The sequence below is a fragment of the Melozone crissalis genome, unplaced genomic scaffold (assembly GCF_028551555.1).
Source record: "Melozone crissalis strain CALT ecotype California unplaced genomic scaffold, PUWL_Pcris_2 ptg000046l_1, whole genome shotgun sequence".
NCBI classification, from domain to species: Eukaryota; Metazoa; Chordata; class Aves; order Passeriformes; family Passerellidae; genus Melozone; species Melozone crissalis.
The window spans coordinates 3,546,473-3,689,971 of NW_026535824.1; the positions used below are offsets into that span (position 1 = coordinate 3,546,473).

Consider the following 143,499-nt stretch of genomic DNA (forward strand, 5'->3'; position numbering starts at 1 on the left):
GGATCCAGACCATTTCTCTAAGTAACAGGTGGACTTCTAAAATGTAATGTGCTGTACAGCTCTCATTAGAGCAGGTTCAGTCCCTTGACAGCCACATTATCAGGCACCTTTTCCTGGAAAAAGGGAAAAAGCAGCTACTGGGAGGAGAAGGCAGAGATGAGTCCTTAGCTGTTTTCCTCCTTTTCCAAAGAGAAAAAAAGATCCTGAGTCTAGGGATGCAGCTAAACCCAGCCAAAAGTAATTTCTTTTGGCTCCAGAAAGTCAAGCCTGGTTTACATTTTCTTGAGTTTTGCTATGCCAACTTAACCAGTCATTTATAAAAAAGCAAATAAAAAGCTAAACCAAAACAGACAAAAACCCAAATAAACAAACCCACACAAACCAATCAAACAAATAAAAAACCCCAAATAAAACCAAAGGGAATGAGGAGTTAGTGTTAGTTTTGAGGATATCACAGCAGGCAAATGGCTGCTTCCCACAGGATCACCATAAAAAGCCACATAAAACAACTGCTCCAAAATATACCCAACAGGAGAAAAATAAAAAGTGATGCATGGCAACTTTGAGGGCAGCTCCACATTAAGGTGAAGGATGAGCAGTGGTTCAGCTGAAGGAGAAGCTTCATGCACTGCTCCAGCTTCATCCCCCATGGGAGGACCCACATTGGTCAGAGCCATGGCGATACACATTCCCTGTGATCCATGTTGGGGAGACACTGGGCTGGTTATTCTTTTGTTTTGGCCCTAATTTTTTTTTTGTTCATCTTCATCCCTTTAAAACAGAGAAAATTGGGGTAAAAATCAATAAATTCATCAAGGACATCTAAAGCCTCACTTTTTTCTTGTGTTTCAGGGGAATCTGGGATTCAGGAAGATAACTGGGAGAATTTGGGGGTTTTGGGGGTATTTGGTGTACTTGTTTCCCTTTCTTGGCACTGAAAGAGACAAGAGACAAGGTGCTTTGGTTTTTTTAAATCAAGAGTCTCTTATATGATGTGGTAGAAATACAGAAAAATAAAGGTCAGGAGAAGCATAGTTGATTGGGAACATTCCTGCATAGCAGACAAGATGTATCCTTGTGCAAATTATTCCATGCAGCACTCACATATTTAATTACTTCTTTTCCTCTTCCTGGGGAAGCAGAGTTGTTTTATTTACTCCAAGCAATGTTTTCTCCCTGCTCCCTGGCTAAGAACAAGCTCCCACCTTGGCAAGGGCTCGCTGGTTTACTTAATGCTCATCACAGCCATGCTAAGGAGAGTGGAGCAGGTTAATTTATCACTTGTTACAATGATTAACTTGTCCAGCTACCGGGTCCAAGAGCCCCAGAGTGCCTCAGGTTATACAGGATCACAGAAGGAAAAGCTCCATTGCACTAAGCTGCTGCCACACTGGCCCTCTCTGCCTGTCAAATACACTCAGATAGTCTTGCACTGCCCTCTGAAAATCCCCCATAAAATACAAGTGAAAATCCCTCATCACCTGTGAGAAAGCACAGCTGGGTTCTGCTCAGGGCATTTCAAACTATGTAGGGTATTTGTGAGCTCCCCTTGCAAGGGCATCACCTGAGGAAAACCAAAAGTTTCTTTCCATGGACTCACCATGTTCAGGACACTTCCCCTAGACCAGGTTGCTCCAAGCCCCATCCAACCTGGCCTTGAACACTTCCAAGGGGGACACAAGCACAGCTTCTCTGGAACCTGTTCTGCTCCACCCAGATCTAAAATCATACCAAATTTAGCAGCCTCAGACACAGATTTCTATTAAATATCTACATTTTTCTGGGAAAGAAATATGGCAAACCTTGTTTGCATCCAACTTTGCAAAATCAACACAAGCTCTTCAGAAAGGGCTGCCGCCCACTTTTCTTATTTTTCCCCATTTGGTGGAACATTTTCATTCTGTTGTTGTTTGGAGCAATATTTTAATATATCTGGCTGAGCTGCTTAAAATAGTACAGCAAGACACTTGTGTGAGGGGTGGAAAACTGAGCTCTTGCACATCTAGTGTTTCTGTTGTTGGAAGTCTTCAATCCCACTTCTCTGGTGGGATGAAATAGGTGCTACTAATCCAATATCTAAAGTATCATGCATCAAGCTGACACTATTTTAAGACATTAAAAACCCCAGCCAATTTAAACAAACCTCTGCTCCTTTCCATTTTCTCTGTTCCACAGTTTATGATAGAAGACAGGAGAGAAAGATTGTTTCGGGAACAATGTTTTCAGCACTCTAAAAATAATATAAAAACTGCTGTGCCACACTCTCAGCTGTTACAGCCCCAAAAAGCACAGGCTGTCTTTGCTCACAGAATCACAATTGTGGTGGGATTTCTTCCACACCAGAGGACAATCAATTTTTTGTTTTCTCCTGAAAATAACTACAGCACTTCTGGGTAGCAAGGCAAACATGAGCCTCTTTCAATGGCCCTTGAAACTGGCCATGTGAAATGAGGGACACAAAGCCAAAGGCCAGATGAACCTGTGATCTCTGAATGTCTCCAACAATCTTCCCAGGAAGATGAATGGCAATCACTGTTCTGCCAAGGAAACTGCATCTGCTGAGAATGGGGTGTAGAAAATGTGCTTTCTGCTCCTCTCAGAGCCAAAATTCCTACACATTTCTTCTAAGTCCCTCTTAGAAAAGGACCATGTTCAGCTGAGTGACAGTGAAGCAAAATGGCAATCCAGGAATAAATGTTCCTGTGCAAAACATCCTCCATTCACATGGATGCTTCCTCACTGGCACACAGGAGCAAGGAAGGAACTAAAATGCATCATTGTACATAAAGTCAGATATGTTGAGGGATGAACAGATTCCACAGGCATATGGAAACCTCCCCTGAAAACCCAATCCAGGGAGAGCCTGAGCTGTTTTGTGGTTCTGGGCATGAAGATGCTCAGGATCTTCCACAGATGCTCAGGATTGTGCCGGGATCTTGCTCTGGAAATGCCAGTGGCTCAGCTGAGAGCTGTGGGGATGATTTACACTGCACTGAGAGGGGCCACAGCCCTGCAAGGGTCTTTTATCAGGAGCAAACAGCAGCCTGGAGGGTGGGGAATGCTGGGTCTGAACCACTGCTCATCCTTCACCTTAATGTGGAGCTGCCCTCAAAGTTGCCATGCATCACTTTTTATTTGGTGGGAGGGCAGCAAGGGCAGCGTGGTTTTAGCAGGAGCAGGAAGTTCAGGAATCCCATTCCTGAACCCCGGCCCATGGAAACCGAGCATCCCAGCTGGTCCCAGCCCTGGTGGCCATGGCAACAGCCTTGGGAGCGGGTCCCTGGCTGGGGCTGTGGGAACCTCTTCCCTCTGGTGCCCAGGGACAGGAGTGGAGGGAACAGCTGCAGCTGAGTCGGGGCAGGCTCAGGTTGGATGTCAGGAAAGGTTTTTGCCAGAGGCTGCTGGGGCCGTGCCCAGGCTCCCCAGGGAAGGGTCCCAGCTCCAGGGCTCTCTGAGCTGCAGCAGCGTTTGGACAGCGCTGCCAGACCCAGGCTGGCATTGTTGGGGTGTCCTGTGCAGGGCCAGCAGTTGGACTGGAGGATCCTGATGGGTCCCTCCCAGCTCAGCCAATTCTGTGGTTCTGGGATCCCATGAGCCTGGGGATGGGGCTGCCAATGGTTGCCATGGCAACGGGCTCTGGCTGCAGGCCTGAGCTGGTGTCCATGGCAACCACCTCTGGCATGGGGTCTCCATGGAGCTGCCAAGGGACTGAGCATAGCAAGGGGGCTGGGGATGGTTGCCATGGAAACTGACCATAGCAACAGGAGGCTGGTGATGGTTACCATGGAAACGGACCATAGCAACAGGGGCTTGGTGATCATTGCCTGCTAAGGATCAAATTTGTCACAGGCCTTCTGAGGTGTTCCATGGGGACTTTCCAGGAGTCTCCAGGCTGTTCCAGAGCTGGAATGTCACAGGCACAGACAGGGGCTCCATGGAGACCTCCCAGGGCTTTCTGGGGATGGTAAAGAGCCCTGTGGACTGAGGCAGTCACAGCCATTCCATGGTGACATCCCAGGGGACCTTGGGCCGCAAAGGTACCGATCTGTCACAGACAATCACGGGGGCTCCACGGTGACATCCCAGGAGTCCCCAGGCTGCCAAAGGGCCAGGATGTCCCAGACACTCATAGGGGTTCCTGTCATGGGCACAGTGGGAGCTTCAGGCAAAGTTTAATATTAGAGAAGCTCCTGTTGGGTCATGAAGTGCAGAAAGCATCCCCAGTAGCCCCCACAGATCCCCAAATATCACCACTTAGTCAGAGATGACACAGACTCACATCAGAAGGCTAAGGGCTAAAACCTACCCATTTATTCAAACATCGACTTTTACATCTTGGTTTGCTTCAGGTGGACCTCATTGGTCATTTAATTAACACATTTCACATGAATGGCTAATTAAGACAACACCCTTCAGTAAAAAACTTTATGGAAAAATGCCTACTTATTTCAAACATTGTCAGGGCACCAGGTATTGATGGTTGTTTTGTGTTGGGCCTTTCTGGGGGCTCTCTCAATGTGGGAAACCCTCCTGTAGCAGTTCTGTGCCAGCTAAAAGGAAGTGCATGGGACTTTTTCAGTCTTCAGCTTCTTGTTTATTGTTATCTTATCTAAAGTTTTGCATTACTGTCCACAGGAGGCTCAGAATGCTGAAACAAACACCTCAAAATGGCTCTAAAATGTACGGTTTCAAGGTCTTTTAAAGTTGTCTCATCCAATCAACTCTTAAAATGTGTATTATTTCTACTTATCTACACATAACTCATCCCTTGACTGTCCATATAACGTCTGCACTGTGCTTTCCTTGACCAATCACCCTGTGCCACCAACACTGCAGAAAATGGAGTAGATGAAGATGACAGGGACTACACCCCAATTCCTCCATCTTGCTGCCTTTCTACACCATACTAAAAACCCCAAAACCTAAATTTCTCACCCAAGGAACATAGCATACTACCCTCTAAACTATGTCACACTTCAGAAAATTCTAATAGTTCTCAAATTCCTGGAAATCCTCTCCATGGGTGAAGGTGAAAGGCAGTGTTTCTCTGGGGGTCAGGACCCCTCAGAGCAGACAGAAATATTCCCTGTGCCTTGGATTCCCACACATTTAATCTAAAATCTATTAACCCTTAACATGTGAAGTTACCCAAAAATTTTCCAGGTAAGTAGGATTTGACGGAGAAGAACTAGAGAAGAACAGAAAGACAGAAGATCCATAAAAAGACACACACATAGGTACCAACAGCTCAGGTTCCAGCATCACTAACAGAGGAACCCAAGGAGAAAGCAGGATCCAGACCATGGTCTGGCCTCGTGCTCTGGCTTTAAACCCCCTGGGCCTTCATGGGCCCACCCCTGGGGTGGGACTGCCAGTTGCTTGTCCAATCAGAGCCAGGGTAGCACCTGCTGCTAGTGTGTGATTGATTGACAGCTGGGCCAATCAGAGCTGGGTTGATATCACCCCCTGCTGTGTGATTGACAGCTCTGCCAGGCCAGGGCTGGGGGCAGGGCTCTGTCCCACCACAAACCAAGGCCTGACCCAGCCCTGGTCCCACACACGCATTCCGAGCATCCCAAGGTGTCTCAGGACATTGATCTCATCCAGCCTCTGACAGCGACCACGGTGACACTACGGAACCTCATGGAACCATGGGTCAGTTGTGACAATGGAGATCCAAGGAAACGATGGTGAGACTGTGGAATCCAGGCATCAGGGAATCAAGGAGACCATTGTGCAGCTCAGGGGGCCTATGGAAGCAAGGATCAATGATCAAACTGTGGTTTGATTGTGATTGATTTAAAATAGAAACAAGGAGCCATTGTTTCACAGCGGGGCTGCATGGGGCCAATGGACCCTTGTGACTCTGTTGGGGCTCATGAAACCAAGAAGCCATTGTGACATTGCCAGACCTCATGGAATCAAGGACACCATTGTGACAGTGTTAGGATCCATGAAGTCAAGGGAACATGGAACACGTCTGCCTGGTTTGGACTCATGGGTGCTGTCTGACAGATCCCACTGAATTTGACATGTCAAGGGCCACTTCCCATCTGACCGTGAAGCACTGGGGCTCTGTGGTTTTATTCCTATGGGAAAGAACTGTCTTTCTTGTCTAGGCACCCATGGCCAAAACTGAGATTCTGCATCTAAAATTCTCTATATTGCAAGGGTTACTCCCAGACAAAATCTGCCCGTACAGTCAAGTCTGGCTAGACTTGGCCTCTGGTGACTGCCTCTCATCTGCCCCTGCACCACTGGGGCTCACTTGTTTCCTTCCTATGGAGACCATTGTGACACTGCGGAGCATTGTGGAAGCAATGGGCCATGGTGACACTGCAGGCCCTTGTGGAATCTGTTACACTGTAGGAACTTGTGGAACCAAGGGGAACATGTTGACCCTGCAGGGTACCATGGATCCAAGGGGCCACTGTGACACTGTGGGGCCTTGTGGAACCAAGGATATCTTTGTGGCTCTGTTGAGCCACATGGTCCCAAGGGGCCAGTGTGAAGCAGCAGGGCTTTGTGGAACCAAGAGGCCATTGCTGCATTTCAGGGCCTTGTGGAGCCAAAGCGCCGTTGTGATCCTGCAGGGCTCTGTGGATCCATGGAGATTATTGTGGCATTGAAAGACGCCATGGAATCATGGAGACCATTGTGACCCTGCAGGGCCTCATGGAAGGAAAGGGCCATTGTGATACTTTGGGAATTTGTGGAACCAAGGGAATCATTGTTGCACTACTGGGCCCCAATGGAACCAAGGGGCCATTGGACACGGTGAGACTTCATGGAACCCAAAGACCATTAGGACAATGTGGGGCCTTGTGGAGCCATAAAGAGACTAAGATCCTTAAGGACTTGTGTAATCAAGGGGCCATTATGACACCTGAGGGCATCATGGAAGCAAGAGATCAATTTTGGCACTGCAAGGCCTCATGGAAGCAAGGAGCCATTGTGACATTGCAGGGCCCTGTGGAACCAAGGGAACATGAAATAGGTGTTGCTGCCTTGGCCTCCCAGGGGTCACCTGACAGGTCTGGCTGACCTCGGAATGTGGAAGGCTGCTCCCATCTGCCCCTGAAACACTGGGGCTCTGGGCTTTTCTTTTTATGGAAAAGAACTGTCCATTTTTTCCAGGCATCCATGGCCAAAATTGGGATTCCACCTCCAAATTTTTGTGTATTAAAGGATTGCTCCCAGACAAAATTTACCAGGACAGACAAGTCGGGCTGGTCTTTGACTCCTGAGGGACAGCATTCACTTATACTCCAAACACTGGAAAGGGCTCTGCGCTTTTCTTTTTATGGAAAATCTCCCATCCCTCTTCTCCAGGCACAAATGTCTGAAACTGTGACTCCGCATTCATAATTTCAAATATCCATGAGTTGCTCCAAGCAAACCTGCCAGGATAGACAGGTCAGGCTTGCCTTGGCCTCTGGTGGTTGCCATTCATCAGCTTCTGAAACATGGGGCTAAGTGGCTTCCTTCCTATGGGGACCAATGTGACATTTGGGAGCCTTGTGAAACCTTCATTTGGCCATTGTGACACTACAGAGCACCATGGATCCAAGGGACTATTGTGACACTGTGGAGCCTTGTGGAACCATTGCAGATCATTGTGGCTCTGTTGGGCCCAAAGGACCAGAGCAAAGCAGCGGTGTGGAAGTTAGCCCAGCTGTAACTCAGAATCAGATGGATTTTATCCTGAAGAACTGGCCGTGAGTTTCAAGCCCAGGGAATCATTCATTTAACTTAGGGTAAGTTTGAGTGTTCCCCCATAAGCCTTTAGTGTTGTTATGCTAAGTAGTCCAAGTTTTTCTCCTCCAGTGGTTACTTGTTTCCCCTACAGGGTTATTGTTCTAGAGTATTCTACCCTCAAGTGTATATATTGTTGCTTTGCCTTTTTCTCAGGTCTTTGAATCCCATCCCTTGTCCTGTGCTTGACTTCTCCATGTTTGTTGTTTTCCACCCTGTTACTAAAGTTCTTTTTGGGCAACTCCATTGATCCTGCTTGTTGTAGCATTGGTGGGTAGGACGGTTGGGACGGACGGAGGTGAGAGATCTCTGAGGCCAGGTCTTTCAACTTGTGGTTTATTGCAAAGGGTGTGGGTGCAGGGGCCTTGTTTGGAGCTGCCAGCCACAGCTCGGAGCAGGCCCGAAAGAGGAGCTTGAAAGAGGTGCCCAAAATGGATGCCCAAAAGAGGAGGGGAGTTCCCGTTACAATACAATAAATCTTCTGTGCTGCATATTCTAATTTTCAGTAACTAATCTAGTACAAGATACAAATCTTATAGCATTTACATACAGCCTATAAGAATCATTACATTACCATACTGTGTTACATTTTAAACCCTAAAAACTACTCTTTGCACCCCTTCTGCCAAGCTAGTAGGGTCTGCTCTGACCCTTGGACCTGTCTGCAAGCAGAGGGAGTTATTTCATCAAAAGGGGATTACCTTCAGCCGGCCATACCATTGTTTTCCAGTTGTTCAGTAACTAAGGCTTGGTATCTCAAAGCTTGCTTTCATTTCAATCTGACAGTTTCCATATTTTCAAAATCTTTTGCCAGGTAATCATATTTATAAGGCTTTCCTCTTTCATCTTCCCTAGCATCTGCTCCTTTTCATTTTCACCACGCTTGCCCTGAAGTTGGGGAACCAGAAAGGTTTGTCACAGCCACCCTCATTGCGACATTTGGCGTCTGAAGAGGGACCATGACATTCAGTCATGTCAGCTGTGGTTAGCTGATGGACAGGCCAGTGCTCCCCAGGATTTTGGATTGTGCCAGGCTGGCAGATTCATCATTTCTTTGAGGGACCTTGGCCAGGATCCACAAGGGAAAATGACAGTTTCACCTGCATAGGATTACAGGTGGGTTTGGGGACACACAGGACAATTATTGCCCATTTTGTCACTGTCTTTTTACAATACACACTGACGTCCCATAACTGATTTAGGGTGTTCCAGTGGCTGTTCTATGTAAGGCAGAGAAAGAGAAAAATGGGCAGCCAGATGTCCAAAGTAGAAAGGTGTGTATATCGATGCTTTCAGTTAATTTTCAAAGATCATGACCAAATATCTTCAAAGAACAAGTTAAAATCAATCCTGAGGTGGATCATTAAAAATTCTCCAGATGCCCCTGAGCCTCACCATCCTCCCTCCATCTTGGCTCCTCCACTTCCTGCTACCAAAACTTTCTCTTCCGCCCTGAATGAACCTCCAGACTCCACCCCCACAACTGTGGGTCATGCCTCACTGTCAGTCATTCCACCTTCACCCTGGGCCATGCCTCCAGAACTCCACCCCGGAAGTCCGCCACCCTGAATCAAGGCCCTTCCTCCCAACACCTGACAAAATGGCAGTGCCCTTTGCCTCCCCCTCTGGCGACAATATAACCCCATGATCAAAGATACTAAACCCAACAGTCACAGTGTTTCTAATCCAAATGTTTCTGCTCCAAGTTGCTCTTCATCCCCAGAAGACAGTTTGGATTCCCCAGAGCCACCTCACCCCTCAGCCCCAGAAGATCCCCAGGAAAGGATCCGGAAAGAAGCAGTTAAGGAAGGGGACTGGCAAACAGTCTCAACAACTCCTCGTTGCCCCCGTATATTATGAAAGAAGGGGTCAGAATCCCAGGTATCAGCCATTGGCTTGCAAGGAAATCAAGGATCTGTGTAGGGCAGCTAAAGACCATAGGAGGGACTTACCTTGTTTTAATGGCCTAATGAAGCCCATGTTTACAGGACATATGTTAACCCCCTATGATTTAAAATATAATATGACCATGTTGTTGTCACCTACAGAACACACCCTGTGGGAAGGGGGATGGAAGTGTTTACTAAATCAATTAATAGCAGACTATGCTAATAATGAGGCAAGGGTGGAATTGACAATCAACCATCTAGCTGGAGAAGGACAATACAGCCTACCAGATGATCAAACAGCAGGTATCCTCAGAGAAGTATTGGATGATATCAAAGAGATGGCTTTGAAAGCTTTAATCCAGGTATCGGATGGTAGCACCCCCAGTTTGGACTACCTTGGGTGGCTGCAGCTAAAGCTTTAGGACAACTGGACCATCTTGGGTGCCTGTTAAGTAAGCAAACCAATGCTATGTCCCTCACATTGAGTGGCCTGCTCTCAGATATAGAGACCATCAGACATACCACCTTGAAGAACAGCGATAGAGTTTTTACTCTGGGCACATGAGCATGGCAGTGTAGACTCTGAGGGATGTGTTGCATGAACCTCTCCAGCCACAGCGAGTCAATCCACAAGAGCATTCAGGCACTGAAGGAAGGGTTCAAGAATCTTCAAGTGGAAAACAAAGACTGGGTCAATAAACTCTTCCAATCCAAGGGACTAAAGGGTTGGATGATATCTAGCTAAAACAGGGCTATTAATTATCTTAGTAGTTGTTGTATTGTTAATTGTCCCATGTTTGTTTGGATCCTTCTAGAAAAACTTACAAAATTCTTTCAGTTCCATTTTTGTTGTAAAACAGAAAGGAGGAAGATACTCAACACAGGATCATCATGGACTCCCGGGAGGAGAGAACTGGAGGCCAGGATAGCACAAAAACCTCTCAGAGACTCAGTATGGGAAGGAAGCACCTCTATTAGTATCTAAAAGTATTCTTAAATCCATAAAGTACCTTAAAAACCTTGAGTATCGCAAGGCATTAATGGGCCCAACTGAGTGTCAGTACAAAGCTCTCAAGGGACTCATTAAAGCAGATAACTGGGGCTGTGATTGCACAAACCTCTTACAGAGTCCATCAAAAGGGAAACACCAAGTAGCTTAAAATAACTGAAGTACCTTGAAGTAGTAATGAGCCCCACTGAGTGTTGTTATTGACAAAGCCTCTCCAGGGACTAATTAAAGCAGATAATTGGAGGCCATGATTACAAAAACTCTCAGAAATTCAAGGCAAAAGCCAAACCCAAAGTCCTCTGAAAAACCTGCAATCCCTGCAGGGAGTATGAAGGAGCCGCCATGGCCATTCTTGAGCAAGGCTCCCCAAGGACTCCTTCCAGCAGATTCTTGAGGCCACTGGGATGTGGGCTGGGGGGGTGCTGAGGGCAGGACAAGGAGGTGACAGTACCAAGCCTGGCTGTGCCAAGAGGCCCCAGTGCCTCAGGACAAGGTGTCTCCTCACAGCCCTTGGTGGCACAGACCCTGCTGTGCCCCAGGGCAGCAAGACTTGGCTTCTCTTTGTCCCCAGCTGCCATCAGTGCCTCCAGTTCTCTGCTCTGCCTGGGGCCTGGGGACACTTTCTCAGTCGTGTCCCTCAGTGGGACCCATTAAAAGTCCAAGAAACTTTGGAGCTGGATTCTGATTTGGAGTTCTGGAGAGGTTTCTTCAGCTCCCTCTCAGGGACTGATGTTCAGGGCCTGAGCACAAAGCCCCAGAGGCTCATTAAAGTCCTTGTGCTGTGTCGGTGCTGCTGAATTGGGCTGGGCTCCTGGCACAGAGGCAGCTCCTGGTAAGCAAGAAGAGCTTCAAAAGCACATTTCTCTTGATGAGCAGCTCTTCTGCCAGCCCAGCAGGGCTGGGGCACTGCCTGCAGCCACCCCGGGCACAGCACAGAGGCACAGAGAGCTTCAATCAGTCAGGGCTGGGAAGGTGCTGAGAAGTGCCAGGGGCAGAATCACTGCCAGCCCTTGGCACAGGAACCTCTGGCTGCAGGACAATGCAGCTGCAGCTCCTGGAGCCATGTCCTAAAGCTGGAACATCCCAATGCCTACAGACCCTGTGAGTACATTCTCGGATTATCTCTTGTGCAGAGCAGGCAGGGGTGCCCAGGGCTGTCCTGCAGAGCAGGGCCCTGCAGCCCAGGGCGCTGTGCTGGGGCAGGGACTCTGCTGCCTGCCAGGGACAGCTCTCAGCCAGCCCTGGCAGCTGCTCCCAGCACTGGGGAACAAGATCTGGGTGGGAGGAGACAGCTGGTAAGGCTTGGACGTGTTCTCCTTGTGTGGAGAGGATGCTGCATTGTTCAGGACTGCTTCAAGGATGGCATTTAAGGCCACAGCACTTCCAACTAGATTACACAGGGAGCATATTGAAACAGGGGCTGCATAAAAGGGAAAATCCTGCTTTTTTATCTACTGCTCTGAGTTAGAAATTGAACATACATATTCATCTCTCATTTCAGGTTGTGAAATATAAAAATAATCTCCCAATCTGAGTAAACCAGGCAGCAACATCAATCAACACAGGACCCCCTAGAGGCTGCATCAGTGTCACTTTTTCTGCCTCCTCAGGGTCACTCTGACGTTACCATCAGAGCCTGCAGAGCCAGAGCTGCCCCTGGGCAGTGCCAGAGGTGGGAGGGATCAGCAGGGCAGAGCTGAGCCCCCAGGCCTGGGCTGGGCCCTGGCAGCACTGGCAGGGCCCAGCCCTGGGTACAGGGAAGCAGCTGCTGGCAGGGACAGCTCCAGGCAGCAGAGCCCTGGGCAGACAGAAAGGGGGAAAGTTCCCCCAAGGCTGTGCTGGGATATTTCAAGTCCTCTCCAAACCCACCTATTGTTGTCTTATATATTACAACAGCTCAATTATCATTATATGTTGTCTCAGAGATTAAGAGTTCTGTTATCTTACATTGTCTTGTATATCAAGAGTTCTCTTATCATTATTGTGCAAGGATTTCATACCCTCAGAGTTTCATACCTCCTCTAAGCACTGACTGTTCTTGGTCCTTGCAGCAACCATCGGACTCCAGTGACTTCTCTTTTATACCACTAGTTCTTATTGGTTACAGGTGTTGCCTGTTATCATCCAGCCTGTTTCTCATCTTTAGTAGTAGGGTGCAGCTGCAACTTGTTGGGGGAAGAGATTACATTCTACATTACCCATACTGTGTCCTCCTACAACCTATTGCATGATTGCTTTTCTTGCAGATCCCCATGCCAAGGCACAGCAAATGTCCAACAGCAGCTCCATCAGGCACTTCCTCCTGCTGGCATTGGCAGACACGTGGCAGCTGCAGCTCCTGCACTTCTGCCTCTTGCTGGGCATCTCCCTGGCTGCCCTCCTGGGCAACGGCCTCATCATCAGCGCCGTAGCCTGCAGCCACCACCTGCACATGCCCATGTTCTTCTTCCTGCTCAACCTGGCCCTCACTGACCTGGGCTTCATCTGCACCACTGTCCCCAAAGCCATGCACAATTTCCTCTGGGATGCCAGGGATATCTCCTACTCAGGATGTGCTGCTCAACTCTTTTTCTTTATGTTTTTCATTTCAGCAGATTTTTACCTTCTGACCATCATGTGCTACGACCGCTACGTGTCCATCTGCAAACCCCTGCACTACGGGACCCTCCTGGGCAGCAGAGCTTGTGCCCACATGGCAGCAGCTGCCTGGGCCAGTGCCTTTCTCAGTGCTCTCATGCACACAGCCAATACATTTTCCCTGCCCCTGTGCCATGGCAATGCCCTTGGCCAGTTCTTCTGTGAAATCCCACAGACCCTCAAGCTCTCCTGCTCACACTCCAACCTCAGGGAACTGGGGCTTCTTGCTGTTAGTGTGTGTTTAAATTTTGGTTGTTTTGTGTTTATTATTTTCTCCTATGTGGAGATCTTCAGGGCTGTGCTGAGGATCCCCTCTGAGCAGGGACGGCACAAAGCCTTTTCCACCTGCCTCCCTCACCTGGCTGTGGTCTCCCTGTTCATCAGCACTGGCTTTTTTGCCCACCTGAAGCCCCCCTCCATGTCCTCCGCATCCCTGGATCTGGCCCTGTCAGTTCTGTACTCGGTGGTGACTCCAGCCCTGAACCCCCTCATCTACAGCCTGAGGAACGAGGAGCTCAAGGCTGCTGTGAGGAGACTAATGGCTGGATGCTTTCAGAAACATTAAACTGCTGCCAAATTTCTGAAAATCACTTGTAATAAAAGTCATCTTTGATACTTCTTGTTTGTTTAATTGTGGAGGGAGGGGTTCCCTTTATTTTAATTTTTTTATCTTGTCCACATAGAAATGTCATTGTTTGTGCCATTTCTCATTTTGTTTCTCTCCGCCTTCCCTGTGGTCCAAGACTATGTCAATGAGTGGTTGCGCTCTCAGTGGCATTAAAGGAACTAAAGGATCTCCCAGCAAAGTTTTCTGCAGAGATGCACTTTGGCTGCCTTCTCTGGAGCTGCAGCAGCAATGTCTGTGTGCAGAGCAGGGGGCAGATCAGTGCTGGCACAGCAGCTCTGCTCCTGGAGGCCACACCATTCCTCATCCAGGACAGGAGCCATTGGCCTTCTTGGCCACCTGGGCACACTGCTGCCTCGTGTCCAACCTGCTGTCCATCAGTCCCTGCAGGTCTCTTTCTGCCTGGCTGCTGTCCAGCAACTCTGTCCTCAGCCTGTAGCGCTGCAGGGATTGTTGTGGTCAAAGTGCAGGACCCAGCACTTGGACTTGTTAAACCTCACCTTGATGGATTTGGACCCTGGATCCAGCCTGTTCCATGAGGCCCCAGAGCGTCCCAATGGTTTCCACATTTCTATGAGGTCTCCCAGTGTCACAATGTCCCTTTGTTTCCATGGGACCCCTTGGTGCCACCAAGTCCCTTGGGTCCTTGGGCCCCACAGTGTCACAATGGTGCCGTGGTTCCCCCAGGCCCTGCAGTGTCACAATCCGTGGTTCCATGAGGTCTGGCAGTGCAGAAATGCTCTCATTGCTTCCACAGTGTCACAATGGCCTCTTGGTCCCAACAGCCACCATGGTGTCAAGCATGTTTCCTTCATTCCAGGAGTCCCTGAGGAGCAGAACTGGCCCCTTGGTTCCATGGGACCCTGCAGTGTCACAATGGCCCCATCTGACACCAGGTCCTGCTCTGTCACAACGCTCTGCATGGTTCCACAAGGCCCTGTGGTGTCACAGTGGCCTCTTGGTTCCATGAGGCCTCAGAGTGCCACAAGGAATTCCTTGGCACTGCAGTGTCACAATGGAGTTCTGGTGACACATGATCCTGCACTGTCACCAGGGACCCTTGGTTCCATGGGGCACCATAGGGTCACAATTGTTCCCTCAGTTCCCAGAGTCCTTACAATGGAGCAATGGTCTCTTGATTCCATTGTCCCCAGGCTCTCCCCAGGGTCTCCTTGGTTCTGCAGTGGCACAATGGCCCCTTGGTTCCACAAGGCCCTGCAGAGTCACAGTGGCCTCTGTGGTTCCACCAGTACCCATACTGTCACAATGGACTCCTTGCTTCCATTCAGCCCCACATTGTCACTATGGCCCCTTGGCTCTGTGCTGCCATGTCGTACACAGTGTCACCATGGTCCTCTTAGTGCCATCAGGCCCCACAGTGTCACAATGGCCCCTTGCTTCCCCAGGGCCCTGCAGTGTCACAATCATCAGAGAATCAACCAGGCTGGAAAAGACCTTGGAGAGCATCAAGGCCAACCTGGGACCCAACACCACCTTGTCACCCAGACCATGGCACTCAGTGCCACATCCAGTCTTTCCTTAAACACTTCCAGGGATGGTGACTCATCCACCTCCCTGAGCAGCCCTTTCCAATGCCCAATCACCCTTAGTGTGAAGAATATTTCTTAATGTCCAGCCTAAATATCCCCTGGTGCAGCTGAAGGCTGTGTCCTGCTGTCCTGTCCCAGTTCCCTGGGAAAAGAGCTGGACCCCCACATGGCTGCACACTCCTGTCAGGGAGTTGTAGGGAGTGATGAGGTCTCCCCTGAGCCTCCTCTTCTCCAGGATAAACAATCCCAGCTCCCTCAGCCACTCCTCACAGGACTTGTGCTCTAGAGCCTGCCCCAGCCTTGTTGCCCTTCTCTGAAGATGCTGCAGCCTCTCCATGTCCTTCCGAAATTGGGGGGCCCAGAAGTGGACACAGCACTCGAGGTGCTGCCCAACCAGTGCCCAGCACAGGGGAAGAATCACAGCCCTGGTCCTGCTGGCGACACCATTCCTGATCCATAGGAGAGCCAGGGGTTGGATGAGGGAAATGGTGGGGAGGGAGTGGGGACAAAGTGTGATTGATTGTCACCTGTGAAGGGTCTTGATTTTCATATCTGTTCAGACTGCATTAGAAGGAATTGGGGGTCAATATCAATTGGACATTGCTGATAACCTTCTATAACAGGAAAAGAAAACAGGACAAAACAGTTCTCTCTGCATTGTTTTCAATACAATATATTCACATTAAATAGACTACTGAAATCTCTTCAATTAACCAGCGAAGAATTGAACATTTAAATTATTCCCAGGGTTTTTTTTTTGCTCAGGTATTGTGAACACATATATATGAGCCTTTCTCAGTGAATTCCTGAGCTGAATAGCTCCAGAAAGAATAGGCCCCTGGAATAGTAAAATTCATCAGCAGCCTCCAAGAGGCAGAGGATTCAGCCCCATCAGAGCAGCAATGAACAGAAATGGGCACAGCTTTGTGACTGTCCAGCTTTGGCATGGGCCCTGGGCCTGGAGCAGGAGCAGCTCTTGAGTGCCCCAAGGCCGGGGCTCTTGTGCTGCCCTGGGCAGATGGGATGGCACCAGGGGCTGCAGAGCTCTCAGCACCTCAGGCAGAGGGCAGCCAGGGAGCCTCCTTTGGCCTTGGCCAAGCGCCTTCCCCCATGGCTAGGGATGAGTCCTGTGGCAGCTGCAACTGCTGCTGTGCCCTTGCCAGGGGCTGAGGCCATGGGGCCAGTGCCCAGAGCAGCCTGGCCTGAGCAGAGCTGTGGAGCCAGAGCCGGCTGGGCTGGGGAGAGGCCCTTGGTACTGCCCAGAGCTCAGGCAGCTGGCAGAGCTTGCAGGGAGCTGGGCTCAGAGAGCCTGGCCCAGAAACCATCAGTGTCCATCTCAGCCTGGCTGAGCGTGCAGGGGCAGGACTCAGGCCAGGCCTTGTGGGGCAGGGCCACCACCTGTGCAAGGCATTGAAAACAGGCAAGTGGCCTAGAGAGGAGGCTGCTCTGTGCCCTTGGGGGCATGGACAGAGCAGGGAGGGGGCCGAGGACATTTGTCAGCGCCAGTCTCTGTGCCCAGGCCTTTGCAGCCCTGGCTGCTGAGCCCAGCTTCTGCCTGGGCTGAGTTTGGCTGTGGCCCAGCTCCATCCTCCTGTGGGGCTCAGGGCCTGTTCCCAGCCATGGCCAGCCCTGGCCGGCCTCTCTGCTGGCCCAGAGGCCGGCAGAGCCCAGGGCAGAGCTGTCTGTGCAGCCCCACAGGTGCCACAGGCTCTGCAGGAGCTGGCAGTGGCTTCCCAGCAGGGAGGCCATGGGGCACAGCGCCCCAAGGCTGCCGTGGGCACCACGGCACAGGAGCTGTTCCTAGCCCCAGTGCTCCTGGCCTGGGCTGGGCCTGCACAGGGGCTGGGCCACCATGGCTGGGCCAGCACAGGGCCACAAAGGGGCCACGCAGCAACTGCCGGGGCTGACAGCAAGGCCAGGCACACACAAGACATTGCTGAACATGGCCTGCACTGGCCAGACCTGACTGAGCCAAAGGCAGAGCTCAGCTGCCCTTGGGGGCTGCAGGAACAGTCCAGAGCCCAAAGAGCCTCCATGGCTGTGCTGGAGACTAAGGCTGCAGGAGGGAAATGCAGGGCTGCTGTGGGATGGGGAGGGCATTGAATTCCAGCACACACCTCAACTCTCTGATGATCCTGGCACCATGCTGGGCCCTGTTTCAGACTGGAGCAGAGCAGATGTTGATGGGACAGGAGCCCTGCATGGCTGGCTGGGACCTGCAGCTTGCAAGGTGCTCTGCTCTCCCTCAGGTGCTCTTGGAGAGATCCAATCCCAGCTGGGCACCTGAGGGCACAAGTGGCACTGCCTGTTCATGGGCACACAACTGATCTCTGCCTGGACAGGGGCACAGGTTTTAGTGCCTGTTAGTTTCATAATATACAAGAAAATCTTTATTATATGGGTCATTTGAGTACTTTTAAGAAATTACAGAATTTTCTGACTAGGAATGGGGATATCCTGAAGATCTACTACATTCTTATGCTGATGGCAGAAGAAATAATGATCTTCCTTTCTGCCTTCGCCACCAACATTTAGTCTAATATTTCATTATCTTCTTCCTTTGGGTGTTTCTAGCTCTCCTGTTTAAATGGCCATGTCTAAGGATGTCTCTTCATTTAGAGCAGCTGGATCTTTGTCCTTGCTGCTGCTCCCAGATTTCCTTCTGCAGCTGTTCTCTATCATTCCAATGCATCTCCCTTAACAGGCTTCATGCTTTGAGCATCAGGGAGTTGCCCAATCTTTCAGAAGTTTAAATAACTCCTTAGTCAGCACCTTTGTTGTAGTTTTATTTTTTATATTACCTCTTTTTTCGTCTGTGCTAAAATCCTTCCTGTATGGCAATCACTTGTGGATGGTGGACATGTCAGATGTTGCTGACATGTTACAAGCAGCTCAGAGAAGTGTTTTGATGTTTATTAAAATTTATCATGTTCACATTTTTTATGTTGGCCATGAAGAGAATCCTTTCTGTGCCTCTGAGTCTCAGCAGTTCCTGGTCCCTCAAAGGACACAAACCAGATGAGTTGTGGTTCCCACTACAGTGGATGCACTTGGACTTCCCTCCATAGCCAGAGCAGTGCTCCCTTGTCCCACAAAGTCCCTGGCAAAGGAGGGATGAAGGAAACAAGACAGGCTGTGGGGATCAGAGGCAGGGCAGAGCCAGGGAGAAGAATGACTTTTGCATTTGATGGAGCTGTGCCTCCCCTTGGGTTTGTTAGATGACAATGAATGAACATCCCTCTGTGTCTCGGGCAGCTCCTTCTCCAAGGAAAGCAGGTGGGAGTTGGAGCCAAGGAGCTGAAAGCTGCAGGTGCAGCCTGGGCTGGAGGCAGCTCAGATTTGCACAAGGCTGCTCTGAGTGCCAGGGCTTGGATGGGGGGAATGGTGGGGTGGGGATAGGGACAGAGTCTGATTGATTGTCAGCCATGAAGAATCTTGATTTTCATATCTATTCAAACTGCATGAGGAGGTACTTGGATTCAGTGTCAATTGGAGATTGCACATAGCAATGAATTAACAGGAAAACAAAACTAAACAGGACCAAAAAAATATTTTCTGGCTGTCTTTTTAAATATCATGTATTCACTTTGAATACACTACTGAGATCTAATTAAATGCAAAGGATTTGAAAATTAAAATCAAATTATTCCCAGAGGCTTGGCTTGTTCAGGTGTTCTGAATGTTAATGAGCCCTGGGACACTGAATTCCTGAACTGAAGAGCTGAAGGCTGAACAAGCCACTGGAGCAGGAAAATTCAGCAGCAGCCTCCAAGTTGCTGAGGATGTCAGCAGCCCCCACTGAGGCCATCCCTGCCCAGAGACCGTGGGGGAATGGGCAGACAAGGAGAGCGTCCCTGGGGCTGGGGCAGCACAACTCAGAGGCACCAGAGGCTCTAGCTGGGAAATGGAGTGTGGAATGTGGCTGGGAGCTCGAAAGAACAAAACAGCCTTTACTGCGAACTTTAGAAAAATCAGAGAAACTTTGGCAAAAGGTTTAGTATGACGTTCAATCAACAAAAACCAATTCTCAAAGCACTGACTTGGCCCATGCACCTTCACGAACTCTTAGCTTCATCAATTTTAAGTTACTCAAATTCTACAAGAAGCATGAATTAAAAAGAGAGAAAGACAAATGAGATACAGAGGAGCACACACACAGCTACCAACTCCTGGATTCCAGCAGTGTTCAGATAGAAGTTCCAAGAGGAGGTAGGGTCAAGATGTGTGCTTGCCTTGTGGTCAGCCTTTAATACCCCTTGGTCTCCCTGGGCCCTTCCCCCAGGTGGGACTTGGGCTCATTTGGTCCCTCAGGAGCTGGGCTGGGGGCTGCAGAGGTGGCTGTGGAGCATTGCCTGTGCTGTGCCAGGGACTGGCAGACACTGCTGGGCTGGGGTGGAGGCTCTGGGGGGATTGGGGTCACAAGGCAGGGCAGGGCAGGGGTTCCAGGGCAGGGCAAGGCTGGACCTGCCCCTTCCTCCCCCACACACAAAATGTTTCCAGCCAACAATCTCTTCCAGTCTGTCACTACAGGGAATGCTGGAAGTGAAATCCCATTTGTGGCCATGGGCACCTGGTTCAGAAGGACAGTTCTTTTCCATAGGAAGGAAAGCACAGAGCTCCAGGGTTTGGAAGGCAGGTGAGAGCCTCAGTAGGCCAAGGCCAGCCAGACGTGTCAGGAATGGCAGATTTTTTTTGGAAGCAGTCTTTGAATTTAGGGAATTTTGGAGGTGTAAAACCAATCTCGGCCATGGGCACCTGGAGAGGCAGGACAGTTCTTTCCCATGGGAAGGAGAGCATGGACCCTCCCTCAGTGTTTTGGGGACAGATGAGAAGTGACTATTGTGAAACCACTGTCAGCCAGACTTGTTCTGGCACTATTCCTATGGGAACAATCTCAGGATATAAGGAAATCTGGAGGTGAAATCCCAATTCTGGCCATGGGTGCCTGTAGGAGAAGGACAGTTCTTTTCCATTGGGAAGGAAAGCACAGAGCCCCAGTGTTTCAGCAGCAGATGAGAAGTGACCCTCAACATGCACAGGTCAGCTGGACCAGTCAGGCAGTCCATGGGAGGCCAAACCAGCCAGAGCTGTTCTGTGTTCCCTTGGTTTTGTGGGGCTCCATAGTGTCACAATGGTGCCTTGGATCCATGGAGCCCCGCAGTGTCATAATGGTGACTTGATTCCATGGGTTCCAGCAGTGTCACAATGGCCCCTTGATTACAAGAAGACCTGCAGTGTCACACTGGCCCCTGGGTTCAATGGGGTCCCACAATGTCACAGTGGCCCCCAGGTGTCATAAGGCCCCACACTGTCACAATGGTCCCAAGGATTCCATGAGCCCTTGCAGTGTCACAATGGTCTCCATGGTTCCCCAGGCCCCACAATGTCATGGGACTCCTCTGTTCCATGAGGTCTGCAATGTCACAATGGACCTTTGGACTCTGGGGCTTTGCTGTGTCACAATGGTCTCCTCTGGCTTCACAGTGTCACAATGGACCACTGATGACATGAGGCCACTCTGTGTTGCCCTGGAGCTTTGGTTCCATGCAGCCCTGCAGTGTCACAAAGGCCTCTTGGTTTCATGAGGCCCCACAGTATCACAATGGTCCTCCCAGGGCCACCATGAGGAGGTCCATAGTATCACAATGGACTTCCTCATAGTCTCACTGGTTCCATGAGGCCTCACAGTGTCCCAATGGTTTGCTTATTCCACGGGGCCTCTTAGTGTCACAATGGTCTCCATGTTTCCATGAGGCCCAGCAATGTCACAGTGCTCTCCATGATTCCATGGTGCCCCACAGTGCCACAATGGTCCCTTGATGTCACAGGGCCCCACAGTGTCACACTGGCTCTTTGGTATGACAGGGCCCCACAGTGTCACAATGTTCCCTTAGTCTCAAAGGGGCCCACAGTGTCACAATGGTCCCTTGGTCTCACAGGGCCCCCCAGTGTCACAATGCTCCCTTGGTTCCATGGGCCCTGTGCTGCTGCGTTCCCCCCTCCCCTTCTCAGGCCGCCCTGCCAGCTGAGAAATGCTCCTTGGGCCTCGGCCTTGGCCAACAGCCCCTGGGCTCAGCTCCTCTGCAGCTCAGTAAAAACACTGTCTGCTCCAGGCACTGCTGCTGCCCAACCAGCTCCTGGTTTCTGTAGGAGCAGCCCTGGGAGCTCTTTTTGTTCCCTCAGTGGCACAGCATCCCTGTTCTCACCCTGCCAAAGAAAGCTGTTGATGCCAAGTGCGGCCAGGATGAACCATTGCTGGGACTGAAGCCCCTCTCTTGGGGCCCTGCAAACAGCGCTCCAAAAGCAGCCCTTGGAGCTCTCCTGGGCCAGCGACTCCCTCTGAGTGGGGCCTCTCCACTCCGGGAACTCTCCCGTTTTCTGCACTCGAGGATCCTGAACAACCACAGAGCCTGGGCTGATCCCCCCACTCCTCCAGGCTCAACCCTTCATCCACTGGGGAGATGCCAAAAGATCCACAGTGAGCATTCCCTGCCCTCAGGGGAATTGCTCACAGGTGCCTTGCACTGACTCTTGGTGTCTGTGTGCACACAGGAGTCTCTGTGCTGGGGAAATATGTCAGAAATGCTGCTCTCTGAGGGGTTTAAGTGCTTTGGATAGCTGAGCCAGTCAGATATCCAGATATCAGTAAGTAAGGTTTTGTCACAAGCTTTAAGCTAAGTTAAATGCTTCTGAGAGCTGTTCTTTTGCAAAGATATAAAGTTTATTTTAAGTTATAACCTAATTTTTTTAAGTGGTATTCCTGTTTTAAATTGTTAAGTCATAAGTTATAAGTTAGGTTAAATACTGTTAAGTAGTGTTCTTCTGCCAAATTGTGAAGTTGAAGGTATCACTTAAGGCTAAGGTGTAAGTTAAATTCTGTTAGGTTTGAGCTCTATTAAGCTTTTAGGCTGTATTCCTTTATCCTTGCCCTCGCTGCCCTTGTGTCATACACACTCACAGGGACAGTTCTCAGTTCATTTCTGGTTTGATTGCCTAGATTTACTTTGGTTTTGTTGTTACTTTGTTTCCTTTCTGTGCCTGATGTTTCCAGTCAGGAGCAGAGTGACTCTTGCCATGGAACTTTGTGCTGCTGTCCCTTAATATTAAATGTGGTTTTTGCTGCTCCCTTGCTGGGGATTTTTTCCAGTGCTCTCAAGCCCTCGTTCGTAACAGGGTGAAGGAGCCCTGGCCCAGGCTCTGGCCCTAGGGGACACAGGGATGCTGTGGGGGGGGCCCTGTCCCCCTATGCCACCCCCAGGGCCCCGGCCCCCCGTCCCCATGTCAGGCTCTGGGGTCGATCTCGTGGAACATCCTCTGGGGGAGGCTGCGGGGCCGGGGGCGGGGGGACCTGGGGGGAGAGGGGACCCCGCTGTGCACGAGCAGGGTTGGACTGCTCTGGGGGGCACTGTGAGGGGGGCTGGGGCAGAGTGACCTCCCCAGTGACCTCACACAGCCCCTGTGATGTCACACAGCCCTCGTGATGTCACACAGCCCCTGTGATGTCACACTGCCCCTTATGATGCCGCACACCTCTTTTGCAATGTCACATAGACACCAATGATGTCATAGTCCACTCTGGGATGTCACACATCACGCTTGTGATGCCACAGAACCAAATCTGGGATGTCACCCTGGAATGTCATGCAGCTGCACTGTGATGTCACAGAAAACACTGTGATGTCAAAAAGCCACCCTGTGATGTCACTGTCTGTTCTGTGTTGTCACAGCCTGCTCTGTGATGTTACACAGCCACCCAGTGATGTCATAACCCGCTCTCTGATGTCACAGAGACACCCTCTATGATGGCAGGATCTGCTCTATGGCCTCACACCTACTCTTTATTGTCACAGGCAGCTGTGTGATGTCACAACAGTCTCAGTGATGTCACAAAACCCTCTCTGCGATGTCACACTGCCACTCTGTAATGTCACAGCACACACTCTGACCTCACAGCCAGCCCTATGATGTCATACAGCCATGCCTTGATGTCACAGACTGCTCTGTGATGTCACACAGTCCTCTCTATGATGCTGTAGCTGCTCAGTGACCTCACACAACAAAATCTGAGATGTCATAGCCCAATCTGTGACCTCACACAGCCCACTCTTGGCTGTCACACAGCCCCTTGCTGCCATCACAGCTGCTCTGTGCCTCTGTGACACAACCCCAGAGGTGCTGCTGTGACACAGCCCCCTCTGGGACATCCCACAGCCCCTGCCAGTGCTGAGCCCCTGTGAGCTCTGTCTGTGCCCTGCTGGTGTCCCTGAGGGGCCCTGGCAGTGCCCCAGCCCTGCTGGGCTGTGCACAGGAGCTGCTCTTGGCCAGAGCTGTCTCTCTGCAGCGCTGCCCTTGCCAGGAGCTGCCTCTGGGCCAGGAGTCCAGCCCAGCTCAGCAGCACAGACACAGCACAGGGACTTTAATGAGCCTCTGGGGCTTTGGTGCTCTTTGCATCAGACCCAGTCCCTCACCTCTGAGTGTGCTTAAAGAACTTCTCAGGGACTCAAAAAGAGGGTGAAACACTGAAATTGCTCATACTTTAAATACATCTTTCTGAGGGACAGGACTGAGAAAATGTCCCCAGGTTCCATGTAGAGGAGAACACTGGTGGCAGTCATGACAGGTGGGGACAAACAAGGGAAAGGTGTCTCTGGTGCTGAGCAAACCTGCGCCTCTCTCCCTGCAGGTTGTCGGCATCCCCTGGCTGCCCCACCTGGCTGGGCCCTTCCTTTGCTGACAGCTCTGCCTCTGCCTGCCCACACAAAGCCTTGGGCTGCTCCAGGCTCCTGCTGGGTGACGTGCTGCACCACAGCCCTGCCCTGGCAGGGAAATTCCTTTCTCCTGGTGTTTAGTCTGGACCTTTCTAACTGCACTTGGTGCTATTATGTCTTCTTCAGATCATTCCTACTATGAAGAAAAGCTCCAGCAACTCTAAAACCACCCTTCTATCCCTCCATGGCTACTCCTGTTCTGTCCTCAGTCTCCACACCACTGACCCCAGAGCCATCAGCCTCTACCTGCTGGTTTTGCGATGAGGCCTCCAAATCCCATCTTGGGAGACTTTTGTATCTTCTTCAAGGTCTGTGAAAATGGAAAAATAGTGGTCAAAGGTATTTTCTCCCAAATGTTTCCTTGACAGAACAAGGGTCAATATCTCTAAACTAAACAAGGGTGGATTTACATTTGTTAGAAGGAGGAAATATTTTACAGCTATGAGAGTGGCACAAAGCTGTAGCTCTTTTTCCAGATAAGTGGATTCCCCATCACAGGAATTGTCCAATATCAGGACAATTTGTGCAGCCTGACCCAGTGAAACCGTCTCATCCCTAAGGACGGAATTCCTGTTCTCTGTGTTCTCTGATGTGCTGGGTGACCTCACAATGCTTCTGGCCAGAATGTCTGCTGAGGGCAGCCAGGCTGCTGCAGGGGCAGTGACCTCACAGCCATCACCATGGCAGCCCTGTCCCCTGGGCCTTCTTCTCCCCTTTCCTCTGCCCCTGCCTTGTCTCTGCTGGCATGAAGAGTTTTGACATTCATATCTTGTCCCCGAGATGCTGGGGCCAATGGCTTCCCAGTCAGGCTCCTGGAGCAGAAGTGGCTTTTCAGAGCCCAGCCAGGAATGAGCCCTGAGGCAGCAGCTCTGCAGTGGTGGCCACCAGGCCGGGCTGCCAAGGGAGGGTCCTGGCCATGGCCTGCAAGCAGCTGCTGCTGCCAAGGTGCCTTTGGTGCCTCAAGCTCTCCCTGGCACAGCTCCCAGCACGGCACTCTGCCCTTGTGTCCGAGCCCTTCCCTGTGCTGGGGCTGGCCTGGGGCTTTTCCTGCAGTGGGACCTGCCCTGCTCATGGCACAGGAAAGGCAGTTCCTGCTGGAGCAGGAGGCTCTGCCTGCAATGGGCTGCAGCAACTCCAGCAAGGCCCTGCTGACTTCAAAATTGCTGCCTAGAGCACTATATTCTAATACTTGTTATAGCTCCTGAACTGTGGAGTAAATAACTGTGCTAGTGATATTTCCGTGTGATCATGATCAGAATAAGCCAGAGATATATTTATATAAATGTATCTGGTATTCTGTCATTAATCCTGCAGGACAAATTGTGTTAAAGTTGAATTCCACCTGTTCAATCTTTTACACCTTTGACAAAGTCTGGGGCTGAGATTGGATCCAGCCGCTCCCAGTCTCCTCTCTTAGAAGGAATTTTAGAAGTCGAGGGGCCCTGCAGAGGTTTCAGGATCCATGGTGGCTGTTGAGTGTCGTTTCTCCACCTCATGTTTCAGCAGGTGTTTCTCCAATAAAGAAAAAAAGCTTTTGCCTGAAGCTCCCACTGTGCCCATGACAGGAACCCCTGGGAGTGTCTGGGACATTCCGGCTCTTTGGCAGCCTGGGGACTCCTGGGATGTCACTGTGGAGCCCCCGTGAGTGCCTGTGACAGATCGGTGCCTTTGCATCACAAGGTCCCCTGGGATGTCACCATGGAATGGCTGTGATAGCTCCTGACCACACGGCTCTTTACCATCCCCAGAAAGCCCTGGGAGGTGTCCATGGAGCCCCTGTCTGTGCCTGTGACATTCCATCTCTGGAACAGCCTGGAGACTCTTGGAAAGTCCCCATGGAACCCCTCTGAGGGCCTCTGACAAATCTGATCCTTAGCAAGCAACCATCACTGGGACCCTGTTGCTATGCTCAGTTTCCATGGCAACCATCACCAGCCCACTGTTGTTATGCTCTGTCCCTCGGCAGCTCCATGGAGACCCCATGCCAGGGGTGGTTGCCATGGACACCAGCTGAGACCTGCAGCCAGAGCTGTTGCCATGGCAACCATTGGCAGCCCCATCCCCAGGCTCATGGGATCCCAGAACCACAGAACTGGCTGAGCTGGGACGGACCCATCTGGATCCTCCAGTCAAAATGCTGGCCCTGCACAGGACACCCCAACAATGCCAGCCTGGGCCTGGCAGTGCTGTCCAAATGCTGCTGGAGCTCAGAGAGCCCTGGAGCTGGGACCCTTCCCTGGGGAGCCTGGGCACGGCCCCAGCAGCCTCTGGGCAAAAACCTTTTCCTGACATCCAACCTGAGCCTGCCCCGACTCAGCTGCAGCCGTTCCCTCCACTCCTGTCCCTGGGCACCGGAGGGAAGAGGTTCCCACAGCCCCAGCCAGGGACCCGCTCCCAAGGCTGTTGCCATGGCCACCAGGGCTGGGACCAGCTGGGATGCTCGGTTTCCACAGGCCGGGGTTCAGGAACGGGATACCCCAATTTCCTGCTCCTGCTAAAACCATGCTGCCCTCGCTGCCCTCCCGCCTCCCATGGAAAGTACAAAAGGCAAAGATCCTGGGCTGGGATAAGAACAATTTATTGGGAACAGCAACGAGATAAGGAACAAATGGAACAGAAAAACTATTGATCACAGAAGGGATAAATAAAACTGTTTACAGGGAAAACTAAAACACAACTCACTGGCTCTTCCCAGCAACATATTTCCCCCACCTGGAAAGGACACCCTTCTTCTCAGGGAGAGAGAGAGTCCCTTTCCTGCCCCTGGCAATAACCTGAGGTGAGAATGAATGTAATGACAGGACCGTGGAAAGACCCTCATGTTCTTCAGTTCTACACCATGTCATTGAGAGGGGAAGGTATTGGGGCAGTTGTCTTCCCAGCATGGATCATAGGGAACATGGATCACCCACGCTCTTCCCAACGTTAGACCTCCATTGGGGATGAAGCTGGAGCAGTTCACAAAGCTCCTCCTGCAGCTGGGGCACTCACAGGGCTTCCCTTAGTGGCACCTCCGTTGGTGTTTTGTCATGTTAGAGCTATGGGTGAAGCTCTTCCCACACTGGGGACACTCGTAGGGCCTCTCCCCAGTGTGGATGCATTGGTGGGTGATGAGGTGGGAGTTTTGCTTGAAGCCCTTCCCGCACTCAGGGCAGCGGAAGGGCCTCTCCTCTGTGTGAATCTGCTGGTGCTGGAGGAGACTGGAGCTGGTCTGAAACCTCTTCTGACACTGGGGACACTCGTAGGGCCTCTCCCCAGTGTGGATGCGTTGGTGCCTGATGAGTTCTGACCTGTAGCTGAAGCCCTTCCCACACTCCCCACACTCGTAGGGCCATTTCCCGGTGTGGATGCGTTGGTGGCGGATCAGGGTGCTCCTCTGCCTGAAGCTCTTCCCACACTCCAAGCACTTGTAGCGCTTCTCTCCATCATTAAGCTGCTCATGGACCACCAGCTCTGAGCTCTGGCTGAAGCTCTGTCCACCTTCCTGGCTCAGGGAGGGTCTTTCCTCCTCAGAGCACCCCAGACGGGGTTTGCAGCCCCTCTTCCTATGGAATATCTGGGGAGTTTCCTCCCCGTTGGATTCCTGTGGCCTAGGGTCACTCATCACAGCCTCTTCCTGCAGGTTCTGCTCTGGGGATTTGTCCTCCCTGGTCCCAATCCTCAGCTTCTTTTCTGGGGGAGGAAAGACAAGGAGAGGATGGGATTTGCCTCCGTGCCAGAGGGCAGGGGAAGGAGATTCCCCCAGTGCATCTCCAGTAGGATGGTGTTGGCAGCAGGGTTGTCCTGCAGCCAGGGGCCATGCTGGGCTGGGAGATGGGGCAGGAGAGAGGGGGAAAGGGGCACTGATTACCTTCTCACCCGCCTGGGTGTCCTGGGGATCCTTCTTGTTCCTCACAGCCTCCTCTTCCATTTGGCAAAGGTTTGGGGATGGGAAATTCTGTTTTGGGAGGAAAACAAGGAATGAGTGCATTGAGTTTTGCACTGGGTTTAAGGCAAACCTGGGGAGGGTCTAAACCAGAATTACAATTTAAAAGAAAACTAAGATCAAGGCAATGATACAGAAACACTGCCTTAAACTGACAGAGTCAGGATATAACCTGACACCCTGTATGTAAGGGTGGTGGCTGAAGTCCCATTAAATGGTGGCTGCAGTCCTGTTGGAGAGGTGAACGTGATTCTGTCAAAGCAGTGATGCTGTAGAAGGGTCTGGCCTTCCTCTGGAGGTCCAGTGGTGGTTCTGGAGCTCTTGTCCTCTGGGAATCCAGTAGGCAAGCTGCTCCTGGTTGTAGCAAGGCTCAGCTTATATCCAGGCAGGAATGCTTGGTTCCTCCCCCTGGGCGGAGCATCCCACAAAGGGATAATGGAATTTTATCAGTCCTGCAGTGACACTCAATGGCCCATTCACAGGAGATATCTCCCCTGGAGGGCGTTATCAGGGGTGAGTCATGGAAGAGATAAAGAACACTGCCCCACCTGTTTATAGCAGTTGATGAAGATGGGGATTGAAAACATGCATTTGGTTACATCTTACATTGCAACCTGAAACAGCAGGGTAATCCCTGCTCAGGGGGGTGAACACCACCCCCCTTACCCAAACTGGCTCAGGTGTAAAACCCCCACACACAGGAGACAATATCACACTTGCCCTGCTCCAGGGGAGGTCTCTGTCCCTTGTCACTCATCTTTTCTCTTTCTTTCCATCTCTCTACCTCACATTTACTGTTCAATAAAAACCATTTTGGATTTGGTGTCGTTAACACCTTAATTGGGGCAGAGGAATCTCTCCAACAATTTGCATAACCAGACTGTGACATTATTTTTGCACAGTGTGTTTAGGCGCTGTTCTCTGAACCCAAGTGCCTTTGACAACAGCATGGCTCCCTCCACTGACGAGGTTGTGGTTCTCTCTGGAAGAACTCTTGGAAACTTGGACACAGTCTCTCCTTCCTCCTGCGGAGCTTATGGAGCTTATAAAAGTTTTTTTTCTTTATGGGAGAAATGATGAGGAAAATGGCTTTTATGGCTGGCCAGTGTAAAGAAAATAATTTGCTGCCTTTCCTTATAAAGTTGTTAAAATCACTGGAGGAAACTGAGCAAATCTTACCAGTGAGACTGACAAGGTTCATTCACCCCATGGTGAGGAATGCAAGGCAGCTAAAAGTCCCAGAAGAAGCCCAGCTCAAGTAGATAAATTTCCGAATAAGTCCTGAATTCCCAGGCTTGGGGGCTTTACCAAATGTGACAATCATTTTTCTCTTTATCCCTATCACCTTTGTGACTGCTACACACAGCTTTCCATTCCTTTTAATAATCTGTATTGGGCCAAATTTCCACTTTCCTTTTATTGAAACCTGCCAGCAGCTTAGCTGGAGCTGTGCAGGAAGCAATGAATATTGGAATTGCCACTTCACTGCTTGGATTGTCAGTTTATTCATGTTTGGGATTTGTTTGCACTTTCATCACAAGTTACTTGTGGGAAGACTATATATTCTTCACAGTGATTTTGCAGAGTCAAATTTGATCTCTGCCAAGTTTATTTTGTCCAGTGCCCAGAGGATGCTCAAGGGGTCTCTGTGCCTCTTGCACTGGGGGATGCTTGGGAGGGGTTTGGCGGGGGGGGGGGGGTTTCCTCTCCCTGTCAGCCCAGACTGTTCCCCAGGGGATTTCCCTGTCCCTGTCACCCCAGGCCATTCCCCAGGGGGTCTCCATAATTTTCACCCAGGAAATGCCTGGGGGGGTCTCCCTCCCTCTCACCCCTGTGCCAGGGGGTGCTCAGGGCAGTCTCTGTCTCTCTCAGCCCAGGGGATGCTCGGGGGTCTCTGTCCCCTCACCCTAGGGGATGCTCGGGGGTTCTCCATCCCTCTGGCCTCAGGGAATGCCTGTGCAGGGCTGGGGACCAGGGGCTCTGTGTCCCTCTCACCGCTGAGGGTGCTCGGGGCTGGGGGGGCTCTCCAACCTTCTCACACCTGGGGAGGCCGGGGCCCGGGTCTCTGTCCCTCTCAGCCCTGCTGTGACCCCACCCAAACATCACTGGGGTCACAGGGACAGAGACACCCCCAAAGCCCCAGAAGGGCTGAACCTGGGATTTGGTTTGGGGCTGAGGATTTTGGAAGGGGCTGGAACTGGGGCTGGGCTTGGAGTTGGGGTTGAGATTGGATTAGACCTTAGATGGGGGTTAAAGCTAGACATGTGATTAACTTTAGGGCTGGGGTAGGGATTGGGTCTGGGGATAGATGAGTTTGGGACTGGGATGAGAATAAATAGAAAACTGTGAGTGTGTCTAAACATGGAGTGAGACTGAGACCAGGATCAGGGTCAGGTTTGGGATTGAGCTCACCCAGAGCGGGACAGGGGGGATGTCACAGTGGGAAGGTTTGGGGAAAATCCTGGTTTGGGGAAAAACAAGGTGTGAATGCCTTGGGCTGCAGACTCCTCCAACCCATGTCCATTTCTAGAAGTCACCTGATGTCCAAAAATCAAGAGTGAATAAAAAAAAGCCACCAGGAGTTTCCCATTTCCAGTCTCATCCCTCTTGGGTTATGGTTGCTCCCCCATCTCAGGGCTGCTGGGGATTCCATTGGTCCTGGGGATCCCCCCTCTCCAGGGTCCTGCTTTTGGATTCTGGAAGGTTCTGGGGTCCCAAGGTCCCCCTCTCCAGCCTCCCCTCAGTCCAGCCACTTGGGGTTCCCCTTTCTTTCCACCACCCTGTCCTAGTTTAAGGCAAAATCGGTTGAAACCCTCCAAAAGGAGTTTCCTCTAGAATGCCGATTCAGCAGCCCCACCCTCAGCCAGTCCGGGAAAATATTTCCGGGGAGAAAAGTGGAAAAAAACTTTATTCTACAGGCAAAGCATTCACCAGCACAAAAATTGAACAATATTAAGCAATGAAAACTCCTGCTGCTCCAAAATAGATGACAAACTCTGAAAGTCCCTCCTTGAGTTGTAGCTCTGTGCACTCTTTGTCTTATCAGTGCCTTATCAGTCTCTTATAAGTCTATTACCAGCCTCTTATCAGTCCATCCAGCGCTGGAAATGCCTCAGCCCAGGCTTATCCCAGTGGGCTTCACGGAGGAGCTGCCGGTGGTGTTCTGGGTGTTCAATCCAGAGCAGATTTAAACAGCTCCAAAGAAAAAGAAAAACCACAGTCCAGGGAACTTCTCTGCCTCAGCGAGCTAAAAACTAACTAAAAGCAAAGGAGAGCTCTGTCCTGCTCTCTGTCCATCCAGCAGCTGGAATGTAGAGGAGTGAGTACAGTTTCTGAAAACAAACTGCTGCTTCTTCCTCCTCCCCTTCGCTTTCAGACCCAGCCTTAAAGGTGCAGAACTCATTTCTGGGCTAAACAGACCGATGGGGTACGAGCATCAGGAAGTCACCCCAGGACACGCCCCTGTCAGGGTCACGGGGTCCCGTCCCCGCCTCATCTCCGGGCTGCCGGGGGTCCCCCAGCTCCGGTATCGCCCCTTCCCCTCTCCCCGCCCCGGGGGTCCCCCGTTCCACAGCCCCGGCTCTCACGGGGATCCCCAAAACCAATGTCCCGCCCCGTCGGTACCGGGCCATCCCCACGTGGACCCCCCGGGACTCTCCCGAGGGGCGATCGCGGCTGCTCTCCCCCCGAAAAAGCTCCTCTTGGGGAGCCCGGAGATACCCGGGGCTCGAGTCCGGGATCTGCCGGCTCTGAACACTCTCCAAAAAATCCTCCCGGAGACCCCTGGCTGGAGCCGGGGCGAGCTCGGCCTCCGCCCTCACCTGCGGCTCGGGGCTGGGGGCGATGCTCCCGGGGCAGGGAGTGCTGCAGGCTCGGCGTGCGGGCGCTGCGAGCGCCGCGATTCTCCCTCTCCCGCTCCTGCTCTTCCTCTCCCTCCTCTTCCTCCCGCATTTCCTCCGCTGCCAGCCCGGACCCCCCTTTCCCACCACTCTGCCCCGCGGCCCCGCAGCACCGGCTGCCGGGTGGGGGAGCCCCCGATCGGCCCCAGGGCTGGGCAGGGGGCTCGGGGACCCCCCCGGGGCGGATCCGTCCTCCGGCCCGAGCCCCAAATTCCGCTCCGGGGCCGCTGGGCTCTGCGGACCCGCCTGGCAACCTGTGAGTCATCGAAGAGAAAAGCTCTGGTTGGCTGGAAATTGTCTACCGCGTCCTCTGATTGGCTGGAATTGTAAAAGGCGCTACGCCCGGCGGGTGTCCCTGGGAGCTGCGGAGTCCAGGCGGGAACCTTTTCCCATTTCTTTATGTTCTCTGAGACCTCTTCCGGATTTCTTTCTCTCCCTTTCTCCTCCCCATTTCTTGTTCCGTTCAGTCCACGTTCAATAATCGTCGGTTGCGTTCCCACGCTCTCATTCGCTCCTTCACTGGGGCAGAGGCGTCTGTCCCTCGCGGGGTCGTAATCCATGGACAGGGTCCCTTCCCACCCCAGTCCCTGGAAAATTTCCATCAAAGCCACCTTTGCTGTGTGCTCTGGGAGCCCACAGAGCTGCTGGATCTTCTCCCCTTGGGAGAGAAGCTCCTTGGGAGGCACGGCAGGAGCAGCACCCTGGGAGCCTCGGGAATGCCCCTCTGGGATCCACGGCACACACCGCCAGGGTCTGGAATTCCAGTTCTCCGCTATGAAAAGATGTTCCTGCCCTTGAGGGCAAAGCTGTCAAGAAGGAGCCAAAAGCCAAGTGGAGCAAGATCTTACAGTGGCATTTCACTGCGAGCCTTCATAACTTCCCCCATGGTTGTTGTAGCTCCTGAATTGGGAATTAAATCCGGGCACGGTCTTTGGTGTGAGCTGCCCTGCGTCAAGGGAGACACTGAGAGAGAAACAGAGCAGACAAAGAGAGACAGGAGAGAAAGGAGGGCACAAACACAATCAGCTGAGAAGGTGGCACTCTGAAAACAGACCAAAACTGACTGAAAAGGAATATAACAGAAAGGAATAATTTTGCACCTTTTATTTACTATCAAAATACAATTTCTTCCCCTTCTCACAAACCTCTTGCCAGTGTCATTCAGCAGGGCTGTCAGAAAGTCCTTCATTATGGGTGGATGTTCCAGGCTGCAGCCACAAGGAAAGAGGGAATGGGGATTTTCCTGCTCCTGGGGTGTTTGACATCCTCAGCTAAGGAGAGGAGGAGGCACCAGAAGAAAAGTGCAGCTGGACTTCACCCTTCCACAGGAAAAACGGGGCGGGGGAATCTCTCATCCTGTCTGCTGCTGCTCCCACAGGGATGTGAGGGCTGATCCCAGAGCCCCAAGGGTCACAGTCAGGGCTGCCCTCAGGAAATGCTGGCCTGGTATTGAGTAGCAGCGTGGGAGCACCTGGATCTTGGGGCACCCAGCTGCTCCCCATGTTTGGAGGTGCCTGAGGAGGGCTGGAACAACGCCAGGGACATCCTGCAGTGACATCCCCCCTGTCCTGCTCTGGGTGAGCTCAGTCCCAAACCTGACCCTGATCCTGGTCTCAATCTCACTCCACGTATAGACACACTCACAGTTCTGTATTTAATCTCATCCCAGTGCCAGACTTGTCTAGCCCCAGACCCAATCCCAACCCCAGCCATAAAGCCAATCCCATGTCCAGCCTTAACCCCAATCCCAGCTCTAATCCAAACCTCAGCCCCAACTCCAAGCCTAGCCCCAATTCCAGCCCCTTCCTAAATCCTCAGCCCCAAACCAAATCCCAGGTTCAGCCCTTCTGGGGGTTTGGGGGTGTCTCTGTCCCTCTGACCCCAATGATGTTTGTGTGGGGTCACAGCAGGGCTGAGAGGGACAGAGACCCCCCCCCGACCTCCGCAGGTGTGAGAAGGTTGGAGAGCCCCCCCAGCCCCGAGCACCCTCAGTGGTAAGAGGGACACAGAGGAGCCCCTGGTCCCTAGCCCTGCACAGGCATTGCCTGAGGCCAGAGGGAAGGAGACCCCCCAAGCATCCCCCAGGGTGAGGGGACAGAGACCCCTGAGCATCCCCTGCGCTGAAAGGGACAGAGACTGCTCCGAGCACCCCCTGGCACAGGGGTGAGAGGGAGGGAAACCCCCCAGGCATTCCCTGGGGTGAAAATGATGGAGACCCCCTACACAATGGCCTGGGGTGACAGGGACAGGGACAGCCCCGGAGGAATGGCCTGGGGTGACAGGGACAGGGACAACCCCCCGAAATCCCTGCCAAGCGTCCCCCAGGGCGAGAGGCACAGAGACCCCTCGAGCATCCCCTGGGCACTGTGAAAAATAATTTGGCAGAAATCAAACTTGACTCTGCATAAATCACTTTGATGAATATTTGATTTTCCCACAAGTCAGATGTGATGACAAACAAATCGCAAACATTAATAAACTGACAGTACAAGAAATTTTGTGGCAATTCCAAGTTCCACTGGTTCCTGCACAGCTCCGGCTCAGCTGCTAGCACATTCTGATAAAAGTGTAAATTCAGCCCAATACAGATGTCATTAAAAGGAAAGTAAACTCTTTGTAGCTGTCACAAAGGTGACAGGGATGAAGAGAAAAATGATTCTCACATTTCACAAAGCACTCAAGCCTGGGAATTCAGGAGTTATTTGGGAATTTAGCTACTTGAGCTGTTGGAGATGAAGGGGAGACGACCATCCTTTAATGCATCGAACTCCAACTTTATTGATCAATCAATCACCTTAAATAACAGTGCTAACGAACTTCATGCATATTCTGTAATCCAATGTCATGATAGGCTAACAGAGAAACTTCTAACCACTCCCTTTGTTTTAGAATACCTACAATTGTTTATTAAAAACAGAAACCAAAACAGAAACCAGAAACTAAAACAGAAACCAGTGTTCCCAAAACTATTACATCTGCTCTCAGGATGGCAAGCCTTCCCAGAGACGGTATTCTACTTGTTATGGGAAGACAATCTGAGAACTTTATTGTTTATAAAGAGAGTCTAATTGTTTATAGGAATCAGAAGGCTGAGAACTGTTAGAAACTGCTTTACTTTTCTCTTCTACTTTTCTTTCAATTGTATGTCTCATGGCCTCTTTCTTTAAGCCATTCCTGAAAAACTCTCCAACATTGAGCTGAGCTTCTTGTAGGACTTTTAGCAGCCTTGTGTTCCTCACCATGGGGTGAATGAACCTTGTCAGTCTCGCTGGTATCATTTGCTCCCTTTCCTCCTGTGATTTTAAAAAACATTTCAACTAAGGATGTCACAGACATTTTTCATAAAATCCTCTCTTTTAGGATTTGTCCTTTCTGGGAAGCTGGGGCCCCAGAAGAAAAATGCAAACAATAATAATTTGCTGATGTGGAATGTAACAGGAGCATCTGTGATTGGTCTTCTGTGAGTGTTTGGATTTGCTGACCACTCACGGGAGAGTTGGTCCTTGCTTTCTGCTGGACACAGAACTTTGTTATTCATTCTTTTCTTTCTATTCTTAGCTTAGCAAGCCTCTGCAACTTTTCTCTTTATTCCTTTTAGTATAGTTATAATGTATTATATATCATATATCAATAAATCCAGCCTTCTGATCATGAACCAAGATTCTCGTCCACTTCTCTTACCCTGAAGACCTTCATCAGGTCGCTGTAATAGAAGGACAACAAAATATTTTCTTTACACTCCGGGCCCACAAAGGCGATTTACCTCATCAGTTCTCCCATAAGTCACTCAGAGGAAGCTGCAGCCCAGTTTCAAAGAGTTCCTCCAGAGAGAACCACAACCTCCTTAGAGGAGGGAACCATGCTGTTGCCAAAGGCACTTGGGGTCAGAGAACAGTGCCTAAACTCACTGTGCCAAAAGAATTGCACAATCTGGTGAGTCTGGTTAAGAAAAGTGTTAGAGAGATTCCTCTGGCCCAATTAAGGTGATAATGAGACCAAACCCAAAATGAATTTTATTGAACAGTAAATGGGATAGAAAAGGGGGGACAGGAAGGGAATGACAGGAAAAAGAGCCCTCCCCTGGGGCAGGGTAAGTGTGACATTGTCCCCTGTGTGTGTTTGCCCTTCCCAGAGTGGGGGTTTTACAGCTGAGCCAGTTTGGGTAAGGGGGTTGGTGTTCACCCCCTAAGCAGGGATTACCCCACTGCTTCAGGTTGCAATGCAAGATGTAACCAAATGCATGTTTTCAATACCCACCTTCATCAACTGCTATAAACAGATGGGGCAGTGTTCTTTATCTCTTCCATGACTCACCCCTGATAACGCCCTCCAGGGGAGATATCTCCTGTGAATGGGCCATTGAGTGTCACTGCAGGACTGATAAAATTCCATCCTCCCATTGTGGGATGCTCCTCCCTGGGGGAGGATCCAAGCATTCCTACCTGGATATAAGCTGACACTTTGCTACACCAGGAGCAGCTTGCCTACTGGATTCCCAGAGGACAAGAGCTCCCTAACCACCACTGGACCTCCACAGGAAGACCAGACCCTTCTACAGGATCGCTGCTTTGACAGAATCACCTTCATCACTCCAACAGGACTGCAGCCACCATTTAATGGGACTGCTGCCACCACCCTGACCAACAGGGTGTCAGGTTACATCCTGACTCTGTCAGTTTAAGGCAGTGTTTCTGTATCATTGCCTTGATCTTAGTTTTCTTTTAAATTGTAATTCTGGTTTAGACCCTCCCTAGGTTTGCCTTCAAACCAGTACAAAAGACAATGTGCGCACCCTTTGTTTTCTTCCCAGAACAGGATATCCCATTCCCAAACCTTGGTTGGATGGAGAAGGAGGCTGTGAGGAAGAGGAAGGAGCCCCAGGACACCCAGATAGGTGAGGAGGAAGTCAGTTCCTATTTCCCCCTCTCTCCTGCTCCGTCTCCCAGCCCAGCACAGCCCCTGGCTGCAGGACAACCCTGCTGCCAACCCCGTCCTGCCGGGGATGCACTGGGGGAATCTCCTTCCCCTTCCCTCTGGCATGGAGGCAAATCCCATCTTCTCCTTGTCCTTCCTTCCCCAGGGAAGGAACTAAGGATGGAGACCAGGGAGGAAAAATCTGCATGGCAGAACCTCGTGAAAGAGGCCGTTTTGAGTGATTCTAACGCACAGGAATCCAACAGGGAAGAAAAACCTCAGGCATCCCCCATGAGGAGGGGCTCCAAACCCAGCCCAGGGTGCTCTGAAGAAGCAAGAGCCACCCTGAGCCAGGAAGGTGGACAGAGCTTCAGCCAGAGTTCAGAGCTGGTGGTCCATGAGCAGCTTCATGATGGGGAGAAGCCCCACAAGTGCTTGCAGTGTGGGAAGAGCTTCAGGCGGAGCTCCCACCTGATCAGCCACCAGAGGATCCACACCGGGGAATGGGCCTACGAGTGTGGGGAGTGTGGGAAGGGCTTCAGCTACAGATCCAACCTTGTGACCCACCAACGCATCCACACTGGGGAGAGGCCCTATGAGTGTCCCCAGTGTCAGAAGAGGTTTCAGACCAGCTCCAATCTCCTCCAGCACCAGCAGATTCACACTGAGGAGAGGCCCTTCCTCTGCCCTGAGTGCGGGAAGGGCTTCAAGCACAACTCCAACCTCATCAGGCACCAGCGCATCCACACTGGGGAGAGGCCCTACCAGTGCGCCACATGTGGGAAGAGGTTTCAGACCAGCTCCAGTCTCCTCCAGCATCAGCGGATTCACACAGATGAGAGGCCCTTCCACTGCCCTGAGTGCGGGAAGGGCTTCAAGCACAACTTCACCCTCATCATCCACCGGCGCATCCAGACAGGGGAGAGGCCCTACGAGTGTCCCCAGTGTGGGAAAAGCTTCACCACCAGCTCTCACTTGACCAGACACCAACGGAGCCACCAGTAAGGGAAGCCCTGCAAATGCCACAAATGCAGGAACAGCTTCATCCACCACTCCAGCTTCATCCCCCATGGGAGAACCCACATTGGGAAGAACCCTGGTGATCCATGTTCCCCATGATCCATGCTGGGAAGACACCAGTCCCTTTTCCTGCCCCTACCAGTATCATGATGTGGCATTGAAAAACATGAGGGTGTTGCCATGGCTGTGTCATTACATTCACTCGCACCTCAGAGAATTTCCAGGTACAGAAAAGGGACACTCTCTCTCTCTGTCTCTCTCGCTGAGAAGAAGGGTGTCCTTTCCAAACACGGGAAATTGTGGCCAGGAAGACCCAGTGAGTTGTGTTTTAGTTTTCCCAGTAAACTGTTTCATTTATGCCTTCTGTTATCAATATTGTTTCGGTTCTGTTTGTCCCTTATCTTGTTCCTGTTCCTAATAAATTGTTCTTATCCCAGCCCGGGATCTTTGCCTTTTGTGCTTTCCAGGGGAGGCGGGAGGGCAGCAAGGGCAGCACGGTTTTAGCGGGCGCAGGAAATTGGGGAATCCCATTCCTGAACCTCAGCCCGTGGAAACCGAGCATCCCAGCTGGTCCCAGCCCTGGTGGCCATGGCAACAGCCTTGGGAGCGGGTCCCTGGCTGGGGCTGTGGGAACCTCTTCCCTCTGGTGCCCAGGGACAGGAGTGGAGGGAACGGCTGCAGCTGAGTCGGGGCAGGCTCAGGTTGGATGTCAGGAAAAGGTTTTTGCCCAGAGGCTGCTGGGGCCGTGCCCAGGCTCCCCAGGGAAGGGTCCCAGCTCCAGGGCTCTCTGAGCTGCAGCAGCGTTTGGACAGCACTGCCAGGCCCAGGCTGGCATTGTTGGGGTGTCCTGTGCAGGGCCAGCAGTTGGACTGGAGGATCCTGATGGGTCCCTCCCAGCTCAGCCAATTCTGTGGTTCTGGGATCCCGTGAGCCCGGGGATGGGGCTGCCAATGGTTGCCATGGTAACGGTCTCTGGCTGCAGGCCTGAGCTGGTGTCCATGGCAACCACCCCGGCATGGGGTCTCCATGGAGCTGCCAAGGGATTGACCATAGCAACAGGGGGGCTGGTGATGGTTGCCATGGAAGCTGACCATAGCAACAGGGGGCTGGTGATGGTTGCCATGGAAACTGACCATAGCAACAGGGGGTGTGTGATTGTTGCCATGGAAACTGACCATAGCAACAGGGGGCTGGGGATGGTTGCCATGGAAACTGACCATAGCAACAGGGGGCTGGTGATGGTTGCCATGGAAACTGACCATAGCAACAGGGGGCTGGTGATTGTTGCCATGGAAACTGACCATAGCAACAGGGGCTGGTGATGGTTGCCATGGAAACTGACTATAGCAACAGGGGGCTGGGGATGGTTGCCATGGAAACTGACCATAGCAACAGGGGGCTGGTGATTGTTGCCTGCTAAGGATCAGATTTGTCACAGGCCCTCAGAGTGATTCCTTGGGGACTTTCCAGAAGTCTCCAGGCTGTTCTAGATCTGGAATGTCACAGGCACAGACAGGGGCCCCATGGAGACCTCCCAGGGGTTTCTGGGGATGGTAAAGAGCCCTGTGGACTGAGGCAGTCACAGCCATTCCATGGTGACATCCCAGGGGACCTTGTGCTGCAAAGGCACCGATCTGTCACAGGCACTCACAGGGTGGCCATGGTGACATCCCAGGAGTCCCCAGGCTGCCAAAGAGCCAGGATGTCCCAGACACTCACAGGGGTTCCTGTCATGGGCAGATATATTTATATAAATATGTATTCTCTACGATGGTAATGATTAGACAAAATTGCCTTAATCAGAAATAGTTATGGCAGGATGTAAGAGACGTAAAATATATTATACAGAGCACTAGGAAATTATTTCAAAGCAACTGTATTTGGCAAAACCTGTAATTAGGGAGAGACTGATGTCACTCCCCCAGACCAATGACCATGGGCAATTCCTTTTGGCTCAGCCTGGAGCAGTGACCTTGAGGGTGTCCCCACCGCTGGGAGGAATCCCCACACCCCTCAAGAAGGGAAATGTCAGGAGATGCTGCCATTAAAATTTGGAATGGGGCTTTTCTCGTCTGAGGTGCTGCCCTGTCAGTCCGATAGGCCCAGGCTGGGCCAGCTCAGCAGCTCTGCAGAAGCTCTCAGTGGTGTCACTTGGTTGTTCCTTTCTCTGGGGATTGTTCCAGCTCTGCCACAGCTTCAGCTCCCTCTGAGGATGTTGAACTTTGGGATGGAGGAGTCAGGCTGGTTTCAGCATTATTCACCCCCAAAACAGTGTGACTCCCCTCCTTCATTTCCCACTGGGGGCTTTGCAAACAGGACCTTGCTGGAGTTGTTGGAGCCCATTGCAGGCAGAGCCTCCTGCTCCAGCAGGAACTGCCTTTCCTGTGCCATGAGCAGGGCAGGTCCTGCTGCAGGAAAAGCCCCAGGCCAGCCCCAGCAGAGGGAAGGGCTTGGGCACAAGGGCAGAGTGCCGTGCTGGGAACTGTGCCAGGGAGAGCCTGGGGCACCAAAGGCACCTTGGCAGCAGCAGCTGCTTGCAGGTCATGGCCGGAAGCCTCCCTTGGCAGTCCGGCCTGGTGGCCACCACTGCAGAGCTGCTGCCTCAGGGCTCATTCCTGGCTGGGCTCTGAAAAGCCACTTCTGCTCCAGGAGCCTGACTGGGAAGCCATTGGCCCCAGCACCTTGGGGACAAGATATTAATGACAAAACTCTTCATGGCAGCAGAGCCAAGGCAGGGGCAGAGGAAAGGGCAGAGCCAGGCCCAGGGGACAGGGCTGCCATGGTGATGGCTGTGAGGTCACTGCCCCTGTAGCAGCCTGGCTGCCCTCAGCAGACATTCTGGCCAGAAGCGTTGTGAGGGCACCCAGCACATCAGAGAACTCACAACAGGAATTCTGCCACTGGGGATGAGAGGGTTTCACTGGGTCAGGCTGCACAAAGCTCCCGCTCTTGGACAATTCCTGGGATGGGGAATCCACTTCTCTGGAAAAACAGCTGCAGTTTCCTGCCACTTTCTTAATTGTAGAATATTTCCTCCTTCTAACAAATGTTAATTTGTCTCCATTCAGTTTAAAGATACTGACCCGTTTTCTGTCACTGTAGGATTTAGGAGAAAATAACTTCGAATGCTATTTTTCCCTTTTCACAGACCTTGGAGAGGACTCAAAAATCTCCCAGAATGGGGTTTGGAGGCCTCATCACAAAACCAGCAGGGAGAGTCTGCAGCCTCTGTGGTCAGTGGTGTAGAGACTGAGGACTGAAAGGGAATAGCCTGGGAGGGATGGAGGGGTTTCAGAGAGGCTGGAGCTTTTGTTCATAGTAGGAATAAGCCTGAAGAAGACCTAATAGCACCAAGTGCAGCTTGGGAGGTCCAGACTGAACACCAGGAGAAAGGAACTTCCCTGTCAGGGCAGGGCTGTGGTGCAGCACGTCCCCAGCAGGAGCCTGGAGCAGCCCAAGGCTCTGTGTGGGCAGGCAGGGGCAGGCAGGAAGCAGAGCTGTCAGCAGAGGAAGGGGCCAGCCAGGTGGGGCAGCCGGGGGATGACGACAGCCTGCAGGGACAGAGGCGCAAGTTTGCTCAGTTTCAGAGACACCTTTCCCTTGCTTGTCCCCACCTGTCATCACTGCCACCAGTGTTCTCCTCTACCTGGAACCTGGGGACACTTTCTCAGTCCTGTCCCTCAGAAGGATCTATTTAAAGTATGAGAAACTTCTGTGTTTCAATTTCTTTTTGAGTCCCTGAGAAGTTCTTTGAGCACACTCTGAGGGACAGAATCTGATGCAAAGAGCACCAAAGCCCCAGAGGGTCATTGAAGTCCCTGTGCTGTGTCTGTGCTGCTGAGCTGGGCCGGGCTCCTGGCCCAGAGGCAGCTCCTGGCAAGGGCAGCGCTGCAGAGAGACAGCTCTGGCCAGGAGCAGCTCCTGTGCACAGCCCAGCAGGGCTGGGGCACTGCCAGGGCCCCTCAGGGACACCAGCAGGGCACAGACAGAGCTCACAGGGGCTCAGCACTGGCAGGGGCTGTGGGATGGCCCAGGGGGCTGTGACACAGCAGCACCTCTGTGGCTGTGTCATAGAGGCACAGGGCAGGTGGGATGTCAGCAAGGGGCTGTGTGACAGCACAGAGTGGGCTGTGTGAGGTCACAGGTTGGGCTATGACATCTCAGATTTTGTTGTGTGAGGTCATTGATCAGCTACAGCATCATAGAGGGGATTCTGTGACATCACAGAGCAGGCTGTGACATCATGGCATGACTGTGTGACATCATGGAGTGGGCTTTGTGTTCAAAAGGTGTGCTGTGACATTACAGAGTGGGAGTATGACATTACGGAGAGGGTTTTGTGACATCACTGAAGGAGTTGTGACATCACAGAGTGGGCTGTGACATCATAGAGTAGGGTGTGAGGCCGTAGAGCAGACTCTGCCATCATAGAGCGTGGCTCTGTGACATCAGAGTGTGGGTTGTGACATCATCAGGTGGTTGTGTAACATAATAGAGCAGGCTGCAGCATCACAGAACAGATTCTGGCATAACAGAATGACTTTGTGACTTCACAGTCTTCAGTGACATTGCAGCACTGCTGTATGGCATCACCAGGTGACATTATAGACTTGGCACTGTGACATCTCAGATATGGCTGTTTGACATCCCAGACATGGCTGTGTGACATCCCAGGGGCTGTGTGACATCACAGGGGCTGTGTGAGGTCACTGGGGAGGTCACTCTGGCCTGGCCCGCCTCTCAGTTGCCCCCAGAGCAGTCCAACCCTGCTCGTGCACAGCAGGGTCCCCTGTCCCCCCAGGTCCCCCCGCCCCCGGCCCCGCAGCCTCCCGCAGAGGATGTTCCATGAGACCAACCTGGGGACCAGGGGACGGAGCCCTGGGGGTGGTAAAGGGGGACAGGGACTCCCCGGCAGAGTCCCAGTGTCCCCCAGGGCCAGTGCCTGGGCCAGGGCTCCTTCACCCTGTTACGAACGAGGCCTTGAGAGCGCTGAAAAAATCCCCAGCAAGGGAGCAGCAAAAACCAGATTTAATATTAGGCGACAGCACCACGAAATTCCTTGGCAAGAGTCACTTTGCTCCTGACTGGAATATTTCAGGCACAGCAAGGAAACAAAGCAACAGCAAAACCAAACAGAATCCAGGCAATCAATCCAGAAATGAACTGAGAACTGTCCCTGTGTGTGTGTAACACAAGGACAGTGAGGGCAAGGATAAAAGAAATATGGCCGAAAAAGTTAACAGAGCTCAAACTTAACAGGACTTAACTGATACCTTAACCTTAACTGACACCTTAAACTTCACAATTTAGCAAAGAACAGAGCTTAACAGTATTTAACCTAACTTATAACCTATGACTTAGCAATTTAACAGAGGAATAACACTTAACAATGTTCAACTTAACTTTTATTAAACATAACAACTTAGCACAAGAAGAATTCTTAGCAACATTTAACTTAGCTCAAACCTTGTGACTTAACCTAACTTACAGCTATCCAAGGCACTCCAACCCCTCAGAGAGCAGCATTTCTGCCCCATTTCCCCAGCACAGGCACTCCTGTGTGCACACAGACACAAAGAGTCAGGGCAAGGCACCTGTGAGAAATTCCCCTGAGGGCAGGAAATGCTCCCTGTGGATCCTTTGGCATCTCCCCTGTGGGTGAAGGGTTGAGCCTGGAGGAGTGTGGGGATCGGCCCAGGCTCTGTCGTTGTTGGGGATCCCCGAGTGCAGCAAACAGGAGAGTTCCCGGCTGGGAGAGGCTCCACTCAGAGGGAGTCGCTGGCCCAGGAGAGCTCCAAGGGCTCCTTTTGGAGTGCTGTTTCTAGGGCCCCAAGAGAGGGGCTTCAGTCCCAGCAATGTTTCATCCTGGCCGCACTTGGCACCAACAGCTTTCTTTGGCAGTGTGAGAACAGGGATGTTGTGCCGCTGAGGGAACAAAAACAGTTCCCAGGGCTGCTCCTACAGAAACCAGGAGCTGGTTGGGCAGCAGCAGTGCCTGGAGCAGACAGTGTTTGTGATGAGCTGCAGAGGGGCTGAGCCCAGGGGCTGTTGGCCAAGGCCGAGGCCCAAGGAGCATTTCTCAGCTGGCAGGGCGGCCTGAGAAGGGGAGGGGGGAATGCAGCAGCACAGGGCCTGTGGAACCAAGGGAGCATTGTGACACTGTGGGGCTCTGTGACACCAAGGGACCATTGTGACACTGTGAAGTCTTGTGAGACCAAGGGACTGTTGTGACACTGTGGGGCCTCATGGAATTGTGGAGAGCACTGTGACATTGCTGGGCCTCATGGAACCAAGGGGACTGTACTGACACTGTGGGGCTCCATGGAGTGTAGGGATCATCGTGACACAGAGGCCCCATCAAACCAAGGTCCATTGTGACACTGCAGTGCCTTATGGAACCATTATGACTCTCTGTGGTGTCATGGAACCAAGGGGCTATTGTAACCCTGTGACACCCCATGGAGCTAAAGGTCCATTGTGACATTGCAGGGCCTCATGGACCCATGGAAAGACCATTAAGAGACTTCACAGCCTCATGGAACCACTGAGACCATTGTGACCCTGGGGGTGCCCACAGAACTAAGAGGACCATTCTGAATACTCTGGGACCTCATGATACCAAGAGGCCTTTGTGACACTGAAGGCTGCATAGGGGTCATGGTGACATTGTGGGGCCTCCTGTCATCAGGGGTCCATTTTGACACTGTGGAGCCAAAGAAGACCATTGTGACACTGCAAACCCCCAGGGTCCAAAGGTCCATTGTGACATTGCAGGGCTCATGGAATAGGAGCCACATGACATTGTGTGTCTTGTGGAACCACAGAGATCATCGTGGCACTGCAAGGCCTCATGGAATCATTGGAACAATTATGACACTGCAGGGCCTTGTGGAACCTTGGGGCCATTGCAACACTGTGGAATCCAATTGAAAGCAGGGTCTCTTTTGACACTGCTGGACCCCATGGAATCAAAGCACCATTATGACACTGTGGGGCCCCATGGATACAAGGTACCATTGTGTCACTGTGGGGTGCCATAAAAACAAAAGAACACGGAACAGGGCTGGCTTTTTTGTCTTTCTCTGTTTCTGTGCTCCTGCAGATTTTGATTAACATTAAATTGAACAGGCTTAGAGTTTGTGAAGTTGAATGGACCAAGTCAATGCTTTGAGAAGTGTTCTCTGTTGATTGAATATCTTACGTAGTTTGACATAAGAAGAATTTTAAAAAGTATTACAAAACTTTTTTGTGTAACTGACAATCTGTTGAACCACTAAGATGCTGAATATGCCTCTGTGAAACACATATGTTAAAGATTAAAAAACCCAGGAACCTCCTCTTTCTTTTCCAGTCAGCAAAGAAACAGTGGCCCCAGCCCTTGCCCCCAAAACTCTTTTTCTTTATAACACATAAAACTACAGAAAAAATTCAAATTAATGTCAAACAAAAAACCTCCATACTTAAATAAACAAATGTTAAAATAACTGTAATTTCATAAAAAGTTTAAAGAGGGTAAAAAAAATAGTCCAGTATCCTCAAAAAAAGATCTCTATTCCCAGAGATAAAAATAATTTTGAACTTAATAATAAAAACTTTTACCTTTAAATGACTCATACTTAAAGCAATACCCCATAAGTCGACATGGCTCATCAACAAGCTGTAAAAAAGCTTGTAGCAATAAAAGTAACTTCACAATAACAAAGTTCTATAGACAACTGTTATCCATGCGAGAATTATGAGCATCAAAAAAATCCATTTTTTTCTCTTGTAAAAAAATCTCCATAATCTTAATAAGAAAAACTTCTCTCCCAAAGTAAACTTAAAAAGACTATTCTAGAAATAGTACCCTAACTAGAAATTTTAAGTTTAGTTTCTTTTCATTGTCAGTAAAAAAAAAAGTTGTAAAGAAAAAAGTGTTCTAAAGAGTTTAATTCTTACTACTTTTTTCTTTTTAATTTTACTTTTAAATAAAAATTTCTTTATATACTCTTAAAATTTTAGGCCTACTGTACCTTTCTCACAATCCTATCTCACAACAAAATTAATACATAAATAATTAATGGACACTAAAACCAACCACACTCATCAATACATTACTTAAGAAATCCCAGGATTTGAAAAATCTTAAATTAACAATCCAAAACCATTACAAAGCTATAATAAACCTTTTGCCAAAGTTTCTCTGATTTTCTAAAGTACCCAGTAAAGGCTGTTTTGTTCTTCTGTGCTCCTCAGAATCTCTTGTATTGGTATTTCTCCAGTGCTCCTAACTCAGAGCACACAAACAATTGTAATTCCTTTTAAATGTCTCCTTGAGAGAGTTGTTTGGGGAATAGGAATCAGGTCTTGTCTGTCCTGCTTGGCCCAGCCCAGGCAGGGCTTTCCCAGCCACATTCCACACTCCATTGCCCAGCTGGAGCCGCTGGTGCCTCTGAGTTGTGCTGCCCCAGCCCCAGGGACGCTCTCCTTGTCTGCCCATTCCCCCATGGTCTCTGGGCAGGGATGGCCTCAGTGGGGGCTGCTGACATCCTCAGCACCTTGGAGGCTGCTGCTGAATTTTCCTGCTCCAGAGGCTTGTTCAGCCTTGAGCTCTTCAGTGCGGGAATTCAGTGTCCCAGGTCTCATTAACATTCAGAACACCTGAACAAGCCAAGCCTCTGGGAATAATTTGATTTTAATTTCCAAATCACTTGTGGTTAAGTAGATCTCAGTAATGTATTCAAAGTCAATATATTCTATTTAAAAATACAGTGAGAAAAGATTGTTTAGATCCTGTTTAGTTTTGTTTTCCTGTTAATTTATTGTTATGTGCAATCTCCAATTGACAGTAAATCCATGGACCTCGTCATGCAGTTTGAATGGATATTAAAATTAAGACCCTTCATGGCTGACAATCCATCATACTCTGTCCCTACCCCCACCCCACCATTTCCCCCATCCAAACCCTGGCCCTCAGAGCAGCCTTGTGCAAATCTGAGTTCCCTCCAGCCCAGGCTGCACCTGCAGCTTTCAGCTCCTTGGCTCCAACTCCCACCTACTTTCCTTGGAGAAGGAGCTGCCCGAGACACAGAGGGATGTTCATTTCTTGTCAGCCAACAAGGCCAAGGGAAGGCATAGCTCTGTAAAATGCAAAAGTCATTCTTCTCCCTACCTCTGCCCTGCACCTGATCCCCACAGCCTGTCCTGTTCCCTTCAGGAAAAAGTTTCCAGTCCTGGGGCAGCATCAAAGGCATGGGCATGCTGGGCTGCAGGGCACCTTATCTTCTATGACTTTTTTTTTTTTTTTTAGATCGTGGAGGGGCCCTCCCCTGTCTTTGCTGGGTGTTCCTAAAACAATGATAGGGGAGTTCCAAGGGCTGTTGGTTTTGGTGATGCGGCCCTTGGCAAGCTGCTCCTCCACGAGGGCCTCCAGTGCACGTAACTTTGTGTTAGAAAGAAAGGGGCCACTGGTCATTCCACACTGGATGTTGTTGTTTCCAGGTGAGTTGTGGGATGGTGGGTTTCACACACTTCACAGTGGCCCCCACTAAGAATCCCTACTGGGAATTTTTAGAGAGGCGCCCCATTGGGCTAGAAGGTCCCTGCCCCAAAAGGTGATCAGTGCCCTCACCACGAATGGCTGGATGGTTGCCATCTTGCCCTCGGGACCTTCTACTATAATATTTCTCTTACTCCTTATGGAAACCACTGCCCTTCCAATCCCTGAAATCATCCCCGCCACGGGCTGTAGTTCCCAATTTGCTGCCTATTCAGAGCGGGCTATGATGGTAACATCCACCCTGGTGTCCAGCATGCTCAGGCAGTAAATCTTCTCCCCTTTGCAGAACAGGCCACACTCCACGACAGGTTTGTTGGAGGCCACAACCTGCACCCACATGATGGTGGGGTTGAGGGGAACCTGTCCTGGATTGTCTTTAGGTAACGGGAATGCTTGTGCAATAGGAGTCCCTTGTGATAGATAAAAAGGAGGTTCTGTGCAACAGAGCTGTACGAAAATTTCTTCCCCTGGGCCAATGATCTGGACTTTGGAAGTGACATAAATTTGTCCAGGTCCATGAAAAGTGCCTCCCAGAATGAATATATTGGAAGGACCATCGGATGGCCCACATCTTCCCGTTGGCACGCGGTGAAGCATTCCCTGTTAGAGAAGTCTATGGACAGCTGAGTTACCAGCTGGTGCCGGGTTCCCACCTGTCCCGCTCCATGTGTTGGATCCTGCTGATGTCCCTTGGGATCCCTGCAGTGATGATGCTGCTCATGGTCGGCCTGCAGCTCCTGATGGGTGTCAGTTGTCACCATCTGTTCATATGAATGGGGGTTGTGATGGTTTGCTTACTGCTCTTGGAGTGCAAAACCAACACGGAAAGGGGATTGCAGTATCAATCAGAACAAATGCACCTTTATTGAATGACCACAGCAAATGTGTTAATGGAATTAGAGAAAGGAAAAGAATAGAAAAGAGGTGGAGAGAGAGAGAGGGAGCTACCAAACGTAGAGAGAAAAAGTCCTTGTAGTCCAACTGATGGAGTTCGCCTAGTCACATTGGGGAGATCTCAAAAGTCCTGGTAAACTCAAGGTTCTATTATAGTCCATTGCTGAGGAGGGGAACAAATCTTTAAATTGTTGAGGGGGAACAGATGCAATAAAGAATAAGTCTATTGAAATTGCTGAGGGGGAAAGAAGGTATTGAAGACAGGTACAGACAGTCTATGTTCTCAGCAGTAGGTGAGAACCATTGTCTTCTTGGTCCAATGGCCATACCTGCAGGCAAATATCTGGCTTTGGTCAGGTCAGCTCCCCCACACACCTCCCCCATGTTGAGGGTTTCAGTCTCAGTCCTTGGGAAGGGGGAGCTTCTCCATATAGGGTTCTCATATCTCAGTCCTTGAGGGAGAGTCTTCTCCCATCTCAGTCCGTCCATCAGGGTGGTTGAAAAGCAGATGATGGCTCTTCTGTGGGAGGGGGACCACCAAAGGTTACCCCAGAAAAGTCCAACCAGGCCAAGAGGTGGGGAAATCCACAAGCTATTGTCACAGAGCAGGTGCAAGTACATGGGGTGTGTCACCCCCTGGCAGGCCCGGCTAGAAGCAGTCACTGTAGACACAGCTGCAAACAATCCCTTGGCAGGCCAGAATTCTGCTCAGGAGCCTCAGGATTATTTGGCGTTCATCCACCACCGGCAGGCCAGAATTCCAATCCAGGTCCTCAGGGTCTCAATGTCTGTCCTGGGGATGGTCGTGAGGCAAATGAGGGGAACTGCAGACCATCTCTCACACCTTCATGTGCATGCTCTGGGAAGCCAGGAGCAAGCTTCTCCAGGTGCAGTGCCCCCCCTGCCTCCCCGGCAGGGCAGGGGTCAATGAGCCAGTGGTGGCTGTCCCTAAACAGATCCACAGCTGGCTGTAGCAGAGGGGCTGGTGGCTGCCCATGCCGGGGGACGCGCTCCTCCAAGTCTGACTGGGATGTGCCTATCAAGGTGGATTCGCTTTCCCATGGGGTCTGGCCCCTTAGAGTTCTGGAAAGCATTGACCAGATTGATAGTAGTCAAGGTACACTCACATCTCACCTCAGTTCCCCCAGACACAGAGACCCAGTGAGTCCCAGGCCTGCAGATCCAGTGAGATTTCCACATCCACGGGGAAACCATGAATTTTGGCCTAACAGAAAAGCCTGCAGAGAACATCTTGCAACATAGGAAGTCTCATGACAAGTCATAAGTTCCCACACTGCAAGGGTTTCATCTTCTGACATAGAAATTTGGATGCCCATTTCTGCAGGCACCTTTTCCCAACCGCAAGCTCCCCCAGGTCACATTGGGGTTCACCTCTTGCCGTAACCAGGCGTCCCCAAAGGGGTAATAATTAGCATTGACTCCACAATTCTCAGAAGGCTGATCAATCACTTTATTATACTATGCCTTTTAAGACACCCACTGCCCTTAGAGACAGTCACCATACAGGTGGACCTAATTGGTCCTTGAATCCAAACACCATCACCAGTGGCCAATTAAGAAATCACCCTTTGGTAAACAAATCTTCATAACACATTCTACATGTTCACAACAGCAGGCGCAGCAAGTGAAGATAAGAATTATTTCTCATGAATTTCTCTGGTCTTCTCACAGCCTTCCCTAAGACAATACCTGGCTAGTTGTGCCTTGCTCCCTGTGGTCAGAGAGCTGCTGCCACATGTTTGCAGACTGCTTCCATGTCTGCCCTTCCCAGGTGCCCAGGATCCTCTGGGATGGCTCTGGCCTTTCCAAGAGCTTTGAGAGAAGTCTCACAGTGACACTGCCCAGCCTTCTCAACATCCCTGACACCAAAAGCCTTTTCCACATCCCTCAGTGCCAGCTTAGTGCCCAGGACACAGCAGAGCCCTGTCCAGGTCCTCAGGGTGGTTCAGAAGGGAGGCAGCTGTGATTTCTCCCCACAGAGTCACCACTCCAATGTCTCTCTGTGCAGTCTATGGCGGTCCTGAGCATTTTCCCTGGAGCCTCCCTGCCCTGGATGTTTCTTTCAATGCAGTCCTCAGCACAGCCAAGCAAAGAATTTAGGTGGTTTCCCAGAGGACATTCCTCTTGAGTGAAGTGGCCTCAAGGCACTGTTTGTGCCACTGGAATTGTGCCACCCCCGGGTGCTGCTGATGGTGTTTGTACTCACTGGGGTTCATCTCCCCACACACACATGATGCACTGCTGAGATCTCCTCAGTACAGAGCAAACATGGCCTGCTGGCCTGATTACTTGGTGTCCCTCTGTGCAGTGACAAACAACCTCCTGTAGGTAGGGAGAGGCCAGTGCTGGAAGTGGTGGTTGCAGAGGCTGGTGTGGGACAATTGCCCTGGGCCACCTTCCCAGGCTGTCCTGGAACAAGGACAAAGCCCAGGCCCTGCTCTGCTTCTGCCTCAGGTCCATGCCAGGAGCTCTGGCTGTGCCAGGACTCTGCTGTGAGCCCCCCATGCACACTCTCCCCCTGCCCCAGGCACTGGGCTTTGCTGTGCCAGGACATTCCTGGGGCACATTCCTGACAGCAGGAAATGGAGAGAGGGCAAAGCCTTCCTGCTCTGCCCTCAGGGGATGCCCTTTCCTGATGGAGCTGCTGTGCTTGAGCCCAGCTGTGTCCCAGCAGTGCCCATGGCCTGGCCCTGCCTGTGGTCACAGCAGGGACATGCAGCAGGACAGTGACCAAGCTGCCAGAGCACTCTGGCCTTGCACCCACAGCAGGGCTGGGAAAGAGAGTGTGGACTTGGGAAGAGCAGCTCTGAAAGGACCAAGTGCTGCTGCTCCCTGGCAGTGCTGCTGTGTTGGGACCCTTCCCTTTCCCCCCTATAACTTCATGCAGGTCCCAGAGTTGAGATCCCAAAAAAACAAGGCACTGCAAGGTCGTTTATTTTGTTCAAACAAAGCAATAGTACAGCTCCTGGATTACAGAGCTTCTGGATCAAATTCAAGAGGCAGACAGGGAATTAGGTGAGGGATGAATAGAAACATTTAATTGAGCACATTATGGCAAGAAGAATCCATCGGCATGACCAAATACCTGAGAAGGCAGAGACTGGGCCAGTCATGAGTTCCATTCTGAAAACTAAGCAGCAGAAAACAATCACTTCTTTGCTTCTGAAAAGTACCCAGTCATCTTTGTCCTCAGGGCATCCTTGAGCTCCTGGTTCCTCAGGCTGTAGATGAGGGGGTTCAGGGCAGGAGTCACCACCGAGTACAAAACTGACAGGGCCAGATCCAGGGATGGGGAGGACATGGAGGGGGGCTTCAGGTAGGCAAATACTGCAGTGCTGATAAACAGGAAGAGCACGGCCAGGTGAGGGAGACAGGTGGAAAAGGCTTTGTAGCGTCCCTGCTCAGAGGGGATCCTCAGTACAGCCCTGAAAATCTGCACATAGGAGAAAACAATGAACACAAAACAACCAACTAACAAAAAAGTACAAACTATGAGAAGCCCAAGTTCCCTGAGGTAGGAATTGGAGCAGGAGAGCTTGAGGATCTGAGGAATTTCACAGAAGAACTGGCCTAAGGCATTGCCATGGCACAGGGGCAGGGAAAATGTATTGACTGTGTGCATGACAGCGTAGAGAAAGCCACTGGCCCAGGCAGCTGCTGCCATGTGGGCACAAGCTCTGCTGCCCAGGAGGGTCCCGTAGTGCAGGGGTTTGCAGATGGACACGTAGCGATCATACGACATGACTGTGAGAAGGGCAAGCTCTGATCCAGAGAAGAAGAAAATCAGAAAAACCTGTGCAGCACATCCAGTGTAGGAGATGGTCCTGGTGTCCCAGAGGGAATTGTGCATGGCCTTGGGGACAGTGGTGCTTAGGAAGGCCATGTCAAGAACAGAGAGGTTGAGCAAGAAGAAGAACATGGGCGTGTGCAGGTGGTGGCCGCAGGCTACGGCGCTGATGATGAGGCCGTTGCCCAGGAGGGCAGCCAGGGAGATGCCCAGCAAGAGGCAGAAGTGCAGGAGCTGCAGCTGCCGCGTGTCTGCCAATGCCAGCAGGAGGAAGTGCCTGATGGAGCTGCTGTTGGACATTTGCAGTGTCTTGGCATGGGGATCTGTAAAAAAAGTAATCATGGTATAGTTGTGTTTGAAGAGGACTTTAAAAATCCCAGCACAGACTGGGGGCACTTTCCCCCCACTCCCTGCCCAGGGCTCTGCTGCCTGGAGCTGTCCCTGCCAGCAGCTGCTTCCCTGTGCCCAGGACTGGGCCCTGCCAGTGCTGCCAGAGCCCAGCCCAGCCCTGGGGACTCAGCTCTGCCCTGCAGACCCCTCCCAGCTCTGGCACTGCCCAGGGGCAGCTCTGGCTCTGCAGGCTCTGATCGCAACGTCAGAGCAACCCTGAGGAGGCTGGAAAAGCAACAAAGATGCCGCCGTCTGAGGGGCCCTGTGATGATTTCTGTCACTGCATGGTTTATTCTGGTCTATTGGGTTTTTTTTATTTATTCTCCACCTGAACTGAGAGATGAATATCTATATGCAATTTCCCATTCAGGCAAAACAGAGCAGTAGAATAAAAACCCAGGCTTTTCCCATTTATTGAAGCCATTCATTACAATGAACAGTAGTTTCTGAGAAAGAAAAGAATTAAAAGACCTGAGGAATAAAAGAATTAAAAGACACTCTATCAAGGGAAACACAGAAGTTAATAAATAACCTAAAATACATTGTTTGGGAAAACTTTGATTAGATAAGTTAATAAATAATCTAAAATACACTCACAAAAGAGACTTTGGAGTTAGAATATTTGAAGAAGCGAAAGTAGAAGCCAAAAAGTTAAGGTGACCTGCCAAGCCGTCAGAATCAAGCCAAGTGCAACAGTGATTTCTGCCAAGTCATGGAAAAACATGCCAAGGATGACAGGAAGATGCCCAAATTAGGAGAAGCTTAAAATTTAACTAAGGAAGACCAAGAGTTCCTGGAAAACCCCGCCTATACTCCTGCCTGCTTATTAATATGCATATAATAAATGATGTAATCCTTGTTCAAAATTGTATAAAAACCTGCTTTTGCTGTACCTGATTTAGAAATCCACTTGGTGATTTCTCCAACGCGTTGTCAATAAATACCTCCTGCCTATAGACCTCAAATCTAGTCTCTGGGCAGCTTATTATCGCCTTTTGGGGCAAAATTCGGCATCATTTTTGGCGACCGCGGCAGGACAGAAAGGGTCCTCCCGAGCCTTGGCTCAAGGGGGACCGGGATCTCTTCGGGGCCCTTGACGGAATTCTGTCAGAAGGGATCCCCATCCCCCAGCCAACGCGCAACGGTGGACAAGAACTTTCTGCATCTCCTGCTCCAAATTAAGAGGTATTTATCTTTGCTTAAGGGGTTTATGGTAAAGCGCTTTATTGGGAAACGAGGGTCAGACGTGACCGCTCGAAGGGAAGCCGGGGGACGCCCTGGTAAAGAATCCCAGTTGTGTTAGAGGTACGGTAATAGTAACGCAGGTTAGAGTCCTGCTGTGAGGAATATTTGTTTTTCGTAACGCAGGTTAGAGTCCTGCTGAAAGGAGTATTTGTTTTTCGTTTATCTTGGTATTCTTTGGAAGGAATATTGTTTTTCGTTTATCTTGGTATTTTTGGTTTGTTCTTATTATGTGGGAAACCGTTTTAACACTGTGTTTAATGTTATAATACTGTGAATTAAGGGTCAAGAACTGAAATTGTTCTCTGAGACCGGAAGAGAGGTCGGTCAGTTCGTGGTATTTTTGTGTCTGCTCTATGTGTCTGTTGCAAAATCTTACAGGAGGCGTCTTGTCACTCTTCATGTAATAGACGCACGTCTCAATCCCGGGAAGAAATTTGTCACCCCCTGCAATTGTTACGGTGCTTTGCGATTGCATGAATCTGGCAAACCGGTATCTCACGGTCTGTAGGCGACCTCTCGTGACCCTACCTGGTAAACAATCCGTTCTGATATAGACCATAAGGTAGGAACTATTTCATAAAGGTGTGTGGGTGAGAGTGAATGAGACGCAGCATCGCTGCGAAGCGAGAGGGAGTCCCACTCCGCATTTCCCGTTCTTCGCGAGAAGCCAGGTCGGAAACGGACAAAGCGATTGGAAATTGCGTGTATGAAGTGTTAAAATCAATTGGCATATAGTATTTGCGAGAAAGAGACTGTTCCGGTTAAACAGAAAACGCAGACACAGGAAATAGCAATGGGAGGTCAACAGAGTAAGGACGTAAATATGAAAACCCCCTTAGGATGTATCCTAAAGCACTGGAAGGACTTGGGAGGGATTCCGGGGGGAAACATAAGTAAAAAGACGCTCCTTAAATATTGCACACAGTGGTGGCCATTGTATAAGTTAGATGACAATGAGAAATGGCCACCGGAGGGAACAACTAATTATAACACTATTTTACAACTGATGCTTTTCCTCCGTCGACTTAATAAATGGGATGAAGTGATGTATGCTGACATGTTCTTTACCCTAAGAATAAACCAGAGTGGCAAAAAGAATGCGGGGTAAATGTAGCACCTCAGGACCCCCTAGTACTAGCTCTAGAAAAAGATAAGAAAGGTTCAAAGCCTAAAGAACGTTGCTGTGATGCATGTAGCATTGGGGAACAATGTCTTAAGCTAACGAGAAGAGATAGTGGAAAGGAGAGCGAAATAAGCCTGTGGGAATATCATCCATTCGCCCCAGGACGGGAAGGGCCTCTACCCAGGCCAAAAGAGGAACAAGGGGACCCTAGCCCATTAAAGGAACTGGAACGATGGTGGAAATCTAAGTTTGGGCGCAGCCCTCAGAAGCTAGACAACAGTTGGCAAGAAGGTAGCCCATCAAAATCGGGGGTTGAAAAGAGGGAAAGCAGCCCGCAGGGACCAGATAGTCCACAGGGGTCGGGGAGCTACAGGGATGCTGACAGCCACCCAGACTAGAAGTTGAGAGGGAAGAAGCCAGTCCACATGGAGCTGAAAGCCGAGGGGAGACACGCAGCCTGCCCGAACTAAGTCCATGTAGGGCTAGTAGCACACCTAAGGATGGAAGTTTAAGGAAATCAGGTACCTGTAGAATGGAAACTAGCACACCAAGGACTAGAGACAAAAGTAGCTCACTGGGAGGTGATGTCTCTGAGTTGAAATATAGTGAGAAGAATGACAATGAGGCATGCGAAAGAGAGGCAGAGAACAACTCACAAAAGCTGAATATAGTAATCCAGATAGAGGATAAGAGAGACGGAAGGGGAACGAAGATGAGGAGGACAGTAGCCCAGAACAGGACAGGCGTCAGCAGATGCGGGAAGAAAGGCGACAGATGCAGAGCGAGAGGCGGTTGGACTGTGTAAACCATGTTAGGGGAGTAGTAGGAAAAGAGTTGACAGAAATTGAAAGTGAAGATGAAGAACAGGGAAAGGGAAAGAGAAAAGAGAAGAGAAAGAATAGGGAAGACACTGAGGCGCAGGAAGAAGATCCCGGGGAGGGGATCAGTCACTCGTATTATACCAGATCTGTGGCACGGAGGGAAGCAAAGCAAAGAGAGGAAGGTAATCATACGATAGCTCCTCTCCGACAAATTATGCCAATGGTAGGGGAAAGGACTAGGGTAAAGGTGCCGTTCTCCACGAGTGACTTGAACAATTGGAGGGATGAGGCAAGGAACTTCAGGAGGAATCCAGAGGGAGTAGCGAAGAGGTTTGAATTAATGGCGAAGAATTTAGATATTGATTGGGAAGACATAGAGGTGATGCTTTCAGAATTGACAGATACCGAAAGGGAACTCGTATTAGAAACAGGAAAACGACATGCTCAAGTATTATCAGGGAGACTAGAAGATAATTTCCCCAGCAGTAAACCAGAATGGGACCCGGGCAACGAAGAGCACTATCGGAGGCTGGTGCAGTATAGAAAACTGATAGCGATGGGCTTGCGTAATGCGATCCCTAAGGCTATCAACTGGTCGATGCTATATGACATCAGGCAGGGAAAGGATGAGACCCCATCAGAGTTTTTGGATAGACTTAGGGCAGCCATGAGACAGTATACACCCCTGGACCCAGCAACGGAAGAAGGGAAACAACACCTGTTAGGATTAATGATGGGGCAGAGTAATCCAGACATCAGGAAGAAATTACAAAAGCTTGAGCATCCAGCAAATAAAAACCTGGAGGCATTGCTGAATGAGGCATGGAAGGTGTATAATAATAGGGAAATAGAGGAAAAGAAAAAAAGAAGATAAGAGGCTAGCTCGAATAGTGGCTGTAGCAGTAGGAGCTCAAAATACAAACTATGTGGGGCCTAACACCAGGGGTAGGGGTAGAGGCTACCCAGTGAGAGGGGGAGGGAGGTTCCAACCCCACCCAGCTAGAATAGGGCCAAACCAGTGTGCCTATTGCTTCCAAACGGGACACTGGAAACATGAGTGCCCTCAATTAAGAGAAAGATCAATGGACACTACTACTATCGCACATCAGGGCAGTGAATGAGGGGGACCGGTGGGCCGTACCCTAGCAGACCCACTGGTTAAAATGGAGGTAGGGGAAGGTAAAAAGGAATTGGATTTTTTTGATTGATACAGGAGCGACATTTTCGGTTTTAAATCAGGAATTGGTACCTAAGAGTGATGAATTCGTACAAGTTGTGGGAGCAACAGGCCAACCAGAAAAAGCTTACTTTTTGAAACCCATTAAATACAAAATTGGGAAACAAATGGGAATTCACCAGTTTCTGTATTTGCCAAATTCACCAAAGCCTCTACTAGGAAGAGACTTAGTGGAGAACTTGGGAGCCATAATAAAATTCAATAAAGACAAATTGGAATTTCAAGTAAGTGAAGAGCAACTGATTACAGCCTTAAGCCTAACAATCAGTTGTATAGAACCGAAGCCCGAAGGCCACAATATTGAGCGTATCCTGAGTGAAACATATCCATTAGTATGGGCTACCGATATACCTGGGAGATCAAAACAAGCAACACCTATCATTATTGAACTTATACCGGGAGCGAGGCCGGTAGTTAGGAAACAATACCCACTGAGGTTAGAAGATAGAAAGGGAACTGAGCCTATAATCAAAAGGTTTTTAGAATTAGGGTTATTGATAGAATGTGAATCAGATTTTAATACCCCAATTCTGCCAGTAAAGAAGCCTAATGGAGCTTATAGACTAGTCCAAGACCTGAGGGCAGTAAATGAGATAACCAAGACGCTACATCCGGTAGTTGCTAACCCTTACACACTCTTAACTAAATTAAAAGATAATTTGACATGGTTCACAGTGTTAGATTTAAAAGATGCATTCTTCTGCCTTCCTTTAGCTCCGGAGAGCCAAAAGATCTTTGCGTTTGAGTGGGAATCTGTAGATAGGGGAAGAAAAGCCCAACTCACCTGGACGGTGTTGCCACAAGGATACAAAAACAGCCCTACAATTTTTGGGACTCAATTAGCCAAAGAATTAGAACAGTGGGAAAGGCTGCTGGGAGATGGTACTCTTTTGCAATACGTAGATGACCTCCTAATAGCAACAGAAACGGAGGAAGAATGCATTGAATGGACTATTTCCCTGTTAAACTTTCTGGGTTTAAGTGGATATCGAGTTTCTCAACAGAAAGCACAGCTGGTGCAAGAAGAAGTGGTGTATCTGGGATATGAAGTTTCCAGAGGACAGCTATCCCTGGGAGCAGCCAGGAAAGAAGCCATCTGCCAAATGCCTAGACCAGAGACGGTGAGAGATTTGCGCGCTTTCCTGGGGATGACCGGTTGGTGTCGGCTATGGATCTATCAATACGGAATACTCGCCAAACCACTCTATGATTTACTGAAGGAAAGTAAGGGTGTTCTAGTTTGGACCCCCGAGGCAAAGGGAGCCTATAAGAGACTGAAACAGGAACTCATGAGAGCACCAGCCTTGGGTCTTCCAGACGTGACAAAACCATTCTGGCTGTTTTCTCATGAGCGACAAGGAATGGCCCTAGGAGTCCTAGCACAACAGTTAGGACCACATAAAAGGGCTGTGGCCTACTTCTCCAAGCAGTTGGATGAAGTGAGTAAAGGATGGCCTGGCTGCCTGAGAGCAGTGGCCGCAGTGATAATCAACATTGAAGAGGCCAGAAAGCTCACGCTGGGCCAGAAAATTACTGTGTTAGTGGCTCACACTGTGTCTGCTGTGTTAGAGCAGAAAGGGAATCACTGGCTGTCACCTTCCAGATTCCTAAAGTATCAAGCTATTTTGGCTGAGTCAGATGATGTTACTATTCAGGTAACTAACGTTGTGAACCCAGCTTCATTTCTAGAAGGAAAGACCTCAGCAGAACCCGTCGAGCACGATTGCCTGGAAACAATCGAAGCCGTTTACTCCAGCCGCCCGGATCTCAAAGAAGAGCCATTCGAAGATGCAGACGATTGGTTCTCGGATGGTAGCAGCTTCGTAAAACAAGGGATAAGAATGGCTGGTTATGCAGTAACTACTACAGAAAAGGTAATCGAGTCAAACCCTTTGCCTTCAGGGACCTCAGCCCAGAAGGCAGAATTGATAGCTCTGACTCGAGCCCTGGAATTGGCAGAGAACATGCGAATAAATATTTGGACAGACTCTAAGTATGCCTTCTCCGTTGTTCACGCTCATGGAGCCATCTGGAAAGAAAGAGGACTGTTGACTACTCAAGGGAAAACAGTCAAACATGCAGAGGAGATTCTACGATTGCTAGAAGCAGTCCAACTCCCAGCACAAGTGGCCATAATGCATTGTAAAGGACATCTAAAAGGTAACACTATTCCAGAAGTTGGGAATAGAAAGGCAGATGCAGAAGCTAAATTAGCTGCTGAAAGGACCGGAAAGGTAAATATAACAGCTCTGATACCAGGGGAGCTGGATGTAAACCTCCAACCAAACTATCAGGAATCAGATCATAGATGGATTCAAAGGAATAAAGGTAAACTGTTAGACAGTGGATGGGGACAATTAGAGACAGGACAGTTGGTAATACCAGGGAACCTAATGTGGCAGGTTGTAAAGACGGAGCATGAAAAGGCCCATTGGGGTCTAGATCCACTTTACCAATATTTGCAAGCCAGGATAGCAGGACTGAAATTATTTACCACTATAAAGCACGTCACATCCCAGTGCGAGCGGTGTCTGAAAAACAACCCGAATACGGGAACCAAGGTACACCAAGGAGCCATAAATCGAGGTAAATTCCCAGGTGAAGTATGGCAAATTGATTTTTCTGAACTCCCAAGGAAAGGGGGGTTTCGGTATTTGTTGGTATTAACTGATACATTTTCTGGGTGGCCTGAAGCATTCCCTTGCAGGACAAATAAGGAAAGAGAAGTGACTAAAGTGCTGTTGAATGAAATTATTCCACGGTTTGGGGTACCGAAAAGCATTTCTTCGGATAGGGGTACACATTTCTGCGCAAAAGTGGTAAGAGCAATAAGCAAAGCATTACAAATCAAATGGCAATTACACACGCCTTACCGTCCACAGGCCAGTGGGCAAGTGGAAAAGATGAATCATCTCATCAAACAGCAAATTGCCAAAATATGCCAGGAGACTAATTTGCAGTGGTATCAAGCTTTGCCTATTGCTCTGCTTAGGCTGAGAGTCAAACCAAGATCAAAAGAAAAGTTAAGCCCATTTGAAATTTTGTATGGTAGACCTTATGCTATGCAAGCGGTAAATGGAGACGCTATAGACCAAATCGGTAATCAGTACATTTATGATTATGTAATTATGGTGGGGAAACAGTTCGATAAGAATGCTACTGTGGTGATGGAGCACCAGCCTAAACAACCTGATTGCAAATTGCATCCGTTTAATCCCGGTGATTGGGTGTATGTTAAGAATCTTTTAGGAAAACCCCTACAAGAAAGGTGGGAGGGACCTTTCCAAGTGCTGCTGACTACCTTCACCGCGGTTCGGATCAAGGAGCGACCTACGTGGATCCATTACTCACGGGTCAAGAAAGCTCCGGGGAATAAACAAGAGGAGCAGACACCATGATCCTGACTTCACCTCAGACCCTCCTGATCATTGGACTGATAAGTATTCTTCCCCGAGACTCCGCCTCAATAGACCCATGGTCTAATGCACACCAGTGTATTCACCCGGAATTGGAAACGGAATCGAAGGGACCCTATTTTGAGGTATATGCCTTACGTAACCAACAGCCATACGCGAGTGAAGTATGGAATCAGCCTTCCATGGTAGCATACAAGGGAGACCAAATCCAAATTGGGTGTCGAGAACTTGACCCAGTAGAAGGAAAAACAAGGCGGCTAGTATTAACAATTCAACCCTCGATAGCAGCCTCTGAAAATAACCTAATTACCTTTAGTCCAGTGAAAATGGGCAAGCCCACTGTCTGGATCCAGCAAAAGGGCCCAATTTCATGTCAGTGGAGTGATCTCAGGGAAGATCCACCCGGAACACAAACACAACCCCAAAACTCGGTAATCTATACAGAAGATTCGCTTGGGGAACTATGCAAGCAATGCTTGCACATCCTAAAATAGAAAAATTGGCGCGGAAGGTGAATCAAACAACTAAACGAATGGTATGGCAGGTAGAACATAATTCAGAAAAAATAAAGAATGTCCTGACCGAAGTAGAACAAGTAGGCCAGCATCATTGGTAGGATATCTTCACAGGACACTCCCCAACAGCTACACAGGTCTTTAACTACCTGGTGCACCCAATGCTAATAGTAGTTGTAGTTCTGTTACTATTAACTTTCACAAATATTTGTATGTGGTGGAGACTAAGAATCATAATGAAAAGGACCCAAATGATTTGGGCTATGGTGTGAGCGTACCAGCGCCCTATAGGATTAGAATTTGACGAAAGAATTCGTAAGTTATAAGAAAAGGGGGAAATGAAGCCATTCATTACAATGAACAGTAGTTTCTGAGAAAGAAAAGAATTAAAAGACCTGAGGAATAAAAGAATTAAAAGACACTCTATCAAGGGAAACACAGAAGTTAATAAATAACCTAAAATACATTGTTTGGGAAAACTTTGATTAGATAAGTTAATAAATAATCTAAAATACACTCACAAAAAAGACTTTGGAGTTAGAATATTTGAAGAAGCGAAAGTAGAAGCCAAAAAGTTAAGGTGACCTGCCAAGCCGTCAGAATCAAGCCAAGTGCAACAGTGATTTCTGCCAAGTCATGGAAAAACATGCCAAGGATGACAGGAAGATGCCCAAATTAGGAGAAGCTTAAAATTTAACTAAGGAAGACCAAGAGTTCCTGGAAAACCCCGCCTATACTCCTGCCTGCTTATTAATATGCATATAATAAATGATGTAATCCTTGTTCAAAATTGTATAAAAACCTGCTTTTGCTGTACCTGATTTAGAAATCCACTTGGTGATTTCTCCAACGCGTTGTCAATAAATACCTCCTGCCTATAGACCTCAAATCTAGTCTCTGGGCAGCTTATTATCGCCTTTTGGGGCAAAATTCGGCATCATTATGAAACCCCTGCCAAGCTCTGCTCCCTGTATGATCTACTTGGAAATGTTCTGCAGTTAAATGCCATGATGGGACCAGTCCTGAACAATGCAGCATCCTCACCACACAAGGAGAACACTTCCAAGCCTTACCAGCTGTCTCCTCCCGCCCAGATCTTGTCCCCCAGTGCCAGGAGCAGCTGCCAGGGCTGGCTGAGAGCAGTCCTTGGCAGGCAGCAGAATCTCTGTCCCAGCACAGCGACCTGGGCTGCAGGACCCTGCTCTGCAGGACAGCCCTGGGCACCCCTGCCTGCTCTGCACAAGAGACAATCAGAGAATGTACTCACAGGGTCTGTAGGCACTGGGATGTTCCAGCTTCAGGAGATGGCTCCAGGTGCTGCAGCTGCATTGTCCTGCAGCCAGAGGTTCCTGTGCCAAGGGCTGGCAGTGATTCTGCCCCAGGCACTTCTCAGCACCTTCCCAGCCCTGACTGATTGAAGCTCTCTGTGCCTCTGTGCTGTGCCTGGGCTGGCTGCAGGCAGTGCCCCAGCCCTGCTGGGCTGGCAGAAGAGCTGCTCATCAAGAGAAATGTGCTTTTGAAGCTCTTCTTGGTTACCGGGAGCTGCCTCTGTGCCAGGAGCCCAGCCCAGCTCAGCAGCACAGACACAGCACCAGGACTGTAATGAGCCTCTGGGGCTTTGTGCTCAGGCCCTGAACATCAGTCCCTGAGAGGGAGTTGAAGAAACCTCTCCAGAACTCCAAGTCAGAATCCAACTCCAAAGTTTCTTGGAGTTTTAATGGGGCCCACTGAGGGACACAACTGAGAAAGTGTCCCCAGGCCCCAAGCAGAGCAAAGAACTGGAGGCAGTGATGACAAGTGGGGACAAAGAGAAGCCAAGTCTTGCTGCCCTTGGGCACAGCAGCAGGGTCTGTGTCACCAAGGGCCAGGAGGAGACACCTTGTCCTGAGGCCCTGGGGTCTCCTGGCACAGCCCCAGCCAGGCTGGGCACTGTCATCCCCTTGTCCTGCCCTCCACATCCCCCCCCTAGTCCACATCCCAGTGGCCTCAGGGATCTGCTGGAAGGAGTCCCTGGGGAGCCTTGCTCAGCAATAGCCCTGGGGGCTCCTGAATGCTCCCTGCAGGGACTGCAGGTTTTTCAAAGGACTTTGGGTTTGGCTTTTTCATTGGAGTCTCTGAGAGGTTTGTGTAATCATGGCCTCTAATTATCTGCTTTAATTAGTCCCTGGAGAGTCTTTGTCAATAACAATACTTAGTGGGGCTCATTAATGCTTCAAGGTACTTCAGTTATTTTTGGTACTTGGTGTTTCCATTTTGATAAAGACTCTATTAGATTTTTGTGCAACCATGGTCCCAATTATCTTCTTTAATGAGTCCCTGGAGAGCTTTGTACTGACACTCAGTGGGGCTCATTAGTTCCTTGAGATACGCAAGGATTTTAAGGTATTTTATGGATTTAAGAATACTTTTAGGTACTTTTAAGGATTTTCCTTTCCACACTGAGTCTCTGAGAGGTTTTTGTGCCATCCTGGCCTCCAGTTCTCTCCTCTAAGGACTCCATGAGGATCCTGTGTTGGGTATCTTCCCCCTTTCTGTTTTGCAACAAAGATGGAACTGAAAGAATTTTGTAAGACTTTCTAAAACCATCCAAACAAATATGGGACAATTAAAAATACAACAACCACTACTAAGAGAATAATAATCTGGTTTTAGTTAGACCTCATCCAAACCTTAAGTCCTTGGGATTGGAAGAGTTTATTGACCCAGTCTTTGTGTTCCACTTGAAGTTTCTTGAACCCTTCCTTCAGAACCTGAATGCTCATGTGGATTGACTCACTGTGACTGGAGAGGTTCATGCAACACATGCCCTCAGAGTCTACACACACATGCTCATGTGCCCAGAGTAAAAACTCTATCGCTGTTCTGCAAGGTGGCATGTCTGATGGTCTCTATGTCTGAGAGCAGGCCACTCAATGTGAGGGACATAGCATTGGTTTGCTTACTTAGCAGGCACCCAAGATGGTCCAATTGTCCTAAAGCTTTAGCTGCAGCCACCCAAGGTAATCCAAACTGGGGGTGCTACCATCCGATACCTGGATTAAAGCTTTCAAAGCCATCTCTTTGATATCATCCAATACTTCTCTGAGGATACCTGCTGTTTGATCATCTGGTAGGCTGTATTGTCCTTCTCCAGCTAGATGGTTGATTGTCAATTCCACCCTTGCCTCATTATTAGCATAGTCTGCTATTAATTGATTTAGTAAACACTTCCATCCCCCTTCCCACAGGGTGTGTTCTGTAGGTGACAACAACATGGTCATATTATATTTTAAATCATAGGGGGTTAACATATGTACTGTAAACATGGCCCTCATTAGACCATTAAAACAAGGTAAGTCCCTCCTATGGTCTTTAGCTGCCCTACACAGATCCTTGATTTCCTTGCAAGCCAATGGCTGATACCTGGGATTCTGACCCCTTCTTTCATAATATACGGGGGCAACGAGGAGTTGTTGAGACTGTTTGCCAGTCTCCTTCCTTAACTGCTTCTTCCCGGATCCTTTCCTGGGGATCTTCTGGGGCTGAGGGGTGAGGTGGCTCTGGGGAATCCAAACTGTCTTCTGGGGATGAAGAGCAACTTGGAGCAGAAACATTTGGATTAGAAACACTGTGACTGTTGTGTTTAGTATCTTTGATCATGGGGTTATATTGTCGCCAGAGGGGGAGGCAAAGGGCACTGCCATTTTGTCAGGTGTTGGGAGGAAGGGCCTTGATTCAGGATGGCGGACTTCCGGGCTGGAGTTCTGGAGGCATGGCCCAGGGTGAAGGTGGAATGACTGACAGTGAGGCATGACCCACAGTTGTGGGGGTGGAGTCTGGAGGTTCATTCAGGGCGGAAGAGAAAGTTTTGGTAGCAGGAAGTGGAGGAGCCAAGATGGAGGGAGGATGGTGAGGCTCAGGGGCATCTGGAGAATTTTTAATGATCCGCCTCAGGATTGATTTTAACTTGTTCTTTGAAGATATTTGGTCATGATCTCTGAAAATTAACTTAAAGCATCGATACACACACCTTTCTACTTTGGACATCTGGCTGCCCATTTTTCTCTTTCTCTGCCTTACGTAGAACAGCCACTGGAACACCCTAAATCAGTTATGGGACATCGGTGTGTATTGTAAAAAGACAGTGACAAAATGGGCAATAATTGTCCTGTGTGTCCCCAAACCCACCTGCAATCCTATGCAGGTGAAACTGTCATTTTCCCTTGTGGATCCTGGCCAAGGTCCCTCAAAGAAATGGTGAATCTGCCAGCCTGGCACAATCCACAATCCTGGGGAGCACTGGCCTGTCCATCAGCTAACCACAGCTGACATGACTGAATGTCAGGGTCCCTGTTCGGGTGCCAAATGTCGCAATGAAGGTGGCTGTGACAAACCTTTCTGGTTCCCCAACTTCAGGGCAAGTGTGGTGAAAATGAAAAGGAGCAGATGCAAGGGAAGATGAAACAGAAAAGCCTTATAAATATGATTGCCTGGCAAAAGATTTTGAAAATATGGAAACTGTCAGATTGAAATGAAAGCAAGCTTTGAGATACCAAGCCTTAGTTACTGAACAACTGGAAAACAATGGTATGGCCGGCTGAAGGTAATCCCCTTCTGATGAAACAACTCCCTCTGCTTGCAGACAGGTCCAAGGGTCAGAGCAGACCCTACTAGCTTGGCAGAAGGGGTGCAAAGAGTAGTTTTTAGGGTTTAAAATGTAACACAGTATGGTAATGTAATGATTCTTATAGGCTGTATGTAAATGCTGTAAGATTTGTATCTTGTACTAGATTAGTTACTGAAAATTAGAATATGCAGCACAGAAGATTTATTGTATTGTAACGGGAACTCCCCTCCTCTTTTGGGCATCCATTTTGGGCGCCTCTTTCAAGCTCCTCTTTCGGGCCTGCTCCGAGCTGTGGCTGGCAGCTCCAAACAAGGCCCCTGCACCCACACCCTTTGCAATAAACCACAAGTTGAAAGACCTGGCCTCAGAGATCTCTCACCTCCGTCCGTCCCAACCGTCCTACCCACCAATGCTACAACAAGCAGGATCAATGGAGTTGCCCAAAAAGAACTTTAGTAACAGGGTGAAAAACAACAAACATTTTGGGCGCCTCTTTCAAGCTCCTCTTTCGGGCCTGCTCCGAGCTGTGGCTGGCAGCTCCAAACAAGGCCCCTGCACCCACACCCTTTGCAATAAACCACAAGTTGAAAGACCTGGCCTCAGAGATCTCTCACCTCCGTCCGTCCCAACCGTCCTACCCACCAATGCTACAACAAGCAGGATCAATGGAGTTGCCCAAAAAGAACTTTAGTAACAGGGTGAAAAACAACAAACATGGAGAAGTCAAGCACAGGATGAGGGATGGGATTCAAAGACCTGAGAAAAAGGCAAAGCAACAATATATACACTTGAGGGTAGAACACTCTAGAACAATAACCCTGTAGGGGATACAAGTAACCACTGGAGGAGAAGAACTTGGACTACTTAGCATAACAACACTAAAGGCTTATGGGGGAACTCTCAAACTTACCCTAAGTTAAATGAATGATTCCCAGGGCTTGAAACTCACGCCCAGTTCTTTGGGATAAAATCCATCTGACTCTGAGTTACAGCTGGGCTAACTTCCACACCGCTGCTTTGCTCTGGTCCCTTGGGCCCAACAGAGCCACAATGATCTGCAATGGTTCCACAAGGCTCCACAGTGTCACAATAGTCCCTTGGATCCATGGTGCTCTGTAGTGTCACAATGGCCAAATGAAGGTTTCACAAGGCTCCCAAATGTCACATTGGTCCCCATAGGAAGGAAGCCACTTAGCCCCATGTTTCAGAAGCTGATGAATGGCAACCACCAGAGGCCAAGGCAAGCCTGACCTGTCTGTCCTGGCAGGTTTGCTTGGAGCAACTCATGGATATTTGAAATTATGAATGCGGAGTCCCAGTTTCAGACATTTGTGCCTGGAGAAGAGGGATGGGAGTTTTTTCCATAAAAAGAAAAGCGCAGAGCCCTTTCCAGTGTTTGGAGTATAAGTGAATGCTGTCCCTCAGGAGTCAAAGACCAGCCCGACTTGTCTGTCCTGGTAAATTTTGTCTGGGAGCAATCCTTTAATACACAAAAATTTGGAGGTGGAATCCTAATTTTGGCCATGGATGCCTGGAAAAAATGGACAGTTCTTTTCCATAAAAAGAAAAGCCCAGAGCCCCAGTGTTTCAGGGGCAGATGGGAGCAGCCTTCCACATTCCCAGGTCAGCCAGACCTGTCAGGTGACGCCTGGGAGGCCAAGGCAGCCACACCTATTTCATGTTCCCTTGGTGCCACAGGGCCCTGCAGTGTCACAATGGTTCTCTTGCTTCCATGAGGGTTTGCAGTGCCACAGTGGTTCTCTGCTTCCATGATGCCCTCAGGTGTCATAATGGCCCCTTGGTTAGACAAGTCCTTAAGGATCTTAATGGTCTCCATGGTTCCACAAAGCTCCACAGTGTCACAATGGTCTATTGGTTCCATGAAGCCTTGCTGTGTTCAATGGCCCCCCGCAAAGTTTCCACAACTTCCCATAGAGTCACAAAGGCCCCTTCCTTCCATGAGGCCCCACAGTGTCACAAGGGTCTCCATGATTCCATGAGGCCTTGCAATGGCACAATGCTCCCCATGGATCCACAGTGCCTCGCAGGATCACAATGGACCTTTAGCTCCACAAGGCCCTGAAATGCAGCAATGGCCTCTTGGTTCCACAAAGCCCTGCTGCTTCACACTGGCCCCTTGGGACCATGCAGCTCAACAGAGCCACAAAGATATCCTTGATTCCACAAGGTGCCACAGTGTCACAGTGGCCCCTTGGATCCATGGTACCCTGCAGGGTCAACATGTTCCCCTTGGTCCCACAAGTTCCTACAGTGTAACAGATTCCACAAGGGCCTGCAGTGTCACCATGGCCCATTGCTTCCACAATGCTCCGCAGTGTCACAATGGTCTCCATAGGAAGGAAACAAGTGAGCCCCAGTGGTGCAGGGGCAGATGAGAGGCAGTCACCAGAGGCCAAGTCTAGCCAGTCTTGACTGTACGGGCAGATTTTGTCTGGGAGTAACCCTTGCATATAGAGAATTTTAGATGCAGAATCTCAATTTTGGCCATGGGTGCCTAGACAAGAAAGACAGTTCTTTCCCATAGGAATAAAACCACAGAGCCCCAGTGCTTCATGGTCAGATGGGAAGTGGCCCTTGCCATGTCAAATTCAGTGGGACCTGTCAGACAGCACCCATGAGTCCAAACCAGGCAGACTTGTTCCATGTTCCCTTGACTTCGTGGATCCTAACACTGTCACAATGGTGTCCTTGATTCCATGAGGTCTGGCAACGTCACAATGGCTTCTTGGTTTCATGAGCCCCAACAGAGTCACAAGGGTCCATTGGCCCCATGCAGCCCCGCTGTGAAACAATGGCTCCTTGTTTCTATTTTAAATCAATCACAATCAAACCACAGTTCGATCACTGATCCTTGCTTCCATAGGCCCCCTGAGCTGCACAATGGTCTCCTTGATTCCCTGATGCCTGGATTCCACAGTCTCACCATCATTTCCTTGGACCTCCATTGTCACAACTGACCCATGGCTCCATGAGGTTCCGTAGTGTCATCGTGGTCACTGTCAGAGGCTGGATGAGATCAATGTCCCGAGACACCTTGGGATGCTCGGAATGCGTGTGTGGGGCCAGGGCTGGGTCAGGCCTTGGTTTGTGGTGGGACAGAGCCCTGCCCCCAGCCCTGGCCTGGCAGAGCTGTCAATCACACAGCAGGGGGTGATGTCAACCCAGCTCTGATTGGCCCAGCTGTCAATCAATCACACACTAGCAGCAGGTGCTACCCTGGCTCTGATTGGACAAGCAACTGGCAGTCCCACCCCAGGGGTGGGCCCATGAAGGCCCAGGGGGTTAAAAGCCAGAGCACGAGGCCCAGGGTCTGGATCCTGCTTTCTCCTTGTGTTCCTCTGTTAGTGATGCTGGAACCTGAGCTGTTGGTACCTATGTGTGTGTCTTTTTATGGATCTTCTGTCTTTCTGTTCTTCTCTAGTTCTTCTCCGTCAAATCCTACTTACCTGGAAAATTTTTGGGTAACTTCACATGTTAAGGGTTAATAGATTTTAGATTAAATGTGTGGGAATCCAAGGCACAGGGAATATTTCTGTCTGCTCTGAGGGGTCCTGACCCCCAGAGAAACACTGCCTTTCACCTTCGCCCATGGAGAGGACTTCCAGGAATATGAGAACTATTAGAATTTTCCGAAGTGTGACATAGTTTAGAGGGTAGTATGCTATGTTCCTTGGGTGAGAAATTTAGGTTTTGGGGTTTTTAGTATGGTGTAGAAAGGCAGCAAGATGGAGGAATTGGGGTGTAGTCCCTGTCATCTTCATCTACTCCATTTTCTGCAGTGTTGGTGGCACAGGGTGATTGGTCAAGGAAAGCACAGTGCAGACGTTATGTGGACAGTCAAGGGATGAGTTATGTGTAGATAAGTAGAAATAATACACATTTTAGGAGTTGATTGGATGAGACAACTTTAAAAGACCTTGAAACCGTACATTTTAGAGCCATTTTGAGGTGTTTGTTCCAGCATTCTGAGCCTCCTGTGGACAGTAATGCAAAACTTTAGGTAAGATAACAATAAACAAGAAGCTGAAGACTGTAAAAGTCCCATGCACTTCCTTTTAGCTGGCACAGAACTGCTACAGGAGGGTTTCACACATTGAGAGAGCCCCCAGAAAGGCCCAACATAAAACAACCATCAATACCTGGTGCCCTGACAATGTTTGAAATAAGTAGGCTTTTTTCCATAAAGTTGTTTACTGAAGGGTGTTGTCTTAATTAGCCACTCATGTGAAATGTGTTGATTAAATGACCAATGAGGTCCACCTGAAGCAAACCAAGATGTAAAAGTCGATGTTTGAATAAATGGGTAGGTTTTAGCCCTTAGCCTTCTGATGTGAGTCTGTGTCATCTCTGACTAAGTGGTGATATTTGGGGATCTGTGGGGGCTGCTGGGGATCCTTTCTGCACTTCATGACCCAACAGGAGCTTCTCTAATATTAAACTTTGCCTGAAGCTCCCACTGTGCCCATGACAGGAACCCCTGTGAGTGTCTGGGACATCCCGGCTCTTTGGCAGCCTGGGGACTCCTGGGATGTCACCGTGGAGCCCCCGTGAGTGCCTGTGACAGATCGGTGCCTTTGCGGCCCAAGATGCCCTGGGATGTCACCATGGAATGGCTGAGACTGCCTCTGACCACAGGGCTCTTTACCATCCCCAGAAACCCCTGGGAGGTGTCCATGGAGCCCCTGTCTGTGCCTGTGACATTCCATCTCTGGAACAGCCTGGAGACTCTTGGAAAGTCCCCATGGAACACCTCGGAAGGCCTGTGACAAATCTGATCCTTAGCAGGCAAATATCAGCAGGACCCTGTTGCTATGGTCAGTTTCCATGGTAACCATCACCAGCCTCCTGTTGCTATGGTCAGTTTCCATGGCAACCATCCCCAGCCCCCTGTTGCTATTGTCAGTCCCTTGGCAGCTCCATGGAGACCCCATGCCAGGGGTGGTTGCCATGGACACAAGCTCAGGCCTGCAGCCACAGCCCGTTGCCATGGCAACCATTGGCAGCCCCATCCCCAGGCTCATGGGATCCCAGAACCACAGAATTGGCTGAGCTGGGAGGGACCCATCAGGATCTTCCAGTCCAGCTGCTGGCCCTGCACAGGACACCCCAACAATGCCAGCCTGGGCCTGGCAGTGCTGTCCAAACACTGCTGGAGCTCAGAGAGCCCTGGAGCTGGGACCCTTCCCTGGGGAGCCTGGGCAGGGCCCCAGCAGCCTCTGGGCAAAAACCTTTTCCTGACATCCAACCTGAGCCTGCCCTGACTCAGCTGGAGCCGTTCCCTCCACTCCTGTCCCTGGGCACCAGAGGGAAGAGGTTCCCACAGCCCCAGCCAGGGACCCGCTCCCAAGGCTGTTGCCATGGCCACCAGGGCTGGGACCAGCTGGGATGCTCGGTTTCCATGGGCCGGGGTTCAGGAATGGGATTCCCCAATTTCCTGCTCGTGCTAAAACCACGCTGCCCTCGCTGCCCTCCCGCCTCCCATGGAAAGCACAAAAGGCAAAGACCCTAAGCTGGGATAAAAACCATTTATTGGGAACAGCAATGAGATAAGGAACAAACAGGAACAAAAACAATATTGATAACAGAAGGGATAAGTAAAACTATTGGCAGAGAATACTAAAACATCAACAATTGGCTCTTCACGGCAATGTATTTCCTCCTGTCTGCAAAGGACACCCTTCTCCCTGGGGTGAGAAAGAGTCCCTTTCCTGCCCCTGGCAATGACCTGAGGTAGGAGTGAATGTAATGACAGGGCCATGGCCAGACCCTCATGTTCTTCCATCCCACATCATGTCATATGCAGGGGCAGGAAAAGGGACAGGTGTCTTCCTAGCATGGATCACAGGGAACATGGATCACCAGGTCTCTTTCCAATATGGGTCCTCCAATGAGGGATGAAGCTGGAGCTGGGCATGAAGCTCTTCTGCTGTTGGGGCACTGATAGAACATCCCTTACTGGTGCTTCCATTGGTGGCTGGTCAAGTCAGAGCTCTGGGTTAAACTCATCCCCCACTGGGGACACTCGAAGGGCCTCTTCCCTGTGTGGATGCGCTGGTGCCTGATGAGGGTGAACTTATGCTTGAATCCCTTCCCACAGTCCGGGCAGTGGAAGGGCCTCCCCTCTGTGTGAATCCGCTCATGCAGACGGAGATTTGAGCTGGTCTGAAACCTCTTCCCACACGTGGGGCACTCGCAGGGCCTCTCCCCAGTGTGGATGCGCAGGTGGATGATGAGGTGGGACTCGCACTTGAAGCCCTTTCCACAGTCAGGGCAGAAGAAAGGCCTCTCCCCAGTGTGAATGAGCTGGTGCCTGAGGAGATCGGAGCTGGTCCGAAAGCTCTTCTGGCACTCGGGACACTCGTAGGGCCTCTCCCCAGTGTGGATGCGTTGGTAGGTCACAAGGGTGGACCTGTAACTGAAGCCCTTCCCACATTCCCCACACTCGTAGGCCCATTCCCTGTGTGGATCATCTGGTGGCTGATCAGGGTGCTGCCATGCCTGAAGCTCTTCTCACACTCTGAGCACTTGTGGGGCTTCTCCCCATCATGAAGCTGCTCATGGACCACCAGCTCTGTGCTCTGGCTGAAGCTCTGTTCACCTTCCTGACTCAGGGTGGGTCTTTCCTCCTCAGAGCACCCTGGCCTGTGTTTGGAGCCCCTCTTCCTGTGGAATCTCTGGGGATTATCCTCCCCATTAAATTCCTGTGTCATGGAGCTGCTCAAAACGGCCTCTTCCTCCAGGTTCTGCCATGGGGATTTGTCCTCCCTGTCTCCATCATCAGCTCCTTCTGTGGGGGAGGAAGGACAAGGAGAGGATGGGATTTGCCTCCATGCCAGAGGGAAAGGGAAGGAGATCCCACCAGTGCATCCCCAGAAGGACAGTGTTGGCAGCAGGGTTGTCCTGCAGCCAGGGGCCATGCTGGGCTGAGAGATGGAGCAGGAGAGAGGGGGAAAGGGGCACTGATTTCCTCCTCACCTGCCTGGGTGTCCTGGGGCATCTTCCTCTTCCTTGCAGTCTCTCCCTCCATCTGGCTAAGTTTTAGGAATGGGAAATTCTGTTTTGGGAGGAAAACAAGAAATGAGCACCCTAAATTTTGTACCGGATTGAAGGCAAAGCAGGGGGAGAGTCTAAGTCAGAATTGCAATTCAAAAACAAAATTAGGATCAAGGCAATGATACAGAAACACTGGCTTAAACTGACAGAGTCAGGATATAACCTGACACCATGTTGGTCAGGGTGGTGGCTGCAGTCCCATTAAATGGTGGCTGCAGTCTTGTTGGAGTGATGAAGGTGATTCTGTCCAAGAAGTGATGCTGTAGAAGGGTCTGGTCTTCCTCTGAAGGTCCAGTGGTGGTTATGGAGCTCTTGTCCTCTGGGAATCCAGTAGGCAAGGTGCTGCTGGTGTTGCCAGTCTCATCTTATATCCAGGTAGGAATTCTTGGGTCCTCCCCCTGGGCGGAGCACCCCACAATGGGATGATGGAATTTTATCAGTCCTGCAGTGACACTCAATGGCCCATTCACAGAAGATATGTTCCCTGGAGGGCGTTATCAGGGGTGAGTCATGGAAGAGATAAAGAACACTGGCCCACCTGTTCATAGCAGTTGATGAAGATGGGGATTGAAAACATGCATTTGGTTACATCTTGCATTGCAACCTGAAACAGTGGGGTAATCCCTGCTCAGGTGGTGAACACCATCCCCCTTATCCAAACTGGCTCAGGTGTAAAACCCTCACCCCGAGAAGGCCACACACATATGGGAAAATGTCACACTTGCCCTGCTCCAGGGGAGGTCTCAGTCCCTGTCACTCATCTTTTCTCTTTCTTTCCATCTCTCTCTCTACCTCACATTTACGGTTCAATAAAATCCATTTTGGATTTGGTCTCATTAGCACCTTAATTGGGGCAGAGGCATCTCTCTAACAATTTTCTTAACCATATTGCAATATTATTTTGGTGCAGTGAGTTCAGGGCACTGTTCTCTGACCCTAAGTGCCTTTGACTACAGCATGGTTCCCTTCTCTGAGGAGGTTGTGGCTCTTGCTGGAAGAACTCTTGGAAACTTGGACAAAGTTGCTCCTTCCTCCTGGGGAACTTACGGGAGAAATAATGATGAAAATGGCTTTCATGGGTGGCCAGTGTAAAGAAAATAATTTGTTGTGTTTCCTTATAAAATTATTAAAATCACTGGAGGAGAGGGAGCAAATGTTACCAGCGAGACTGACAAGGTTCATTCACCCCACAGTGAGGAACACAAGGCGGCTAATGGTCCCAGAAGAAGCCCAGCTCAAGTAGATAAATTTTTGAATAAGTCCTGAATTCCCAGGCTTGGGGGCTTTACCAAATGTGACAATCATTTTTCTCTTTATCCCTGTCACCTTTGTTACTGCTACACACAGCTTTCCCTATTGAAGTGAAGGGAGAACGACCATCCTGGTAATGCATCGAACTCCAATTTTATTGATCAATCAATCACCTTAAATAACAGTGCTAACGAACTTCATGCATATTCTGTAATCCAGATTTATGATAGGCTAACAAAGAAACTTCTAACCACTCCCTTTGTTTTAGAATACCTACAATTGTTTATTAAAAACAGAACCAGAGTTCCCAAAACTTCTACATCTGTTCCCAGGATGCCAGGCCTTCCCAGAAACGGTGTTCTGCTTGTTATGGGAAGACAGTCTGAGAACTTTATTGTTTATAAAGTGATGCCTGAGAGAGTCTAATTGTTTATAGAAATCGGAAGGCTAAGAACTGCTTTACTTTTCCCTTGTACTTTTCTCTCAATTGTATGTCTCATGGCCTTTTCTTTAAGTCATTCTCTGACATTTCCCTTCCTTTTAATAATCTGTTTTGGGCCAAATTTCCACTTTCCTTTTTTCTAAACCTGCCAGCAGCTGAGCTGGAGCTCTACAGGAAGAAATTAATATTGGAATTGCCACATCACTTCTTGGAATGTCAGTTTATTCATATTTGGGATTTGTTTGCACTTTCATCACAAGTTACTTTTGGGAAGAGCATATATTCTTCAAAGTGATTTATGGAGAGTCAATTTTGCTTTCTGCCAAGTTTATTTTGTCCAGTGCCCAGAGGATGCTCAAGGGGTCTCTGTGCCTCTCACACTGAGGGATGCTTGGGAGGGGCTTGGGGTGGTTTTTCCTGTCCCTGTCACCCCAGGCCATTCCTCAGGGGGTGTCCCTGTCCCTCTCACCCCAGGCCATTCCCCAGGGAGTCTCCATCATTCTCACCCATGTGCCAGGGGGTGCTTGGGGCAGTCTCTGTCCCTCTCAGCCCAGGGGATGCTCAGGGGTCTCTGTCCCCTCACCCTGGGGGATGCTTGGGGAGTCTCCATCCCTCTGGCCTCAGGCAATGCCTGTGCAGGGCTGGGGACCAGGGGCTCTGTGTCCCTCTCACCGCTGAGGGTGCTCAGGGCTGGGGGCGCTCTCTGATCTTCTCACACCTGGGGAGGCTGGGGGGGTCTCTGTCCCTCTCAGCCTTGGTGTGACCCCACCCAAACATCATCGGGTCAGAGGGACAGAGACACCCCCAAACCCCCAGAAGGGCTGAACCTGGGATTTGGTTTGGGGCTGAGGATTTTGGAAGGGGCTGGAATTGGGGCTGGGCTTGGAGTTGGGGCTGAGATTTGGATTAGAGCTGGGATTGGGGTTAAGGCTAGACATGGGATTGGCTTTAGGGCTGGGGTTGGGATTGGGTCTGGGGATAGATGAGTTTGGGACTGGGATGAGAATAAATACAGAAAGTGAGCGTGTCTAAACATGGAGTGAGACTGAGACCAGGATTGGGGTCAGGTTTGGGATTGAGCTCACTCGGAGCGGGACAGGGGGGATGTCACAGTGGGAAGGTTTGGGGGAAATCCTGGTTTGGGGAAAAACAAGGTGTGAATGCCTTGGGCTGGGGATTCCTCCCATCCACGTCCATTTCCAGAAGATACCTGATGTCCAAAAATCAAGAGTGAATAAAAAAAACCCACCAGGAGTTTCCCATTTCCAGTCTCATCCCTCTTGGGTTATGGTTGGTCTCCCATCTCAGGGTTGGTGGGGATTCCGTCGGTCCCGGATCCCTCCTCTCCAGGGTCCTGCTTTTGGATTCTGGGAGGTTCTGGGGTCCCAAGGTCCCCCTCTCCAGCCTCCCCTCAATCCAGCCAATTGGGGTTCCCCCTTCTTTCCCCCACCCTGTCCTGGTTTAGGGAAAATTTGGTTGAAACCCTCCAAAAGGAGTTTCCTCTAGAATGCCAATTCAGCAGCCCCACCCTCAGTCAGTCCAGGAAAATATTTCCAGGGACAAAAGTCTAAAAAACTTTATTTTACAGGCAAAGCATTCACCAGCACAAAAATTGAACAATATTAAGCAATAAAACTTTCTGCTGTTCCAAAATAGATGACAAACTCTGAAAGTCCCTCCTTGGGTTATTGCTCTGTGCACTCAGCGTCTTATCAGTGCCTTATCAGTGGCTTATCAGTCTCTTATCAGTTTATTATCAGTCTCTTATCCGTCTGTCCAGCGCTGGAAATGCCTAGGCCCAGGCTTATCCCCGTGGGCCTCAGGGAGGAGCTGCTGGTGGTATTCTGGGTGTTCAGTCCAGAGCGGGTTTAAACAGCTCCAAAGAAAAAGAAAAATAAAAGTCCAGGGAACTTCTCTGCCTCAGAGACCTAAAAACTGATTAAAAGCAAAGGAGAGCTCTGTCCTGCTGTTAGTCCATCCAGAAGCCGTAATGTGGAGGAGTGAGTGCAGTTTCTGAAAACAAACTGCAGCTTCTTCCTCCTCCCTTCGCTCTCAGAACCGGCCTTAAAGGTGCAGAACTCATTTCTGGGCTAAACAGACCGATGGGGGTACGAGCATCATGAAGTCACCCCAGGACACACCCCTCTCAGGGTCAGGGAGTCCCGTCCCCGCCTCATCTCCGGGCTGCCGAGGGTCCCCCAGCTCCGGTATCGCCCCTTCCCCTCTCCCCACCCCGGGGGTCCCCCATTCCACAGCCCCGGCTCGCACAGGGATCCCCAAAACCAATGTCCCGCCCCGTCGGTACCGGGCCATCCCCACATGGAGCCCCCAAGACCCTCCTGAGGGGCGATCGCAGCTCCTCTCCCCCCGAAAAAGCTCCTCTTAGGGAGCCCGGAGATATCCAAGGCTCGAATCCGGGATCTGCCGGCTCCGAACACTCTCCAAAACATCCTACTGGAGACCCCTGGCTGGAGTTATTTGGGAATTTAGCTACTTGAGCTGAGCTTCTTCTGGGACTTTCAGCAACCTTGTGTTCCTCACCGTGGAGTAAATGAACTTTATCAGTCACGCTGATATCATTTGCTCCCTCTCCTCCAGTCATTCTAACAAACTTTTGAAGGAAGGACAACAAAATATTTTCTTTACTCTGGCCACTCGAACAGCCATTTTCTTCATCGTTTCTTCCATAAGTTCCCCAGGAGCGAGGAGGGACTGTGTCCGAGTTTCCAAGAGTTCTTCCAGAAAGAACCACAACCTCCTCAGAGGAGGGAACCATGCTGTTTTCAAAGGCACTTGGGGTCAGACAACACCGCCTAAACACACAGTGCAAAAATAATGACACAGTCTGGTTATGCAAATTGTTAGAGAGATTCCTCTGCCCCAATTAAGGTGCTAACGAGACCAAATCCAAGGTGGATTTTATTGAATAGTAAATGTGAGGTAGAGAAAGAGAGGGAAAGAAAGAGAAAAGGGGGAAGAGCAAGGGAATGATAGGGACAGAGACCTCACCTGGAGCAGGGCAAGTGTGACATTGTCCCCTGTGAGTGTGGCCTTCCCAGGGTGGGGATTTTACACCTGAGCCAGTTTGGGTAAGGGGGGTGGTGTTCACCCCCTGAGCAGGGATTACCCCACTGTTTCAGGTTGCAATGCAAGATGTAACCAAATGCATGTTTTCAATCCCCATCTTCATCAACTGTTATAAACAGATGGGGCAATGTCCTTTATCTCTTCCATGACTCAGCCCTGATAATGCCCTCCAGGGGAGATATCTTCTGCTAATGGGTCATTGAGTGTCACTGCAGGACTGATAAAATTCCATCATCCCATTGTGGGATGCTCCGCCCAGGGGGAGCATACAAGCATTCCTACCTGGATATAAGCTGAGCCTTGCAACACCAGGAGCACCTTGGCTACTGGATTGCCAGAGGACAAGAGCTCCATAACCACCACTGGACCTTCAGAGGAAGACCAGACCCTTCTGCAGGATCACTGCTCTGACAGAATCACGTTCATCGCTCCAACAGGACTGCAGCCACCATTTAATGGCACTGCTGCCACCACCCTCACCACCAGGGTGTCAGGTTATATCCGGACTCTGTCAGTTTAAGGCAGGGTTTCTGTATCATTGCCTTGGTCTTCACTTTCTTATTAAATTGTAATTCTGACTTAGACTCTCCCCAAGGTTTGCCTTCAAACCAGAACCAAAGACAATGTGTGCCCCCTTTGTTTTCTTCCCAGAACAGGATTTCCCATTCCCAACTCTTGATTGGATGGAGGAGGAGGCTGCGAGGAAGAGGAAGGAGCCTTGGGACACCCAGGCAGGTGAGGAGGAAATCAGTGCCCCTTTCCCCCTCTCTCCTGCTCCATCTCCCAGCCCAGCACAGCCCCCGGCTGCAGGACAACCCTGCTGCCAATGCCGTGTTGATAGTGATGCACTGGGGGGATCTCCTTCCCCTTCGCTCTGGCACGGAGGCAAATCCCATCCTCTCCTTGTCCTTCCTCCCCCAGACAAGAAGCTGAGGATGGAGACCACAGAGGAAAAATCTCCTTGGAAGAACCTTGTGGAAGAGGCAGTTTTGAGTGACTCCACAGTGCAGAATTACAGTGGGGAGGAAAATCCGCGGAGATTCCACAGGAGGACGGGCTCCAAACCCAGCCCAGGGTGCTCTGAGGAGGAAAGACCCACTCTGTGCCAGGAAGGTGGACAGAGCTTCAGGCAGAGCTCCGAGCTGGTGACCCATGGGCAGCTTCATGATGGGGAGAAGCCCCTCAAGTGCTTGGAGTGTGGGAAGAGCTTCAGGCAGAGCAGCACCCTGATCTGCCACCAGATGATCCACAGTGGGGAATGGCCCTACGAGTGTGGGGAATGTGGGAAAGGGTTCAGCTGCAGCTCTGCCCTCATCATCCACTTGCGCATCCACACTGGGGAGAGGCCCTACGAGTGTCCCGAGTGTGGGAAGAGGTTTCAGAGCAGCTCCAATCTCCTCCTGCACGAGCGGATTCACACAGATGAGAGGCCCTTCCTCTGCCCCGACTGCGGGAAGGGCTTCTAGCACAACTCCACCCTCATCATCCACCTCCGCATCCACACTGGGGAGAGGCCCTACGAGTGTCCCCAGTGTGGGAAGAGCTTCACCACCAGCTCTCACTTGACCAGACACCAACGGAGCCACCAGTAAAGGACGGCCAGCCAATGCCCCAAGTGCAGGAAGAGCTTCATGCACCACTCCAGCTTCATCCCCCGTGGGAGAACCCACATTGGGAGAAACCCTGGTGATCCATGTTCCCCATGATCCATGCTGGGAAGACACCTGTCCCTTTTCCTGCCCCTGCCAGTGACATGATGTGGCATTGAAAAACATGAGGGTCTGGCCATGGCTGTGTCATTACATTCACTCCCACCTCAGAACATTTCCAGGTGCAGAAAAGGGACTCTCTCTCCCCCTGAGAAGAAGGGTGTCCTTTCCAGACAGGGGAAATTGTGGCCAGGCAGACCCAGCGAGTTGTGTTTTAGTTTTCCCTGTAAACAGTTTCATTTATCCCTTCTGTTATCAATATTGCTTCTGTTCTGTTTGTTCCTTACCTCGTTTCTGTTCCCAATAAATTGTTCTTATCCCAGCCTGGGACCTTTGCCTTTTGTGCTTTCCAGGGGAGGCAGGAGGGCAGCGAGGGCAGCGAGGTTTTAGCAGGAGCAGGAAATTGGGGAATCCCATTCCTGAACCCCGGCCCATGGAAACCGAGCATCCCAGCTGGTCCCAGCCCTGGTGGCCATGGCAACAGCCCTGGGAGCCATGGCTACAGCCCTAGGAGCGGGTCCCTGGCTGGGGCTGTGGGAACCTCTTCTCTCGGGTGCCCAGGGACAGGAGTGGAGGGAACGGCTGCAGCTGAGTCGGGGCAGGCTCAGGTTGGATGTCAGGAAAAGGTTTTTGCCCAGAGGCTGCTGGGGCCCTGCCCAGGCTCCCCAGGGAAGGGTCCCAGCTCCAGGGCTCTCTGAGCTGCAGCAGTGTTTGGACAGCGCTGCCAGGCCCAGGCTGGCATTGTTGGGGTGTCCTGTGCAGGGCCAGCAGCTGGACTGGAGGATCCTGATGGGTCCCTCCCAGCTCAGCCAATTCTGTGGTTCTGGGATCCCATGAGCCTGGGGATGGGGCTGCCAATGGTTGCCATGGCAACGGGCTGTGGCTGCAGGCCTGAGCTGGTCTCCATGGCAACCACCCCTGGCATGGGATCTCCATGGAGCTGCCGAGGGACTGACCATAGCAACAGGGGGCTGGGGATTGTTACCATTGAAGCTGACCATAGCAACAGGGAGGTGGGGATGGTTGCCCTGGAAACTGACCATAGCAACAGGGCCCTGGTGATGGTGTCCATGCAATGGTGATGGTTGCCCGTGGCAGTGCTGCCATTCTCTCCTGGGGCACTCGGGGCTCTGGCTGAGCAGCAAAGGTGACCTTGAGCCAGGACCTTTCCTTGCCTGCAGCAAAGCCTCGGCACGCAAAGCCCTTCCTGGGGTTGTGCCCTGCGCCAGGAGGGATTGTGCCAGCGGAGCTGACTCAATATTCCTTCTCCCAGACAGCTTTAGGACACGCAACACGGAGAAGCCAGAGCCCACTCTCAGCTCTGCGCAGCCCTCCAGCAGAATCCTGAGTATGAAGCAGCCTGGGAACAGGATTTAGTGTCAGGGCAGGGGAACTCAGAGCCCTTTTCTGCCCTGTGGGCTGGGGCTCTGCATTTCCAACGGCCCGGCAGATGCCAAAGGGGCCTTTTTGGCTCAGCTGAGAACAGTTCTGCTCAGAGCCTGTCCTAAACCTGCTTCTCCTGCAAATGTGCCCAATGAACCCCATTTTTTGCAGCCTGTGGTCTTGTGTGGGTACAGGTGTGACACGTGAAGGATGGAACAGCTCTGCTGGGGGGAGTTCTCTTGTTCTTGTTTTTTTTGGTTTTTTTTTTGTTTGTTTGGATTGGTTTTTTGTTCTTTGCTTTGATTTGTTTGTTTGCTTTTTGGGTTTTGGGGTTTTTTCTCGGTTGCTTTTTTGTTCTTGGTATTTTTTTCTTTTTTAGGTGATGGTTTTGGGGTTTTTTTTGGTATAGTTTAGTTTGGTTTTTTATTAGTTTTCTTTGTTTTTTTGGTTTCTTTTTTAATGAACTCCCCCTGTCAGCTTTGAGCAGAGTTCTCTGACTGTGTCTGACACTTGTCTGTGGCACTGTGCAGTGGTCATGGGGACCTTCCCCGAGGTGTGTGCAGAGGAATCCACATCAGCCCAGGCTGGGGTGGGCAGTGGCCGCTCAGTTCCATGGACTGGACGGGGCTCTGGATGCTTCCCTTGGAGCGACTGCAGGGAAGGAACACTGGGGCTGTCACCGCTGGGGTGTCACACACAGGAACGCTGGGGCTGTCACCGCTGGGGTGTTACACACAGGGCAACACTGGGGCTGTCACCACTGGGGTGTCATACACAGGGCAACGCTGGGGCTGCCCCGCTCCTGCCCTGTCCCCAACAGCTCTGCCAGCGCCTCGAGGAGGCACAAAGGCTGAGCCAAAGGGTGAGAATTGCACAAGGGGCTGGGCGAGCAGGGGCCCATTGGGATCAGCCAGTCCAGCCCCCAGCCCTGCACAGACCCCCCCAACAATCGCAGCCTGAGCACCCTGGGAGCGGTGTCCAAAGGCCTCTGGAGCTCCGGCAGCCTCGGGGCTGTGCCCATTCCCTGGGGAGCCTGGACAGTTCCCGAGCCCCCTCTGGGGGAAGAAGCTTTTGCTGATCCCCAGCCAAGCCCTGCCCTGGCCCAGCTCCAGCCGTTCCCTTGGGTCCTGTCCCTGCTCACCTGGGCAGAGATCAGAGAAGCTGCCCAGAGAAGCTGTGGCTGCCCCTGGATTCCTGGCAGTGTCCAAGGCCAGGTTGGACAGAGCTTGGAGCAGCTTGGGATAATGGAAGGTGTCCCTGCCCATGGAAGGGGGTGGAATGAGATGAACTTTAAGGTCTCTTTCAAGCCAAGCCATTCTGTGATTCTGTGATTTTGGGAGAGATGCTGAGGTTCTGGCTCAGCTTTATCTCACCAATTGTCTGGACCCAGCAGCAGCCATGGGTGGGATCATCTCCTCCTTCCTCTCCCTGTGGCTGGAGCCCACCCAAGGGCAGCAACTGAACAATGTCCCTCATGGGCAGTGAGTGCCAGAAAGGGACATTGCTCCCTGGGGAAATACAATGTCCTTGGACTTCAGCAGAGCATTGAAATGGGCCCCCTCAAGCACCTCAGCACCACTGCAATCTCCTCTTTTTGCACTCAACCCAGGTCTCCCAGAGCAGCTGCAGAGGAGTCGCTGTCAGGACGAGGGATGTTTATCAAAGGTTGATGTAGATCAGAACAAGCTCTGGCACCATTCCACATTTTTGTTTGTCACTGGGAAATGAATGCAGATGTCCCCATGCCACAAACTCAGTCCCCCCATGGTTCCTGTGTTCGATTTTGCCTCCTGATATGGAGACACAGGAGCTCTCCCAGCTGGACAGGGTGTCAGGAATCTCTTGCTGAGTTTGACACCCTTGGAGAGGGTGAACAAGGAGTTTCCTTGCTGCAGAACACTGTGTGGGTTTTGGAAACAGGCCAGACCTGGAGAAGGCTCCTTCTACAAGCCCTCAGCACCTGGCAATTGCACGTCTTTATTTGTGTGACTGTCTTGTCAGGGCAGAGAGAGGGGAGAGAGGAGCCTCCTTGGGGCAGGGAGAGGAGGCAGAGACACCAAAAGCATGAGTCCCAAATGAATCTGGGCACATCTGGATCCAATGGCTGCAGTAGGTGTGCCATTCCTAAATACAGTTTGGGAGAGCCACGGCCGTGTTGCTGTGTAAGCTCTGAGGTATCTGATAGTGGGAGAGGCTCAGGTTTGTCCTGTTTGCATCCCCGGTTCTTGCAGAGGCGCTGTCAAACAGCGCCAGGGGATGCTCCTGGCACTGACTCTGGCACGGCTCAGGGCTCAGCTTTCCTCCATCAATCCCACTTCAGAGCTTCACTCTGGTGGGGAGGTGTCAGTGGGAGAGGAGCAGCACAATCGAGAGAATTGGAGGATGGTTTTATGTTGGTAATTCTGGGAATGGGTTTCTGTGGCAGGATGCTGGATACCAGGGATTTCTGCCCTCCCTTCTCAGGAGAGTTTGGGTTTCTCCTGTCAGTGCTGTTCCATAGCTCCCACCATCCCTACTCCTTTCATTGACACTTCCCCAGCTTCCCAGTGGCCTTTCTGAGGATAAAGAAAGGAACGTCCGTGGTGGCACCCATTGGCTGCCTGGGACTCCAGCTGTTCCTGGAGCTGCAGCATGTCCAGCACAGCTGCTCTCAGTGGGGCTGGGCCTTGGTTCAGGCCCCACAGTCCCTGTCAGTGCCCACTCCCCACTGGGCTCACGCTCTGGCCGTGTGGGGCTGCTGAAGGCTCAGCGGCTCTAGCTGAGCACTCCCAGCTCTGCAGCTCCTGACTCATCCCAGGGATGGGGTCCCGCAGCCCCGGTCGGGGCCGTGTTGCCCACGGGGCCCTGGTTTGGGGTGGCCATGGGTACCTGCTGTTCCTCCTCCCTCAGCAGCCCCACAGCAGAAGGGTGCCCAGGCAAGGGATTCAGCTGTGCCATTCCCTTTGTCTCCACAGCAGCTCTCCCAAAAGTCCTTTGGGCTCCCTGAAATCCTGTCTCCTGAGGTGATCCATGCCAGGGAGTCCCAGGGCCTCTGGGCCAGTCCCAGTGGGTGTTTTTGCCATTCCCAGTCGTGGTCACTTCAGCTGCTGATGTGCTCAGGCCTGAGTAGCAGCCCTCAGCCAGAGCTAGCTTACAGGACAAACCCTGGGCATTATGTGACTGACACCATCAGTTTTCGTTGGCTAAAAATAGATGACCCAGATGCTTCTGCCAGCAGTTTAACACCAAACCAGCTGCTTTGGAGACTTTCACATAATCTTGTGTAGTTACCTGCAAGAAAGGTATAATTTAAATAAATTTTCCCAACTGACATGAATAGAGGCTTGTAGGATATTTTAGGGGAAACCCTCCAAACTGAGGATTGGGCTCCGGCCAAGCCCTGGCCTGTTCTGCTCAGGAAAAATGCCACGAGACCCAGGAATTTACGTGTGTCCTAGGGTGACATTATGATGCTTGTATCCTCAGTCGTTGTTTGGTTTATGCTGGATATTATGTTCTGTTCATTCAAAACTGGCTCTGAAGAGCAAAGCTTTTGCAGGGCACGGAGGTTCAGGGACAACACACCATGACCAACATGATCCAGTGAAGCCAAATCTATTGTCCCTAAAAAGATTCTGTTTATAATAAATCTTTACTGTCTACGTGCCTCTAGCTAAGACATGGTTGGTTAATCCTGGCTGTTCACACGTCTTATATCAGAATGCTGATTGGATCACCTGATTTTTCACGCATTTTGCTGGGGTCGTCTGGCCCACCCATGACTTTCCCAAGCTTGCTGACAAACTTGCTGAGTCCTGATGATTCTTCTTCTTGTATCTCTTTCAAGGATATACCGACCCCATTTCTGAATATGTCCATAATTCATTCCTTGTGTACGTGACCATTGTCCATTAGTACAAGCAGGCTGGATTGGACATCGGATGAATATGTCTATTGTCTAACAAAACCTCCTCAATCTGCAAAAATCTCTCAACAGTCCCTGGTTTTGTTTTTGCACAAGCCAGACTGTTTTAAAAGCATGGTCAATTACTTTCTGCACACAGCATAGCAAGCAAGGCACAATAAGCAGAATTGAAAAAAGAATACAAAGCCAATAATACGTAGAATTATTTTTTAATTACAAGGCCAAGAATTCCTAATACCGAAGCATACTAAGTCCTTGAGCCAGTCTGTTATTCACCAGGATTTTAGCCACTCATCAAAAGAATTCTAAACAACTGTCAGCTTTTTCATATTTTCCTTAAGGAATGACAGTTTCTTGTGAATAGATTCAGAGTGGTCAGAGAGATTCAAGCAACACATCCCTTCAAAATCTTCACACCCATCTCCTTGTGCTAGCAACAATAAATCTATGGCAGCCCTATCCTGTAACACAGCATGGCATATGCTGCCTACATCAGTGGTGAGCTCATTCAGTATTGCAGATGTAATGTTAATTTGTTTTCCTGTCCAACAAGCCAATCGTTTGAATTATGTAAGGGCCTTTGATGAAGCTAAAACTGATGTAAAAAGTGATGCCAATTAAACCGAAGGCCAATTCCACAATTCTACATTATCCTTGCAGTCTGAGCCTAAAAATGCACCTACATTTTGGACGTTGGAATTTGTGCCTGATGTCAAGCATCTGTTGAATGCCAGGGGCAAACAGTGTCAATTTCCCAAAATAGCACAGTCCTCCTAATGCTTTTTGATGAATTGCAGGCCAAGCTTTATCTCCACAAAAGAGAAACGAAAGTAGAATAAAGTTATTGCAGAAGTTATTGTAGAAGGGACTTTTCTCTCCAATGATGTAGAAGCTTTTCCTGTAGTAGCTAATGCTGCAAGTAGAGTTTGAAAACCTTTCGATTGGAAGATTTTCAAAAAGTTGAGAGCGGCAATTTCACAATTTAGTTGAAAATCCCAACTTGCACAGTCACTTCTGCAGTATATTTTTCCATCTAACACATTCATTCCAGCTGATGTGCATACCCTAATAAGATGAATAATGCCACCCCATCAGCAGGTGATGTTTCATAAAAGCTGGGAGGAAAAGTGTGCTCAAGAAGCAGCAAGACCTAGAGTGCAGGGTGATCCTCTGTTTGGTTTAACAGCACAACAGTAACTTGGCAAGGGGCCCTGGGCTACTGCCACTGCCCAGGCTAAGAGCATTGATCAAGTCTTACAGATGAGCCAACAACTAGCATATAATGCTCTTCTTGCACTTCCAGATGGGTTACACACTAAGTCTTTTACAGAAATTCGTCAAAGAAAGAATGGAGACTGATAAATTTGTAGACAAATTGCATGAAGCTATCTATAATAATTCTGATTTAAATTCAGACACAAAGATACAATTGTATGGACTTTGGAATCATTTCTCCATTCCAAATGGCTTTCCCTTCAGTAACAAGAGGCTTCCATCTCTTCCAAAAATTGCCTGCTAAAACTCTTCTGCTCCCTTGCAAATCAGTTCACTACTCCAACATAACCCTTGAAGCACGGACAGATGGCTCTTCAACTAATTACAGTAGAAAAGAAGGGTATTTATTGCACCCCTGGTCACATGTGAACTAGTTTCCAAAGATGCGTGCAAGGAGTTGCAGACTCCTGCTCTCTATTTCTACAGAAAAGGTTTTACATTAGGTTTCTAAGGACCCATAATACATAATTATTACCTGCCTGCTTCTCATTTTTATCAGCTGAATATCTATTACAGCTGTGCAATTGTACTCCCTTAACTGGTTCGGTGGGATTTTGAAATGAGGGAGTGGTTGTATGGGAGGAAGAAAGCCGTCTTCCTCATGGTGAGCTCTTCTCCTGTGGCCTGTTGGCAAGACCTTTTGACCTGCTGCTCATGGTCCAAGCGTCTCCTAACTGTTCAATTATTCTTAAGGCAAGTTATTTCTATGGTTTCTGCTTCTTCACAATTGCTTCCTCTATCCCTGTCACTCCTAGCTTTACGTTCCTAATATATTTGGTACTCTTTAACTAAGGTACATGATTTCTGTATTACTAACTTAGCTTCTTACCTCATTTGAAGATCTTAACTAAAACATGCAATCTTCTACTATCCCAATTCTATTCCCAGCTGGCCCCTCCACTCATCTGCACTTTTCAATTATCCTCATTACATTTTCAGCTAACCCCTTGACTCACCTCAGGCACATCCCCGACTGCCTCTCTCCCAGCAGCTCAGAGCTGCATTGCACAGCGTTTGCTGTGCACCAGAGAGGACAAAGCAGGCTGGCCTGGTGGGCCTGAATATTTCTGCCAAACATTCTGCATCTCACACCTTTGCTCAGGCTCAGTGCAGAACTGCAGGATTGCAGGCGCTTCCTCCCAGAGCTGTGTGAGGTGCTGGCTCCTGCAGATGTGCCCTGCCAAGCTGTCCCTGCCTCACGCTGGCCTTGCTTCCCCTGTCACAAGTGCCGAGCCTGAAGGAGGTGCCCTGTGCTCCAGCCTGCAGAGCAGCCCGGCTCCCTGCCCCGGTACCCAGAGTGCTGCATACACTGCTGGCCTTTGCCAGGAGTTGCAGGGCAGCCAGCAGAAGAGGAGGAATCCTCAGCCAGCCCAGCGGCCCGCAGCTGCCCTTGGCCTTTCTCTGCTCCTGGGCACACTCCAGATGGCCAATGCCTCCAGGCCGGGCTGTGCCCAGCTCGGCTGCGCTTCCCCTCAGCAGCAGCCAGCTGCCACCTGGGATCTGAGAGCGGAGGATTCGCCCGCTCCCAGCAAGAGGCACCCAGGGCCCGGCTGCTGCCTCTTGCAGCTCCAAGGGCCTCCTTCCAGCCTGCCTCTGCCGGGGCTCAGGCTGCTCCGGCCTCTGCCAGGGCTCTGCTGGGGCTCCAGCCCGGGCAAGGCCGGGCCCGCTCTCACCTCACAGGCGCTGACAGCTCTGCACCACAGGAGACCTTCCCGAGCACCCTCTCTGATCTTTCTGCTTTCTCACTTGAGCAAGGCTCTCCTCCAGCCAAAGAGATTATTGCATTTAGGGATACAGATCCAAGCGGCAGGAGCCCAAATCCTCTCCAGTCACAGCTGAAGGCCTGCATCTGCACAAGATGTTTGGGCTGCCTCATTCTTCCTTTGTTTTTGCCTTCAAATGCCATTGCCCTTTCTGCCTCAACTAGAAGTGTCACAGATGTACCAAAATGGGCCAATGTGCTGGCCAAAGACAGTGTGCTCTGGAGATGATGAACGAAGGGTCTTCCCGACTTTCAAAGCACACTGCGAAAAACAATAATCCCTTCTTTTTAAATTTTAACAGTTTAATAGCAATAAAATTGTTATTAAGACAGTAATAAAAGTTAGAGCAATAAGAATTTGGACAATCAGAGTTAGAACAGTAAAGGACAATATAAACAAAGACATACGGACAGTCCTGGTGCCTCCTGGGCAATTATGCCCCAAAAGCACACAGGCTAACAAAGGATTAGCCCTTAAAGGCAATAGTCTTTTGCATATTCATATATCTCATACATGATGCATAAACTCTTTTCAAACAAAGGGTGTTCTCGGGTTATTGTCAAGTTCTACTTGTTAATCCTGTTGGCTCCTCAGAGTCGGGAAGGAGGTGGAAGAAAGTTGGTCTTTTCCAATAAAGACACAAGAATTCTTCTCTTGTGGCTTTAGATGTCCTGTTGCTGTTATCTCTGGGCAAAGAATTTCTTGATTATCCCATCCCTTTCTTGAGCTAGTTAAAAAAGCATCCTACATGGCATAGTTTCTATTTTACAAAACGTGATAACCTAAAACTACATTTACCACTGAAATAATTATCAATATAGCCGGACGGGACGTACGTGAGCTTGTCTGGCCTTTGCTGCTTGACCAAATAGTGGCAACTGTGGAATTTTACCCCAGAGACACTTTTGGCTAGCTGGATGCTGCAGCTGGGCGCTTGTAGGCAAGTCCAGGCATGCAGGAGCTCAGGTTTACCTTTGGTGGAGAAGCTTTACGGTGAGGTGAAGGAAAGGAGTCGGTTCTGATGGAGGGTTTTGATCCAGAGCTTTATTCCTGACCCACCGGCCTCTGGATCCAGCAACGGCTCCAGGAGAACTCCCAACCACATGGTTTGCTCGCCCTTTTACCCACGGCAGAGGGGCAGGGAAGGAACACGGGGGACCACCAACCAGGTACGGGCAGGGAAGTGTCAAGGGACAGAGGACACCTGGATGGCCCAATGTCCTTCCAGGAGGGGAGGGCATCTTTTGATTTCTGCCAATCACTTGACGCCCTTCTGGAATGCCAGGATTGACAGACAGCGCTCAGCAGGGGTCAGGGTGTGGAAAGGAGGAATGATTGACACACCTGGAAGGGAATTATCAGGGAGGAACCTGGAGTATCTGAGGCAAATCATGACATCACACCGCAACATACCACACTACTTAAAACAATACAGTACTACTAACTAAGACAACATAACACATATAGTATATTAATTTATATATATATATATATTCATTTTAATACCTGTGAAGTGCCTATCCTGTAATATGTACTTTTCACAACCCCAAAGAAGCCATTTGCACCTTTAAGAGACAGCTGACAAGGCAGAAGGAAATGCTCAGCTTCTTCACAGGGTGAGAAAGAAAGGATTCTTCCAGATGAGTTAGTTTCAGAAACTTTATTTATTTACAATCCTACTCTATAATCCTGTGGGGGGTATTTACAGAAAAATGGACAGGTACTAAATCAACCAGCCTAACCCTCTGGAGCTAACTAAACTAATTAAACTTCTAGGACTAGGTCAGGTTTTTAATAAAGCTGCATTCAATTTTGTGGATAAAAAGGTGATGTTGCGAGCAGAAAGAAGAAGCAGAAGAGTTGCTGACAGACAAAGGGGTAGCAACCCAAATAAAATGACCCTTACAGCATCTACCAATTAGATTAAGAAAAAGATGCATGCTTGCCTCAGGACAAAATAGAGCTACCAGTCAAGAGATGTGTGGACAAAGTGCAGCAACCAAACAAACAATGCACGACTATAGAAACCTGTAGGATAGGAAGTAATTATAAACTGTGTTTAGAAGCACAATAAATGGCTTCTCCTTGATTCACATGGGATTGTGCAGAGTCTTTTGTCTTTTCTCCACATAATCCTACTCTAAATCCCACTCTACAATCCTACTCTACAATCCTACTCTAAGATGGCTATGGAGAAAATGGTCCTGATATGATTATAGCACTGTTTGCTTCTCCATCTTCCTCTTCACTGAGATGATGAGTGGTGCCAGGGTGGATGCAGCCTCGGCTGATGTTACAAATGGATGCTGTTCACAAAAAAACCCAAAAAACAAACAAAAAAAAAATACAAAAACAAACAAAAAAAGAAAACAAACAAAACCCAAAAAACCAAAAACAGTACAAAACCAAACAAAATAAATAAACAAAAAAAAAACAAAACAAAAAGACAAAGAACAGTGAACCATTACTTTCCAACCTCAGTGCTTCACAGGCTCAATTGGGATTGCTCTGGGTCCTAAAAAGACCCAGAAAGAGAAGCAATGGGACCATCTGCTACCCAGCAGTCATGTGCAGGACCCGGCCATCACAGGCAAACCTGGCCCACAATCCCACTCATCCATTTATACAGGTTTCTTTATCTTGTTGGGATTTTTGCCCTGCCAGTGCTCTAGAAATGGTGCTTTCTGTCCCTGGGTTTTCTTCCTTTCAGGAAACTCCAAAGCCTCTCATTGGTCCCTCTCTTTGAAAGACAGGCACTGTGCTGATTGCCACAGACACAGAAAGCAGTGTCTACCGTTCCATGCCCTGCCCCTCGTGTGCTGGATGGCACCTTCCTTCCCAGCAGGGCCAGCCCAGTGGCACTGGGCCCTGCAGTTCCCTCTCTGCCACACAGCCTGGCAGTAACCCTGGCGCAGTTCCCGTCTGCTTGAGCGTGCCAGGCAGCAGATGGGGCTAGAACAAGTCCCTCCCAGCTGTCCCTGTTTGTGTGGCAGAAACTTCTAAGGGTGGGCTGGGGGGCACAAACCAGGGCCCCTCAGAGGCTCACAGTGAGCCCCCCACAGCCCCTCCTGCCCACAGCCAAATCTCTGACCCCTAGGCTGGGACTGGCTTCCTTGGGCTCCTCCACCACCATTTCATGTCTCTGTACCCTGCATTGCTCTACTTCAATTCTTTTGCCATTAGATAAAACTGAACACTCCACCAAATCACAAAAGAGGGCAAAGAAACAGTCAGAGGACAGAGCACCTCTCCTCTCAGGAAATGCAGAGGGAGCTGGAGTTATTCAGTTTTGTGAAGGACAGGCCCCAGGGAGACTTTATTGCCACTTTCCAAGACTTCAGAGTGGCTCTGAAGAAAGTGGGGAACATCTTTTATAACAGGGCCAGTTACAATAGGATGTGGGTGAATATTTTTTAACACAAATAGGATCTAATCAGAACTTGTTTACTCGGAGCATGGTGTGACCCTGGCACAGGTTGCCCCAAGAGCTTGTAGGTGCCCCATCCGTGCAACCATTCCGGCTCCAGTGGGAAAGGGCTCTGATCAATCTGATCTCTTTAAAGATGTCTCTGCTCATTGCAGGACACTTGCACCAGAGGACCTTTACAGGGCCCTGCCAGCCCAGCCCAGTCTAGGATTCCTCACCATTTTCATTTGAAGAGCAGCAAGAGTGGAGGTGAGGAGGAAGGGGGCTCATCTGCTGCCTTGGACTTGAGTGGAAGAGGAGCCCATCGCTCAGAGCCTGTTTCACCTGCAGCCCCTTCACATTTTACCTGCAGGAGCTCCTTGGCAGACCAGCGCCGCGCCTCGTCTCTCTGCAGGCAGCAGCTCAGGAAGTCACGCAGGCAAGATGAAAATAGGTTGGGCTGCTGCAGCTTTTGTCTTCCTCCTGTGGCTATCAGGAGTTGAGGCTGGGGAAAAAGGACACACCAGGCTCCACCTGCTTCTTTCCCATCTGTCACTGCTCTCCCAGATCCCATTGATTAAGCTCCACTCTGCAGTGGCAGTTTCTGCCCTGGCAGAGACCCAGAGATGACTTTCCTTTATCAACCAAAAACCCAAACGCCGATGCAGCCACAGCCTCTCCAACATCCCACAGATCTTGCCTCGGCAGCTGATTTCACTGACTGACCTAGTTAGTGGGAACTACATCAGCACAAGCACATTTCCTTCCCTGATGATTCATATCAGCTTGAGAGGCTTTTTGGAAGAAGGACTTTGCTATACTAACTCCACTGTATCCAAGGGTTAGTACATGGAAAGTATTTCTGCAGTGGTTCTTGTCCCTTAAGCACTGCTGCCATAAAACAAAACTAATCAGCTTTTTGCTTTGTTCTTGAAAACAATGGGAATTGGAGGGAAAGAAAGGAAATTCACCAGGTATTCTTCAGGTAAGGAAACAAATATTTGGAATCTCATCTTCAACACAGACACATTAAGATGCCTGCACAAATGTACTGGGATGAAAATGCCTGCTTGGACACACAGGAGCCACCTGCAGCTCTGTCTCTCAGCAGTCTGAAAATTTCTGCTTTCCTTACATGGAAAAGAAAAAATTTTCATGGTCAAATCAGAAGGAGAGGTTCCATCCCTACGGTCACCCTCTACTCATTTGGCTACTCAAGTCAATGCATGAATGGTAGGCCCATCCCAGAAAGTGCCAGGAAACAAATGGGAGGTTTTGGCAGGCTCTCCACATCACCAGGCTCTGGCTTGGTGATGTGCAGAATGTGGCTTGGGCCAGGAGAGAATCACAGTCACTGAGTGTTCCAGCAGCACTGCACAAGATGCAGAAGAGACTCTGTGGCCTTTACACCCTCATGCCCAGGTTTCAGGCATGTTTCTCAGTGAGAAGAAACTGCACAGGGGTTAAGTTCCTCTCTAAAAACCAGTGCCTTAGCAACTTCCTTGTGTTTGGCCTTCTTTTCTTCATCTCTGCAAATGTAACACCAGTTCTGAGAGGCTTGCCTTGTGGTTTGAGGGGCATCTTCACAGACAGACAAGTGGGAACAATTTGAAACCCGAAGCAAATGTTGCCTGGGAAGAGCTGGGGAGTGTTTGCCTGTGGTGAGGCTTGAGCTGTCTGGCAATCCCTTTCCATGATGTGCAGAAACATCCAGCTGCTTCCCAAAACTCAGTCCCTCTGGGCATGCAGGCCTCTGGAAACACCTGATGATTCCAGCCTTTCTCCTGCTCAAGAACATCTAACCTAAGCTGAGCTCCAGTTTCTTCAGCAAGGCCAAGGATGCTCACTTCCATGCAGCTGACAGTGTCCACGGAGCTCAACAGGTCTTTCTGATACTCCTCAGGCCAAGGGATTACAGTGTAGATTGGCAAGATAAGGATCGGCTGATCCTTATCCAGTGTGGTTCATGTGGAACCAAGCTCTAACACACTGACAAGTCAGAGGGAGAGAGCTCATTCTGTTTTTGCAAGATGGTATTTAGAAACATAAGACACTGACTTGGAACTATTCAAACCTCAACTTGCAGAATCAATCTCAAATAGACAAAAAGAACAATGGCAAGAGGCCTTGGAGTCTCCACAAAAATGCCCACCACTGTCATGATAACTCTGTACTCATGGCATTGAAATAGATGGTGACCAAAGAGACTTTGTTATTAGCCTCTTTAACCCAAAGGAAAATTTCAAAGCCAGAAATGGCAATGCACTCCCCTTGTGTACAAATAATTTATGCGGCTCTCTGTCCTTTCCCCACATCACCAGAGGTGACAAAGAGGGTTTTATCCTGACTCTCAGCTGAGCTCAGCCACTGGCCATGGTGGGGAGCTGGAGCCCTCCCTGTCATTAGAACTGTGCAGGTCAGGGATGGCCCTGCTCCTGTGGTAAAGAAACACAGCACCGGTGTCAACTGCCCACGCTGGATCCCAGCCCAGGCACCTGCCTGCAAGCTCATCAACTTGTTAAAGTACCAAGAAACAGCCAAGGGTTGGGCAAACAATTCTAACTGCAGTCAGAGAAAAACACATCCGAAACTTATCCAGGCCACTCACATACGTGACTGAACAATGTACAGATGACTTGAAAGCCTGAAAGTTTCGAAGATCCACAGGATTTGGAAAAGATGCTACAGAATGGAAGAGAAGAGCTGTGTTTAAAAAATGAAAAAGCAAGCAGAACTGCTTGCGCATTGCTTTGGTAGTAGGTTTTTTTTCTCTTTTTCTTTTTTGTTTACTTTTCTTTTTCATTTTTTTCTTATGTTTTCTATAAAATTGAAACTGGGAAGGTCTAACCTCCATTGCTCAGGATGTTTATCACATGTCTACCCTCTCCACTGAAAAATTCTTGTCCCTCAGAAACAGAGTTCCAACATTGTTCAAAAAACAAGTGAGAAATGTCAGGCATGGCTGGAGGCCAAAATGGCAGGTTTCTGAACTGGTTAGGTTTCACTGCCACTTCCCTTTCTGATACAACCAAAGCTACAGCAGATGCTGATGTGTTGCAGGGGCATTTTTAGAAGGAGACCTTGGTGGAAGTGGTGCCAGCAGATGGCAATGGGATTTTGTCCAATGGCACACAGAGCATGGGACAGGTGAGAAAGACAGTGGGATCAGTGAGTATTTGCACCTTACCAAGACAGGAGTTGCATTCCAGGAAGGAACCTCTCGTTCCACCATTTCGATGCCCATGATTCCCAAAGACCATATGTCCACTTTGGGGCCACATGGTTGACCTGTCAGCACTTCAGGCGCCAGCCACCCAGCAGCGCCGGCCACGGAGCTCCATCTGCCCTGCTCAGGGCTGAGCTGAGCAAAGAGGCCAAGGTCAGCTGTGGAGAAAACAACAAACCGTGAAAGCCAGCTCTAATTAGGAAACCAAGCAAAAGAATTCCCCACTCTCGGACTAAGAATGTGCTGTTGAATCTCCTGGAGAACTGTCCATGCGTGATATCCTTGGAGCTTTAGCCAAGGGAGTATGGAATTGGCCACTTCCAAAAAAACCCAGGTTTCTTAACACTGCTCACAGCAGTGGACTTTATTCCCCTGAAGCTTTAGATTGTCGCTCCCTCTGTCTGGAAGGGACACACACAGAGCAAGGCCACTCTTGACTGCTTGTGGTTCCTTATACCTCTGTGCACGTTGCAACTGTGCCCTCAGCTCGCAGCAGGGGTCCCTGCACTGCCACCAGCACCATTTTTGGGGAGCTGGCAGTCACTCCAAGCAGCCCCACACCCACATCCCTGGAACGCTGCACCTGACCAAGAATATACTGACCCAGCTTGACAGAACCGTCAGTTCTGAGAAGGATGTTTCTGCTCTTCAAATCTTGGTGGATGATGTGGTTTGAATGAAGAAATTGCAGTCCTTGCAGGCACTGAGAGAGAAAACAGAAAGAGGAGGTCAAAAATGAGTGATGTGATTTCATCCCACAAGAAAGGAAACAAAGAACCTAAAAGATTCCCTCTCCAGGGGAATGGGGAGTAATGGCAGAACAGTAATGGCCACTGAGAGGAAGAGCTTGCTGCTCCAACACCTGCAGAGCAGGACCTTTCTGAGGAAAGGCACGTCAGCTTTTGAAAGAGCAACAGCACCTGCTGTTGTAGGCTGTCCCCTGCCAACCAGCCAGGATGACTCCTGCTGCAGTGGACGTGCTTTTTCCATGCAGAGGACAAAGGACGGGTTTGGAAAGGAAAAGTCCCTCCCTTTGGTGTGAAGCGGATCACTTTTGGGTGGGAGGCTGCATGACAAAGATTTTCTTGCTGGCCTCAGCACAGGCTTGGATGTATCACACCAGTCACCTTCCAGAAGCAAAGAGCATTTTGGCTGCACTACTATCCTTTTCAGCTGAGGACTGTGAGAAATGGGTCGTTTTTCTTTGCTGATCATTTCAAATCCTGCCACCAGCACCTTTGCTTTCACAGGCAAGGAATGCAGTGAAGACAGACTCCAGGCAAACATTTAGAGAGGCAAGGTGGAGAACAGCAAATACAAATACAAGAGACAGAGCGAGAATACAACAGCAGGAGATAAGAGTACTGGCACTGAGTACAGGGAGTGCAGGGGCACTGGCAGGCCTTTCACTTGAGATGCTTTTGCTTGCCCATAGAATAGCAGCAACACAGAAACAAAGCTTGGCACAGGAAATCACTCCAGGTCTGAGCCCCTGTTTCCCAGACAATGCTGCCCAAGCCCTTGGAAACACAGATGGGATTGCTAACCTCCCGACTGATGGCTGCCATCTCATCCTCTGACAGGTAGGTCTGCCTGATGACATTGCTCAGAGTGCCTCCATCCATGTACTCCATAACCAGGGACAGTTCCTCACCCACAAGGTAGCTGAAAGAAGGAAAACAAGGGCATGGAGATGAATGTACATGGCTAGGTTGCTGTTTTGAAAAGACGGGTTGACTCTTCTTTTCAGATCCCTTTGAGACAAAGACAAAATAAAGGAATAGACATTCCCTCTTGGCTGTGCATTGTTTGCCATCTGTCCAGTCTCAAGGGGAAAGGCACAGCTGCAAAAAAGGAGATGTCTTAGATGGGCAGCAAGCAAAATGTGCAGTTTAGTAACAGCCCAGATAAAAAGCCTGTCAGGCATGGTGTTTCTGGAAAAAAGCACCTAGTCTTCCTGGCATGCATAGCAGTGGAAAACAGTGGCAACAATCCAAGGGAAATCCTTGTTAGTTTACCTGGACGTAAGAAGACACTTGAAAAAAATCAGGCTCCAAAACAAAGTGGTGGCCGTGAATATAGACATCATTGATTTAGTAAGACACGACACATCCGGGTTCTTGAACAATTTTCAAATACCATGTGCCAGCGAAGACTCATGCAGACAAAATGCCATCTCTTCCCATCCACTGGAGATGAAAAGAGCAATAATAATTAGCCAATAATTACAGCTCTATTTTCTGCCAGTGACCAAAGTGGGATTTTACCTTGCATGTTTGCAATATGTGAACAAACATTCATAGGACAAAAGCACAACTCACCTGTCTAAACAGTTGACCAGGTTGGGATTCCTGTTCACCTTCATGACCATGAGTTCATTGACTTTTAGTTCCTCCTTCCTCAGTCCTTGAAGACGTATTTTCTTGATGGCCACCTAAAATGACATTGAAAATTAGTAACTTGAGAGGTTGGTGGCACGAAACCACAAGGCATGTGGAGCAAGTGATTTTGCAATGACACAGCTGAGCTGTGCCAAACTGCCTTGTGATTAGGCACTGCAGTAATTAGGAACTGACATTCCAACAGCCCATTTCTCTGCTCCCTCGGGAGCCAGTTACAGGACACGTGGGGCCACTGACATTTTGCCTTGACCACTTGGCAACAGCGGTGTCTCAGTTATCACCCACAAACCTCTGACCACACTTCCTGCTGCATCTTTTGGGATTCAGAAGAAGTAATCCTTGTCTTAATACTCTGTGGATACATCCTGGGCTATGGGCAGGGCGTAGGGCTTTCAGGGATTCTTTGCTGATCTCTCCCTATGTGCAGTTCCCAAGTGCAGCACTGCAGGTGGCTAAGGAACTACCAGTAACTTTGAGATGGATTTGCTGGCAGCCAGAAATGAGAACTCAGGACTCTGAAGCTGTAGCCTCAAAGAGCAGTGAGGTGCTCGCAGGCACCACCTTTGTTTTAGCAATGGAGAGCGAGTGAGCGCATCCTTCTCTGAAAGGAACCGCTGCCCTCTGTGCCTTCCTTCCGGCAGCTGAGGAGGACAAAGTCCCAGATGTGTTTTGTGGGCTGGCACCAGTCTGTGCTTCTTGTGCCTTTTCAGCACAGCTCTGCCCAAAGCTCCAGCCACAGCTCACACCAGAGGGGAAAGCCCTCGAATGCAGCAGAGTCTGCAGAGGCTGTTCACATTTACCTCTCCTCCAGTGGCAGTGTTGAGTGCTTTAAAAACATCTCCAAAAGTCCTAGAAACAAAACAGAGGCAGAGAAAGGAGAAGCCATTTAGATCTTGCAGTGAAAGTCAGCCCACACAGGAGATCTGTGCTGTAAATGCCGCAGACCTGCAGGACACTGGAAGCATGGAGATGTCTTTGACAATGCCTTCTGAGCACACTTAGAAATTCTGATCAGCACTGACAATCTAAGCCCAGTGCCTGAACACATTTGCAGCTTGTCTGACTTCACACTTGATACCTATTCCACCAGCAAAACACCTGATGCATAGTTTTGTACAATTAACATTGCTTGGACTCACCCACTGCCAAGATTTTCCAGTTCAATGTATTTTACAATAGGATTTTCCATCTTCACCATTCTCCCTGAGGGAAACAAAATGCAAGATGTTCACTTTAAAGCAGAGATCCCACCTTCTAGGAGATACAAAAGGCAGCCCCACTGTCTGGGGCTCTGAGCCCTTTCTTGGTGAACAGCTGGCTAACAACAACAGGAACAGCAACTGGAACTACAAGAAAAGAACAGCATGCCCACAGCACAAGTGGCTGGCACAGAGACTGATTTCTAGCGTCCTTTGAAGGGAGAGACCGCTTGACAGCAGACACACAGGGAAGCACCGGGAGATACATTCAGAGGAGACTGAGAGCAGAAGAGTATACCGACCAAGGCAAGTAAGTTTGTCATCTAGAAACATTAAGGAGAGCTGGAACTAACAGTGCCTTTGTTTTCTTGGGAATGAACACTGTGAGATTTAGAAAAGGTTTCCTACTTGCTAAGATTAAATGCACCTGGACATCTAGAATCAATTCCTCTGAACAGATGCCAAGTTCAGAACACGAGGAATATTGCCAAGTGTTCCCATCTTTTCCACCTTGCAGCAGTTTGCCAGAAGAATGCCTCTGCATTTGTAAACCAGAGCAGCTCATGCTAGAAGCAATCCCCACGGGGCTTTCAGCATCAGGATCCTCACCCTTTATGAGCAGGCTGAGCCCAAAGACGCCCTTGCCCATGCCCTGCATGAAGAACCACGCCGATTCTCTTCACCCTGTTGCCCTCATTCAGGACACAACAGGATGGGCTTTGAGATCAGCCACACCGAGGCGCAGATCAGTGCCCTTTTTGTCCCAACAGGTGATGGTAGACACAGAATCCACTGGGCTCTCTTCTCAACACTACCAGATCTTATCTGAGAGCACAGCACTGGCAGCTGTTACGGGCAAGAAGCAGATTCGTTGGGTTGTGCTGCAGAATCACAAAGGGCTTGATGTGTTCTCCTAGAGACTGATCTCAGCAGGGCTTCTGCCAGTGGCTAGGACTCAAGCAGTCACAGCCTTCTGCTGATCCAGGAACAATCCCTGCTTCTGCCTTTGGCAGAGAGGGAAGCCCAGGAAAACTCCAGCCTGTCTAAGCTGCCCTCAGAGGCAGCAGGAACACCCAGAGCTCTCTCTTGCTGCCTCGGAGCACTGCCAGCACTTCTGTGACACTAAACTGAGCAGAACCCTTTGGTAGAGCTATGCTGACACGTGCACACAACACACTGTCCCTCAGATAAGAAAGATACCAGATGCACTCTGCTGCTCCAGGGAGTCACCCGCCATCTCCTGTTGCTGAGCAGCAGCTGGGTCAGCACGGGAAGTGAACCAAGGGCTCAGGCTCCACTTCTTCAGCTGGGGAGCAAAGGCTCCTTGGGACAGCGCTGCTGCTTCTGCAACAGCTTCAGTGTCAGAGTCAGTGTAGATCTGAGACAAGAAATGAGTTGATGTCAGGAAGGTGTGGCAGAGATTGCCCTGAAATGCAAGAGAGATTGCCATTTGAAATGCAAGCCCTCATGAAGCTGCTGTCAGCCACATGCAGATCTCTTCAACTGGATTGCTTTGGATGTCCATTTGTGAAACCAAATGGTCAAAACCAAAGGGTGGTTTTACTTGAGTTCATAGCCAGTTTCTTGTTCTAAAGGACGACTGCAGCAACGACCGCTCCACTTCTCTCAAAGACTCCTTTCCCCCTTCTAGGTCTGCAGATACATTTGCAGCTCCTCAATCTAATGTTCTACCTCCTGCCATGAAATTCTCTTTTTCTGCACCTTCTCGGGACGTGCTTATCCTGCAGCATCTCTGGATGGGTCAGTTCCTGGGCCTCATGCCAGCCTCGGGGCTCTTGGTTGCCCATCATTTGCTGGAACTCTCTGCAGGCTGCCAGGTAGGATGGCGACACTTCCACCTCAAGTCAAACAGAACAAAGCAGTCAGAGACTACAGCTTGTCCCCGTCAGCCAGGAGTTATCGACTGGGAAGAAAGGAAAGAAAAGGACAGGAGCATTCACAAGGGATACAGACAGCTTGTAGCTCATATTCCAAATCTATGTGAGTGACCATGTTCACCTGCAAAAACACCTCAAGAAACAAGGTCACCTGGAAGAAGCCAGCAGGAGTTCATTCGGATGACTGCTGGCTAAATGGCCAGAGGAGTAATGCCACTGTCTAGAGCATCAGCTGAGATCCAGCAGAGCAGGAAATGTCCTTGAGAGCAGCTCTGACAGAGGCCTCATCAGGATGGCACTCAGAGGCATCACCCACCCCCTGCTGCTGCTCTGCACTGGAAAGGCAAGGAGGGCAGAAACCACCCCTTGGGTGACTGCACTGCCTATTGCTATTTCACTCACTTGCTTTCCTAGATCCTTTTGCTCCTGAAGGAGGCAATTAATTTTCTCTTTGATGATTTTAATTTTTTCGTCTAGCCTCTTCTTCCTTGCCTTGATCCTAGCCTCAATTTCCTGCAGCTCTGTCTGCATCTGTTCATCAATTTTCTGTAAAGAACAATGGAAAGGACTCACTCTCATTTGTAGAGTGGCTGCCATTCCTTCATTCACCTGTTTTTGTTGATTGCCCCTCTGCATAGGGAGATTCTTCTCCTCTTGGATGTCTTCATTCCTCCTCTTCGCTGCCATGATGGCACTCTGAGCTTCAGGCAGCTCTGCTTGTGGCTCTGCCTTGTTCTGTACACACAAAAGCAGAGCAAGTGACTGAGAGCTGCCATCAAGCTCAGCTTTTCCCTCTTTTAGCCTCAAAATCACATTTATTCAGCCCCTTTTTCTGCTTCCCTACCCAGCTCTGCTTCCACTGTAACCATCCTGTCCTGGTGCTGATCTCTGCAGATTGCAAGGCTCTGTCCTTTCAGTGCCTGTGGGACTCCTGGCCTCCTCAGTCCCAGGAGCTCTGGTTTATGCCCCTCTTCCTGCCCTTCCCTCTGTCCCCTGGCCAGTCAGGCTCACCTGGCCATTCTCCTGTGGCTCTTCCACCTGCTGCCTGTGCTGCTCTTCCTGCCCTTGGGCAGGGAACAGCTCTCCCCGAGTCTGGCATGGCATCTCAGATGAGGCAGTGTGCTCCTGCTCTTTCTCTAGAAGCACCTGCACAGAAAGCAAGACAAGATGGGTTTCAACTTCCCATACGCCCTTTGTGGGCCAAGACTCAAATGCTGCTGGGCTCACACGTTCCCAAAGCACTGTGCTGCTGCTCTCCCGGGTCGTTCTCTGCCCGAGGGGAGGCACAGATTCCAAAGTGCCCCTGGCCCTACAATCAGAGGCAATCTGGGACTGAAGCTCCAACAGCCTCTCAGGCAGCTGGCAGGGAAGGGGTGGCATTTCTCAAGGGTCTGGTGAGAGCCTCCCTCTGCTTCTGCCATGTCCTGTTTGTCTTTCAGTAGTGTCTGACACCGCGCCCTGTCCCACAGCTCCATCCTGGCTCTGCAGGGGCTTCCTGGGTGAGCTCACTCCTTGTCAGAGACACTTCTGGAGTTAACCTTCTCTTCAGGCCTGCACCAGCTTTGTGACTTCCTGACATCCACATTCTTGTTAGAAAACTGGGTTTCAGGAGATGAGGGTGCGTGCAAAGATCTCTGATGGAAGTCAGAGAACCTCTATGGCCACCTCAGTATATGGAGGAGGACCAAGGTGTTTCTTCTCCCTCTTTTTTCAACTGAGAGTTCTGACCAGCAGCAACAGAGTTTCTCATAAGGCCCCATTAATGAATGCACTTACACAGCCCTGGGGATGCCAGTGAAGGAAACCATGTGTCATGTATGGCATGTATGAGCAAAGTCACCAGACCCCAGCTACAGCATGGGATAGTTCCACTCCCTTAGGACATGCAAAAATTTAAAGGATAAAAAGAAGGCTTCAGGGCACAAGAGGCTGGAGTAGAAAAACAGGAGGGGAAAAATCAACCATCTCTGGAGGGGGAAACATCTCTGCCTGCTCACGATCAGTCAATGGAACTTGTCTCTACCCCTCTCCTGAAGGGATGCCTTTAGGTGAGCTTTGCATCTTCCACTGCTTTGGAGCAGAACCAGGAAGATTCAAATAGATAGATAGATAGATAGATATCACTTTTATAATCTCTCTTTACTGTGCTGTGGTATTTACATTCTTTGAACACAGAGAGATATAATTCCCTCTCCTAGGTTTTTTTTAAGGGAAGGTATTGACAAACTTAGAGAAGAAGAGAAAACAATTATTATCTCTACTGGCTGTTCTTGTTGTTTAGTACATGTAGAATGTGTTATAGTGATTGTTTACTGAAAGTGATTTGTTAATTGGATTTTAGTGATAGTTGTTTAGCTTGACTAGCTAATTAGATAAAAGCTGTGTCATGACTTTCTGGAGACAGTCACGAGTTTTTCTTTAGTAGCTTTATAGTATAATATCTCTTTAGATTAGTTTTAATACAGTACTAGTGTAATATAACATAGCTTAAAAAAGCATTAGTTTAACATTTTAAATCATAGAGTCAAAGCACATTATTCACCACGTGGGGGTCACCCTGAATCAACACTGTCATTTCTGTCACTACACACATCAACACTCGGTAGCAGTGCCCCGATCAGCAGCCATCCTGAACTTGCTGTCCTGTTGCTTCAGTAACCCACACTCTTGGGGAATCTGGAGCGTGTGGGTCCTTATGAAATGCAATCAGACCCAGAGGACTGCACTGGGAACTGCACTCTTCGTGCATCTGTGCTCGGGCAAGTTCTTCTCTTGCCCTTGGCCACAGTGATGGTGCTGAAGTGGCTGGAATCAGAAATACAGCCCAGCCCATCCCAGCTCCTCTAATCTCTGAGCACCAGCTGGAATGCAAGGGCATTGATTTCCTGCTCAATTCCCAAACACAACACACACTGATTCCCTGGGCTGCCAAAAGACACAGGAGCCGTTACCCTGAAAGTGATGTGTTTCTGCCAGTGCTGGAAAAGGGCAGGAAAGATGGAGAAAAAGCTCCCTGGAGAAGGAGAAATTACAGGATAGAAGGCTTCTCCTTCTAGCAAACAAACAAACAAATAAACAAACAAAATATGAAAGTGTTACCTACTCCAGTGTCTAAAGCACTTGGATGCAGTGAAGAGATGTTTGGCAGGGAAGCAGCCCTTGTGCTGAGCATTGGCTCTATGGATCTAAGCCAGGGATCTATGGAAGTCTGCCTGAAGGTCCCTCAGGAGCCCCCATTGTGAAGGCTGAAGCTCCCTCAGCACCTCCTCACTGCCCTGCTCCTGCTGCCCCACTGCTGCCGGCACAGCCACCGTGCCCTTGGCCTTCTTGGCCCCCTGGCCCCACGCTGCCTCATCTTCAGCTGCTCACGGCCGCCAGCCCTGCGTCCTTTTGGCCCACACAGCTCCCCAGCCACAAAGGTGCCCATTTCACTTCAGATACAGCAGGCACCATTGCAAGATGGCCTTCCTTTTCTACCACCTCATGTTCCAAGTAGATATCATAAAATTTGATAGGAATAGGATTCTAAGTCACTCTGTTTAAATTAAAATTATCTAATTCAACTGTACAGCAAAACGGTCTTTATTAAATTTTTCCTATCTGCTGTCTGCAAGCATTGTTCTCTTTTCAAAACTAGGTTTTAGTTCTTCAAACTCTGAGAAGGAAATTTAAAAATATCTATAGCTGCCTTTGTTACTTTTGTTTCAGGCATGGAAATGGATTTCTTTCAGCCTTCCTAGCTGGCCCTCTACACTCTACTGCTACTGGCCAAGCTCCCAGCTTGCTCTACAATTCCTAAACACCAGGAACATGAAATGTTCCTTTCTCACTCACCTCAGGATCTTTAGCACTGCTGAATACACGCTTCAGGTGACCTGTAGTGGGAAGGGAAAATGAACCAGCTGCTGTCAGAAAACTGTCTGGCCCTCTGAATCCAACAGAACAAGTCAACCCAAACAGGTACGATTTCCCGTTTCACAACATCCCTCCAGGAGACACATTTTATTCACACAGCCAGCAAGGGATCAGGACAATATTCTTGGCTGTTCCTACACTTCAGCCTGTTTAGCCAGTAAATGAATACAAAGATGATCAAGAAAATGCAAATTGTCCTTTAACACTCAATGCTCCTGTTCTACCAAACACATAAAACAGCTTCTGAAATCCTCTCCTTCAGGTACTCTTTTTTTTTTCAAATCAGATACATGCACTAATTCTCAATAACTTGCAGGAAACAGTTGCCCAGAAAAGCTTCCCAAAATTCCCCTGAGCTGTGGCAGTTCTGTTGTGGAAGAGCACAGCAGCACCTCTAGGGTTCAGGAGCAGACACTCACTGCTTTAGAGTTTGCACTTCCTTTCAAAGGAAATAACTATTTTTGCACTCAGTAAAAGGTTATTAAGTTAGACAGTCAAATCCTTTAATGACAAAATTTAAAAAGAAATAAGCTTTCTCCGAATTCTGGGAACAACTGCAGAGTTTTTAGAAGGCCTTCCCTGAAGCTCTGCCAGTCTACATTTTCAAAGGTGTCTTGCTTGTCCCAGCAACCTGAGGAAATGACAGACTCTGCTGCCACAGACTCCCCTGCGGAGGGAACGGATGCCCTGCAGGTTCCCCTGTAAATGCTGTCCCTGTGGCTACAGACACCCCCTTTTTAGCTGAACCTCTTGACAGGAGCTTTACCAAACCACTGGCACTCTAATGCTCTTTCTGTTTCAAAATCAGAAACTCAGCCACCAAGAAAGAGCAGGAAGACATCCAAAAGCCAGGTTAGGATACACCCTTACCGAAGTAGAATGGAAAACTCTACTTACGTGCAAAGTGTGCAACGTAATATGCGGAAAAACAAACACCATAGGCAGCAAAAGCTGCTGTGGCCAGATGGTGGATCATTGTCCCAGTGCTGCGCAACTTTTCTCCAACACTAGAAAAACAAGTGCCCTGTCAGAGTGCAGCTGCCCACTGACCAATGCTCAAACCAGGAGGGTTCTCCTGATGCAAGCAAGGCCTAGGGCTGCTCTGACACTCAGGCCTTCCGTGCACCAAGACAACCTTCTGATGCCACTATGACGATGTGGCAACCATGCCCTGACATCACAAAGCAAACGCTCCATGTTGGTCTGTGAATTTATGCAAAGCAATAACCAACCTTTCCTACAGCAAACACAAAAGAGCCTGGGAAGTTCTCATCTGTCACCAAGCAGCACAAAATCCCCTCATGGGCCAAACCTTGTTGTTCAGGGGATCCAAGAGGAACTCCAAGAGTGCCCCAAGCACCTACAGCCTGTACCCCAGCTGAGCACTCAGATGGGACACAAGCAAAGGAAACCAGACTAAGAAAATGGCCCACAGCATTGCACATGTGAGAAATGACTCTCACTTTTAACATTTTAAAGGTTTAGTAAACCTTAACAAATGACTGAATAAGGAAAAATTGCGGCATTGGGAGTCTCAGTGACTAGCAGCCATGTGCTTATCTACAAAAAGGACGCTCTGCCTTTTATACCCTTAGCCCCTCTAAAAATTTTGTCAGTCAACTCTTTCTCTGCTGCCCATTGGTGGAGATTACTTTCTTGCATCCTGACTGGAGGTCAGGTGTTGTTACACCCTGCCTGCTGGTCACGAGCCAGCCCTCCCCAAATGCCCTGACTACCAAGGCTATTACAAGGGGGACGGGAAAGAGGACTATGGGAGGATATATTACAATACCATCACTACACATTTGAACATCCACATAACATCTACTTCTTAATTGTCAGAGCCAACCATTGCATTACTCGTCCAGAACACACAGAACCAGGAGAGAAGCCACTGTTGGCATCACAGCTGAAATCCTTCCTAACAAATCTCCCCACAAATTTACACCTTTATTGGACATGCCCAGGGCTCCGGTGTGTGTACATCTCTGCCTTTCTTCCCCTGTGGCAGCAGTCGAACTGGTAGCATCTGCCCGCCAGCAGCAGCTGCTCCAAGCTGGGAACGCCACTGGCGGTGCTGATTTCCAGAGGCTTCTGTGCACCAGGGGAAGCCAAGGCAGGAGCGGGATGAACGGTGCTGGCGCTGCTGCTGCTCTGTGCCAGAGAGCCCCGGCTGGGCAGGGCACGGTGCCCACTGCGCTGCGGGCTCCTTCTCCTGCCACAGCTGGGCACACCTGGCAACAAGGCATGACAACTTGTGGGCAAGCCAAGGGGTTTCTGGGGCTGCACTGCTCTGCACACACCCAGCACACCTGCAGCACAGAATTTTAACCCTCAAACAGGTAAACCAGAGGGAAACAGGTGGAAAAGATTTCATTTCAACCATTCTTTATGCTTCAATAGGAATGACCAAAATGAAAGTTACCAAGCAGGGCCAATCCACACTGCCAGCTCAGTGTGAGAAAAGAGGCATTACTTTATTTCAGTGCTGGGTGCGTGGGAATCACTTTCCTGAAACATGCACACCCACGTGTTAGTATCCATGGAATTAAGACATTACTTTCATTACTTTTATTCATTACTTTGCTCAAACTCACAGGCTAAACATTCTCAGAAAGTATTTGACATGTTTAAATCCCTTCCCCAAAATTACTTACATTTAGAGTAGGGGTCTCTTGAGGGTCTCTGGGGGTCATATGGTGAATATCCCATTCCTCAAATTCTACTTCCATGGTTAAGAGCCTTCTTCTCCTTGAATGCATTGCAGCTACCTCCTCAGTAGGCCCACTGTATTTATTCTCAAGGCTAAGACATCCACTTGCACACATTAACCACTGCTGTGAGAGAAGGTACGACTAAGCACTGCCTGTAAAAGCTTAACAAATTCACAATTTGTTGCAGGTCAACACTTCCCCAACATCTCTCGTTCCTTCTCTGGGAATCAAACACAAGCATTTTATGGTCACTGAGCCCAGGGCCGCCTCCAACCCTCCTGTCACCCAGGAGCCCTTCTCTCCTCACAAACAGCAGGCCCAGCAGTGCCTTCCCTCACTGCCTCAGTCACCAGCTGTGTCAGGAGTTCTCTGTCACACACTCCAGGACCATCCTGGACTGTTTGCTCTCCACTGCACTCTGTTGCCAGCAGACATCCCCACCCTGTTCCATGCCCCTTGCAGAACCCTGCACCTGCTGTCCATGGGCACCTGGAAGGGGAGGCACTCACGGCAGAGATGCACCAGCTGCCCTGGGCAGGAACCAAAACCCTCTGGCGGCACAGCTGCTGGCCTGTGTCTGGCACAGCTCTGCACGCCCCACTCCTCACGGGCTCTGGGCTGGAAATGCAATTGCACTTTCTGCCTCATGGAGAAATACCAGGGCTGCACAAACAACGGCCAGCAGGCCACATCCCAAAAGCACTGCAGCATGGAGTTGAGAAGGAAGAAGACCCTTCCCCAATTCCTAGCCATACGAAAACCACCATAATTGGGACTGGTAATCTTCTGAATGTAGAATTGATTCACAGGGTGACAAGGGAAGCTTCCAATAGAGTTGAAGTTTGGTAGAGTATTTTTTCTGAGTCCTACTCAGACGGTTGATTTGAAAATTTATTTCAAAATATTTTTTTTCAAAGGCTGTCCAGTCATATGGTTTTGTTCTAATACTAAAATGGCTAGATGAAATGTACTGGCATTTTAATTACATCCAAACTGATTAGTCTGTAAAAGCTTTCCTGCAGAATAGCCACTGAACAAGAAATGAAAATCTGTGGACTGTTGACTTTGCAAATTTCTACTAAACTTATCAGACAATGAGGCATTTTTAGTTAGACCATAGAGCAAATTAATTCCTATGGATAACTTGATTTGGATAAACCTGTTAATTTCAAATTAAAACTGCCAGCACATACTAAGTGGAAATCTGAATACTCACTTCTATGAGCTCTGAATTATTAGATAGTCGTTGTTTGCCATGTTAACAAAAATTATCATTCTGGTTATTTTTTTTACTTACAGCCAGCTCTTCAACACTCGTTGTAACATCAGAGTTTGTAGCAATGTGAACCATGGGTTGGTGGGGCATTGCAGAAGGCTCCTATGCCAGCACTAAATGTTCACATTTACCATGGCATCACTTCTTGCCTTTAATTCCAAGCTACAGCTCAGTTCCTGCAGTATAGATTCACACTTGTAGTCTGTATTTTCAGCTGGTTCTTACTTTCCTGTCCAGACAAAAATCATGCTTGGATCTCAAATCAAAATAAAACAAGGAGACAGTCAGGTTCTGGATAGGTATAGCAAGAACTAAGACATTTTTTCGCAAATATGTTGTAAAGTTGTTTGTACATGCTGCAAAAACGGCAGATTAAAGACTTGCACTCTAACTTGCAAGCTGAGCTTTGCCTGTTCTTTCTGGACTGATTTCTTGAGGCCAGACACTGAACCTAATCAGTAAGAAAATCGAAACCACAGGAGTAGTTTGGAGAGTATTGTAAATTATTCTGTCATGATGCTTTTTGCCTACAAGTTCTGGCCATCATCCGATTGGAGTAATTAGCGGAGATTGAAGCCATCACACTGTGCCTGTGCACACAATTCCTTCCCAGGAGTAATCCACGAAGCAACGCTGACAAATCCACACCAGCAGCTGCTGCCACACAGTCATGAAGCAGAGAATTTGTATTTCTGCTACACTTGGACAGCTGAAGATGCCTCTGCTGAGCGAATTTTAGTGACTGCCCACCACAGATTAGACCTTGTGGTCAGTCTCCAGCAAGTCAGGGCAGGTAATATTCTGCCTAAATGAAGTAAGTCTAGCAATACATAGACCATGGAGCCTGAGGAAAGCCAGCAACTGTGGGAGATTTGATTTGTTTCCGTATCTTTATTTTTACTAATTTATTGCAGTCAATTAGTTAAAGAATGGAAACTTTTGGCATACCATTGGCTGAAAGGTTGGTCAATCTTCCATTCATGACTCCTCTGAAAGCATCACCCCAGTGTTTTTATCAGTAGCTTGTCCATCATCATGGCTCACACAGCATTTCCTGCAGCTCTTCCTGGAGTCAGGGAAAGGCACCAGGAGAAGGGGGAGAAAGCTGTGTGCAGAGACTGTGTCAGCTGAAGAGACATTTGTTTCCTCTGATTTGGCTGAATGGCTGCAGGAACCTTGCTGGCACTGCTGGCGGGGTGGCCTTTTGCAGGGCTGGGCAGAGTTTGGGGCCCAGGATCCCTCCTCTTGGTGGGACACCAGGGTGAGCAGCCCCTGTCCCAGGCAGGAGCAGAGGTTCTGTGGCTCTGCCCTGGGCACAGGCACCAGCCACTGCCATGAGCTCCTGCCGCGGCTCCTCTGGGGCAGCTCCTGCTTTGCAGTGATGATGGGCGCAGATGGGGGTGGCTGCAATGGAGGGTGGCTTCCAGTGGGCTCTGCTGGTCTGCCACACTGCAGCCAGCAGAACTTCTGGAAGGAGTCACCTCTTGTGAGCTGCTGGAGCTGGAGCTGGCACTGGCCACAGAGCCGCTGTGTTCATCCCTGACAGGACCAGAGCACAGCAGCCTCTGGGCCTCCTTGCTGCACGATGGCACTGAGGAGACCATGGACCAGAGGTTCAGTATGTGTGACTCAGCTTCCTGATAAACTGTGCTAAGAAAACCCTGTATCCCTCCTGCCAGATCTAAGACACTCCAAGAAATCTGTTGGCACATTGGGAACTCAGAATTGTTTGCATTTTGAACAATTGTCTTATGAGTGCTTTTGATTGTTTTTGTCATTTTGTGTTGATTCAGTTGATCCTTCAGAGAAGCTTTCCTAATAATATAAAACACGGGGAAGACCCTGGGGGGGCATTGCCTGGTCCATGGAGACACAAGAAACTTCCCTCAAAAAGCTGTTAGACCCCATTGGCTCCTTCCCCTGTTCCTGTGTCTGTTCCTGTGTTCCTGAGCCACACCTTCCCTATTCCTGATCGGCCCCCTTATCTTTGTACTGCCCCGAGATCAGGGTCAGCCCCCAGGCCCCTGTGGAGACAAAGTGAGACCCTCTGTGTGTGGGTGCTGGGACCTGAACATCTCCCTGCACAGCTGAATAAAACATCTGTGGAGATTAAGCAAAGGTCCTTTTTGCTTCTTTACCCTGGACTATGCTAGCAGCAATTCAGACTGCTCCAGAGGAGAAGCTGCAGTACTGGCACCAAGATTTTGGCAACTTGACCATAGGCACAGAGGGCGTGCAGGATGCTGCTCTATGAATTCCTTAACCAGCTGTGGGATCTCAGTCTCTCAGAACTGGGGTGCAGGGTGAACAAGACCCCCCCTGGGGGGCTCGGGAGTCCTGGAATGCTGCCAGAAATGTCTGGTGGCTGGACTTTGATCCCACATGGGAGATGACATCAGTATGAGGACGGGAGGATTTCACTGGGGCGAATGGTGAAGGGACAAGTTAATTGGAGTGTGAGATACAGGGTTTAAGATCCCTGTACAGGGGGGTCTAGAGAGGCAAGATGGGGGAATTGGGGTGTGCCCTTCTCCTTCTTCTTCTTCCTCTAAGCCTCCATCTTCTGTGGTGATGTTGGCACTCTGGGATTGGACCTTACTAGGGGAACACTGGTTAATAAGGGAAGAGGGTATTGGAGAAAAATGATAAATATTGTATACGTAACTCCGGGTATAAAGATAGGTGACCGCCCCAGGGGCTTTCAGTGTGTGCCCATGGCTGACTGCTGAGCAGAACTCTGTCAGGCCAAGAGAAAATCTTTTAGATAAGCAATTAATAAACACCGAGACCGAGAACAAATTTGAAGCTTCCTCTCGTCCTTTCGAACCCGGGGGCCCAAGGCCATCTTTGGGCTTTTCCCAGACCATCTAAAAGGCACCAAAATCCAACAACTGGCGTCCGCTGTGCGGGCTATCTCCCACCAAACCTTTCGGGGGGGGGAAAGCCCTGAAGAGCTGAAGAGCCAAGAGGACAGCACTGATAACTCCAGAGGAGAGAAGCCTGAAGAAAGAAAGAAGAAAAAGAAAAAACCGGCCGGGAGAAGCTGCAAAAATCAGCAGTCACTGAGAAATCCCATCTCTCAGCTTCTGCTGAAGACAGCTCGTAGCAGAGCGGCCTGGACTGGGACCAGAAAGGCGCCTCTGATCCATCCCTCGTGACCTGCTGGACGGAGACTGAGGGCTTCCAGACCACTCTGACGACAGATTCGGTAAGAAGGCCAAAATAAATCATGGGGGCCTCACTCTCCCAAGAACAACGGGAAATCTTATCCACCTTACAAAGTGTAGCAGAATTATATACAGAAGGGATCCCAAAGAAAGAATTAAAACAGCTGTTACTATGGGCAAGGCTTAATTATCCACTTGCAGAGACATATCTGCTGTTCGAAGTGGGGTTTTGGCAAGAAATTAATAGGCATTTATATATTTTAGCAACAAAAAAAGATGAGACAGCGTTAAAGCTACTCTCGCCGGCAAGAATCATGTTACAAGGTATTTCAGTGCAGTCTAAAAGACTGGAAATGCAGCGAGAAGCTGCGGTACCCTCAGAGAAGGGGGCGGAGCGGCAGAGCTCCGGGAAAAAAAATTGCTCTGGCTTTGAAAGGCCAGGGGGAAAGGGCTCTCGAAAAAAGAGAGCAGGAAAAAATATTAAAACCCCCGATCAAAAAATGCAACAAACCCCAAGGGCGTCCTGAAACTCCAGAGAGTGTGGAGGAGTCAGGAGCGGAAGGGGGGGAGCAGGAAGATAAGGGATCGGGGGGGGGGCCTGTTCGCGGTGAAAGCAGCGACGCGGCGGCGGCGGCAAGCGCGAGCAGCGCGGGTGAGGATGAGGAGACGCGCGCGGAGGGCGAAATTCGCAAAAACCGGGGTGTAGACTCACACGCAGGCGCGAAAGCGGCGAGCGCGGAAGGCGGGCTGAGGGAAAATGTGCAGCCTCAGCGAGCCGCCGCGGCGGAACGCAGGAGGCGCGCGGTTGTGACGTCAGACCCGGTGCGACGGTCAGCTCGAATCGCGGGTAGAGCCGGGGTGCCGGCGGGAGAGGCGAACACAACGTCAGAGGAGGAGGGGTCGGACTCTGGGACAGACCGAGGGGCTGGAACCTCGGAGGTGAAACAGGGGGGAGACGATGACGTCACCTTGGGGGACACCGGAAGTAGCTCGGAGAGTACGCATGCGCAGAGAGTAGGACGCACGCGGACCCGAGCCCGGTCCCCTGTGACGTCGCGGGTGAGGAGGGGCCGTGTTAGGGATTCTACGTCCCGGGGCTCCACACCGTCTCCAGATCTGGCGCCTTTGGTTCAGAGCCTCGGAGTCCCAGTCCCTTCCCCTCACGGGGGACGCCGAGCAGGAAGAGGAAGTGGGGCAGTCGAGATTGCACCGTCATCCGAGCCAGGGAGGCCGGTGACAGCGCCACCTAGTGGCAGGAGGGCAGAAGTGCACGACATGCCGAGTCGGCTCGGCGGAGCCACAGCGCCATCTCGTGGCGAGACTGCAACAATGCAGCCATTTTTTCCAACAATATATAAAAAGAAAAGCACCTCGAAGAAGACAATGTTAACACGACAAAGGGATTATCCATCTGATCCACCGATCGTGAGACATTTTCTAAACAACACACAGGCAAAGCTAAAGGGAGATCCTTTGGTTTTGGTCAGAAACCCAGAAACAGGTCAAATAGAGGGTCCTTTCAAACTAATCACTTGGGGAAAGGGTTTCGCTTGTATCTCCACAGATCGAGGTCTGAAGTGGGTGTTGGTGCAGCACGAGAAGCCATTCCGAACACGAGAGCACGAGAACGCTGATCCAAGAAACAAAGAGACGAGTACTCAGACAGAAGTCGAGACTCAGGCTGCGAAAAACGACCCAGAAGAGAAATAAAAAAGAAACTAAGGACCTTGGGGGGTTTTCACACAGAAGCGAAGTAATGGGTTTCATGATGCTTATGTACATCGTTCTTTCATTCATTGCAGTAAGCAGTTGGGGAGATTTACCTGTTAGTCAACCAAGGCAAAATGTATGGGAGGCTTTAGCTCGGGCAGCGAATTTAGATAGTATCTGCCTGACACATTCAAGACCAGGTAAACCGTTTTCAGCATGCATGGTTGGATTGCCAGTGGACCAATGGCCTGTTCCAGGACACTCTGCAATTAACATTTCGCAGGTCATTAAAAATCCTATAAAAGAGTGGTGTGCTTGGGCACACCTGCTTCCTGTGGCTTCTACAGAACCTCAGGAATTGGAGATTTTTGGGTCCATGACAATGAGACTCTGCATGCAGTTTGAAGCTCTAAAAGACACAAAGGCGAAAACTATTGATCTAACTCCCACTCATGAATTTTATAAGAATGCCTCAACTTGGTGTAAATATACAAAGAGAACTACCAAAGGATCGATCCAAGTCCCGGTGCAATTGCCGCGGGGTCTGTTCTTAATTTGCGGGGACAGAATTTGGCACGGCATTCCTGCTAATGCCACGGGAGGTCCATGCAGCATTGGGGAAATTTCAATGCTATCGCCTGATTTGAACATGTTAAGAGAGGAAAGGCACAGAGAAAAAAGATCAATACAGCAATATGCGGCAGATTGCAATGATGAAATGTTTTCTTGGGACAAGAAAACGAGTATTGCTACAGCAATCTTCTCACCTCAGACAGCATCGGGGGTGGCCTTGACTCAGATCGACCGCATGGGTTGTTGGTTGAGCAAACATGCGCGATCTGTGTCTGTCACATTGGATGACATGTTAAAAGACGTCAGTAGTGTGAGACAGGCGACTCTTCAAAATAGAGCAGCAATCGATTATCTATTGCTCGCTCATGGACATGGGTGTGAAGAGTTCGAGGGGATGTGCTGCATGAATCTCTCAGATCATTCAAAGTCAATTCATGAAAATATCAAAAATATAAAGGACAGCATAAATAAGCTTGGCGAGATCACAGGATCATGGATCGATCAATTGGCAGAATTCTTTGACATCTCTCCCATTTGGAGAGGAATCTTAAAAATAGGGTTTTATGTTTTAATAGTTCTCCTAGTCCTCATACTTGTTGTCCCATGCATATTTGCATGTTTAAAACATGCAATGAATCGGATGGCGAAAAAGATCTTTTTGGTGCAAACAGAAGGGGGAGATGTGGGATCTCAGTCTCTCAGAACTGGGGTGCAGGGTGAACAAGACCCCCCTTGGGGGGCTCGGGAGTCCTGGAATGCTGCCAGAAATGTCTGGTGGCTGGACTTTGATCCCACATGGGAGATGACATCAGTATGAGGACGGGAGGATTTCACTGGGGCGAATGGTGAAGGGACAAGTTAATTGGAGTGTGAGATACAGGGTTTAAGATCCCTGTACAGGGGGGTCTAGAGAGGCAAGATGGGGGAATTGGGGTGTGCCCTTCTCCTTCTTCTTCTTCTTCCTCTAAGCCTCCATCTTCTGTGGTGATGTTGGCACTCTGGGATTGGACCTTACTAGGGGAACACTGGTTAATAAGGGAAGAGGGTATTGGAGAAAAATGATAAATATTGTATACGTAACTCCGGGTATAAAGATAGGTGACCGCCCCAGGGGCTTTCAGTGTGTGCCCATGGCTGACTGCTGAGCAGAACTCTGTCAGGCCAAGAGAAAATCTTTTAGATAAGCAATTAATAAACACCGAGACCGAGAACAAATTTGAAGCTTCCTCTCGTCCTTTCGAACCCGGGGGCCCAAGGCCATCTTTGGGCTTTTCCCAGACCATCTAAAAGGCACCAAAATCCAACAACCAGCCATCTCTGGTGCTGGCATAGTCCCTCCAGCTTCTGGTGCAGCCAGGGCCACCTTTGGTCCAGCAGATGACATTGTTATTTGAAAAATTCGGCCCACACCTTGGGCAGGAGGCCATCCACAGGCTCTGGTCCTGCAGCCCCCTGCTCAGCTGGGGACAGTGTTTCCTGTGGGGAAGATGGAACAGCCATCACAGGGTCTTGGGGGCTGTTTTCAGCAAGGCTCTGTCCCTGCTGGACTCTAGCAATTGTTTGGGGGAGCTGATGGCACATTGTGTGTAGTCCTGTTCATCCTACTCAGAAAACATGACAGCTTCTATCATTCTTCTGCAGAGTGGGCATGCTGGATTTCTCTCACATCCTTCTTAGTGCCCTGGCAGATGGGGCAGCTCCATTCTGTCCCCATGGCCATGTCTGTCTGTCCCAGCAGCAGGGAAGAGCTGAGGACCATGAGCTGCTCTCATTTGCAATCTTGCTTGGCCAGAGCCCAAGCTCAAGCCAGAGTGCTCCAGGCTCTGTCAGTGCCCAAATAGAAGCAGAAAGGGATGTGGTGTCACAATCCATTCCTTGGTGAAGGAGGTCCATAGCAGCCTCAAGAGGCACCTCAGACACTCAACAGTCAAGGCAGTAACATATGGACAGGACACAGATGGCAGATCATGGCTGGGAGAGCATTCGTAGATATATCCAAGGACAAATTTCCCAGGAACTCTCCACAGCTCTGGGATCTGCCCATCAGCTCTGTCAGAAGCTGCAGCAGAACAACCAAAGTCCTAAAAAGCAGCTTCCAGACACTTTCCCTACCATCCTGCCTGAGTAGCCGGGTTGCTTGCTGCAAAACACTCCTTTTCTCCTCTTCCCCAATGCCCTGTGGACACTTGCAGCCAAAATAAAAAGCTCCTGGCCCTCTGTGTGATGTGATAGTACAGTTTTTATATTTCCATGCTGGGATGAAAGAAAGCTGTGCTGTGGGTCAGGAGAGGCCAGGACCCACCTGGCCTTCCTGCAGGCTGAGAGGGTCCCAGCAGACATCCTGCTGCTTTTTTGGGGAATGTGTGAGGGGGAGTGGAGGAGGTGACAGAGAGGCCGAGATCATAGAGTGGAAACTCAGCTCCAGAGTGGCAGTGCAGACTCTCCCTGCTGAATGCCTGCTGGGGCTGGCAAAGAAGGAAAAGGCCCCAATAACAGCCTGGTGGCACTGTGTCTCGGGGACAGGTACAGGGAGGTGACAACAAACAGCAGCATGGCCCGGTCTCACAGCTTCTAGGAAGCAGTGACAGAGGGGCCTCATGTGCCAGAGATTTCAGAAAGGCTGTCTTCTCAAAAGGCCACTCTGAAACCCCTGTCTTTGCCTCTTGGGTTTGTGAATGCTTTTGACAGCCACAGCATCCTGGGGCAACGCGTTCCACGATTTCATTAAGCACTCCTTGAAAAGCACCTCCCATTGTTCACTGAGCTGCCAGCCTGGTCATTTCAGAGGGTGCTGCCTTGGTGGAGAGAAAAATCAATCGTCTGCCTTTCAGGGAGCTGAAGGAGAAGGGACTCTTCACCATCCAACACCTGGCTGGGTCCCATTCAGAGCTCCTGCTTTGTAGACTTGGTGAGGTTTGCTTGGCAGTTACCAGTGAGGTGAGAACATTGTTTGGAATTGTCCCCCATACTTCATACATAGTGTGTACAGTAGGTATGTGCTTGCTCATCTCCATGTGTGCTCAGGGTCAGCCTTCATTTCTGGTTTTAGACCTGAGATTTCTAATGTCTGTCAGCTATCTGTAGGATCTGTGGGTACATGCAGCTGTATTTACTGGCAGGTCGGGTATCTGACTCTCATCTTTGAGTGTGGTGCCTTTATAATGCAATGTGCAAATGTAGAAACTGAGACACTAATGACGTTATTTGCCAGAGTCCCAATCTCTGCCCAAGCTGTAATTGAACACTGCAAATTATTCTGTAGACCTGAGCCTGTGTTTTCTGTTTCCTGGCTGAGTGCTTCAACTGCTGGTGTTGCTTTTTTGAACAGGAGCATCTGACTCATTTATCTTTATGACTTGTGCCTTTAGGATTTGAAAGCTGCTCTTGCTTTAATTTTCTAGTAAAAGGGCCTAAAATCAAAGCTGTGGACATTTTAGAAGGGTTAAGCCGAACACTTAATGAAATTTTTATTTTAGGCCTGCAGTGAGCAGGTCTGAGGCCAGAAATTGGTGCCAGAGTAAGTGCCTTTCTGTGCTTGTGCTCTCCTGCTCTTCCTGTACTTGTATGTTCCTCTGGACCCAGTGGGATGTGTTGTCATTTCCTGGGACTTCTGTTGAAGGCAACTGGTTTTCTTTCCAAGGTGATTCTTATGTTTCCCCTCATGGTTTCCCCAGGTGACCAACCTCCGTTCCAAAGTGTCCTGCTCTGCCATTGTCACTCTGGGAGAGCTCTCTGTGACCTTGAAGAAGGACATGGACTCTGAGGTGGATGAGGTTGCTTGCTCTGGTCCTTCTCCAGATGGTGTCCAGCTCCCCAGAATTTGTTCAGAAAGCAGCCAGTCAGAGCCTGGGGATCATGGTGGAGAATGTGACTCCTACACGAGCAATGACTGCTCTCATGGACATGGGAGTCAAGTAGGTTCTTCTTCTTTTAGTGATATTCTTCACCTTCGTGTGTGTGGGAGGGAGAAGGGATGAGACGGAGAATGGGAATGGTGGGAGGGAAGGGTCCTGTATCCTGCATCTTCTGTGGACTCAATGACTTGATTCTGTGACCAGCCTCACTTCTCTCCTCTTGTCACCTATTTCAGCCCATTAGTTCTCAGAATCACAGAAGTGTAGAATATGGGGAGTTGGAAGGGGCCCATCAGGACCATCAAGTCCAGCTCCTGGCCTTGCCCAGAACAGCCCAAGGGTCACACCAAGTGCCTGAGATTGTTGTCCAAATGCTCCTTCAACCCTGTCGGGCTTGGTGCTGTGACCACTGCCCTGGGGAGCCTGTTCCAGTGCCCAACCACCCTCTGGGTGAAAAACCCTTTTTCCTGATGTCCAAACTAAAGCTCCTCTGACTCAGCTTCCTGCTGCTTCCTGGAGTTCTCCCAATCTGTCAGATTTTCCTAGATGTGGTGATCAGTGGGGAAGGGAAAGTGCCTGCAAAGGCCAAGGATAGAGCCTTGTGCTTTTGTGGGCAGAGGGACAATTGCAATTGCAGCTGTGAGCAGTGTTTGGTATTTCACAGTGCTAACCACAGAGGCCCTGGGAAAACCATGTCTCCTCATGATGCCATTACCTTAAGAAATGAAGAGGGTCCTTGCTGGGGTGTGGAGCACATGGGGGACAATCTGCTGGGTGTGGCACAGCCTGCACAGCAGGTGCAGCTCCTGCCAAAGGAGTCTTGTATGACTGTCCTGGCCTTAGAGCTCTACTTTCTATTCAAAGTGATGTTTCATGTTAGCCTTGAGATGATGAATCACTTTACAGGCACCTTCACAGGCTGACTGCCATGGGACAGTTGGAGCAAATGCTGCCTTAAATGTTGGTGCTGGGCCTGCTAGTTCCCAAGAGACACTCTCGAGAACAGGACAGCCTGCCTAAACTGCCTGCCAACCTTTCCTCAGCTTTGGAATAGGGTAAAACATTCAGATGGATCCATTGCCAAGCCCCACAGAAGAAACAGGCTGCATTGCTGGATATTCTGCAATTTCACCGGCCACAATGCGTTTTCCCTGCATTTGTTGTTTTCCAAAGTTCTGCAGATTTGGGGGTAAATGGGTGGAAAGAGCCTCAATCCTGCTGCAGCTCTGTGTACTGGGTGCCCTCTGATGGGTCAGCATGAATTGTCCTTAATTTCTAAATTATTCATTTGTCATCTATTTCTTTAATCTTTCTCCGAGTAAATACTGTGAAAGAAACTGAGTATCAGAGCAGGGAGACTGAATTCCTCCCTCTTCCGTGCAGGCAGGCCTTGTGTACAATGCTAACTTTGTGTTTAGCTGAGGACAGAACCTTCTGCAGGTGTCTGAGGGTGCAGGGAGAGCCCAGGCTCCTTCCCTCAGCCAGGGCAGGGAGCAGGCTCTGGCCAAGGCCGGTGCTGCTGCTGCTCCTTGTCCCTGTGCCCAGGGCTTGCTCTCTCCTCCCCAGCAGCCGCCCCGCCCCGGTGCGCGAGTGTGCGGCCCAACTCCTCCTGTCCCTGATGGAGAGAATTGGAGTCACCCAGCTCGCAGGCACAGCCAGGGCTGAGAGGCTGCCACACGTGGCAGGGAAGCTTGCTCGGGACTGCCACAAGGACACAAGGTAATGATCTTCATTTCACCTCCCAAAACGGAAAACCGTTTTGTGTCTGGCTATAAAGGTGAAACCACACAAGAGTGGAAACTAAAGGGAAAATGAAGTTACCTCACAGTGTGAATAAGGGTCATAGAATCATGGAATATGCTGAGTTGGAAGGGCCCATCAGGGTCATCGAGTCCATCCCCTGGCCATGTGCAGGACACCCCAAGAGTCGCTCCATGTGCTTGAGAGCATTGTCCAAACTCTTCTTGAGCTCTGTCAGCCTTGGCACCGTGACCACTGCTCTGGGCTGCCTGGGCAAATGGCTGTACTGGGAAACCTGAGGTTGGCCAGCAAAAAGGAGCATTGCCAGCTTTTTCCTGTGGCTTGAAGGATTCTTTACTGAGATCAAAAGAGCTCAGATTACCCAGTCCAACAGTTTTGTTTGGCCTTAGGTGCACAACACAAAGCCAAAGTGTTGGCTAATGTTCATCACTGAAGGATCCCAAACATCCATTTCTCATTAACTTCAGACTTTGCTAGAAATTTTTCAGGGGTCTTTAGCCAACATATTCAGTTTTTCTCAACCTGTTCTGCAGATTTCTAGAATGCTGTTATCTGTGGCTTAGCGAGGTCCACATTTCTTCTTGAAGAAAACTTTGGTTTCCTAGTGGCAAAAACAATCCAAACCACCAAAATCGCCTTCCTTTGAAGATTACATTCCCATTAATAGCTGCCAAGAGCACCAGAGCAACTAGCTGCCCCTCTGCATACACATAGTATAGAATAATCAAGAGGATGCATGAGGTGTTTTGTCCTGGCTTCCCTGGCAGTTAAAGAAAGGCAAATTATTGTGCAATGGCAGCAAGACACTGCTAACAGGCTCTCAGGCTCTGACAACAAAGCAGATGTCTTTTGCTTGGTCCCTGGGATCCTTTGATGCCACAGAAGCACACCTCCAGTTTCAGAGTGAAATGGTATTTTTCTGTTGCCCCATATTCTCCTCTTGCCTCGTGTTCAGCTGACAGCACTGTGCAGTGTCAAGTGAGGTAAATCTCCCTCTTTGCTGAGTAGGTAATGCCTTCTCATGCAAGGCTTGCACCTGAAGAGTTTAAGGTATCAGCCTCTTCTGTTAACACTCTTGCTGTGTTTGTTCACTTTTCTTTCCCTCCCTCCCTCCCTCCCTCTCTCCCTTCCTCCCTCTCTCCCTTCCTCCCTCCCTCCCTTCCTTCCTTCCTTCCTTCCTTCCTTCCTTCCTTCCTTCCTTCCTTCCTTCCTTCCTTCCTTCCTTCCTTCCTTCCTTCCTTCCCACCTTCCTTCCTTCCTTCCCACCTTCCTTCCCTCTTTCCCACCTTCCTTCCTTCCTTCCCACCTTCCTTCCCACCTTCCTTCCCTCTTTCCCACCTTCCTTCCCACCTTCCCACCTTCCTTCCCACCTTCCTTCCCACCTTCTTGCCTTCCTTCTGCATTATGGATAGGAGATGGTGAAGATGTTGCTCAATCATCAACAATTTAAAATGCTTCTGGAACAATCTTTTCCCCCCCCATAACCTGGAAGATATTCTGACAAGAATTAAGAAAAAAGTAAGTGCTTGGCAGGAGAAATGTCTCCTTTGTGCAAGTATTGCCTCTGCTAATATGAAATCAAAGATACCAAATCTGTCTTTAGCTCATTCCTGTTCTGCTGAATCATTTTGCTCCTGGGAATGAGCTGTTAAACCTCAGCCTGTTCATCTGCAGACCACAAAGGAACTGATATTATTAGGGAAAAAGTGGGGTTTTGAATATTTTCAATACCAGTCACAAAGAGGAAAGGGAAAGAGGAGAAAATGGGTTTACATTTAAGCGTAAGCCCCCACCACGCTCTCCCTACTCTGCCCCCTGTAAGCAATTAAGTGAGAATTGTGCTTCTGAAGATAACAGAGTCTTTGCAAAGGACACTGGAAGTAGTAGTGCCAAGAAAGTTCCCAAATTTACAAAAGATGTTCAAGTCAATCCTAGTTACTACAATGACTGTCTGTCTTTTGGGAATACTGCCCTGCTGTCAAGCCCTATGGAGCTGGAAGAAGCTTGGTGAATTCAGCAGCATCGAGTGGAAAATCTTTTGTTTGTTTTGCAGGGGGTGGATTTTATTTTTTCTATTGACATTACAGAAGGGAGCCTGCCTTTGTGCAGGCATAGGGAGAGTGAGTGTTGAAGCAAATCAACTTCCAACACAATGGGCCAACCCCTAAAGAGTCCAATTTGTTCTGTTGATTCCTTTACAAACACTCATTGCCTGCCAGTTTGCATTATTCCCATTTATGCTCAAGACTAAGGAATTTGGGATTTTAGACTGCTGCTCAGTCTGGCAGCACCCATAACCTGCCTTGGGCTCTTGAAAACAAAGAGTTGGCATCACAGAATCTCTGGTCTGTTTCCATCTGTAAGTTAGGAAATGTTTCCCTAGGCCTTGGTAGCAGTGATCCTGGTTCTAACTTGTGTTTTAAACAGGGAATTTCCTGTTTTATATTCGAAAGATTGATGTGGTGTCTCTATGTCTTTGTAGGGGATAGAAAACCAGAAGGCTGAAGGCCCATCTGTCAAGGAGCCGGTGAAGGAGAGGAACGATGGCTCAGAGGAGCCCCAGGCCACATTCTCTGCTAGCAAACGGTACTGAGCACTTTTGTCAGATGTGACAAAGCACATGACAAGCTTTACATATCTCTTCCTCAGGAAAAACTTTCTGGCAGAATGACCAATGCCACAGATTGTTTCCTTTCCCCACTCTAGATATGCTCTAGGATAAAAAATGTCTACTTCTGCATTGTGCTGAACACAACTTCTCTGGAGGGGTTTCCACAAAAATGGAGAGACAAACAGACACTCATTGGCTGCAGCTCAGACGATCCAGTGCAGTGGCAAGGGCAGTGTTGTGGAGGCTGGGAGAGGGCCAAGTTTCTGCTGCCTGACTTGGGACAAGTAAATTCAAACAGTGTTGTAATCATATTGCTGTGTATCATATTTCCAGAGTCTCATACCTTCTGGGGGGTTTTCTCACAGCAGTATTGTTGTTGCTCCTCAGCCAGGGCTCCTCTGCAGCCCTCCCTGCATGCCTCACCCCCTTTTATCCCAGCTACCTCCACGGGCTACAGCTGCTGCCCAATTAAGGGCATAACAGCTGCAGCCCATTTACAATAACTAGAATCAGGGCAGGGTCACTTATACAATACAGAGATCTTTTACTGCCATACATATATTTACTCAGGTTCCTATAAAATAGGGCTTTTTTTTAATCTGAGTGGAGTCGTTTTCAGATGGATGTTTTGATGAGAAATCTCAGTCTGGAAGCAAGATGCCATTCCACAAAGATGCAGTTCTCATCTGTGAGGTTTGGCCTGGCGGAATCATGGTTTTCTTTCCCTCAAACAGTACCAAGTTTGAGTAGTAAGTAGCAAGGCAATTCCTGAACAACTTCAGTCAACGGGTGTCTGAATGTGGACTTTTTGCCTTGATATTCCTGTCCTTCATGTAATTTGCTTGATGGACAGCATGTTTGGTTTATTTCCCCCTGTGCTGCAATCAGCATTTAAGACAGGAATTGCTCCTTGCTGTCTCTTCATGGCAGTTGCAGAGCTGCTTGTACCTGTTCTCCTCTGACAGCAGAGGGGATTTATTTAGCTCTGTCCTGCTCAGCAGTGGCAGGAAAGTGACCACATGCCTCAGTAGCATAGCTACCATCTTCCTGTGCTCATGGAAGAGACAGGTTGATCCAGGAGAATTGTTCCCAGTGGGGTGTGCATCTAGTCTCTCTGTTCCCAGTGAAGCTGTGCATCTAGTCTCCAGGGAAGCAAATGAAATGTGAGCATAGTTCTGGGATGTCTGGCTTTTGTTTTTATCTCTGTTACTGATCTTCTGAATCCTTCAAATATGGCCCTGTTTATCTGTTCAGATGCATCTGAGCTACTTTTCCAGATTGTCATGCCTGGTTGTAGAGACACTTCTCCAGAGTGATGAGTTCCCTTATTCTAAGAAACACACATCCCACATGAGGAGGCATTTAAACTTGGCAGTAGTGTCTCTCTTTCTCCACAAAGCAATGTGACCTGTGTGCCCTGGCAGCCATCTGAAGATAGATCAGATGCACCTCATCCTTGGTTTTCCTGAGTGAGCACTGGGGAGAATGTCACTTGCAGATTGTCTGCCATAACGATTAACATGAAGTCCACGTTGTTCTTCAGAGCCTCATGATTTTCCAGCTTGAAATCACAGGATTAGGAAAGCTGCTCAAGATGTTTTGCTCACAATTATTTGAAGGTATTGTCTGTGGCTGCAGCTCTCTCCATAGAGAGCAGCAGGCACAACTTTGCCAGGCATTGTCCTGGGGAAGGATTTTAGAAGATCAGAGAAAAGAGTGAGAAACAATTCTTATCTTCACTTGCTGCACCCGTTGTTGTGAACATGTGGGATGTGATATGGAGATTTGTTTACCAAAGGGTAATTTCTTAATTGGCCACTGGTGATGGTGTTTGAATTCAATTGACCAATCTGGTCTGTCTCTATCAGACTGTCTCTAAGGGCAATGAGTTTCAGCACAGCATAGCATAGCAGAGCATAGTATAATAAAGTGATTGATCAGCCTTCTGGAATCATGGAGTCAATGCTAATTATTTCCTTGATGGGGATGCCATGCTACGATAATTATCACCACCAGGTCCTCATTTGGTTTTATTTTCCAGGGTGAAATCTCCCTCTGATGGACACCTCCTACACTGTGCAAAAGCCCAGGTCACGTCACCTCCAGCTGTAGAAGAAACGGAGCTGCTCCAGAAGCTTTACTATCTCCTGGAAGCCAAGGGGTTTCAGACAAGGATGGAAGGAGTGGAACTCCTCCTAGACCTGTGCAAAACCAGCCCCCAGCTCATCTCCACTAACATTGCCCAAGTATGTAGGGTATCTCCACTGCTCCTTTCCTTTAGCTCCTTTCCTAAGCCTGTAGCAGCAAAGTTAATTCAGTGTGTCTTGGCACTCCGTCCTGGCTGTCTGGGACACTCTGGTCCCTCTTACCCAGAAAAAATTTAATTCAGGTCCAGGCTTCAGGGCAAGTTATTTCAGTCCAGCTGTATTTGTCTGGCGGGTGCCTATTGATGCTGTTCATCAGATGATGGCAGAATTTTCTGCTGATGTAACTGCTGCTCTCTCCTACTCCCAGCTGGGTGAAGTGAAGGGAATCCAGCCCCTGAAAGCATGGCAATTGTTCTCTAGTCCAAAAATGGGTTTGCATAGGGAAGAGAAGTATCAGGCTGGGTTGGTTTAAACCCAGTTGCTTTTTTTAAGAACGCTTCTATATACTCCATCTTGTCTTACACAGGCACACCTCTGGCTACTCATTTCCCTCCTTGTTCCTATTCCTCTTGGTAAAGACAGTGCTCTCCCTTCTTGGGGGTCTGTTTTTCTCTTTGGAAAAGGAGGAAAACAGCTAAGGACTCATCTCTGCCTTCTCCTCCCAGTAGCTGCTTTTTCCCTTTTTCCAGGAAAAGGTGCCTGATAATGAGGCTGTCAAGGGACTCAACCTGCTCTAATGAGAGCTGTACAGCACATGACATTTCAGAAGTCCACTTGTTACTTAGAGAAATGGTCCGGATCCTGGAAGAGTTGATCATAGCCCTGCACTTCTCCAGACACTCCCTCTGAGACAAACAAAAGAAAACTTAGATCTCCTCCAGCCATAGTTTTGGCAAAATCATAACTGCCCTCAGTACTTGAGGCAACTGTATAGAAAACCGGGCATTGTAAACATCTGCTTCCATTCAAAGCAAAGGTACTCTTTAGCATTAATAAATTGAATTAATTTAATGATTTATAGATGGAGAGAAATACCATAGGAACTATTCTGTCCCCAGCCAAACCTCTTAAAGACAGAAGAAAATCTTTCAACCAGCATGAGGTTGTGCCACCATTCCAGTGAGTTGCCCACAGGAAAACAGAGAAATTGTGCAAGCGAGTGCTGACCTGACAGAAAGAATCACTTTCATCTTTGACATTGCTGACTGCTACATCCACTCTTCAAACAAGGACATTTGAATGCAGCTTTCACGTTGCTTGTTCTCTTCACAGATTTTTGACTATTTTGTCCTGAGAATATCTGACAGCCACAAGAAAGTGAAGCAGAGGGCGCTGGACGTGCTGGCTGAAATCACAGGAGCCCTGAAAGATGCCTTGAACCCGGTGATCATTGGTTTGGTGGAGGGAATAACAAAGAACCTGAACTCAAAGGATCCCAGGGTTCGTGGGGCAGCTGTGAAAGCACTGGAAGAATCCATTGCTCATTTGGGTAAGGCTGAGCCCTGGCAGGGACTCTCCTCAGCTTCATCTCTGTCTCTCCTGCACAAGAGAGCGCTGAGTGCCTTGACAGCTGCTCTTGTCTGTGGAACACTGCAGCTGACCCCCACCAGAGGCTGTGCAGGTGCAGTCCTTATGCACCATCCCCAACAGACTGGAATGGGATCAGCATTTCCCAACAGTCCCAGGAACCCTTGGCTCTGTGCTGCTTGTCTAAAGGGCAAGTCCTGGACTGCAGCTCTGCTACAGTTATGAGGCAAAGGGGGTTTGGAGTTTGCTTGGGCCCCGTCTGACTTCATAAATGAACAGCTTTGCTGTTGGCATGAAGGGACACTGACCCATCAGAGCTTCTGCAGAGCAGCCACCTGCAAGGCTCTACATTAGAGGCATTAGCTGCCTATTTTCCACTTTTCTTCTTTGTCTTCTATTTTCAAAGGGGAACTTGTGATTCACCAAGTTCATTTCTTTAGAACAAAGAGGTATAAACCCAGCTGTCAAGGATGCCTTGTTCCACCTGTTGTTTTGCATGGGGCAAGGTGGCCACAGCAATTAACTGCATAGGCAAGGGCTGGTCCAAATTCCTTTGCCACACACATTTATGTCAGCTCTGAAAATTCCGTACTGGTGGAATATGCCTGAACAAAGGAGTGTTGAAGAGGCAGGTCTTCAAGAGGAGTTTCCACTTTCTCCTCCCCAGCTGCTTTGTGATCTCAGGAACTGCCTGACTCAGTGCCTTTCTGTGACCCAAGTATGGGGCTCTTCCTTTTTGCTATGGGGTGCAAAACCTTTCCACTGCTTCCATGTGACTGAACTCTTGAGGTCCCTGATGTGAAATGTTTTAACACAGCTCCTGCTACAGCAGACAAGTTTGGATTTACAAATGTGAAAGGAGAGCTTTTCTTTTGGAATTTAAAACCCTGCCAAGTATGCTGGAAGGAAAGAAGAATAGGATTCAAACATCTGCAGAAATATGCTTGATTTTATAAAATGGGGTTGGCCCTGCCCTTTCTCCTATGACCTGAGGAAAGTGAGCAGAAACATGTGTTTCACTTGTAGATAAAGTGTCACTGCTGAAAGAGTTCAGCTACCAATGGAATCACCTGAGTGGCCAAGCTCTGCTGGATGTCACCGAGCGTATCACAGGTATGGCCTCCCCTTCTGAGCCAAGAGCTCTTCCCAGGGAGCATTTACAGGGAATGCCTGTGAGCAGACAGCAGAGCAGCTCCTCCAAACCAGGAGGTGCTGAGCGTGCCCCTGCTGCCCCATAGCCAAGGCAGGTGGGTTTGGCAGGTTTTCCCTGGCTGCTGCAGAGCTGGGCAGCATCTGAGATGGGGGCAGCGCTCGGTCTGGGGCTGAGCTCTCACTGGGGCATCTCAGAACCACCTCCAGCAAAGGGAGGGCTAAAAATGCCCCAGCTGGCTCCTCTCTGGGGAGCTCAGGGACATCTGTGATCTTTGAGGGGAAATGGTGGCAAATGCTGTTTCAGGGCATCAGTTTGTTTTGTCCTCACAGAATTCTTGTTTTTCTCTTGGAAAGTTTTGAGGCTGAACCGTGCAGAGCCTGGGGGTCACAGCTTAGGCCAGAACTCAACAGAGGTATCAGAGGCACAGGTTTAGTGCAAGGCAGCCTCTGGGGCATAGGGACAGAAGCAGAGTGCTGAGGCTCCCTGCCTGTGCTGTCATAGTGGCCTTGGACTGAGCCTTTCCGGGTGTGCAAACAGTGTCTGCCTGTGTCAGCACTGTCCAAAATGCTACAAACGCAGCTGATAATTGATTCCTCAGAGGAGCTTGCTGTGTCAGCAAGAGCCAAGGAATGGAAAAAGGATAATCTCAATATATAGCAGAGAGGATGATTGATAGCCTTGCTTTAACTGGGGCTAAATCCACTGCTAATTATGCCAACATCTTTAAATGCAAGGTTTAATACACTTTGTGTCTTCATTAGAAATCTGAAAAGGGCATGTTCAGCGATTGGGAATGTCAAAGGCCCTTTAAAGAGCATTTGAAAAATATAGATCTCCAGCAATAGGGCATTTAGTTTAGCACTTCTTTTGATCTCTTTTTCAAATAAAGGAATTAACCATAAATTAGGAGTACTTTAGAAAAAGCAGATGTTCTCTCTGAGATTTAGCAGGACCAGACAGCTGTTCCTCACATTCAGTAGTCACCGATGTCTTTAATTGCATTTAAATTCAAATGAATTCCCATTTTAAAATGGGTACCATAACCCTTTCCTGCTTAGGAGAATTGGTTTTGGGTACTTGCAGGAGCTCTTTCAATGTTGATGACTGCTGGTGGATTAACAGCATAGAGAAAATGAAGTCTCTTCCGCCACAGAATATTAAATTGCTGCTAAATAACATTTTGTCTGATCAGAAAATAAGAATGGTCTCCAGAGCATTTCAGGTTTTCATCTCTTAGCCAAATCTGACTGTTGAAAGGAGCCTGTTGCTAGTAAACATTTGTCCGTGTTTGATACAGTTCAGTTCAGAAAATGGGCAGAGAGATTTCAGGGGAAATCTCTGAAAGTGAGAAAACACTCGTGTTTTGGTTACATTTCAGTCCCCTGTGTAGCATTTTTCTTTCTCTATGCCCCTATTTCAGTGGACATATAAGAAAAAATGCCATTAACATTGGGAGAGGAAGTGGCATTAAAATGTGGAGATGCCCAAATGCCAAGGCAATGGGATCTGGGTAATTCTCTAAGACACCCTGAGGTTTGAAACAGCTCTTTGTTGGAAGCCCCAAAAGCATTCTGCCAAAGACACCAGCTGGTCACTGATGTTTCTCATCCAGCTGCCAGGCAGCAGCCATCTCTGGTGGGCTGGAGTTTTGAGGTGTGTTCTAATCCTGCCCTTTGCTGTGTGCCACTGAGCAAAGGGAACAGCCAGATTAGGCATCTGGCACTTGACATCAAAGTTACAAAAATGGAATCATCCCTTTTATTAGAAATCTCTCCATTTCCTCTCTATGGTACATTTCCAAATCTTCAGAGTGGGTTTAGACAACTTCTTAATGGAAATCAAAGGCAATTGGACATTTCATTCATTGTTCATACAGAGATTGTGACATAATTTAGTAAAGGTAGGAAGTCTGCCACAGGGACAAGGCTCTGGTTGGAGCAATTAGTGCTGAGGGGTTGGTGGTTCTCTTTCCAGGATGCTCAGCTGCTTTGCCCGTTTCTGGACCAAGGGGCTCTGGGTGCTATTTTGCTGCTCTTGGCCAGAGAGGCTGGCAAGGAGCAGAAGCAGAGGCGGATCCTTGTTTGCAGTGAGGCTGGTGGGTAAGGAGCTGTGTCTCTGTCCCGGCAGTGCTTGTGCAGGGGGTTCATGCCAGGAGCCCTGAAGTCGCCCAGCGCGACGCCCTGCCCGTGCTCTGGTCCTACCTGGAGAACAAGGCGCTGCCTGTGCGGAGCGCCAACGTCCGCACCGTGGCCACCAAGTTCGCCTCTGCCCTCTGCAAGGTGATGGGCACCCAGCTGAAGAAATGTGCTGCCAGCAAACCTCCACATGTGCAGGAAAACCTCTCCAAAATGTTGGGCTGGTGAAGGCAAGATGTTCTCCAGAAGGCTGAGGAAGCGCTGAGTTGGATGCCTCTGGGTTTGCCTTTTGAGCTGTGCCAAAAATGACAAAATCCTAAGGAAGGGTGTGCATCTGCCCCTGCTCTCTCCATTGCCCTTCCTAGTCATGGCATGGGGGGCCTGAAGCAGCTCCAGATGGAGGACAAGATGAAGGCAATCATGGCTCAGCCTCACACAGAGGTGAGGGGGGAGCTGGGCCAATCTCTGCTGGGAGGAAGGGTCTTGTGGCAGCCCAGAGAGGCTGTGCGCATTGCCAGGGAACAGCTGTGCCCTGCATGTGCCCCTGCAATGAGCTGTGCTGCTGCCAGTGCCCCTGGAGCTGCAGGGCTGCTGAGCTGTGGGGCAGGCAGAGGAGCAGGAGGGTGCGTGTGCAGCTGAGCCATTCCTGGAGAGCACAGGGCTCTGGGCTCCCTGCTGTCCCAGGGCAGCCCAGAGGCCAGGCTGTGCCTGTGCCAGCTCTGGGCAAGTGGCTCAGGGTTTGCCCCGGCCTGCCTCAGTGTCTGCCAGCAGGAGCATGTTTCCCTGTGCAGCTGTTTGGGCATTTCCAGGAAATGTGTCCCATGAAATATGGAGCTTCAGCTGCTTTAGGTTTGCATGGTGGCCTCCGTTAAACTTTGTGTCTCCATTTTGCAGATCTGACTGGTTACAGTCTTACCGAGAAGTTTTCTCTGGACACTTCCCATGTTCCCTCACCCACAAAGTCCTCACCTCCCGTCCAGAAGAGCTCTCTTTCCTCCAAGCTCAGGAAGAAGCTGCTGCCTGTGTGAAGAGTGTTTGAATAATAGAATTGATGCGTTAGGCTGAATAGTTACAGCTGTACATATGTTCTGATCTTTAGATGTAGATTGAATTACTGTGTTTTGATTGTATCTTTAAAATTTGATGACATACTTTTAATTGTATATATTTTATTTTGATGATGAAAAAAAAGTAAAAAATAAATAACATTTAAATAAACCAAGAGGAGAATGTGAGACCAGGACCTGCTAGCCTAGAGATTATGGGAGTGCAGCTCACTCAGTGTGCCAGTGTCTCACCACATCCTTTCCTCATTGGGCCTCTCCTCTTCCTCTTTGGCCATGGTTTCTTTGTGTCATTTGTGCTGCTGTTTTCAACTTGTCATTGGAACAGGGCCATACATTGACCTGTTTGGGGGACAATGGATCCAAAAGATCCTGTCTAGTCAAAGGTTTTCTACCTAGGTGTGTTCTGTGCCCACCAAAGGCCTGAGCAAAGAAACAAAGAGAAGTGTGCCCAAATCCCAAAGCTTTGCTCCTTTGCAATCTCCCACAGATCTGGCTCGCAGGTGTCTTCAATCACAATTTCATAGGTAAGAAGAGGTCATGTATTTCACTGGGAAATGATGCACTGCTTTGGAAAAGCGACCTGTATGTATATTTACCAGGGACAGCAGTGCAGCTGAGTTGTTTGCACCTTGTTTGCAGAAGGATGAGTGCACTGGGAGGCCAATAACAAGTGACAAGGTTTCCTCCAATCTGCACTGCAGCCTGGGTGCCATTCAGCCCAGAGCTAGGGGATCATTTGTTCCCATGGACCAGTGCTTGCCAGTGGAATGAATTCCTGCACAGCTGGAAGAAGCAATTCTGGATTCAGCTCCAGCTCTTGGTGGGCTGCATGATCATTGACAGTGCTGCCCTTCCAGAAATTATTCTGCAGTTTCCTTTCATAGTAATTTGAAGCTTTTGAACTTCACATTTCAATTTGCTTTGCTTTAGGGTAAAACACTTCTGGGCCCAGTGCAAACTGTAACCTTTTGACAGCAAAGTGCTCATGATTGCCAGCTTCTGATGTTACACAATGTCACCTGGCTGCATGTGCTTGCTTAGCTCTGGGTCTAGTCCTGGCCTAGTAAAGCCCAGGCAGGGTGGCACGTTGCAGGGAAAACTGGTCCATGAGCTTATGGTGTTGCCATCAGCAGCAGAGTGAATGTGCCCTTTGGGGATTCCTCTGAAGACAAAATTAGGGACCTGTTCCATGCCACAATATTCTCTTAGATCTTTCTAAAATATCCTAGAAAAGGCAGTGAAACTTCACATCTCCTTGCGCAGCCACTGTTTGAATAGGGGCATTTTTGTCCCTCCTCAAAGTCATTCCTCTTGCACACCAGAAACATGAACATCCGCCAACAGGAATGATGCATGGTCCTGCTGCTGCTGCTTCAAAGCCCTGGGAAGGACAGACCTGGGTATTACCAACATGAGCACTTAATCAGCATTTCATGCTCCTTCAAGCTGTCCAGATCTCAGGGCTTTTTGTTTCAAAGCAGCCACTGCACCATCTCTAGGGAAGAACAGGAAATGGGAAACAGCGACTGCCAGCCTTGCAGGGGTGTGGGGGAAAACCTGAAGTGTCTGCATCAAAAGATGAATGGGAAGAGTGTAATTGCCAAAGCAAACGCTTCATTAGGATAGCAGGAGCAGTTGTTTACTGCATGCTTGCATTGAGATCATTTGGGATCTCCTTTTTCTATCTCATGCAGAAAAGGAGCTCTTAATAATCCCACGCTACTTAAACCAGATTGGGATGTAGCTCTGTAGTGGTTCACAATGAAGCAGACTGCCTGCTGTGCCACTGCCAGGCCTGGTTTAGACCTGCTCTGGACTGAAAACCCAGAAAAACACCATCAGCACACACCTGTGGCCCACCGAGCTCTGGGACGCTGCATTCCAGCACCAGAGGGACTCAGGAGAGACCAAGTGAATCAACTACAACCCACAAAAAGGACTTTCTGAATTTGCCATCTCTTCAGCACTGTCAGAGGTTTTATTTAATATTATTCATTTTACATGCTTGTGAATACTTTACTTGTTTAATAAACTGGTTTTTTTTTTTTACTTTTCTCGAGGGAAGTCTTTTCCTGAACTAGTAGGGGTAGGGACTGCTTGAACTTGCTTTCTAGATGGATTCCTTTTGGAGATTTCCTCCCAAAATTTGCCCTAAACCAGCACAAACTGTCACAATGAAAATTGCACCAGTGGCACAATTTTTCCTGGTGGCAAATCTTGTGACAGAAGCTTGACCTTATTCTCCATGAGAGATTTTTGGGAAGAGCAGACAGGAGAATATTTCTGGAAAACTGAAACAGCTTTCCAGAAGTGAAATGAAAATGAAAGAAACAATCCAAGATGTTTTCCTCTATTTATTTCTATGCTCCCCTTTTCCATGTTGCATCCCAGTAATTCCAGATGCACCTCACCTCTAAGATCAGTGACTTAGGGATTTTTAGGTGCTCTAAAATACCATAAGCCACACACACTCATTCTCATTCTCATTCTCATTCTCATTCTCATTCTCATTCTCACTCTCTCACTCTTCTCTCTCCCTTTCCCGCTGTCGGGCACCCTTCTCTCGGGGTCCCTTGCCCGGCCTCCCTCTTCCCTGCCGGGCCGGGCCATGCCCCCGGCCCGCCCCCGGCCCCGGGCGGGGCTGCCCCGTGCCCGGCCCCGGCCGTCCCGCCGCGGTCTCGCCTCCGCTCGGCTCTGGCCGTACTGGCGGTGGCGCTGCCGGGCGGGAATCAGTGCCTGGGGCCGGGGCGGCATCGCCGCCCTTCGGCTCCGCCTGGCCCGAGCCCGGCCCCGGACCCGACGCAGGGTCCACTCCCGACTGCGGCCCCAGCTCCTCCCAGGGCCCGCGGAGGACACACGCGGCGCGGCCGCTCCCGCCGCCTCCGCTGCGGCTTCCCCGGCCCGACCTCTGCCGCTCGGCAGCGCGGCCTCCGGCCCCAAGCCGCCGGGGCCCGGGGCGGGTGGGGATGCCGGGCCCGGGGCGGGTGAGGGGCGCTCGGGGGTCGTTGCTGGCCCCGGGCCGAGCGCTGACAGCCGCGTCCCGCCCGCAGGTGAGGCGCAGGAGGCCCTGCAGGAGCGGTACCGGCTGGGATCGCTGCTGGGGCGCGGCGGCTTTGGCAGCGTCTTCGCGGCCACGCGGCTCTTGGACGGTGCCCCGGTGAGCGGCGGGGCCGGCGGCGGGCGCGGGAGGAGGGGATGGGGGAGGAGGGAGGAGGAGGAGAAGGTCGGGGCGCGGCGGGACGGGTGGCGAGCTCAGCCCGCTGCTCTCCCTCGCTCGCAGGTGGCCATCAAACGCGTGCTGTGGGATCGCGTCCGGCACTGAGGCGAGCTGGTGAGTGAGAGGTGTTATGAACAAAAATTCAGTTGATTTTTTTCTGTGAGAAAAAGGTTACCACTACTGCTGGGCTGCTGCCTGTGTTATGGTAATCACGGGTTGTTGTGGTTAATAGTTGTCTTTGTATCGGTAAAAGCCCTGGCTGGGGCGAGTTAATAGCTCTTCTCTCAGCAGTAAAGGGTGCAGTACCTCCCGAACAGTGAGGAGAAAAGACTTTGGAGGGGAGGGATATGCAAAATAATTCTAAGGACCAGCATGCTGTGTGGGACCCCTACTCCGAACGTGCAGGAAGAACCCCAAAAACAACGAGCCACCTAAGAGTTGAGAGACTGGAGTGATGTCTGGACGTGGGGAGCCGAGTGCTGAGCCTGCAGAGATGTGGAACACCTTCGGAGTCCCTCTCGCCCTGACCTTTGTAGTCGTCCCCGGCACGGAGACTGAGCGGACGGGGCCGGGAGAAGTAACAACGAAGGGATCATCACGCCCTAAACACTCCCACGAGGACCTTAACCCCAGCTCTACTCCTAGTGGACAAAGCAGCGCATATCCTCCTCTTGTGGGTCGCCCTGGGAGAGAGAACGGGAGACTGCAGCCCCGCCGAGCTGCCCAATCCTGAGCTGATCACTTTTAATGAAGGTATTAAGAAGGAGAAGAAGTCTCCTGGCCTTGTTTATTTCAAGAGGGGCCAGCAGCAACAGCCAGGCCGTGCCGGGCGGCAAGGAGCCGGGGCCCGGCAGGGTGGGAGCCGCCGGGAGCCCTGCGGGGAGAGCGGGCGTGGGGTGAGCGGGGCGTGCAGAGCATCCTGGGCTGGCTGAGGGCTCCCAGAGCCCCGGCACGGCCTCAGCCCCACTGACGGCACCACGCTCCTCACACAGCCCGACGGCACCAGCGCCCCGCTGGAGATCGTGCTGCTGGCCAAGGTGTCCCGTGGCTGTGGCGGTGTCATTCAGCTCCTGGAGTGGCTTGAGCTCCCCGACAGCTTCCTGCTGGTGCTGGAGCGTCCGGAGCGGTGCCAGGAGCTCCCCGGTTTCCTGGCAGAGCGGGGGTTCCTGCCAGAGGAGGAGGCGCGGGGGCTGTTCCACCAGGTGCTGGAGGCCGTGCGGCACTGCACCAGCTGCGGGGTCCATCACCGGGACATTAAGCCCGAGAACATTCTGCTCGACCTGGCCAGTGGGCAGCTGAAACTGATCGACTTTGGCTGTGGCGCCTTCCTCCAAGACACAGCCTACACCCAGTTTGCAGGTGAGCCCTCGCAGGGGATGCTCCTGGGCATCTCGTGGCCCAGCCTGGGTGCAGCACTGGGGCTTCCCCCTATTGCAGCCGGGACGAGATTGATGCTGGAGCCGAGTTGTTCCGGGTGGGGTGTGAGGGCGGCCAGCTCCCAGCCCTGCTGACAGCCTTCAGCACCCACTGTGGCCTGGGCTGGGGCTGGAGCTGGGGCAGCCAGCCCGACACAAACCCCCATGGGGGTAGTAGAGAGGGGGGTCTGACCCCATGCCCTGGATGGTTTGGTATGCAGGTGAGGAAGGGCTGGACTGCTCCGCTCTCCTTGTTCGCCTTGGCTTATTAACATTTTTGGGGGCCATGCAGGTGGGGAGGAGAGTGGGTTTTCTCCACTACTGGGTGGGTTTTTCCTCTGTGTGTCATGGTTGGGCCTTCCTAGGGTCTCTTCTGCCCTCTTCCAGGACCAGTGGCTTCTTTTCCAGCCCCGAGTTTGTGCACAAGTCCCAGGTGCTGGCGAGAGGGCAGCGCTCACCCTGTGTGCCTCTGGGGCAGCCCCCACATGCCCAGGGATGCTGGGGCCAGGCTCTGGGAGCAGCAGCATCCCCCTGCTGATCTCTGTCTGTGTTCCACAGGAACCCTGTCCTACAGCCCACCAGAGTGGATCCAGCACCAACGCCACCACGGCGAGGCAGCCACGATCTGGTCCCTGGGCCTCCTGCTGTGTCACCTGGTCATGGGGAAGCACCCAGTGATTTTAGTGCACTGGAGGCTTGTGAGTGTTTCTCTTAGGACTTTATTTTCACTCCAAGGGATTCCTAGTTGGGTGAGCAGCACTCAGCTGGGAGGAAATGAACTCAGGTTAACAAACCTGTTCCCCTGCACACAGACTATCAGAATAACCTGAAAGTGCTCTACAGTCAGAAAATGGCACCTGGATTCAGCAGGAAGAATAGCAGATATATTCCCTCAAAGCCAGAACGGGTCTTGGATGCACCAGAGATGTTCAACGACTACTGTAAGTAGGCTGCAGGGTTGAGTGCTGGGCATCCAGAACATTCTGCACTGGATTGCTGTTCCTAGGACAGTGTAACTGGGCTGTGTGTATTATTTTGTGTACCCAGGCTAGCACAGACCACTTCTGGAGTGTCCCTGTGTGGCCTTACAGGCACAGTGGTCTAGGGCACTGTGTTGGTGCCTTGGAGCAGGGTACCTGGCCCCAGCAGCTGGGCACAGTGACACTCAGAAGGCTGCCCCTCACCTGTACGTGTGTGTGTGCACATGTGCACCCACACCTGCTGCATCAGCACGGGTGAAGGGCAGGGCTCTCTAGCCAAGCATGGCGTGACCTGCATTGCTCTTTCAAATTGTAGATCTGAATCTCATAGACTGGAGCTCCCAGAACTTCCTGGCAGTGGCTCTGGACGACACTGTTTATCTGTGGAATCACGCTACTAGGGAGATTATCCCCGTGCTGCAGATGGAGCATCCAGATGTTTACATTTCCTCTGCGTCATTGATTAAAGATGGAGACTACCTTGCTGTTGGCACAAGTAGTGCTGAGGTTCAGGTGAATGCAGGACTAAAACTAGAGGTGTTTTCTAGGGATTGACAGAACTGTGGGGCCCGGGGACAAAACCTTGGCTGGCAGGGGAAGGATGCCATGCACCTGACTTGTCTTCCCTGGTGTGGGGTGGAACTGCCCAGTGTGCAAGGCAGGGTTTGGTTTGGGGGTTTTCTGATAAGCAGCATTACCTTCTGTGCTACAGTCATGAGATCCACATTTTCTCTGTTCCCTTACTCAGAAAGCTGAATGCCAGAGCCTGTGCAGTGAGGTTCCTAGGGCATAGAAAGAGGATTGGGTTTCTTCTGAAGAACTTTTTGCTTTGCCTCTCCAGCTATTGTTGCATTTATGTTGTTGTATATCATATTTCTAGGGTCTCATACCTTCTGGGTGGTTTTCTCACAGCAGCTCTTCACAGCAGTGTTGTTGTTGCTTCTCAGTCAGGACTCCTCTCCAGCTCTCCCTGAATGCCCCACCCCCTTTTATCCCAGTTACCTCCACGGGCTACAGCTGCTGCCCAATCAAGGACATTGCAGCTGCAGCCCATTTACAATAACTAGAATCAGGGCAGGGTCACTTATACAATACAGAGATCTTTTACTGCAATACATATATTTACTAAGGCTCCTATAAGCTATGGGACATTGAGCAGCAGAAAAGTCTCTGAACCATGACCAGCCATTGTGGCTGTGTGGGAACCCTCAGCTGGAACAGCTGCATCCTCTCCAGGTAAAGCAGTGGGTCAAGGGCAGTTTCCAGTTGTTGCAAACTCCTATCCCTCAATCTACGTGTGGCATGGGTTAGGGATGGCAGAGAGAAATTTGTCCTGGCTTGGGATTCTTACTCAGCCTTATCTGTTGGGGCTGTGAGGAGAAGGCCTCTTTCCTGTATTGCAATTTGTGCTGAAGTTGTAAAGAGCTTGTGTGGGTGTTTCACTCACACCAACAGACCTGTGTTGCTGGTAACACTGGTTGAAACCCAGTGGCAGGTATAGCAGTCTTGCAACAACAAAAATGGATTTGGGTGAAAATGTGCAGCCTGACCCTGCAAGCCTTCTCTTCTCTCTGCAGTGATGCACAGACTGGGCACATCCATCACCACGATGTCCGAGTGGCTGAGCATCACGTGGCCACTCTTGCTGGCCACACACACAAGGTGTGCGGACTCAAATGGTCTCTGGTTGGCCGCTACCTGGCCAGTGGTGGCATTGACAGTCTGGCGAATGTCTGGCCATGCACCCAATGTGAGGATGGAGACTTTGCTCCTCTACAGACCTTCACTCAGCACCAGGGTGCTGTCAAGGTGAGCACAGAGCTGCCACGGGCGGATACGTGTGTGCAAGGCAGGCATGCAGCACTGGCTGGGTGCAGGTTGCCTCTTGTATGTTTTAAAATGAACTCTCCTCTCTCAGGCCTGGCGTGGTTGCCCATGGCAGATGAATGTTCTAGCCACTGGAGGTGGCACTAATGACAGACATATCCGCATCTGGAACGTGTGTTCTGGCGCCTGCCTCAGTGCTGTTGATACCCGTTCCCAGGTGAGAGATGAACACCAGCTTGGAGACAAACGCCTTCTGGCAGCACACCTACACAGAGCTGCTGGCTCCTCAGGCCCAGAGGCATGGGGAAGGAGGGGGACCATGCTCGCCTCCGAGTGGTGAGCATCAGCACATGCACCTTGTCTCACCTGTGTTACTGCCTCTTTGCAGGTGACTTCTATCCTATGATCCACAACCTACAAGGAGCTCATTTCAGGCCATGGCTTTGCACAGAATCAGTTGATTATATGGAAGTATCCAAGAATGAACAAGGTTGCAGAGCTGCCAGGTAGGTGGACAGGGTCTGGGTGGGGGGGGGCTGTTAGAGGTTGAAGACAGCTGCATTCCTTGGTTTGAGCCTGCAGCATCACTGATACAGGACAGTATCCGGGGCCATGCTGCTAGGAGTAAAGCATACCCAGGGGGCTGTGGAAGAGATACCACTGATCCAAGTGTATGCTTGGGGTCTGAAATCACGCTGCCACAGCCACTGGGGAGACAGCTATGCAAGCTGGCAGGGCTCATGGGAGCATACAGGAGTAAATGTGCATGTGCTGATCAGCTCAGCCCTGATTGCACATTCCTTCTCCTCCTCAGCTCATACTGATAGAATCTTGAACCTGACCATGAGCCCTGATGGTACAGCAGTGGCCTCAGCAGCTGCTGATGAAACAGTGCAGGTCTGGAGCTGTTTTGAGATGGATCCCATAAAGAAGAAGGAGAAAGAGAAGGCAAACAGTGCCAAAAGCAGTATTCCTCACCAGAGCATCCACTGAGAGCACAGGATTGTTGTGAGGAGGGGGATATTTGGTTTACATGCTGTACAGTATTTTAAATGTTAATGAACTGCTTAACTTGACTTTTTCTTAATGGAGTCTGATGGAAGAAAAAGCCATGGCTCCTAAACCCAAGTCCTCCCTGAGGCTGGGGATCTGGGCAAGGAGTGGAGACCTAGGTCTTAAGGGCCAGTTTAGAGGCCCCTGAGATTAGCACAGCCTAGCAGAAGGATGCTGGGCAAGGGCTGTACTTCTGTTTCTGTCCCAGCTAAGACAGATACGTCACCTGCCCCATCTAGATGCTGACTGCAAGCACAGCAGCTCCACCACAGGCTCAACTGAAAGCACAGCATGGCTGTGGCCTCAGTTTGTGTTGTCCTGGCCTTTCTCACAAGCCCAGGGACACCTTCCTATGGCTCTGCAGGCAGATCTCAGTTTGTCTTGTTAGCTTCAGGCAGCCATCACTGCCTGCCTATGGTGCTGGAGTAGAATAGCTGTTGGAAAAAAAAGGAGGGAGGGAAATATAGAGCAACAGCTGTAATCACCCCAAAGGCTGGAAGGGGGCTGGCTCTGGCATAAAGCCTGATGTAAAACAAAAGGTTAGCTCACACTGCCACGCCCAGCCTGGATGTCATGCGAGAGCCACGCAAAGCACCACCAACCCTGTGCTCAGCCTTCGGTCACGTATTCTTCCAACAACTCTGATCTCCCTTCCCCTCCTACTGACAGGAGGCCCTGGTGCCTCACTGAGGCTTCATGCAGGGGAGCAGGCACCAGGGCTCAGCTGACATTTATTGGAGCTTGACTCCCCTACACTTGGAAAAATGCCTTTTTTCCAGGCTGAACTGTGCTGGAGCAAGTTGCAGGAAATATATTTGAGCCCTCACCTGACCAACAACCAGCTGAGCCATGCTGCTTTGCACGATGGAGCCGCAGTGTCTGAGGTTGTGGGGCTGCACCAGACCCATCAAGCCTGTCCTTCAGCTGCACCAGCATTGCCAGGGGCTGCTGGGGATGCTGCACAGCTGATAAGCACCTTGGCCTGTACAAAGCAGCTCCACCAGGCCTGTGCCTCCCATCGGTCCTCAGTGATTAGCTGAGGGCGGATTATTAACTGTTTTCACCTTTCCCTCAGCCTAGTACCACACTGTGCCTAGCACCAGCTCTGCCTCCTGAGCCTTACAGCAGCTGGAACCTTCCAAGGTTCCGACTTGTGCTCTGCCAAGGCCAGTGAGTGTGTAACCACACCCACCAGAGCACCCCCCACACACACACATAAAGCTGATATGGGGGGCACAGTCTCAAAAAACAGCCACTGAGCCAGCACCTTCCCAGCAGTGCTGCTGGTGCATCCCCATTTGGCCACTTGGGAAAGATCAGGAGGTCCAAGGATGTGTCTCCCTCAGACACAAATCCTCAGGCCACAGCTGTCTCTAAAGGGGAAGCAGGCAGGAACCCAGATGCAAGGCTGGGCTCTTCTACAGAGCTGTGCTGTTGTTGTAGGAGCCCTGCCCCACACCCCTGCAGGGTGGGTGCTGGGAGTTAGCACAGACTTGCTTTGTGGGGCCACAGCTGATTAGGCCTTCCCTTGTCCCTGACCAGGAAGGAAAGCTTTATATGCCAAAAAGTTCCTGTCATTTTTGCAGTCCCATGTAAGAGCAGCTCAGCTTTCTCACAGACTCTTTCTTTCTCCTTAGCACATGCCCCACACCCAGATGCTGTGCATTACACAGCCCTTAGAGGACCTCTGAGCATTACCAGAGGGTAATGATACTGCAGGGTCTTTGACCCCATGCTGGTATCCTACAGTCCTGGAGTGAGGAGGAGCAGAGGAAGGAAGTGGGCACTGATCCAGCAGGCCCAGTAAACACAGCCCTGTAAGGTGTGAATTCAGTTCACAGCATGACAGCGTATTAATTACCCAGTGCCATGGCCAGCCCAAAGAAGAGCACAGCTAACAGTGTTATGAATAAGAAGCTTGACTAGGCCAATATTCAAGCAGCAATCAATTTAATATTTAATATGGTAAAGTATGAGCAATGCAGCGCTGGGTACAGTGGGGGAAGTTTTCCCTCCAACTGCACACCAATAATTGAGGGTTACGGGTATTTATAGGGGTACCCATCAGTTTTTTTCAACAGTTTCTATTTCCAGTTTTTACTCATCAGCAATTTTTATTCCAAATTATTGGATCACAAATCTATACACTATTGTGATTTTAATTTCTCAGGATGTATCTCAAAGGAGTATCCCCAGATGGTGATGGTCCAGTTTCCGAAAGAAGAAAGACGACTCCCATCTGGTGGGGTCCCGCTCCCCAGATGTGTGTCCACCTTTTAATTGCAGAGACTCTAAATCTCATAACAGTGATGTCCAGCTTCCCTTTGGTCAAAACCATAAACCCTTGAGGTGATGTTCATCTTCCTTTCTCAAGCTGTTTTTCTCTGCTTCAATAAGGTGTGAGATAAACATATTTCCTTTACATATATTCCAAAGCTACAGTTTCAAGGATACAAGTAATATTCTAAAATTATACTTCAAAAGGTTATTATTGCAGAACTTTATGGATTAAATGCAAGGAAAACGCAACATCTTCAACACCTTAATTCCAATGCTCCTAAATCAACAAGGGTTAATTGCAAACAAAAGATAGGTTCAAAGGCCTTTTTCCATGCTTTGTTTTTCTTCAGTTATTATTAGAATTCACAGCTCTCCCATTGTCGGGGTCCACACATTTTGCATTCACAAATACACACATCGCCTGTTTGTGCCTGACACAAAACACAGCTTTGCATCTCACAGCCAAGAAAATGCAATCCTTGCTCTTCTGACACAGCTCTCTCTGTTCATGATGTGGGACAGTGAGTGCTGATGATGTGCAGGAGCTGATGCAAGGGACAGGGACGAGGATGCAGCAGGCACAGTGCCAAGCTGACAGAGGGATGATCTCTGGCAGTGGCGCTGAAAGAGAAGAGTTTCAATGAAGCACAGAAAATGGCTCTTTGTTTCACCTCTTCTTTCAGTGCTGCTAAGAATGTAGCCTGGAGCAAGCTGGGAACACCAGAGCCTGGAGCCCTTTCCAGGCAGGGCTGCATCAGACACAAACCAGCAGGGGACTGAGGAGCCCCTGGGGTGGCAGTGAGCAACCTCGGGCTCTGCTCACTGCTGCTGGCATTTTCTATTGAACCATCTCCAAGGACTTCTGTTGTGCTCTGTATTTCTAATGGTTTCCCCCCTTGGTTTTTTTTGGTTGTCTCCTGCACCTTTTTTCCTCCAAATTTTCCTACCCTGTCAGCAGCAGCCCTTGTCCAGAACTGGCTCTAAAATATCAGCAAAGTAGCTGGCAACAACAATGGGTGGAATCCTGTGGCTCAGGAATTCGTATGCCAGAGCCTGCCTGTGCCTCATGCTTTGTCAGGACCTCCTTCTCTGTGCAAAACAAGGGACTGGTGGAGTCTTTTTGCCACAGAGCTCCTGAGAAGCAAAGGTTGTGCTAGGTTTCTCAGGAGTGTATCCGTTAAGTTCATTGCCGGCAAACAAAAAGTAAGGCCAGGGTAGCAGAGCAGCTGGGAGCTGGTCACTCCCTGCAAAGGGCTGGTTATGATGTGGGAACACCACATTCCAGGACGGGCGAGCAGGGTCAATGTGCTCAAGGTGCTGCCAATGAGGTTTGGGTTCACTTAGAGAGTAGTCAGGGCTGGTGAGCACTGCAAGATCCAGCTGCAGTCCCCATCCACGTCCCTTTCAGTGATGGCTTTAGGGTGTCTGCAGCCTGGATCCAGAGCGCCCTGGGGGGCTCCTGAGGCTGCCTTTGCACTCAGGGTGAGGATGCCCAGGAGCCCCTGAGGCCAGCAGTGGGGACCAGGGCTGGGCTTGTGGCCTGGCAGGTGTGGCTCTGGGGGCTGTGACATGCCAGGGCATGGGTCACTGTCACTGCCCTCCGCAGCCCTGGCTAGCTCTGTGATGCTCCAGGGACAACAGCAAGAGTGGGGATCTGGCTAGGTTAGGGTTTTGCCTGAGCCAGAACCTCTAGGGCAAATGCCGAGCAGTAGAGACCTCTGGAGGACCGAGTGAAGGAAGCAGAGGAGGCTCTTCTGCGGTGTAAAGTGCAGCAAATTCATCAGGAGAGGCAGGGGGAAGGTTCTACAAGTCAGAATTCCCAAAGGGAACAGATGTTCAGAGAACCCGCAGCACCCCTGTGCACTGGTTTTTAAAATCTTTCAAAACAGGGGGTGGACACCATATAGTACCCAATAAGCGACTCTTGGGGTGTAGTTTTGAGGGCTACAACAAAGCAGAACAAGGGGAAGAGAGAGCGTTGGGATAGGGATTGGATCTTAGGGTGAGGGACAGGGAACTTTGCGGAACAAAGGGTAGGGTTTGGGCTGATGGATGGGGCAAAGGGGCTGGGTTGTCTTGACAGACAGGGAAAAATCTGGTGAGGAGGGAGGGAATTCCTTGAGGGACACTTGGGTAGGAAGGCATAACAGAGGGGAGAGACTAACTGTAATAACTCGGGGAACACTTGAACATACCACTACATAACAGAACATTTGGCTCAATAAACTAACACACTGCAACACAGAAATTCAGGGTTTCGGCAGCTGAGAGGTGGCACTATTAGAACCCGCAGCAGCTGATGAAAGCCATCTCTGTCCTTCAGGTTCTTGCTGTGTGGGAAGGTGCTGCGAGTTGTGGTGGCTGCACTCCCCCTTTGCTGGGAGGATGATCTGTACCAGGGGAGAGCAGAAAGCTGCCGTGGTGAGCAGAACATGCTCAGAGCATTACAGTTCAGAGAATGGCACTGCCCTTGAAGGGCAAAAAGCTTGAAAGCATAGAATTCTGTGCAGAACCGTTGCACAAATTTTCTCTTCTAGAACATGCCCATTTTTGTATACTGTAGATGAATACTCCAGGTTTTATAGAATACATGGGGTTTTTTCTTAAGGTTTTTGGGAGAACTCTCAAGTTGATTTCTGTTTGTATTTTACATCCAGCATGCATACAGGTTTTTTTTTATTATTATTATTTTTCTTTAGTAAATACTTAGGGAACAAATACCTAAGCATTTTTAATCCTTTGGGATATTGTGACTAATATTCTTAGAAAGAAAACCTTGTTGAACAAGTGTGAAAACACAGAGAGAGGGAAAACAATATAAAAGTCTTTTAGAACAGGGCGTGTAATAAGGACTGCAGAACTGAGTAATTCCTCCAAGGGCAGAATTAGCAAGATATATTACCAAGAGTAACCGCCAAGATACTTCCTTAAGCCAAACGAAATGTGACCTGCAGCCATACAAAGTACAGCCAAAGCAAATGAAAACCTTTGGAAAAGAGGGAATTTTTCCAGTGACATCAGTCTGTGATAAATAGGTACGATTTGTGCTGATAAATATTGAAACAGTAATCAATATTGATACAGCAATTAATATTTGAGAATAATAAAATAGTTTAAAGTTGTAGTGCCGAAGAAGAGAAGGAGAGGAGGGGCTCCACCCGCCCTTCCCAGCAGATGTTCTCAAGGACCACAGGAAAGAAGCTGAAGATACCGTTGCTAAAAATGACCAAGAACCTGGTTGGATCCCAGAAAATGCTAATTATAAGGGATTTATTGCCTTGATATGTAGATGCAGTGATACGTTAGTCTTGGCTTACATTGTACTGGCTTGGTGCGCCTGTGTAACCCAAAGGTGAATTAAAGGACAACGAAGAAGACTACTGAGCCTTCATCAGTGACGACCCCCAAAGACTTGTGCGACCACCAAACCGAGTGGTGGCACATGCGTGGTAAAGGTGGTAATGAAGGCGGAGATAGAGATATGACGAACCAAAAATGGGAGGAGATGGCATTG

At 49.8% G+C, this 143,499-nt stretch overlaps 2 protein-coding genes across 2 annotated transcripts; one reads left to right on the forward strand and one right to left on the reverse strand.

The window, feature by feature from the left end:
* Positions 1–13,303: 13,303 nt before the first annotated feature.
* Positions 13,304–47,322, forward strand: LOC128943459 (olfactory receptor 14J1-like; the record flags this gene model as incomplete). Its single annotated transcript, XM_054286398.1, has 2 exons — positions 13,304–13,765; positions 47,281–47,322. Coding segments are annotated over 2 exons (504 nt in total), but the record flags the coding sequence as incomplete, so codon positions are not given.
* A 4,270-nt stretch (positions 47,323–51,592) lies between these two features.
* On the reverse strand, positions 51,593–52,426 carry LOC128943460 (olfactory receptor 14C36-like; the record flags this gene model as incomplete). Its single annotated transcript, XM_054286400.1, has 1 exon — positions 51,593–52,426. A coding segment is annotated over one exon (834 nt), but the record flags the coding sequence as incomplete, so codon positions are not given.
* Positions 52,427–143,499: the final 91,073 nt, after the last annotated feature.